Source organism: Mobula hypostoma, unplaced genomic scaffold, assembly GCF_963921235.1.
Source record: "Mobula hypostoma unplaced genomic scaffold, sMobHyp1.1 scaffold_151, whole genome shotgun sequence".
NCBI classification, from domain to species: Eukaryota; Metazoa; Chordata; class Chondrichthyes; order Myliobatiformes; family Myliobatidae; genus Mobula; species Mobula hypostoma.
The window spans coordinates 112,277-217,547 of record NW_026948220.1 but is presented as its reverse complement, the minus strand read 5'-3'; the positions used below and the strand labels follow the sequence as shown (position 1 = coordinate 217,547).

Here is a 105,271-nt window from a genome sequence, read left to right as displayed (position 1 = left end):
AAGAAAGAAAATTCTTTTTCCTGAGGATGCAGAAAACGCCAAATGTCCGTCGACCCAGAATCAGAAAGGAAAGAGTTAATCAAAGTTGCAGATTTATTAGGTAAAGTCCGTAAAGGAGCCGAACGGTCCAAGGCTGGAGACAAACAGGTATTAAAATCTCCGCCCCAGATCAACGAAAACTCGTTCAAATTCGGAAACTGATTAAATAATGATTTATAAAATTCCGGACAGTCCATATTAGGAGCATAAACATTAACCAAAACTACTTTTTATTAAATAGTAAACCACTAACCAATAAAAATCTACCATTCGGATCAGAAAAAATATCCTGTTGTATAAAAGTAACTGAGGAATCTATAAAAATAGAGACGCCTCGAATCTTAGCATTGGAGTTTGAATGAAATTGTTGCCACTTCCAGAATTTAAAAAAACGTAGTCTGTCCCCCCTCCGTACATGGGTCTCTTGTAAAAACAAAATTTGTGCTTTAAGTCTCCGGAACACTTTAAAAACTTTTTTCCTTTTAATAGGATGATTAAGACCGTTAGTATTCCAGGAGACAAAATTAATAATAGACTCCATAAGTCCTAAAGTCAACCCACAGCAAGGAGGATTGACGATAGGCTCGACCCACGAACCCGGAGAGGAAACAGAACATACAAAAGATACCGGGAAAAAGGACGCAACGAGTACTTCAATAATGTATATAGCCCAAAGAGAAAAAAACTAAAACGTGAAGCCCCTCCCACCACCCCCCACCCCAAACCCCCAAGGCAAAATCTAAAGCAGACCCGCCCAAAAGAAGCAAGCGCTAAAACTACCCCCATGACTTCCGGTATACGCTCCCTAAAAAAAAGGTATAAATATGAAAAAGATCAGCTAATTGTAAAACAGTAAAAAAGTAGAGAAAAAAAGGTAACTCAATTAAAATACACACACAACAGAACAAAAGCCAGAAAATATATATTAAAAAAACCACAATAAACCCCAAACCCATGAATAAATAAAACAACAAGAAAAAATAAGATTATTACCATAAACTAGTTATAAAAAGCAAAACAAAATAAAATTTTTAAAAAACTACAAAATTTAAGGCCACACAGGAAATACGTAAAATGACAATAAGGAAGTAACCACCCAGAATCCCCTGGGAAAAGAAAGAAATGACGCAGTTAAAAAGAAAGTTTAGCAACCATATTAAGAAATCAAAAATAAACTTTTCTGCCCAAATAGGGCACGAAAAAGTTAAAACCAACCAATTCACAGCCTCCGATCAACGGAGATAGTTAAAAAAAATAACGATTAAGATGTTGAAGGTGAAAGTTGATCCAGATAACTCTGGGCATCCGATGGAGAATCAAAAAAACGAAGGACTCCATCTGACATGCGAATCCTTAGACGTGCAGGGTACAGCAGCGCTGGTCTTAAGTCCATCTTATAGAATTCCGACATCACGGATCTGTAACGGACCCGTTGGTCCCAGATTGGTTTACTGAAATCTTCCACGAATCGGAACTTAAGATCCGAAAAATCAATGAAACCTTTAGATCGAGCGAATCGAAACAGTCTCTCCTTATCTTGAAAGTAATGAAAACGTAAGATAACATGCCTAGGTCTATCTGACCTAGACGAGTGTGATGGGACTCTGTGAACACGATCCAGTAGCGGTGGTTGGTCAGGAAATACAGTAGGGAATGCATCTTTTAAAAGTTGAGAAAAATACTTCATGGGGTTGTTAGATTCAACAGCTTCACGCACCCCAATCATTCGTAAATTCTGCCGTCGCATTCTAGATTCTAAGTCAGAGTTTTTAAAAGTCAGAAAGTCAAGTTTCTTCTTCATTACATTAATTATTTCTTCGATTTTCCCCATCTTAAGCTCACTTTGTTGCGCGAATTTTTGAAGATCAGATATAGCCGACTGATGTTCCGCAATACATGTTTGCATCTTATCAATTGAATCGGCAATTTTCTGGAGATTAATTGAGATTTCCGTATGAATCAGGTCCTTAACAGAGATAGCAATTTCCGTACGAATCATCTCCGTAACAGAGTTTGAAATTTCCCTCTGAATTAACTCCGATATAGCTTTCAAAGTCACCGGTGATTCAGTCGGAGGAAAATCCATACCTTTCGGTTTAACCGGAGGTTTACCATCCTTGCCGTTTTTCCCGTTCTTAGACATAGCAAATCTAAGACGCATCCAGTTATCGGAGAGTTCAATTTAATTCACAGTATAGTAAGAGTTAATACCTTAATGGTTAATTAAAGTATAGCTGATCATAGAGAAAAAAACTCAGAGGTAATGGAGCGAGTCAAGAACGCGACTTCACTCCATGAGCGCTACCGGAAGTCCCCCCTATTACAGGAATTTTTCCAGTTTCCAGAACCCCGTTTCCAGCGAATCCGGTCAGTCAGAATTCTACGGTCAGTGAGAATTACCACAATATTTGTTAATATAAATATCATTTCCAGATCGACTTCGTCTTCCCAAAAAAAAATACGCGTACAGAATAATAAAGCACACAGATCCGTAAAGCCTTGCAAGTTCAACGATAATATTGATATGGTAGAAATATTAGAAATGCTGCCTTTACAAGTGGGCTTATTAAAATACCATAACACTGCCGAATACAGTCCATGCTCTTACCTGATGCAGAACTCCTGGGTCTGGTTTCAGGGAATCCAAGTATCTGAATTTTATGGACACTAACAGTAAGTGAACACACCCTGAGCAATGTTCAGTTGATAACACGCTCATAAACCTGAACTTCAGTCTATTCAGCATGAAACGCCACACGCCATTCAACAAAGCTTGTGTTGAAACACATAAGAACTCATTTTGCGCTAATATGTCTTTCTAACATGTAATCCGAAACATGATTAATACGCCAGTGCTGATGGCGACTGTTTCTCTAGAAATTTTCATCTGCTCCAGAGAGGAATCACAATCCGCATTCTGGTGTTGCCGCTTGGATGTATGGTTCACCTTGGCACTAGTTTATTGTCAGATTATAAACTCCAGCGACAGCTCAGGGCAAAGATCGCTGTGGGTTTATAGCACAGAGACAGCAGAAGGTAGGGAGCCGTGAACTCTGATGAAATATCATGCATTTGATGTAATTGTTTTCTTCTGAACACTGGACATTCTCTTCCTCCAGATGTAACTGTGCCCCAGCTGTCAGGAACTGACTTCGAGGTCAGTCCGTTTGTAAAGAGCCATTTTTAACAGATGTCGGCAGTTAGACCATTCCAGTAATGGGCCGATTGGGGAACAGGTGTACCGAGATAACCCCCCACCCCCAGAGATAACAACCAGTCAAAATCGACAGCATGATAAGGACGTCCTTCTCTTTCAGTTTATTGCTCACTGAATGGAAACAAGTTACCACATCACAGCAGCCATCTTATGAAATTATGACCATTTCCCACTGGTGAATTTGCTTGGCATCCCATTTACTTCACAAATACATATACTGTTCCTAGTAAGAGAACGATGGAAAAACACTGAACATTAAATTCACTGAGTCTCTTACTTGTTAGAGGGTTGAGTTAGTAACAGGATAATCGGCCCCTCAGTCCTGTTCCGTCATTCTCTATGATCACAATAGGACTGTGATATCAGTGACACAACCCTGTGACCGCCTGCAACAATTCACTCCCTTGCCTGTCAAGAATCTGTGCGCTGCAGAATCAAACACATTGAAAAAAACTGTTTTTCTTTCCCTTTGAGGAGAATTCCAAAGACACAGAATTTCCACCTCATAACAATAATCTCAGCTATCTTCACCAGTTTCAGCTATCCCTACAGCAGCAAACATGTTCTCCACATTCCTGACTAGACTCCGCGTGATGTTCAATGTACCGAGCAAGGGCTCAATTCACTTATAATATATAAATTTATAAAATCTCCTCTCCATCTAAATAACAGTGACTACAATCAACTCCCGTGATTTTCTCATACCAGCGAATACAGTCAAATGCCCCCATTCATCCAATACCCGAGGGTAAAATCATGTTACCTCTAATTCTACAATGTCAGCAAAAACACACTGAGGTTGATAAACGTGGCGTAGTGGTCAGTATTGAAGCGGACGGTAGTGTGGTGGTCAGTATTGAAGCGGACGGTAGTGTAGTGGTCAGTATTGAAGCGGACGGTAGTGTAGTGGTCGGTATTGAAGCGGACGGTAGTGTAGTGGTCAGCATTGAAACGGACGGTAGTGTAGTGGTCAGTATTGAAGCGGACGGTAGTGTAGTGGTCAGTATTGAAGCGGATGGTAGTGCAGTATTGAAGCGGACGGTAGTGTAGTGGTCAGTATTGAAGCGGACGGTAGTGTAGTGGTCGGTATTGAAGCGGACGGTAGTGTAGTGGTCGGTATTGAAGCGGACGGTAGCGTAGTGGTCGGTATTGAAGCGGACGGTAGTGTAGTGGTCAATATTGAAGCGGACGGTAGTGTAGTGGTCAGTATTGAAACGGACGGTAGTGTAGTGGTCAGTATTGAAGCGGACGGTAGTGTAGTGGTCAGTATTGAAGCGGATGGTAGTGCAGTGGTCAGTATTGAAGCGGACGGTAGCGCAGTGGTCAGTATTGAAGCGGATGGCAGTGCAGTATTGAAGCGGATGGTAGTGCAGTATTGAAGCGGACGGTAGTGTAGTGGTCAGTATTGAAGCGGACGGTAACGTAGTGGTCAGTATTGAAGCGGACGGTAGCGGAGTGGTCGGTATTGAAGCGGATGGTAGTGCAGTATTGAAGCGGACGGTAGTGTAGTGGTCGGTATTGAAGCGGATGGTAGTGTAGTGGTCAATATTGAAGCGGACGGTAGTGTAGTGGTCAGTATTGAAACGGACGGTAGTGTAGTGGTCAGTATTGAAGCGGACGGTAGTGTAGTGGTCAGTATTGAAGCGGATGGTAGTGCAGTGGTCAGTATTGAAGCGGACGGTAGCGCAGTGGTCAGTATTGAAGCGGATGGCAGTATGAAGCGGACGGTAGTGCGGTGGTCAGTATTGAAGCGGACGGTAGTGCGGTGGTCAGTATTGAAGCGGACGGTAGTGCAGTGGTCAGTATTGAAGCGGACGGTAGCGCAGTGGTCAGTATTGAAGCGGATGGTAGTGCAGTATTGAAGCGGACGGTAGTGTAGTGGTCGGTATTGAAGCGGACGGTAACGTAGTGGTCGGTATTGAAGCGGACGGTAGCGGAGTGGTCGGTATTGAAGCGGACGGTAGCGCACTGGTCGGTATTGAAGCGGACGGTAGCGCACTGGTCGGTATTGAAGCGGACGGTAGTGTAGTGGTCGGTATTGAAGCGGACGGTAGAGCAGTGGTCGGCATTGAAGCGGACGGTAGCGTAGTGCTCGGTATTGAAGCGGACGGTAGCGTAGTGGTCGGTATTGAAGCGGACGGTAGCGTAGCGGACGGTATTGAACTGGACGGTAGCGTAGTGGTCAGTATTGAAGTGGACGGTAGTGTAGTGGTCAGTATTGAAGTGGACGGTAGCGTAGTGGTCGGTATTGAACTGGACGGTAGCGTAGTGGTCGGCATTGAAGCGGACGGTGGCGTAGTGGTCGGCATTGAAGCGGACGGTGGCGTAGTGGTCGGCATTGAAGCGGACGGTGGCGTAGTGGTCGGCATTGAAGCGGACGGTGGCGTAGTGGTCGGTATTGAAGCGGACGGTGGCGTAGTGGTCGGTATTGAAGCGGACGGTGGCGTAGTGGTCGGTATTGAAGCGGACGGTGGCGTAGTGGTCGGTATTGAAGCGGACGGTGGCGTAGTGGTCGGTATTGAAGCGGACGGTGGCGTAGTGGTCGGTATTGAAGCGGACGGTAGTGTAGTGATCGGTATTGAAGCGGACGGTAGTGTAGTGGTCGGTATTGAAGTGGACGGTAGTGTAGTGGTCGGCACTGAAGCGGACGGTAGTGTAGTGGTCAGTATTGAAGCGGACGTGTTCAGAATTGAAGCGGACGGTAACGTAGTGGTCAGTATTGAAGCAGACGGTAGTGCAGTATTGAAGCGGACGTGTTCAGTATTGAAGAGGAGTGTAGTGGTCCGTATTGAAGCGGACGGTAGCGGAGTGGTCAGTATTGAAGCGGAGGGTAGCGTAGTGGTCGGTATTGAAGTGGACGGTAGTGTAGTGGTCGGCACTGAAGCGGACGGTAGTGTAGTGGTCAGTATTGAAGCGGACGTGTTCAGAATTGAAGCGGACGGTAACGTAGTGGTCAGTATTGAAGCGGACGGTAGTGCAGTATTGAAGCGGACGGTAGCGCAGTGGTCAGTATTGAAGCGGACGTGTTCAGTATTGAAGAGGAGTGTAGTGGTCAGTATTGAAGCGGACGGTAGTGGAGTGGTCAGTATTGAAGCGGACGTGTTCAGAATTGAAGCGGACGGTAACGTAGTGGTCAGTATTGAAGCAGACGGTAGTGCAGTATTGAAGCGGACGGTAGCGCAGTGGTCAGTATTGAAGCGGACGGTAGTGGAGTGGTCAGTATTGAAGCGGACGGTAGTGGAGTGGTCAGTATTGAAGCGGAGGGTAGCGTAGTGGTCATCATTGAAGTGGACGGTAGTGCAGTGGTCAGTATTGAAGCGGACGGTAGTGTAGTGGTCAGTATTGAAGCGGACGGTAACGTAGTGGTCGGCATTGAAGCGGACGGTAGCGCAGTGGTCAGTATTGAAGCGGATGGGCAACAGCAGCAGAAGCCCCCGGACATGCTCTCAGTGTCCACATTATTAGGTACAGGAGGTACATTGTAAAGTACCCAGTGAGGGTAGAATAGGCTAATTTTATCTACGGCCAGTGAGAATTACTACAATATTTGTTAATATAATTATCACTGCCAGATCATCTCGTCTTTCATCTGCTCCATGTTACTAGTGGAATGGGCAGCATGCTGTTTGTTTCCAGTTGGGTCACAAAATCCCAGTTTTTCTGGGGAGGACTTTCTAGGCTGATCCTGTTTCCTATAGCCTTAATCATTGCAGTGTCTCGTTGTTCAATATTTTGAAAAACAGCTGATTTACTAATGTAAACCAAAATTGCCAGCGGGGTCTACACAAAGTGTATTAAACAACAGAAGACCCCTCATTCCTGCAGTCTTTAAATCCTTGTAAACTGACCATGCTGACAATGTGGACCATAGTGAATCCTTTCTCTAAAAGCCAGGGGATCACTCAGACAGCTGATCGCTGAGAGGAATTTTGTTGTTGATTGTTAAAGTTTTCCCAGAGCCAGATGAACGGAATTGATGTGGAGGTCCGAAGTGTCACAGAGAAAATGCCAGACAGTCGAGCCCTCCCCGTTGTCCTTCCAGCTTCCGACCAGTGGTGGCGATGTGGGGGCCTATGGCCACTGGGGGCTCAGCGGGGATCTCTTCTTAATTCCCCAGGAATATTCTGACAGTCTGGATATGATTTCAATATCCATGGATGTATCAATATCCAGCAAATTGATCCTTTCATCTAACCCCGCCCAATTCCCTACACGCAGGCTCTCGCTGATCTTTCGTAGCCATGGTAATGCATAAATTGCGAGAGGAACTCAGCAGGCCTGGCAGCATCTGTGGAGGGAAATAAACAGTTGACGTATCGGGCCAAAACACTTCATCAGTACTGGACAGGAAGCGAGATGGGCTGTGTGTGTGTGTGTGTGTGTGTGTGTGTGTGTGTGGGTGAAGGGATTTAGAATGTATGTCTAGTGCACATTCTGGAGCAGAGGGTGGCGGTAATGCACCATTAAGCTGGATGCCAACCGCCGTAAAACAAGATACAGACAGACAGACAGACGGGATGGGCCAGGAGATTGATTGATTGATTCGGGAGGTGTGGGTTGTGGTTTTGTGAGACTCCATCAGTGTGTTAGCAGCTGCCTGTCCGCGCTCATTCCTCACACAGGGTCTGGCCTTCCTGCTGAAATTAAATCCAATTTATCTGACAATTCACTCTCATCAGGGAATGAGCAAAGTCCCTTTAACTCTTTCTCCTGCAGCGAAACTGATAATACCTATACCCTGATATAGGTGACACCACTTACGTCTGATGCTGTAACCAGACGGCGTTCAGTGCGGTCCCGGATAACCACAGCCTGACTTCCCGGATGAGCGACAATGGACCTGGATCAGTGTGCTTAACCTGCAAGGGCAGGTCAGTCTGAGATGAGGCATAAATTGACATTTTCGGACTCCAATGGGTGCTAAATAACTCGCACATCACCTGACAACAGATGACGGGGGCGCAAGGTTTCCCAAGTGGTCTCATCGTGAGCCCGGGAGCGCGAGGGTAACGAGCTCCTCGAGAGCGCGCGTGTCGGGCAGTGGGCGGGGTGGGACCTTGAGCTGGAACACGAGAGCCCCAGGGAGTCTGCTGCGGGATTAGTAGGGAACAGGAAGCGTGTCTCTCGGTCCGGTACCGTGATGTTCAGCACTCCGAGTTAGTCATAAATTTGACCCCCTAACGCAGCTGGGGCACGTAAATATCGCACAAAGCTGGACGTAAATAATTAATGTTTGCTTTTAGTTCAAATACATAAATAAAATCTTAACTCCCTTCGCATGCAGTCATTATACCAGCTTACATTAATTAAATTGTCAGAGCTTTTCTGGTCAACGGACCAACACGCATAACCGGACCACACGGGCCCTCGAAAATGCTGCTGCAGATACCGAGGTCACTGCTGAACTGATCTAAAAGTTCATTATGCATTCCCCATGTCCATCCCTGTAATACTTCAAACCCTCTGTTTATCAAGAATCTCGGCTTCCAACAGAGTCTAAGACTTCTCTTCTACTGGCAATAAAGGAAAAGATTTCAAATAGCTCACAATCGACACAGGAACAATAGATCTATTCGTCTGAAATAAGAAACTCTGAAAACGGAGCAGGTGTTCGCTGTACAGCTCTCGCACCCTTGCTTTGTAACAGGAGGCCGTTGTTCTAGAGCTGATCTTAATCTTTACCTAATCTGTGGAAAATGTAAATCATGCAACCAGGCAACAGTTGGAACACGAAAGGCACCACAGCCAGAAGTAGCTGAAAAAAAAACAAATATCTCCTTGATCGCTGATGCAATGCACAGACAACTGGTTGTTTGGAAATAAAGATTCAAAATAAATATCAGAAGCTGAATTATTTTCAATTTAATTCCAGAAGAATACTCTGATCGTGTGGATACGGTGTGTCGTTTCTTACAAATAACCCGGCCCACCGCCCCACACGGATCTCTCGTAACCATGGCAACACACACAACACTGGAGGAACTCAGCAGGTCAGGCAGCTCTATGGATGAGTGTAAACAGTCGACGTTACGGACCGAGTCCCTTCATCAGGACTGGAATGGAAAGGGGAAGAGGGCAGATGATTGACTGATTTGGAAGGTGCGGCTTGTTGTTCTGTGAGACTCGGTGCTCAGGGTCTGCGTGCAGGCAGCTGCCTGTCCGTGTACATTCCTCAGAACAGGGAGCGGCCGTTCCGCTGAAATCAAATCCAAACCGGTTCGACAAAACACTGTCAGTCAAGCGTGAAGAAAGTTTAATCTTTCCTGCTACAGGGAAGAGCGATAGAGCCAGTGACGCGATGTAAACTACATTAGCTGGGGTCTCAAAGGTCGACTGCCCCGTGGGATGTTTCATATGTCACTACCGGGGTGAAAGATTTCTTCTGCTCGCACTCAGTAGTAACCACCCTGGAAAGTATTTCTGGTTGATGGCAAAGACCTTGTTTCCTTTAATCCATTTGGACAGTAATTGACTCATTAAAATGAACATGTCAGGACTCCCTCCTCCCCACTAAATTCACTCCCGAACCAAGCAAAGCCGAGCTTCGCTGTAAACGCTGAATAATTGTACAGAATCATAGACAACACTCACCTCTGATGTTGTAACCGAACGGCGTTCAGTGTGGTCCCGGGAAATCACAGTCTGACTACGCGGGTGACCGACAATGTTCCTGCACCGGTGTGCTCACTCTGTACGGAGAGTTGAGTCTGAGCTGCTGCTCCCAAGGCCACTCGGCTGTGATGTGTCCGTCGCTCATTACAGATGGACAGGGCCGGGTGAGCCGGGGTAGAGCGGGACTGCCGCAGTCCGGGTCACACTGACTCTCACCGGCTCAGGACGGGTCTGACAGCGGGAGGAGGCGGGAGTGGGATCAATGTAGCAACCCTAAAGAGGAAAACAAACCGGCTGCGTTAACCTTTCTGTCCGGATTCCCGTGTAGATCTCTCCTTTTTCTTTCATAGCAACCAGTGGGGTGGAGTTTCTCTGTTTAACTCAGCGAGTCCCAGGCTGCGAATTTGATCCAGTCTGGGATCTGGGACGGTATGAGCTCCGCCCCGTGTGTAAACAGGATGGTCTGGGGTAGGTAGAGTTTCACGGTTAACAGCGGGTTTCATTCCACACCCCGCCGGAAATACTTGTAGAATTTATTTCTCTTAAAAGTAATTTATTCCAAATGATCCTAAGGTTTACCGAGGGAGTGACGCGCTCACTGAAAATCATCACACACGTTGAAATAGCCGACAGGGAGGGAATGACGAACTGATTGAAATGAGCACAGGGGAAGGGGGGAGTTTTGTGCCGATTAAAAATGGGAGCCTCACTCCCCTCTCTCCCCTGACCTAACCCTCACTATCACCATCCCTCTACCCCATCTATACCCACCATGATTTTGTAGACGTCCATCAAACCTCCCCCAAATCTTCTGCGTTTCAAGGAACAAAGTCATAATCTACTCAATCTTCCCTTATAACTCAGGTCCACCAATCACAGCAACATCCTTGTAATCTGTCAACCTTATTTACATCTTTCCTATAGGTAGGTTACTTAAACTGCACACAATACTCCAAATTAGGCCTCATAACCGTCTTATATCATGCAATCTCCTGTACTGAATACTTTAATTTATGAAGGCCAATGTGCCAAAGATTTCTTCACTACCTTATTTAGTTCTGCCGCCACTTTCAATGAATTGTGGACCTGTATTCCCGGACACCTTTGTTCTACTGCACTCCTTAGTGCCCTACTGTTCACTGTGTAAGACCCATCCTGGTTGATCCAACCGAAGTGCAACAGCTCACAGGCCTGCATTAAATTCCATCTGCCATTATCAGCCCATATCCCACCTGATGCTGATCCCGCTGCAAGCTCTGATTGTCTTCTTCCCTGTCAAATACACCCCAAACCTTGGTGTCATCCACAAATTTGCTGATCCAGTTAATCTAATTATCATCGAGATCATTGATATCGATGACAAACAACGGATATCAGCACTGATCCCTGCGGAATTCCACCAGTCACAGGTCTCCAGTCAGAGCAGCAACCATCTGCTACCACTATTTGCCTTTCTCCTCTATGCTAATGTCTACTCCCATTTACTACCTCACCTTGAACACTAAGAGAATGAAATTTATTGGTCAACATCCTATGCAAGACCTTGTCAAATGCCTTGCTAAAGTCCATTTAGAAAATATCCAGTGCCTTGCCTTCATCAACTTCCCTGGTAACATTCCTTGTAACTTCTTCGAAAAACTCAATAAGGTTGTCTAGAACACAAAGTCATGTTGGATATCCCTAATCAGTCCTGTTTATTTAAATACTCCTATATCCCGTCCTTCCAATGTCTTCACACAACTGATATCAGGCGCACTGGCCGATCATTTCCTGGTTTAATTTTGGAGCCTTTTTTAAACAACAGATCAAAATTAGCTATCCTCCAATCCTCTGGTAGCTTTCCTGTCTTTGAGAATAATATAAACATATCGGCTACGTCCCTGCAACTTCTGCATTCACCTCCATCGGTGTCCGATGGCTGAACTTCTCAGTCCCAGGGGATATATACACTCAAATTTGCCCAATACACTTACTCATCCATAATCTGTATAACATCCATGGCCTCACTTCTATAGATTCTCTTCCAGAGTGAACACAGAAGCAAAACTCTGCTTAAGAACTCCTCTATCTTTTTTTGGCTCCATGCAGACATTACCATTCTAATAATTCAATCAATTGTGCACCCTGCAATCTTTTGCTTTTAAAATATCTGTATAATCCCTCACCTTGTCTGCTAGGACAACCTTATGCCAACCTATAGCCTTCCTGGTTTCTTTCCTCAATGTTATCTTGCATTTCCTTGACTCCATAAGTACCTCATTTTTTCCCCTACCTGCCTACACCTGTTATGCACCTATTTTTTTTTCTATACCAGGGCCTCAATATCTCTTGAAAAACTGGTATATTTACCTTTTATTTGGACGGGCACATAAATACCTTGAAGTCTACAAATTTTATCTTTCAAGGTCTCCCACTTACCAAGTACTAATTTGTCAGAATATAGCCAATTCACACTAGTCAGAATCTTTCTGATACCATCAAAATTGTTCTTTCTCCAATTTAGAATCTCAACCCCTGGAGCAGAGCTATCGTTGTCCACACTTCCTTTGAATCTGATGACATTGTGATCACCGATGCAAAGTGTTTCCTTACACCAACCTCTGTTATGTGTGTCCTGTCTCAGTCCCTAATGGGAGATCAAGTATCACACTTGAGTCTTTGGACCTTCAATGTACTGATTAACAAAACTTTCCTGAAGACATTTGTCAAATACATGAGTACATCTACTCAATATACAGTATGAGTTCCAGTCCATATGTGGAAGGTTAAAATCAAATTATAACAAATTATGTTTCTTGCAACTTTCTGTAATGTTTACTAATTTGTTCCTCTAAATCCCACAGTCTCTTGGGTGGTCAATAAGACAGACCCATTAACATGTTTAAACGATTTTAATTTCTCCGATCTACCCATAAGACCTCACTGGATGAGTTCTCCCATCTGTCCTTACTGCACACTGCTGTGACATTTTCCCTGAGTAGTGAAGCCACCCCTACCCCTTTAATCCCTCATGCTCTGTCGAGTCTAAAACAACATAACCCCAGAAAATCAAGCTGCCAGTTCTCCGCAAGCCAGTGTCAATAATGGCAACAATATCATAATTCCATGTGTTGATCCATAATCTAAGCTCATCTGTCTTTGCTTCAATACTGTTGCATTGAAATATACACAGCTCAGAACATGAGTCACAACATGGTTAACCTTCGATTCCTGACTCCGTCTGAGGTCTTAACAACATGTTTGAGAAACTTGGATAGGTACATGGATGGGAGGGGATGTAGGGCAGGTTAATGGGTCTGGACGGATTAACAGTTCGACAGGGAGATCGGGAACTGTGCACAGTAAAGCTCCCGGTGTGGGAAAGGGAGAATAGGAATCGTTCGCAGTAAAGCAGCCAGTGTGGGATATGGAGACCAGGAATGGTGCACGATAATATCCAAAGATCGAGAATTATTTGTGGAAAAATCCCGTGTGGGATTGGAGACCGGGAAACGTGTGTGGTATAAACTCCTGCCGTGGAATACCAAGACCGGGAACCACAATCTCAGGGTAACATACATCAAAGTTGCTGGTGAACGCAGCAGGCCAAGCAGCATCTATAGGAAGAGGCGCAGTCGACGTTTCAGGCCGAGACCCTTCGTCAGGACTAACTGAAGGAAGAGTGAGTAAGGGATTTGAAAGCTGGAGGGGGAGGGGGAGATGCAAAATGATAGGAGAAGACAGGAGGGGGAGGGATAGAGCCGAGAGCTGGACAGGTGATAGGCAAAAGGGGATACGAGAGGATCATGGGACAGGAGGCCTAGGGAGAAAGACGGGGGGGGAGGTGACCCAGAGGATGGGCAAGAGGTATATTCAGAGGGACAGAGGGAGAAAAAGGAGAGTGAGAGAAAGAATGTGTGCATAAAAATGAGTAACAGCTGGGGTACGAGGGGGAGGTGGGGCCTAGCGGAAGTTAGAGAAGTCAATGTTCATGCCATCAGGTTGGAGGCTACCCAGACGGAATATAAGGTGTTGTTCCTCCAACCTGAGTGTGGCTTCATCTTTACAGTAGAGGAGGCCGTGGATAGACATGTCAGAATGGGAATGGGATGTGGAATTAAAATGTGTGGCCACTGGGAGATCCTGCTTTCTCTGGCAGACAGAGCGTAGATGTTCAGCAAAGCGGTCTCCCAGTCTGCGTCGGGTCTCACCAATATATAAAAGGCCACATCGGGAGCACCGGATGCAGTATATCACCCCAGTCGACTCACAGGTGAAGTGATGCCTCACCTGGAAGGACTGTTTGGGGCCCTGAATGGTGGTAAGGGAGGAAGTGTAAGGGCATGTGTAGCACTTGTTCCGCTTACACGGATAAGTGCCAGGAGGGAGATCAGTGGGGAGGGATGGGGGGGACGAATGGACAAGGGAGTTGTGTAGGGAGCGATCCCTGCGGAATGCAGAGAGAGGGGGGAGGGAAAGATGTGCTTAGTGGTGGGATCCCGTTGGAGGTGGCGGAAGTTGTGGGAGGATGGAGTGAGAGCAGATGTACGTGAAATGGGGGAGATGCGTTTAAGAGCAGAGTTGATAGTGGAGGAAGGGAAGCCCCTTTCTTTAAAAAATGAAGACATCTCCCTCGTCCTAGAATGAAAAGCCTCATCCTGAGAGCAGATGCGGCGGAGATGGAGGAATTGCGAGAAGGGGATGGCGTTTTTGCAAGAGACAGGGTGAGAAGAGGAATAGTCCAGATAGCTGTGAGAGTCAGTAGGCTTATAGTAGATATCAGTGGATAAGCTGTCTCCAGAGACAGAGACAGAAAGATCTAGAAAGGGGAGGGAGGTGTCGGAAATAGACCAGGTAAACTTGAGGGCAGGGTGAAAGTTGGAGGCAAAGTTAATAAAGTCAACGAGTTCTGCATGCGTGCAGGAAGCAGCGCCAATGCAGTCGTCGATATAGCGAAGGAAAAGTGGGGGACAGATACCAGAATAGGCACGGAACATAGATTGTTCCACAAAGCCAACAAAAGGCAGGCATCGCTAGGACCCATACGGGTGCCCATAGCTACACCTTTAGTTTGGAGGAAGTGGGAGGAGCCAAAGGAGAAATTATTAAGAGTAAGGACTAATTCCGCTAGACGGAGCAGAGTGGTGGTAGAGGGGAACTGATTAGGTCTGGAATCCAAAAGAAGCGGAGAGCTTCGAGACCTTCCTGATGGGGGATGGAAGTATATAGGGACTGGACATCCATGGTGAAAATAAAGCGGTGGGGGCCAGGGAACTTAAAATCATCGAAAAGTTTAAGAGCGTGAGAAGTGTCACGAACATAGGTCGAAATGGATTGAACAAGGGGTGATAAAACAGTGTCGAGGTATGCAGAAACGAGTTCGGTGGGGCAGGAGCAAGCTGAGACAATAGGTCGGCCAGGACAGGCAGGTTTGTGGATCTTGGGTAGGAGGTAGAAACGGGAAGTGCGGGGTGTGGGAACTATAAGGTTGGTAGCAGTGGATGGGAGATCCCCTGAGCGGATAAAGTCGTTGATAGTGTGGGAGACAATGGCCTGGTGCTCCTTAGTGGGGTCACGATCGAGGGGTAAATAAGAGGAGGTATCCGCGAGTTGTCGCTGTGCCAGGGTGATTTGTTCAGTGACTTTTGATCAGCTATGATGAACACCCTCGCCGTTGTGGATGAATAAATATTTAATCCAATAATTCTGGCCTCCCTCACTCGTCTTTGCCTCCTCACCACCGCTCTTCACCCTGCTCTCTTCTCCATGCCTCTGCCTCACCCCTCCCAACTCACCCCACTCTGCTCACCACCCATCAACCTCGCTGTCCTTTCTCATTATCCCCTGGTGCTCACCCTCATACCCCTCCGCAGCCCACACCTTCACTCCTTCTGCCCCAATCCCGTCTCCCTCACTGCTCAGTCAGTGATGTCATTCTCACTCGCCCGTCTTTCCTCGCCGCCCAACTCGGTCACACATCCTCCTCAATGTACAGCCAACCGCCCCTCCCTCCTCACTCATGCCTCCCTCCATGCCAACCTAGTCACACCCCTCCTTACTCACTGCCCCTCTCACTCACCCATTCCTCCTCAACGCCTCCTGCACACCCCTCCTTCGACATCCCATTCTCTCGCCCTTCCTCGAAATATTTATTCCACCTTCTCCTCCTACTCTCCCTAACCCCATCTCCTACTCCTGTCACTCCTTCACTCTCCCCACCATTTACTCCTTCCACAGTCTCGCTCCCCTCTCGCTCTCTGCCTTTCCTTCATCCCCTCTCCTATTCCACAGTGCTCTCTCAATCCATCTCTCACTCCCTTTCTCTCAGACTCTCAGTCACTATCCCCCCTTTTTGTTCCTCGCTCTCTCTGCCCATTCTTTCCCTCTGACCCTCTCCCACTCTCTCCCCTCTTTCTAGACCTCTCACCCTGCTTTCTCTCTCCCCACCTCACTCCCCCGTCCCTCTCCCCCTTCATTCACTTCCCACCTCTCACTCTTACTCCACCTCTCTCTTGCCTTCTCCCTTCATTCCCCATCTCTCACTCCCCCTCTCTCTACTTCCCCCACATAATTTCAGCTTCCCCCCTCCACCTTCCACACACTCACCCTGCCCTTCCCCTTACCCTGCTCTCCCCATCACTCTCCTCCTTACCCTCACAGTCTCCCCCTTACACTCACCCTTACATCAACAGCAGTTAAACATTTAGTGGGATCTGTGACTGTGAACGCTGCAGGTTCCATACCCGAGGGTAATGTTCTTTAATTTAAAGAATGTCGCAGTTGGGAATGGCATGGACTGGTTTATTTGAAGGAATCTTGAGAAACAGAAGCAACTGCAGATGATGAGGGTTGAGGTAAAAATAACATTTTGTAAACTCACAGCAAACAGGGCAGCAAATGTAACTGGTAATGTTACGGGTTTGAGACCATAGGTCACGTTCTTTATATTACATTAAAGGCTCTATCACTCAACCCTGCAGCAGAAATGGTTAAATGCAATATTAAAGTGACTTTGTTCACACTCAAATGATAGTGATCTGTCGAACCAGTTCCATTTGATTTCAGCAGTTGTGAGGAAAGTGCGTCTGGCAGTTTGCAATGATGTCAAAACGCTGTTGGACTATTCTTGGGGAATTACTGTGTGAATCATTCAACTTCTGATATTTATCAAAAGTTCCCATTAAAAGAAAGGGCGGGGATGACAAGACACAAAAACATTAGATAGCTGGGAGGTGGTAAATTTGGTCAAGAAGGAAAAGGAAACGTATGTACTGTAAAGCTTCAGAGTTAGGATCAAACAAAACACACAAGGAGTATAAAGACACCAGAAAATAACTAAAAAAAGGAATTACAAAAGCAAGAGAGGTCATGAAAAATTCTTGGCAAGTTGGATTAAGGTGAATCCTCAGGTATACTATACATTCATCAAGAGCAGGGGGATAACTAGGAAGAGAAACCTAATGCGTTCTCTTCAGTAATCAGCTCTAATCACATCAGGCTGGCACCATCTCCAGCATTCATAAAGCTGCATGTTATATTATATCAAAGAACACCTCACAAGTAACTACTTTGGAATGGATCTCTACTTTAGAAGATGACCTGAAGCATCGTTGTGCCTACTTTAAAAACGCAGAAAGCAAAGCAACTTTATCTCACAAAATGAAGGATGTAAAACAGTTCCACAAAATGGCAGCTTCCATCTCCAAGCAGGTGATCTGTCTGCTTCCACTGTCCTTGACCCATTCGACTTTGACATTTTCTTCCACCATCATTAACAAATTGACAATAATGAGTTAAATTGCTCCCAATTATCACCGGCATTCTGTACTGATATAAAATTACAGTGCTGCAGCATGTCCAAATATGTCTGTGGATCACCTGCTGAGATATTTATCAAATTAACATTATACAGACAGGCTGCAACAGGGACAGGAGTAAACGGTCCAGATGCACCGACCTCATAACACAGCCAAACGGGTTCTCATCCCGCATAACCTCGCCCCTGAGATAATGAATTTGATTACTGGTGTCCCATTCTGTGCCCCATCCTGGGAGACTGATGGCATTACTGGTAACAGAGACCGAGCCCCACTTGGGTCTTTGAATAGCATTACGGTGCGCCATTCTGCACCCCATCATGGGACACTGATGGCATTTATAGAGACGCTTACTGAGACTAATCCTGGGGCATCGTGGGAAAATGTTTGTGTTTCCATCGATTTTGGGAGAGAGAAGATGTGGTGGGTGCAGTCGTCACAGAGAGTTACAAGGGATTTCGGCCACCTCAGAAAAACAGGAGTTGTATTCTATGAACGTCTCGGAGATGGGGTTGCTTTCGCTGCAGTTGGAAGTTTCCACATCACTTAAAAGGCTAACAATTATACCAGTGCCCAGGAAGAGCAGTGTGAGTTGCATTAAAGACTATCGTCCATAGCAATCACAACCACTGTGATGAAATGCTTTGAGAGGTTTGGATGGCGAGAGTTAGCTCTGCCTATCGCAATTTTCCTGTATCCACGATAGGTCACAATGCGATCTCATTGGCTCATCACGAGGCTTGTTTCTCGACTAGAGCTCAGCGTGTAACGCAATTATTCCGACAGTTCTGATCAAAAATCTCAAACCCCTGGGACTTTCTGCCTCCCTCTGCAACTGGATCCTCAATTTCCTCACCGGAAAACCACAATCTGTGCGGATCCGAAATAACGTCTGCACATCGCTGACAATCAATACTGGTGCACCTCAAGGATATGTGCTTCGCCCACTGCTCTACTCTCTCTGCACCCATGAGGTGCGGCTCGGCACAGCTCAAATGCCAGTGACAGATTTGCTAACGACACCCATATTGTTGACAGATTTTCAGATGGCGAGAAGGCAAACAGGAGTGAGATATATCACCTAGATGAGTGGAGCTGCAGCAACAACCTTGCACTCAACATCGGTAAGACCAACACACTAATTGCAGACTTCTGAACGGGTAAGATGAGGGCACAGACACACCAATCATCATTGATCGGTCAGCAGTGGAAAGAGTGAGCAACTTCATGTTCCTGTGTGTCAACATCTCTGAGGATCTATCCAGTGCCCAACGTATCGATGCAGTTACAAAGAATGCACGTCAAGACTATATTTCATTAGGAGTTTGACGAGATTTGGGATGAGACCAAATACTTGCAGATTTCTACAGTTGTACCATAAAAATTGTTCTAACTGGCTGCACATCACTTGATATGGTGGGGTGGGGTAAGTGGAGAAGCTACTGCACAGGACAGAAATATTCTCAGGAATGTTGTCAATTCAGTCAGCTCCATCATGGGCAGTGGTCTCCGTAGCATCCAGGACATCGTCATGGAGCGATGCCTCAAAACGGCAGCATCAGTCATTAGGGATCTGCTTCACCAAGGAGATGCCCTCTTCTCATTGGTATCACCAGGAAGGTGGTACAGGAGATTGAGGGCACACACTCAACAAGTCAGGAGTTGCTTCCTTCCCTCTGCCATCTGATTTCTGAATTGACATGGAGCCCATGAACCTACTTCACTAAATTCATTTTTGCAATACTTATTTAATTTAACTTTTAGTAACAGATACTTACTGTAATACAGTTTCTTTTCTATTATTATATATTGAATTGTATGCTGTCACAAAGCCAATAATGTTGAAACATATGCCTATAACATGACACATCGTCCTCATGGCTCTTCGGGGATTTATTCTGATTGGTCCATCGGGCTGAAGATCCACTTCCTGTGTTCTTCTCCGTTCCCCAATAACAAACTGTGCAGATAGACAGACAAAGATCACATTCCCTCTCCCTGGGACCCAATCACAGCCGCTGTGGGGCAGTAATGCCACTGCTCTGCTCGTTGGAGATGGAAAATCATCTTTCTTGTTTCACCTTCCACACAGCCGGACTCTGGACATTGCCGATTTGGGCTGTGTTCATAGGGATATCCGAGGCTTTTTGAAGCAGACTCACTCCACTGCCCCGAGAGGTCACTTGCAGTGTGGACGGTGCTGCAGCAGTCCCGGGGACATCATATCCTGGACTCAGACTCTGGGCATTGGGCAACAGCACAACTACGCAATTTCATACCTCATAACTTTCATGGTTAGTTTCTCCTCAGAGCAGTGAAAGTATAATGTGCAAGAATGTTGTTGTCAGTTATCAGACAGGAACAACGTGACAATTACTTCTCTGGGACAAAGAACAGTTAATTTACTGAATTAAAAATATACAGTTTAGTATAATTTAGCAAGACATTTGGCAGAGTCCCACATGGGGGATTAGTCAAGGTTCAGGGGTTTGGCATTCAGGATGAGGTGGTAAACTGACTTCGACATTGGTTTCGCGGGAGAAGCCAGTAAGTGGTGGAAGATGGTTTGACTCTCTGACTGGAGACCAATGACTCGTGGGATGCAGCGGGGTTCAGTGCTGGGTTCATTATTGCTCATCATCTCTGTCAACGATCTGGATGATTTAATTACTGCAATAGTTATAGAACATAGAATAATACAGCACAGTACAGGCCCTTCAGCCCACAATGTTGTGCCGACCCTCAAACCCTGCTCCCAGATAAGCCCCTACCTTAAATTCCTCCATATACCAGTCTAGTAGTCTCTTAAACTTCACTAGTGTATCTGCCTCCACCACTGACTCAGGCAGTGCATTCCACGCACCAACCACTCTCTGAGTAAAAAACCTTCCTCTAATATCCCCCTTGAACTTCCCACCTCTTACCTTAAAGCCATGTCCTCTTGTGCAATGGTACCCTGGGGAAAGGTGCTGGCTGTCCACTCTATCTGTTCCTCTTATTATCTTGTACACCTCTATCATGCCTCCTCTCATCCTCCTTCTCTCCAAAGAGTAAAGCCCTAGCTCCCTTAATCTCTGATCATAATGCATACTCTCGAAACCAGGCAGCATCCTGGTAAATCTCCTCTGTACCCTTTCCAATGCTTCCACATCCTTCCTATAGTGAGGCGACTAGAACTGGACACAGTACTCCAAGTGTGGCCTAACCAGAGTTTTATAGAGCTGCATCATTACATCGCAACTCTCAAACTCTATCCCTCGACTTATGAAAGCGAACATCCCATAAGCTTTCTTAACTACCCTATCCACCTGTGAGGCAACTTTCAGTGATCTGTGGACATGTACCCCGAGATCCCTCTGCTCCTCCACACTACCAAGTATCCTGCCATTTACTTTGTACTCTGCCTTGGAGTTTGTCCTTCCAAAGTGTACCACCTCACACTTCTCCGGGTTGAACTCCATCTGCCACTTCTCAGCCCACTTCTGCATCCTATCAATGTCTCTCTGCAATCTTTGACAATCCTCTACACTGTCTACAACACCACCAACCTTTGTGTCGTCTGCAAACTTGCCAACCCACCCTTCTACCCCCACATCCAGGTCATCAATAAAAATCATGAAAAGTAGAGGTCCCAGAACAGATCCTTGTGGGACACCACTAGTCACAATCCTCCAATCTGAATGTACTCCCTCCATCACGACCCTCTGCCTTCTGCAGGCAAGCCAATTCTGAATCCACCTGGCCAAACCTCCCTGGATCCCATGCCTTCTAACCTTCTGAATAAGCCTACCATGTGGAACCTTGTCAAATGCCTTACTAAAATCCATGTAGATCACATCCACTGCACTACCCTCATCTATATGCCTGGTCACCTCCTCAAAGAACTCTATCAGGCTTGTTAGACACGATCTGCCCTTCACAACGCCATGCTGACTGTCCCTGATCAGACCATGATTCTAAATGCCCATAGATCCTATCTCTAAGAATCTTTTCCAACAGCTTTCCCACCACAGACGAAAGGCTCACTGGTCTATAATTACCAGAACTATCCCTACTACCTTTTTCGTACAAGGGGACAACATTCGCCTCCCTTTAATCCTCCGGTACCATTCCCGTGGACAACGAGGATATAAAGATCCTAGCCAGAGGCTCAGCAATCTCTTCCCTTGTTTTTTGTTCAACAATAGGTTATTTGCATTGGTCCGTACACATTAAATTAGTTTACAGTAACTCTGTAGTCAGAGCTTTTCTTGTGAACATACCAGGCAGAAATTGGCCACTCAGCCCATTGAACCTCCTGCCCCACGCAGTGAAATCATGGCTTTCATTCTGCAATGCCCGCCTGCAGCTTTCTGTAACTGATCACAACTCCACCCACCCCCACCCCCCACTGTCTGCTGTGTCGAGACCTTGACCAGAATCAACGTCTTTGCTTCTAAAGGAAGTTGAGGGCATCAGCTCGAAATACCCACAATAAACACAGTCACGATGAGAAAAACGACATGCATTCATCTGAAGAGACAAGTTTTGGAAACAGAAGCCGTGTTGGCTAAACACCTTTTCGCACGCTTGCTTTGAAATCGTAACCCCGACTCAAGAAGTTTTTAACATTGACATAAATTGTGGAAAATCTCAACCGTGCAGACAGGAAAATGCAAGACCACAAATACCACGACCGACAGAAGAGACAAAATAGAGTGAATAACTTCTTGCAATACACACAAAATGCCGGAGGAACTCAGCAGGCCAGGCAGCATCTAGGAAAGGAGTCCTGCCAAAGGGTTTCAGCCTGAAATGTCCACTGTTCACTCTTCTCCATAGACACTGCCTGGCCTGCTGAGTTTCTCCAGCATTTTGTGTGTGTTTCTCGGATTTCCAGCATCTGCAGCATTTTCTCTTGTTTGTGAATCTCTTCTTGGTCACTGATCCAAAACATAGGTAACATGTTGACTGGAAATAAAGATCAGAAATAAATATCAGAAGCTGAATTATTCTCACCTTAATTCACCAAGAATGCTCAGTCTCAGTGTGGGTATGTTTTCATGTCATTTTCTTGTAACTCCATCCCAGACCATCAGGCGAGGGTCATTTGGTAGCTTTGGGGGAGGGGCCGGTGTGGCTGCTCTGTGATTTTCTCTGTACAAGCTGCTGCCTGTTTGCAAGGCAGATTCCAACTCGCACACATTCCTCAGAGCAGGGAGCGGCTCCTGTGCTGAAAACAAACTAATCAGTTTGACATTTCGCACTCACATTCAACTGCGAACAAAGCTAATTTAACACAGTATTTAAATACCTCTGTTACATGGGGAAAAAACAATAAAAACACAATGGTATAGAAAAGAAAGTTCAGCAGTGTCTGCAGTCTGAATGTCTACTTGTTAAAATTGCTATCAGTTTTTGAGAGTTTCCAGTATTTTACCTGAAACACCCATCTTCTGTACATATATCTGAATATATATACACAACTTAATTAAATAAGTCAATGGAGGGGGGGGGAGAGAGGGGGGGGAGAGAGGGGGGGAGAGAGGGGGGGAGAGTGGGGGGGAGAGAGGGGGAGAGAGGGGGGAGAGAGAGAGGGGGGAGAGAGGGGGGGAGAGAGGGGGGGAGGGGGGAGAGAGGGGGGGAGAGGGGGGGAGAGGGGGGGGGGAGGGGGGGAGAGGGGGAGGGGGGGGGGGGGGGGGGGGGAGGGGGGGGGGGGGGGAGGGGGGAGGAGGGGGGGAGGGGGGGAGAGAGGGGGGAGAGAGGGGGATCCTGGATGTCCAGTACCTATACACGTCTATTCCCCTGTCAAGAAGATATTTGCTTCTTTCTCCACGAAAGTACCAACCAGCCTCCTCCGTCTGGCAGAACTGGTCTTCATCCTTAACAATTTCTCCTCTGGCTGCTCTCATTATTTCCAGAATTGAGGGTTAGCCATTGGCACCTGCATGGCCCTCAGCTCTACATGCTTTTTGTTGGCTACGTAGAACAGTCCATGTTCCAACCCCTTTCAGATAATGTTTCTTTCACTACACTGTCACAAAAACAAAGGAGCTGATTGTGGACGACAGGAGGAATGGAGACAGGCTAACCCCTATTGACATCAGTGGATCTGGGGTTGAGAGGGTGAACAGCTTTAAGTTCCTCGGCATAAACATCACCAAGGATCTCACATGGTCTGTACACACCGGCTGTGTTGTGAAAAAAGCACAACAGAACCTCTTTCACCTCAGATGGTTGAAGAAGCTTGGTATGGGCCCCCAAATCCGAAGAACTTTCTACAAGGACATAATTGAGAGCATCCTGACTGGCTGCATCACTGACTGGTATGGGAACTGTACTTCCCTCAATCGCAGGAACCTGCAGAGAGTGGTGCGGACAGCCCAGCGCATCTGTAGATGTGAACTTCCTACTATAAAGGACATTTAAAAAGGCAGGTGTGTAAAAAGGGCCCGAAGGATCATTGGGGACCCGAGTCACCCCAGTCACAAACTATTTCAGCTGCTACCATCCGGGAAATGGTACCGCAGCATAAAAGCCAGGACCAACAGTGTCCGGGACAGCTTCTTCCACCAGGCCATCAGACTGCTTAATTCATGCAGACACAACTGTATTTCTATGTTATATTACTGTACATATTTATTATAAATTACTATAAATTGCTCATTGCACATTTAGACAGAGACGCGACTTAAACATTTTTACTCCTCATGTATATGAAGGATGTAAGTAATAAAGTCATTTCAATTCAATTGACGACTGCATTGGTGCTGCTTTATATATCCATGATCAGGTCATCAATTTCCTCAATGTTGCCTCCAACTTCATCCCATCTTTAGATTCACATTGTCCATTTCTGAAACCTCTCTCTCATTGCTCGATCTCTGGAAGAAAACTCTTTTATAAATTTACCACGGCTATCTTGACAATAACTCTTTCTGCCCTGTCTCCTGTAAAAATGCTATTCCATTTTTTTTCGTTCCTTCCTCTCCACTGGATCTGTTCCCAGGGTGAGGCTTTTCACTGATTACAGAGGAAGAGTCATTTTCTGCCTGAGCCAGATCAGGATTGATTAATCTGCAGGGCCTGACAAGGTGTTCCCTCAGACCCTGATGGAGGCAAATGCAGAAATTTACAGGGTCCTAGCAGAGATATTTGCATCATCCTAAGCGACAGGTGAGTAACCAGTGCAATGAAGAATAGTCTATGTTGTTCGGCAGTTCAATCAAGTCTCTAAAAATAACCAAGGAAATTATAGGCTAGTGAGCCTGACATCAGCAGTGGGAAAGTAATTGGATGGTATTCTGAGAGACTGGATATATACATACTTCGACAGACATGGCCTGATTAATGAGAACCAGCATGTCCTAGTGAGTACTTGGCCATGTCCAATCAATCTCATAGAGTTTTTCAAAAAGGATGTCAGGAAAGTTGAAGAAGGCAAGGCAGTGGATGTTGCTTACATGGGATTGCAAGGCATCAGCCAAGGGGACACCTTGTCAGGCCCTGGAGATTTATCTATCTTAACCTGCCTTATGACCGCAATCACCCCCTCCTCTGTACACTAAATAGCATCTCTGGCTTCAGTTCTGCTTTGCCTCACTTTTTAGATTTTGTGTCCCCCCTCCATATTCCATTTGTGGCCACACATAGATCACTATTCTGATCTCCAGGAGGACCAATTTCATTCCTTACAATCCTTGTGCCCTTATCATATCTGTAGATCTCTTAGGATTCTCCTTCATTTTGCCTGCTAGGACAACCTCATTCCTTACTTTAGCTCTCATGTTCTTTCTTTATGCTCTCTTGCATTCCTTACACTCCAAAAGTACCTGATTTATTCCACCCTCCCCATATCTGAGATGCACCTTTTTTAGTTTCTTAACCAGTGCCTCAATAACTCGAGAACCAAAGTTCTCTAAGCCTGCTATAATTACCTTTAATTCTGACAAAAAAAAATACACACAAGCTTTGTACTCTCAATATTTCACTTACCATGTGCACCCTTGCTAGAAAACAATCTGTCCAAATGCACACTTGCCAGATCGTTTGTGACACCATTAAAATTGCCCCATCTCTAGTTCGGAATCTGCACCCATGAATCCATAATTACTTTGAAATTAATTGTATTATGATCACTCAATGCAAAGCACTGCCCCACAGAAACTTACTACATCGTCCCTGTCTTATCCCCTGTCCGCATCCGTTAGTCTTGCGAGACCTTGGATCTGCACCTGGAAAGTCTTCACTCTCCAGGGCGCAGGCCTGGGCAAGGTTGTATGGAAGACCAGCAGTTGCCCATGCTGCACGTCTCCCCTCTCCATGACACCAATGTTGTCCAAGGGAAGGGCATTAGGACCCATATAGCTTGGCACCAGTGTCGTCGCAGAGCAATGTGTGATTAAGTGCCTTGCTCAAGGACACAACACGTTGCCACGGCTGGGGCTTGAACTCGCTACCTTCAGGTCGCTAGTCCAATGCCTTAACCACTTGGCCTACTGATTAAGGAAACCTTCCTGAACACATCTGACAAACTCTATCATATCCAGACATTTTACAGTTTTGGAGTCCCAATCTATATGTGAAAAGTTTAAATCACCTACCATAGCAAATTATGTTTCTTGTGGCAGTCTGTGATAACTTCTACAAGTCTGTCCTCTAAATCTCAGGGATTATCGGATGCTTTGTACTATGGCCTGAATGAAGTGGAATACCATTTTTATTCTTCATTTCCTCCATGAAAGCCTCACTGAACGAGTTATCCTGTGTGTCCTGACTGAGCACAGTGGTGACATTTTCCCTGAGTAGTAACACGACCCCTCCCCTTTAATCCTTTCCGCTCTGTCCTGTCTACAACTACCGAACCCCTTAATATTGAGCAAGCAATCCTGCTCCTTCTGCTAAGAGTTATAACATGAAAACGCCATGTGTTGATCCATGCCCTGAGCTCATCTGCCTTGCTTTCCATACTTCTTGCATTGAAATACAAGTATCTTAGAATGTTAGTCATAGCCTTTTGATTGCTGACTTTGTCTGAGGTCTTAACAATGTCTGTTTGAGGAACTTGGATAAGTACATGGATGGGTGGGGTACAGAGGTATGGTCAATGGGACTTGATAGATTGACAGTTTGACACAGAGACGGGAACAGTGCCCAGTACAACCTCTGGTGTGGGATAGCCTGATTGGGAATCATGTGTGGCAAAACATCTGGTGTCGGAGAAGGACACAGCAAATGGTGCACCATGGGATACAGAGAACGGGAATTGTTCTTGGTAAGAATCCTGCTGTGGGATTGCAGACTGGGAACCGTGTGCAGTACAATGCCTAGTGTGGAACACAGAGACCGGGAACCGTATTAATACCATAGATTTTTTTCAGTGGCGCAGCCTCCAAACTGAGGGGCGACCATTTAGAAAAGATGAAAGAAGGATTTGTTTCAGCCAGAGAGTAGTGAATCTGTGGAATGTTCTGCCCCAGACTCAGGTGGAAGACAAGTCTGTGTGTATATTCAAGGTGGAAGTTGATTGTTTCCTGATCAGTCAGGGCATTAAAGGATATGGGGTTGAGTGGGATCAGAGATCAGCCATGAAGGAATGGTGGAGCAGAATCGACAGGCTGAATTCTGCTCCTGTGACTTTTGATCTGGTGACTGTCACCAACTGATTTTTTTAAGGAATCATGAAAAAAATGTTTTAGAAACAACTATAGACAATGTGAGTCTGAAGGAAAAAACTATAAAATTCCGGAAGCTTGCAGCAAGCAGGGCATGGACTGTAATTGGTAACGTTGTGGTTTCGAGACTACCAGTAGTGTTCTTTATATCAGTTTTCATATTCACTGACCTTCCCTGCAGTTAAGCAGACTAATACTGTGAATATTTTCACACCTGAATGAAAGTGAAACGTCAAACCAGTTGGATATGGTTTTAGCAGAATGGCCTAAAGTTCTGCTTTTGGAAAACCTGCCTACAGTTCTGTGGAATGTGCGGGGCCAGATAGCTGCTTGCACCAGACCCTAAGGTCGTTATATCACAGAAAAACAACCCACACCTTTTCCCAGTGCTCTTTCAACCTATTTATTTCTCTTCCACAGGTAGATGACCAAAACTGCAGTAAACACTCCAAATTCGAACGCACCAATGTCACCAACCTCAAAATAACACCCCATCTCCAGGATTCAGTACATTAATTTACGCAGGCAATCTGGAAAAGGCTCTTTTTTATGACCCAACCTACCTGTGGCACTACTTGAAATGTATTATACACCAGAATACTAAAGTGACTTTGTTTACATGATTGAGAGTGAAATGTCAAACCGGTTGGAATTGGTTTCAGCAGAAAGGTTACTCCCTGTTCTAAAGAATATGCAGGCAGCTGGTTAAACACAGACCCTGAGCTCCGAGTCTCACAGAAAAGCAACCCACATCTTCCAAATCAATCAGTGATATTGCCTCTTCCCCCTTCCTTTCCAGTTCCACTGAAGGGGTTCGGTCCGAAACATTCCCTTTGTATTCAGTTGCATACATATTGCCTGGACCTGCTGAGTTACTCCAGCATTTGCCTTTCCCTCGTTACGAAAGATCCGCGACTGGGAGCCTGTGGGCAGTTTGAAGCCACATCAAAACACATCCACGCTGTTTAATATTCTTGGGGAATTAAGGTGTGTATCATTCAAGTCTGATATTAATTTTGGATCTTTACTCAATCAAACCTTTGTCTGTGATCAAGCAGTCATAGAGTCATAGTTAGAGAGTCATATTGAAACAGAACACAGTACAGGCACTTTATCCGAGCCATTTAAACTGCCTGTTCCCACCCACCTGCACAGTAGCCATATTCCCCCATCCATATTTTCAAAGGAGAAATCGTGCTGGCATGTACCACTTCTATTGGCAGCTCGTTCCACTGTCTCTCGACTCTCTGATTGAAGACATATGCACTCATGTCCCCCTAAAACTTTTCATCTTTCAACCATAATGCATGATCTCTGGTTGTTGTTCCACTCGACTTCAGTGGAAAAGGCCTGCTTGCATTTACCTATCTATACCCATCATCATGTTGTACTGCCCTATCAAATCTCCTCTCAATTTTTAGCGTTTCAAGGATTAAAGTCTGAAACTATTCAACCTTTCCTTATTAGTCAGGTCCTCCAGAAACATCCTTGAAATTTTTCCCAGTACTCTTTCAAACTTACTTACATCTTTCCTGTAGGTAGGTGACCAAAACTACACACAATACTCTAAATTCGGCCTCACCGATGTCTCATACAACTTCAAAATAACATCCTGTCTCCTGCAGTCAATAATTTAATTTATGAAGGTCATTCTGGCAAAAGCTTTTATTTATGACCTGATCTACCTGTGGCGCTACTTTTAATGAATTATGGACCTGTATTCCCAGATCCTTTTGTTCCACCACAATTTTTAGTGCTCTACTGTTTACTGTGTAAGACCTACCATACTGCAACACTTCGCACTTGCCTCCGTTAAATCCCATCTGCCATTGTCAGCGCAGTATTTCCAGCTGTTACGGATCCCACTGTAACCTGTGATAATTTGCCTCTCTGTCAACTACACCCCCAATCCTGGTGTCATATGCAAATGTGCTTATCAAGTTAAATAAGTTATCATCCCAATCATTGATATAGATGGCAAACAGCAACAGACCCAACTATCATTCCTGCGGCTCTCCACCGGTCATAAGCCCCGATTAATGGAGACAATCATCTACCATCACTGTCTACCTTCTCCCAAAACACCATTGTCTACTTCAATTTATTTCCTTACGTTGAACATGATGCAAATGAATTTTCTTGACCAACCTCCTACGCAGGATTGTTAAATGCTAGCAAAAGTGTACGTAAACATCATCCACTGCATTGCCTTTATCTACTTCCCTGGTAACATTCCCCATAACCTCATCAAAAAAAAATGTGTTGCCAGTAACAAACAAAGTCAGGACTGTTCCAAATCAGTCCTGTCTTTTCAAGTACTTATACATGCATGCTTCTCATAACTTTCACACTACTGATGTCAGAAGCACTGGTCTATAGTTTTCTGGTTTATTTTTTTCAGCCTTTCTTCAACAGCAGAATAACATCATTTACTTGGATTTTCAGAATGCGTTTGATGAGGTGCCATACATGAGGCTGCTTAACAAGGTAAAACCCTATGCCATTACAGGAAAGACACTGGCATGGATAGTGGAATGGCTGGCAGGCAGGAGGCAGCGAGTGGGAATAAAGGAGGCTTTTTCTGGTTGGCTGACTAGTGGTGTACCACAGGGGTCAGTACTCTGTCCACTGCTTTTCACATTGTTTGTCAATGATTTAGATAATAGAATTGATGGCTCTGTGGCAAAGGTTGCAGATGATATGAAGGTAGGTGGAGGGGCAGGTAGTGCTGAGGAAGCAATGAGACTTCAACTGGACTAAGACAAATTGGAAGAATGGGCAAAAAAGTGTCAGATCGAATACAATGTTGGGAAAAGTATGATGATGCATTTTGGTACACACTATGATCTAAATGGGGAGAAGGTTCAAATGTCAGAGCAGCAGAGGGACTTCGGAGTCCTCATGCAAGACTCCGAGAAAGTTAATTTACAGTTTGAATCTGCGGTAAAGAAGGCAAATGAAATGTCCTTTATTTGATGGGGAATAAAGTATAAAAACAAGGAGATAATGCTGAGCCTTTATATGACACTAGTCAGGCTGCACTTTGAATATTGGCAATGGTTTTTGGCTCAATATCTCAGAAAGGATGTGTATTCATTGTGGAGAGTCCAGAGGAGATTAACGAGGATGATTCCAGGAATGAAGGGTTTAACATCTGAGGAGTGTTTGGCGGCTTTGGGCCAATATTCACTGGCATTTAGAAGGATGCGGGGGTGGGGTGGGGGAGGATCTCATTGAAACCTACCGAATGTTGAAAGACCTGGCTAGGGTAGAAGTAGAGTATCTTTCCTTTGGTGGGGGTATCCAACACTAGAGGGCACAGCCTCAAAATTGAGGAGAGTACCCTTTAGAGCAGTGTTAAGAAGAATTTTTAGCCAGACTGTAGTAGATCTGTGGAATGCTTGGCTACAGGCTGCACTGGAGGCCAAATTCATGCATATGTTTAAGGCGAGATGTCAGAGTTTACTGATTTGTCAGGGCAAAGGATATGGCAAGAGGGCAGGTGTATGGGGTTGTGTTTGATGCTGGATCAGCGGCTTGATACCATCCAAAATGCACCCCCCTACAGTTCGCCAACTAGAAACATAGAAAACCTACAGCACAATACAGGTCCTTCGGCCCACGAAGCTGTGCCAAATATGTCGTTACCTTAGAAATCACTAGGCTTACCCATAGCCCTCCAGTTTTCTAAGCTCCATTTACCTATCCAAAAGTCTCTTAAAAGACCCTACCGTTGCCGGCAGCCCATTCCACGCACTCACCACTCTGAGTAAAATACTCAACCCTGACATCTCCTCTGTACGAACTCACCCACACCTTAAACCTGTGTCCTCTTGTGGCAACCATTTCAGCCCTGTCAAAAAGCCTCTGACTATACACATGATCAATGCCTCTCATCATCTTGTACACCTCTATCAGGTCACCTCTCATCCTCCGTCGCTCCAGGGAGAATAGGCCGACTTTACTCAACCTATTCTCATAGGCATGCTCCCCAATGCAGGCAACATCCTCGTATATCTCCTCTGCACCTTTTCATTGGTTTCCACATCCTTCCTGTAGTGAGATGACCAGAACTGAGCACAGCACTCCAAGTGGGGTCGGACCAGGGTCCTATATAGCTGCAACATCCCACTGTAACCTCTGACAGCCCTCCACACTATCCACAATACCCCCAACCTTTGTGTCATCAGCAAATTTACTCACCCATCCCTCCACTTCCTCATCCAAGTCATTTATTGAAATCACAAAGACTACGGGTCCCAGAACAGATCCCTGAGGCACACCACTGGTCACTGGCCTCTATGCAGAATATGATGCGTTTACAAACACTCTTTGCCTTCTGTGGGCAAGCCAGTTCTGGATCCACAAAGCAATGTTCCCTTGGATCCCATGCCTCCTATTTTCCCATAAGCCTTCAACGGGGTACCTTATCAAATGCCTTACTGAAATCCATATACACTACATCTACTGCTCTTCCTTCACCAATGTGTTTACTCAGATCCTCAAGAAATTCAATCAGGCTTGTAAGGCACGACATGCCCTTGACAAAGCCATGCTGACAATTCCTAATCATATTATACTTCTCGAAATGTTCATAAATCCTGCCTCTCAGGATCTTCTCCATCAACTCACTGGTCTATAATTTCCTGGGCTAACTCTACTCCCTTTCTTGAATAAAGGAACAACATCCGCAACCCTCCAATCCTCCAGAACCTCTCTCATCCCCATTGATGATTCAAAGATCATCGCCAGAGGATCAGCAATCTCCTCCCTCGCCTCCCACAGTAGCCTGGGGTACATCTCGTCTGGTCCCGGCGACTCATCCAACTTAATGCTTTCCAAACGCTACAGCACATCCTCTCCCTTAGTATCTACATGCTCAAGCTTGTCAGTCTGTTGCAAGTCATCACTACTATCACCAAGTTCTTTTTCCATAGTGTATACTGAAGTAAAGTATTCATTAAGTACCTCTGCTATTTCCTCCAGTTCCATACACACTTCTCCACTGTCACACTTGATAGGTCCTATTCTTACACATCTTATCCTCTTGCTCTTCACATACTTGTAGAATACCTTGGAGTTTTCCTTAATCCTGCCCACCAAGGCCTTCTCATGGGCCCTTCTGGCTTTCCTAATTTCCTTTTTAATCTCCTACCTGTTAGCTTTATAATCTTCTAGATCTCTAACATTACCTAGCTCTCTGAACCTTTTGTAATCTTTTCCTTTCTTCTTGACTAGATTTATTACAGCCTTTGTACACCACAGTTCCTGTACCTTACCATAACTTTCCTGTCTCATGAGAACATACCTATGCAGAACTCCACACAGATATCCCCTGAGCATTTGCCGCATTTCTTCCGTACTTTTCCCTGAGAACATCTGTTCCCAATTTAAGCTTCCAATTTCCTGCCTGACAGCCTCATAATTCCTAACTTCAATTAAACACTTTTCTAACTTCTCTGTTCCTATCTCTCTTCAATGCTATTGTAAAGGAGATAGAATTATGATCACTATCTCCAAAGTGCCCTGAGAGATTGGACACCTGACCAGATTCATTTCCCAATACCAAATCAAGTACAGTCTCTCCTTTTGTAGGCTTATCTACATATGGTGTCAAGAAACCTTCCTAAACACACCTAACAAACTCCACCCCATCTAAACTCTTGCTCCAGGGGATGCCAATCGATATTTGGGAAATTAAAATCTCCCATCATGACAACTTTGTTATTATTACACCTTTCCAGGACCTGTTTCCCTATCTGCACCTCGGTATCCCTGTTACTATTGGGCAGCCTATAAAAAAACACCAAGTTATTGACCCCTTCCTGTTCCTAACCTCCACCCACAGTGACTCAGTAGAGAAACCCTCCATGATGTCCACCTTTTCTGCAGCCGTGACACTATCTCTGATCAACAGTGCCACACCCCCACCTCTTTTGCCTCCCTCCCTGTCCTTTCTGAAACATCCAAAACCCGGCACTTGAAGTCACCTTTCCTGTCCCTGAGCCATCCAATTCTCTGTAATGGCCACCATATCATATCTCCAAGTACTGATCCTGAAACATAGAAAACCTACAGCACAACACAGGCCCTTTGGCCCACAAAGCTGTGCCGTACATGTCCTTACCTTAGAACTATCTAGGCTTACCCATAGCTCTCTATTTTCCTAAACTCCATGTACCTATCCAGGAGTCTCTTTAAAGACGCTGTCGTTTCCACCTCCACCACTGCCGCCGGCAGTCCAATCCACACACACACCACTCTCTGCGTAAAAAAACTTACCCCTGACATCTCCTCTATACCTATTTCCAAGCACCATAACACTGGGCCCTCTCATGCTAGCCATTTCAGCCCTGGGAAAAGGCCTCTGACTATCCACATGATCAATGCCTCTCATTATCTTGTACACCTCCATCAGGTCACTTCTCATCTTCTGTTGCTCCAAGGAGAAAAGGCCGAATTCACTCAACCTATTCTCATAAGGCATGCTCCCCAATCCAGGCAACTTACTTGTAAATCTCCTCTGCACCCTTTTTATGGTTTCCACGTCCTTCCTGTCGTGAGGTGACCAGATCTGAGCACAGTACTCCAAGTGGGCTCTGACTAGGGTCCTATATAGTTGCAACATTACATCGCAGCTCTTAAACAATCCCACGGTTGATGAAGGCCAATGCACCATACGCCTTCTTAACCACAGAGTCAACCTGCGCAGCTGCTTTGAGCGTCCTATGGACTCGAACCCCAAGATCCCTCTGATCCTCCACACTGCCAAGAGTCTTACCATTAATACTATATCCTGCCATCATATTTGACCTACCAAAGTAAACCACCTCACACTTATCTGGGATGAACTCCATCTGCCACTTCTCAGCCCAGTTTTGCATCTTATCAATGTCCTGCTGTAACCTCTGACAGCCCTCCACACTGTCCACAACACGCTCAACATTTGTGTCATCAGCAAATTTATTAACCATCCCTCCACTTCCTTATGCAGGTCATTTATAAAAATCACGAAGAGTAAGGGTCCCAGAACAGATCCCTGAGGCACATCACTGGTCACCGGCCTCCATGCAGAATATGAGCCGTCTATAACCACTCTTTGCCCTCTGTGGGCAAGCCAGTTCTGGATGCACAAAGCTACGTCCCCTTAGATACCATGCCTCCTTACTTTCTCAGTAAGCCTTGCATGGGGTACCTTATCAAATGCTTTGCTGAAATCCATATACACCACATCTATGGCTCTCCCTTCATCAATGTGTTTAGTCTGAAACAATCGATTGACAAATGATGCAATAGCCACAGCTCTACGTACCATCCTTACACATCTGGAGAAGAAGGATGCTTATGTGAGAATGCTGTTCTTGGACTCGAGTTCGGCATTCAATACCGTAGCTCCATCCAGGCTCAATAAGAATCTCAGAGCCCTCACCTTGACCCTGCCTTGGGCAGCTAGATCCTGGACTTCCTGTCAGATTGCCAGCTGGTTGTAAAAGTGGGCTCCCTCACCTCCAACCCTCTGATTGCCAACACAGGTGCCCCTCAGGGCTGCATATTGTGTCCTCTCTTTTACTCTCTGTATACTCATGACTGTATCACCACCCACAGCTCCAATCTGCTAAGTAAATTTGCTGACAACACTACATTGATTGGCCTAATCTCAATCAATAACGAGGTGGCCTACAGGGAAGAAGTCAAGAAAACAACCTTTCCCTCAATGTTGCCAAAACAAAGGAGCTGGTTGTGGACTACGGGAGAAATGGAGATGGGCTAACCCCTATTGACATCATTGGATCTAGGGTTGAGAAAGTGAACAGCTTGAAGTTCCTCGGCATCCACATCACTGAGGACAGCACCTGTTCTGTACATATCGACTGTGTGGTGAAAAAGGCACAACAGTGCCTCTTTCACCTCAGACGCTTGAAGAAGTCTGACATGCGCACAATTGAGAGCATCCTGCCTGGCTGCATCATTGCCTGGTATGGGATCTGTACTTCCCTCAATCGCAGAACTCTGCAGAGAGTGATGCAGAGAGCCCAGCGCATTTGTAGTTGTGAATTTTCCACTATTCAGGACATTTACAAGGATAGGTGTGTAAAAAGGGCCTGAAGAATCATTGGGAAACCAAGCCAACCACAGTCTATTCCAGCTGCTACCGTCTGGGACATGGTACCGCAGCGTAAAAGCCAGGACCAACAGGCTCCTGGACAGCTTCTTCCACCAGGCCATCAGACTGATGAACTCATGCCGACTCGAGTGTACTCTATATTACATTGACTGTTCTATTTATTATAAATTACTTTAAATAACTATGATTGCACATTGCATAATTAGATAGAGATACAACATAAAGATTTTTACTCCTCACGTATATGAAGGAGATAAGAAATAAATCTGATTCAATTTCATTTAATTCATCTCAGTCCCGGACAGTCCACCCCCTTTTTCAGAGACTGGGATCCCTGGTTCAACCGGTAATAATGTTGTGCATTTCAATGTGTTCACCCCTCAGTCCTCAATTCTCTAAATGAAAGGGTTATCACATTTGATCTTTCTTCATATGATGACCCCACCACTCCAGGGATCAGTCTGGTGAATCTTCATTGCACTGTCTAACCTCACCCGTGTTTCCACCGCGACTCTTCTCCCACCCCTAACACTACTTCCACCTTCCCACCTCCCCCTCACCTGGATCCACTTCTCACTCCCCAGCTCTTGCCCCATTCCCACCCCTCACCTATCTTCTCAATTTCCCGTCTATTGTCGGTCTTAAATACCCCCAACCTGGCCTCCACAGCTGCCTCTGATAATTTCACAAATTCATCACACTCTGGCTAAAGAAATTTCACTGCATCTCGGTTTTAAATATGCACCCCTCTATCCTGAGGGGCATTCACAATTTTAAGTGTGTGCAAATTGACCGCCTGGGTTGCTGATCGGGATCTTCCGCAGGGAGAGTTAAGTGAAGTGTATACATCTTTCAGGAGCGCAGATAGCTGGTAAATAAATGAATAAGTGGCCGGCAACACACATCAAGGTTGCTGGTGAATGCAGCAGGCCAGGCAGCATTTATAGGAAGAGGTACAGTCAAAGTTTCGGGCTGAGACCCTTCATCAGGACTAACTGAAAGAAGAGACAGTAAGAGATTTGAAAGTGGGAGGGGGAGGGGGAGATCCAAAATGATAGGAGAAGACAGGATGGGGAGGGATGGAGCTAAGAGCTGGAAAGTAAATAAATAACAGATGGGGTACGAGGGGGAGGTGGGGCGTTAACGGAAGTTAGAGAAGTCAATGTTCATGCCATCAGGTTGGAGGCTACCCAGACGGAATATAAGGTGCTGTTCCTCCAACCTGAGAGTGGCTTCATCTTGACAGTAGAAGAGGCTGTGGATAGACATGTCAGAATGGGAATGGGACATGGAATTAAAATGTGTGGCCACTGGGAGATCCTGCTTTCTCTGGTGGACAGAGCGTAGGTGTTCAGCGAAATGGTCTCCCAGTCTGCGTCGGGTCTCACCAATATATAGAAGGCCATATCAGGGCACCGGACGCAGTATATTACCCCAGCCAACTCACAGGTGAAGTGTCACCTCACCTGGAAGGACTGTTTGGGGCCCTGAATGGTAGTGAGGGAGGAAGTGTAAGGGCATGTGTAGCACTTGTTCCACTTACAAGGATAAGTGCTGGGAGGGAGATCGGTGGGGAGGGATGGGGGACGAATGGACAAGGGAGTCGCATAGGGAGCAATCCCTGTTGAAAGCGGGGGGGGGGCTAGGGAAAGATGTGCTTAGTGGTGGGATCCCGTTGGAGATGGCGGAAGTTACGGAGAATTAAATGTTAGACCCGGAGGCTTGTGGGGTGGTAGGTGAGGACAAGGGGAACCCTATTCCTAGAGGTGTGGTGGGAGGATGGGGTGAGAGCAGATGTGCGTGAAATGGGAGAGATGCATTTGAAAGCAGAGTTGATGGTGGAGGTGGGAAGCCCCTTTCTTTAAAAAAGAACAGGCAGGTTTGTGGATTTTGGGTAGGAGGTAGAAACAGGAAGTGGGGGGTGTGGAAACTATAAGGTTGATAGCAGTGGATGGGAGATCTCCTGAGCAAATAAAGTTGGTGATGGTTCCCACACCCCGCACTTCCCATTTCTACCTCCTGCCCAAGATCCACAAACCTGCCTGTCCAGGTAGACCTATTGTCTCAGCTTGCTCCTGCCCCACCAAACTCATTTCTGCATACCTCGACACTGTTTTATCCCCCCTTGTTCAATTCCTTCCTACCTATGTTCGTGACACTTCCCACACTCTGAAATTTTTTGATGATGTTAAGTTTCCTGGCCCCCACCGCTTCATTTTCTCCATGGATGTCCAGTCCCTGTATACCTCCATCCCCCACCAGGAAGGTCTCAAAGCTCTCCGCTTCTGTTTGTATTCCAGACCTAACCAGTTCCCCTCTACCGCCACTCTGCTCCATCTAGCAGAATTAGTCCTTACTCTTAATAATTTCTCATTTGGCTCCTTCCACTTCCTCCAAGCTAAAGGTGTAGCCATGGGCACCCATATGGGTCCCAACTTTGCCTGTCTTTTTGTTGGCTTTGTGGAACAATCTATGTTCCCAACCTATTCTGGTATCGGTCCCCCACTTTTCCTTCGCTACATCGACGACTGCATTGGCGCTGCTTCCTGCACGCATGCAGAGCTTGTTGACTTCATTAACTTTGCCTCCAACTTTCACCCTGCCCTCAAGTTTACCTGGTCCATTTCTGACACTACCCTCCCCTTTCTTGATCTTTCTGTTTCTGTCTCTGGAGACAGCTTATCTACTGATGTCTACTATAAGCCACCAGATTCTCACAGCTACCTGGACCATTCCACTTCTCACCCTGTCTCTTGAAAAAATGCCATCCCCTTCTCACAGTTCCTCCATCTCCGCTGCATCTGCTCTCGGGATGAGGCTTTTCATTCCAGGACGAGGGAGATGCCCTCCTTATTTATCCGTTTCGACGTGTCAACCCATCGCCTCCTCCTGTGCCAAGATGAGGCCACCCTCAGGGTTTTATAAAGCTGCAACACAACTTCCAGACTTTTGAACTCAACGTCTCGACTAATAAAGACAAACATGCCATTTGGCTTCTTAACCACCCGATCAATCCGTGCAATCATTTTCAGGGAGCGATGAATTTGGACCCTAAGAACCTTCTGATCATCAACACTGTTCAGCGTCTTGCATTTAACAGTGTCCTGTCTCTTTACATTCGGCCAACCGAGCTGCCAAGATGATCATCACTAATCGAATCTCACTAAGATTTCTCAGGTCCTGTTGAATGTATTGACAAGTGCGCAAGTACGGGAAATTACAGGTAGAGAAAAACACTGATTTGTAGAAGCATCACAGGCAAGTACATTCAGATAACACACGGAAAACAAATTATACGATTCTCTGTCAGTAACAATGTAGAAATGGTTTACGTCTTCCTGCTAACAGGACCAGAACAACAGGGGCTGAGTGGCGGCTCATCTCAGACGGTTCGGTGTGAAGGTCTCACAACCCGGACCGACCCCGGCAGATTCTGTGAAGGAAGCGAGGCGAGGCCGCCAGTTCGGGAAAGTTCATCCCCTCCCGCTTCAGGTTTCACCGATCACCTTGTGTTTCTCTCTCCTTTCCCCACCCCCACCTTTTACTCTCCTGTCCTGCCGAAGGGGTTCGGCCGGTCACGCCGACTGTACTCTTTTCCTGGGTGCTGCCGGGCCTGCTGAGTTCCTCCAGCACTTTGTGGAAGTTGCTCGCATTTCCAGCAACTCCAGATTTTCTCTTGTTTGAATTCGAGAAAGTTAAAGGGACTCACTGCCCAACATCAGACTTCCCCTACTCGGGGCCGGCTTCAATACTCACCGAATGGAAATTGTCGGTGTTGCCCCGCAGAGAATAATCCTTTCCCGGATCCCGATCCCACCGCCGACCCACTTCAACAGAGAACGGAAAACAACACCGCCCTGCCCGTAATGAGCATGCGCGAAGTCGTCTGCGCGTCATCAGCGCGGTGGGCGGAGCCTCGGAACCAAACCGGGGGTGCTGCGCGCAGACTGGGAGATCCATCCCATCCCTCCCCACCGATCTCCCTCCCGGTACTTATCCTTGTAAGCGGAACAAGCGCTACACATGCCCTTACACTTCCTCCCTTACCACCTTCTATATATTAGCGAGACCCGACGCAGACTGGGAGATCCACCCCATCCCACCCCACCGATCTCCCTCCCGGTACTTCTCCTTGTAAGCGGAACAAGCGCTACACATGCCCTTACACTTCCTCCCTTACCACCTTCTATATATTGCCGAGACCCGACGCAGACTTGGAGATCCATCCCATCCCTCCCCACCGATCTCCCTCCCGGTACTTATCCTTGTAAGCGGAACAAGCGCTACACATGCCCTTACACTTCCTCCCTTACCACCTTCTATATATTGGCGAGACCCGACGCAGACTGGGAGATACATCCCATCCCTCCCCACCGATCTTCCTCCCGGTACTTATCCTTGTTAGTGGAACAAGTGCTACACATGCCCTTACACTTCCTCCCTTACCACCTTCTATATATTAGCGAGACCCGACGCAGACTGGGAGATCCACCCCATCCCTCCCCACCGATCTCCCTCCCGGTACTTATCCTTGTAAGCGGAACAAGCGCTACACATGCCCTTACACTTCCTCCCTTACCACCTTCTATATATTGGCGAGACCCGACGCAGACTGGGAGATCCACCCCATCCCTCCCCACCGATCTCCCTCCCGGTACTTATCCTTGTAGGCGGAACAAGTGCTACACATACCCTTACACTTCCTCCCTTACCACCTTCTATATATTGGCGAGACCCGACGCAGACTGGGAGATCCACCCCATCCCTCCCCACCGATCTCCCTCCCGGTACTTATCCTTGTTAGCGGAACAAGCGCCACACATGCCCTTACACTTCCTCCCTTACCACCTTCTATATATTAGCGAGACCCGACGCAGACTGGGAGATCCATCCCATCCCTCCCCACCGATCTCCCTCCCGGTACTTATCCTTGTTAGCGGAACCAGCGCCACACATGCCCTTACACTTCCTCCCTTACCACCTTCTATATATTAGCGAGACCCGACGCAGACTGGGAGATCCACCCCATCCCTCCCCACCGATCTCCCTCCCGGTACTATCCTTGTAAGCGGAACAAGCGCTACACATGCCCTTACACTTCCTCCCTTACCACCTTCTATATATTGGCGAGACCCGACGCAGACTGGGAGATCCACCCCATCCCTCCCCACCGATCTCCCTCCCGGTACTTATCCTTGTTAGCGGAACAAGCGGAACACATGCCCTTACACTTCCTCCCTTACCACCTTCTATATATTAGCGAGACCCGACGCAGACTGGGAGATCCATCCCATCCCTCCCCACCGATCTCCCTCCCGGTACTTCTCCTTGTAAGCGGAACAAGCGCTACACATGCCCTTACACTTCCTCCCTTACCACCTTCTATATATTAGCGAGACCCGACGCAGACTGGGAGATCCACCCCATCCCTCCCCACCGATCTCCCTCCCGGTACTTATCCTTGTAAGCGGAACAAGCGCTACACGTGCCCTTACACTTCCTCCCTTACCACCTTCTATATATTAGCGAGACCCGACGCAGACTGGGAGATCCACCCCATCCCTCCCCACCGATCTCCCTCCCGGTACTTATCCTTGTAAGCGGAACAAGCGCTACACGTGCCCTTACACTTCCTCCCTTACCACCTTCTATATATTAGCGAGACCCGACGCAGACTGGGAGATCCACCCCATCCCTCCCCACCGATCTCCCTCCCGGTACTTATCCTTGTTAGCGGAACAAGCGCCACACATGCCCTTACACTTCCTCCATTACCACCTTCTATATATTAGCGAGACCCGACGCAGACTGGGAGATCCACCCCATCCCTCCCCACCGATCTCCCTCCCGGTACTATCCTTGTAAGCGGAACAAGCGCTACACATGCCCTTACACTTCCTCCCTTACCACCTTCTATATATTAGCGAGACCCGACGCAGACTGGGAGATCCACCCCATCCCTCCCCACCGATCTCCCTCCCGGTACTTATCCTTGTAAGCGGAACAAGCGCTACACATGCCCTTACACTTCCTCCCTTACCACCTTCTATATATTAGCGAGACCCGACGCAGACTGGGAGATCCATCCCATCCCTCCCCACCGATCTCCCTCCCGGTACTTATCCTTGTAAGCGGAACAAGCGCTACACATGCCCTTACACTTCCTCCCTTACCACCTTCTATATATTAGCGAGACCCGACGCAGACTGGGAGATCCATCCCATCCCTCCCCACCGATCTCCCTCCCGGTACTTATCCTTGTAAGCGGAACAAGTGCTACACATGCCCATACACTTCCTCCCTTACCACCTTCTATATATTAGCGAGACCCGACGCAGACTGGGAGATCCACCCCATCCCTCCCCACCGATCTCCCTCCCGGTACTTATCCTTGTTAGCGGAACAAGCGCCACACATGCCCTTACACTTCCTCCCTTACCACCTTCTATATATTAGCGAGACCCGACGCAGACTGGGAGATCCAGCCCATCCCTACCCACCGATCTCCCTCCCGGTACTTATCCTTGTAAGCGGAACAAGCGCTACATATGCCCTTACACTCCCTCCCTTACCACCTTCTATATATTGCGAAACCCGACGCAGACTGCGAGATCCATCCCATCCCTCCCCACCGATCTCCCTCCCGGTACTTCTCCTTGTAAGCGAAACAAGCGCTACACATGCCCTTACACTTCCTCCCTTACCACCTTCTATATATTGGCGAGACCCGACGCAGACTGGGAGATCCATCCCATCCCTCCCCACCGATCTCCCTCCCGGTACTTATCCTTGTAAGCGGAACAAGTGCTACACATACCCTTACACTTCCTCCCTTACCACCTTCTATATATTGGCGAGACCCGACGCAGACTGGGAGATCCATCCCATCCCTCCCCACCGATCTCCCTCCCGGTACTTATCATTGTAAGCGGGACAAGCGCTACACATGCCCTTACACTTCCTCCCTTACCACCTTCTATATATTGGCGAGACCCGACGCAGACTGGGAGATCCATCCCATCCCTCCCCACCGATCTCCCTCCCGGTACTTCTCCTTGTAAGCGGAACAAGCGCTACACATGCCCTTACACTTCCTCCCTTACCACCTTCTATATATTGGCGAGACCCGACGCAGACTGGGAGATACATCCCATCCCTCCCCACCGATCTTCCTCCCGGTACTTATCCTTGTTAGTGGAACAAGCGCTACACATGCCCTTACACTTCCTCCCTTACCACCTTCTATATATTGGCGAGACCCGACGCAGACTGGGAGATCCACCCCATCCCTCCCCACCGATCTCCCTCCCTGTACTTATCCTTGTTAGCGGAACAAGCGCCACACATGCCCTTACACTTCCTCCCTTACCACCTTCTATATATTAGCGAGACCCGACGCAGACTGGGAGATCCATCCCATCCCTCCCCACCGATCTCCCTCCCGGTACTTCTCCTTGTAAGCGGAACAAGCGCTACACATGCCCTTACACTTCCTCCCTTACCACCTTCTATATATTAGCGAGACCCGACGCAGACTGGGAGATCCATCCCATCCCTCCCCACCGATCTCCCTCCCGGTACTTCTCCTTGTAAGCGGAACAAGCGCTACACATGCCCTTACACTTCCTCCCTTACCACCTTCTATATATTAGCGAGACCCGACGCAGACTGGGAGATCCATCCCATCCCTCCCCACCGATCTCCCTCCCGGTACTTCTCCTTGTAAGCGGAACAAGCGCTACACATGCCCTTACACTTCCTCCCTTACCACCTTCTATATATTGGCGAGACCCGACGCAGACTGGGAGATCCATCCCATCCCTCCCCACCGATCTCCCTCCCGGTACTTATCCTTGTAAGCGGAACAAGTGCTACACATACCCTTACACTTCCTCCCTTACCACCTTCTATATATTGGCGAGACCCGACGCAGACTGGGAGATCCATCCCATCCCTCCCCACCGATCTCCCTCCCGGTACTTATCCTTGTAAGCGGAACAAGCGCTACACAAGCCCTTACACTTCCTCCCTTACCACCTTCTATATATTAGCGAGACCCGACGCAGACTGGGAGATCCACCCCATCCCTCCCCACCGATCTCCCTCCCGGTACTTATCCTTGTAAGCGGAACAAGCGCTACACGTGCCCTTACACTTCCTCCCTTACCACCTTCTATATATTAGCGAGACCCGACGCAGACTGGGAGATCCATCCCATCCCTCCCCACCGATATCCCTCCCGGTACTTATCCTTGTTAGCGGAACCAGCGCCACACATGCCCTTACACTTCCTCCCTTAGCACCTTCTATATATTAGCGAGACCCGACGCAGACTGGGAGATCCACCCCATCCCTCCCCACCGATCTCCCTCCCGGTACTATCCTTGTAAGCGGAACAAGCGCTACACATGCCCTTACACTTCCTCCCTTACCACCTTCTATATATTGGCGAGACCCGACGCAGACTGGGAGATCCACCCCATCCCTCCCCACCGATCTCCCTCCCGGTACTTATCCTTGTTAGCGGAACAAGCGGAACACATGCCCTTACACTTCCTCCCTTACCACCTTCTATATATTAGCGAGACCCGACGCAGACTGGGAGATCCATCCCATCCCTCCCCACCGATCTCCCTCCCGGTACTTCTCCTTGTAAGCGGAACAAGCGCTACACATGCCCTTACACTTCCTCCCTTACCACCTTCTATATATTAGCGAGACCCGACGCAGACTGGGAGATCCACCCCATCCCTCCCCACCGATCTCCCTCCCGGTACTTATCCTTGTAAGCGGAACAAGCGCTACACATGCCCTTACACTTCCTCCCTTACCACCTTCTATATATTAGCGAGACCCGACGCAGACTGGGAGATCCACCCCATCCCTCCCCACCGATCTCCCTCCCGGTACTTATCCTTGTAAGCGGAACAAGCGCTACACATGCCCTTACACTTCCTCCCTTACCACCTTCTATATATTAGCGAGACCCGACGCAGACTGGGAGATCCATCCCATCCCTCCCCACCGATCTCCCTCCCGGTACTTATCCTTGTAAGCGGAACAAGCGCTACACATGCCCTTACACTTCCTCCCTTACCACCTTCTATATATTAGCGAGACCCGACGCAGACTGGGAGATCCATCCCATCCCTCCCCACCGATCTCCCTCCCGGTACTTATCCTTGTAAGCGGAACAAGTGCTACACATGCCCATACACTTCCTCCCTTACCACCTTCTATATATTAGCGAAACCCGACGCAGACTGGGAGATCCACCCCATCCCTCCCCACCGATCTCCCTCCCGGTACTTATCCTTGTTAGCGGAACAAGCGCCACACATGCCCTTACACTTCCTCCCTTACCACCTTCTATATATTAGCGAGACCCGACGCAGACTGGGAGATCCAGCCCATCCCTACCCACCGATCTCCCTCCCGGTACTTATCCTTGTAAGCGGAACAAGCGCTACATATGCCCTTACACTTCCTCCCTTACCACCTTCTATATATTAGCGAGACTCGACGCAGACTGGGAGATCCATCCCATCCCTCCCCACCGATCTCCCTCCCGGTACTATCCTTGTAAGCGGAACAAGCGCTACACATGCCCTTACACTCCCTCCCTTACCACCTTCTATATATTGCGAAACCCGACGCAGACTGCGAGATCCATCCCATCCCTCCCCACCGATCTCCCTCCCGGTACTTCTCCTTGTAAGCGAAACAAGCGCTACACATGCCCTTACACTTCCTCCCTTACCACCTTCTATATATTGGCGAGACCCGACGCAGACTGGGAGATCCATCCCATCCCTCCCCACCGATCTCCCTCCCGGTACTTATCCTTGTAAGCGGAACAAGTGCTACACATACCCTTACACTTCCTCCCTTACCACCTTCTATATATTGGCGAGACCCGACGCAGACTGGGAGATCCATCCCATCCCTCCCCACCGATCTCCCTCCCGGTACTTATCATTGTAAGCGGGACAAGCGCTACACATGCCCTTACACTTCCTCCCTTACCACCTTCTATATATTGGCGAGACCCGACGCAGACTGGGAGATCCATCCCATCCCTCCCCATTGATCTCCCTCCCGGTACTTATCCTTGTAAGCGGAACAAGCGCTACACATGCCCTTACACTTCCTCCCTTACCGCCTTCTATATATTAGCGAGACCCGACGCAGACTGGGAGATCCATCCCATCCCTCCCCACCGATCTCCCTCCCGGTACTTATCCTTGTTAGCGGAACAAGCGCTACACATGCCCTTACACTTCCTCCCTTACCACCATCTATATATTGGCGAGACCCGACGCAGACTGGGAGATCCATCCCATCCCTCCCCACCGATCTCCCTCCCGGTACTTATCCTTGTAAGCGGAACAAGCGCTACACATGCCCTTACACTTCCTCCCTTACCACCTTCTATATATTGGCGAGACCCGACGCAGACTGGGAGATCCATCCCATCCCTCCCCACCGATCTCCCTCCCGGTACTTATCCTTGTTAGCGGAACAAGCGCTACACATGCCCTTACACTTCCTCCCTTACCACCTTCTATATATTAGCGAGACCCGACGCAGACTGGGAGATCCACCCCATCCCTCCCCACCGATCTCCCTCCCGGTACTTATCCTTGTAAGCGGAACAAGCGCTACACATGCCCTTACACTTCCTCCCTTACCACCTTCTATATATTAGCGAGACCCGACGCAGACTGGGAGATCCATCCCATCCCTCCCCACCGATCTCCCTCCCGGTACTTATTCTTGTAAGCGGAACAAGCGCTACACATGCCCTTACACTTCCTCCCTTACCACCTTCTATATATTAGCGAGACCCGACGCAGACTGGGAGATCCATCCCATCCCTCCCCACCGATCTCCCTCCCGGTACTATCCTTGTAAGCGGAACAAGCGCCACACATGCCCTTACACTTCCTCCCTTACCACCTACTATATATTAGCGAGACCCGACGCAGACTGGGAGATCCATCCCATCCCTCCCCACCGATCTCCCTCCCGGTACTATCCTTGTAAGCGGAACAAGCGCCACACATGCCCTTACACTTCCTCCCTTACCACCTTCTATATATTAGCGAGACCCGACGCAGACTGGGAGATCCATCCCATCCCTCCCCACCGATCTCCCTCCCGGTACTATCCTTGTAAGCGGAACAAGCGCCACACATGCCCTTACACTTCCTCCCTTACCACCTTCTATATATTAGCGAGACCCGACGCAGACTGGGAGATCCACCCCATCCCTCCCCACAGATCTCCCTCCCGGTACTATCCTTGTAAGCGGAACAAGCGCTACACATGCCCTTACACTTCCTCCCTTACCACCTACTATATATTAGCGAGACCCGACGCAGACTGGGAGATCCATCCCATCCCTCCCCACCGATCTCCCTCCCGGTACTTATCCTTGTAAGCGGAACAAGCGCTACACATGCCCTTACACTTCCTCCCTTACCACCTTCTATATATTGGCGAGACCCGACGCAGACTGGGAGATCCACCCCATCCCTCCCCACCGATCTCCCTCCCGGTACTTATCCTTGTAAGCGGAACAAGCGCTACACATGCCCTTACACTTCCTCCCTTACCACCTTCTATATATTGGCGAGACCCGACGCAGACTGGGAGATCCATCCCATCCCTCCCCACCGATCTCCCTCCCGGTACTTATCCTTGTAAGCGGAACAAGCGCTACACATGCCCTTACACTTCCTCCCTTACCACCTTCTATATATTGGCGAGACCCGACGCAGACTGGGAGATCCATCCCATCCCTACCCACCGATCTCCCTCCCGGTACTATCCTTGTAAGCGGAACAAGCGCTACACATGCCCTTACACTTCCTCCCTTACCACCTTCTATATATTGGCGAGATCCGACGCAGACTGGGAGATCCATCCCATCCCTCCCCACCAATCTCCCTCCCGGTACTTATCCTTGTAAGCGGAACAAGCGCTACACATGCCCTTACACTTCCTCCCTTACCACCTTCTATATATTAGCGAGACACGACGCAGACTGGGAGATCCACCCCATCCCTCCCCACCGATCTCCCTCCCGGTACTTATCCTTGTAAGCGGAACAAGCGCTGCACATGCCCTTACACTTCCTCCCTTACCACCTTCTATATATTAGCGAGACCCGACGCAGACTGGGAGATCCATCCCATCCCTCCCCACCGATCTCCCTCCCGGTACTTATCCTTGTAAGCGGAACAAGCGCTACACATGCCCTTACACTTCCTCCCTTACCACCTTCTATATATTGGCGAGACCCGACGCAGACTGGGAGATCCACCCCATCCCTCCCCACCGATCTCCCTCCCGGTACTTATCCTTGTAAGCGGAACAAGCGCTACACATGCCCTTACACTTCCTCCCTTACCACCTTCTATATATTAGCGAGACCCGACGCAGACTGGGAGATCCATCCCATCCCTCCCCACCGATCTCCCTCCCGGTACTTATCCTTGTAAGCGGAACAAGCGCTACACATGCCCTTACACTTCCTCCCTTACCACCTTCTATATATTGGCGAGACCCGACGCAGACTGGGAGATCCATCCCATCCCTCCCCACCGATCTCCCTCCCGGTACTTATCCTTGTAAGCGAAACAAGCGCTACACATGCCCTTACACTTCCTCCCTTACCACCTTCTGTATATTAGCGAGACCCGACGCAGACTGGGAGATCCATCCCATCCCTCCCCACCGATCTCCCTCCCGGTACTTATCCTTGTAAGCGGAACAAGCGCTACACATGCCCTTACACTTCCTCCCTTACCACCTTCTATATATTAGCGAGACACGACGCAGACTGGGAGATCCACCCCATCCCTCCCCACCGATCTCCCTCCCGGTACTTATCCTTGTAAGCGGAACAAGCGCTACACATGCCCTTACACTTCCTCCCTTACCACCTTCTATATATTGGCGAGACCCGACGCAGACTGGGAGACCCACCCCATCCCTCCCCACCGATCTCCCTCCCGATACTAATCCTTGTAAGCGGAACAAGTGCTACACATGCCCTTACACTTCCTCCCTTACCAGCTTCTATATATTAGCGACACCCGACGCAGACTCGGAGATCGATTCGCTGAACACCTACGCTCTGTCCGCCAGAGAAAGCAGGATCTCCCAGTGGCCACACATTTTAATTCCACATCCCATTCCCACTCTGACATGTCTATCTACGGCCTCCTCTACTGTAAAGATGAAGCCACACTCAGGTTGGAGGAACAACACCTTATATTCCGTCTGGGTAGCCTCCAACCTGATGGCATGAACATCAACTTCTCTAACTTCCGCTAATGCCCCACCTCCCCCTTGTACCCCATCGATTATTTATTTATATACACACATTCTTTCTCTCTCTCTGCTTTTTCTCCCTCTGACTATACCCCTTGCCCATCCTCTGGGTTCCCCCCGCCCCATCTTTCTCCCTGGACCTCCTGTCCCATGATCCCCTCATATCCCCTTTGCCAATCACCTGTCCAGCTCCTGGCTCCATCCCTCCCCCTCCTGTCTTCCCCTATCATTTTGGATCTCGCCCTCCCCATCCCACTTTCAAATCTCTTACTAACTCTTCCTTCAGTTAGTCCTGACGAAGGGTCTCGGCCTGAAACGTCGACTGCACCTCTTCCTAGAGATGCTGCCTGGCCTGCTGCGTTCACCAGTAACTTTGATGTGTGTTGCTTGAATTTCCAGCATCTGCAGAATTCCTGTTGTTTCCACACAGGAATTGTGCAGGTTTCATTTACATCAGTTCAATGTTGAAAACAATTTCTATTCGCTTTACTCCGGCCTCACTGGACAGGAACACTGAAACATCAAGTGAGAAACAGCAGGAGAATTGAAACAATTTTCAATCTTAAAAACAATGTCTTTTTTTCTTGAGACAGACATTGTAAGTGTTGGTTACTTCGATGTACTCTTATTAATTTTGGACAGTAACAATAAAAATACTTGAATAGAAAGAGAAACAGCAAGAGGTGGCCATTCAGTCCCTCTAACCATCAACAAGATGGAGGCTGCTCTCCCATCTCTGCCACATGTCTCTGCCCGATCCTCATTTCCTCGATCCCTTCGGTCTCCACACATCTGCCGTCCTCTGTTTTATGTGAGGACAAAAAGAAGAGAATAACGCAATAGAAAGGAAGGACATAAGCCGGGAAGATGTGGAATCGATATGGGTAGAGCTGCGTAACACCAAGGGGCAGAAGACGCTGGTGGGAGTTGTGTACAGGCCACCTAACAGTAGTAGTGAGGTCGGAGATGGTATTAAACAGGAAATTAGAAATGTGTGCAATAAAGGAACAGCAGTTAAAATGGGTGACTTCAATCTACATGTAGATTGGGTGAACCAAATTGGTAAAGGTGCTGAGGAAGAGGATTTCTTGGAATGTATGCGGGATGGTTTTTTGAACCAACATGTCGAGGAACCAACTGGAGAGCAGGCTATTCTGGACTGGGTTTTGAGCAATGAGGAAGGGTTAACTAGCAATCTTGTCATGAGAGGCCCCTTGGGTAAGAGTGACCATAATATGGTGGAATTCTTCATTAAGATGGAGAGTGACATAGTTAATTCAGAAACAAAGGTTCTGAACTTAAAGAGGGGTAACTTTGAAGGTATGAGTCATGAATTAGCTAAGATAGACTGGCAAATGACACTTAAAGGATTGACGGTGGATATGCAATGGCAAGCATTTAAAGGTTGCATGGATGAACTACAACAATTGTTCATCCCAGTTTGGCAAAAGAATAAATCAAGGAAGGTAGTGCACCCGTGGCTGACAAGAGAAATTAGGGATAGTATCAATTCCGAAGAAGAAGCATACAAATTAGCCAGAGAAAGTGGCTCACCTGAGGACTGGGAGAAATTCAGAGTTCAGCAGAGGAGGACAAAGGGCTTAATTAGGAAGGGGAAAAAAGATTATGAGAGAAAACTAGTGGGGAACATAAAAACGGACTGTAAAAGCTTTTATAGATATGTAAAAAGGAAAAGACTGGTAAAGACAAATGTAGGTCCCCTGCAGACAGAAACAGGTGAATTGATTATGGGGAGCAAGGACATGGCAGACCAATTGAATAATTACTTTGGTTCTATCTTCACTAAGGAGGACATAAATAATCTTCCAGAAATAGTAAGGGACAGAGGGTCCAGTGAGATGGAGGAACTGAGTGAAATACATGTTAGTAGGGAAGTGGTGTTAGGTAAATTGAAGGGATTGAAAGCAAATAAATCCCCAGGGCCAGATGGTCTGCATCCCAGAGTGCTTAAGGAAGTAGCCCAAGAAATAGTGGATGCATTAGTGATAATTTTTCAAAACTCGTTAGATTCTGGACGAGTTCCTGAGGATTGGAGGGTGGCTAATGTAACCCCACTTTTTAAAAAAGGAGGGAGAGAGAAACCAGGGAATTATAGACCAGTTAGCCTAACGTCGGTGGTGGGGAAACTGCTGGAGTCAGTTATCAAGGATGTGATAACAGCACGTTTGGAAAGCGGTGAAATGATCGGACAAAGTCAGCATGGATTTGTGAAAGGAAAATCATGTCTGACGAATCTCATAGAATTTTTTGAGGATGTAACTAGTAGAGTGGATAGGGGAGAACCAGTGGATGTGGTATATTTGGATTTTCAAAAGGCTTTTGACAAGGTCCCACACAGGAGATTAGTGTGCAAACTTAAAGCACACGGTATTGGGGGTAAGGTATTGGTGTGGGTGGAGAATTGGTTAGCAGACAGGAAGCAAAGAGTGGGAATAAACGGGACCTTTTCAGAATGGCAGGCGGTGACTAGTGGGGTACCGCAAGGCTCCGTGCTGGGACCCCAGTTGTTTACAATATATATTAATGACTTGGATGAGGGAATTAAATGCAGCATCTCCAAGTTTGCGGATGACACGAAGCTGGGTGGCAGTGTTAGCAGTGAGGAGGATGCTAAGAGGATGCAGGGTGACTTGGATAGGTTGGGTGAGTGGGCAAACTCATGGCAGATGCAATTTAATGTGGATAAATGTGAAGTTATCCACTTTGGTGGCAAAAATAGGAAAACAGATTATTATATGAATGGTGGCCGATTAGGAAAAGGGGAGGTACAACGAGACCTGGGTGTCATTATACACCAGTCATTGAAAGTGGGCATGCAGGTACAGCAGGCGGTGAAAAAGGCGAATGGTATGCTGGCATTTATAGCGAGAGGATTCGAGTACAGGAGCAGGGAGGTACTACTGCAGTTGTACAAGGCCTTGGTGAGACCACACCTGGAGTATTGTGTGCAGTTTTGGTCCCCTAATCTGAGGAAAGACATCTTTGCCATAGAGGGAGTACAAAGAAGGTTCACCAGATTGATTCCTGGGATGGCAGGACTTTCATATGAAGAAAGACTGGGTGAACTGGGCTTGTACTCGTTGGAATTTAGAAGATTGAGGGGGGATCTGATTGAAACGTATAAGATCCTAAAGGGATTGGACAGGCTAGATGCAGGAAGATTGTTCCCGATGTTGGGAAAGTCCAGAACGAGGGGTCACAGTTTGAGGATAGAGGGGAAGCCTTTTAGGACCGAGATTAGGAAAAACTTCTTCACACAGAGAGTGGTGAATCTGTGGAATTCTCTGCCACAGCAAACTGTTGAGGCCAGTTCATTGGCTATGTTTAACAGGAAGTTAGATATGGCCCTTGTGGCTACAGGGGTCAGGGGGTATGGAGGGAAGGCTGGGTTCTGAGTCGGATGATCAGCCATGATCATAATAAATGGCGGTGCAGGCTCGAAGGGCCGAATGGCCTACTCCTGCACCTATTTTCTATGTTTCTATGTCTCTCACGAAGGAGCTTAACAGTGTCAGAGAAACCCCACCGCCAACTTGCATTTTGGTGGTGAATGGCAGAGTGATGTAGTCACAACTACACATGCTCGCTACAGCGTAGGGCTACGCAAAAATTTAAATCGGGCCTACGGTGTAGGATATGGTGTATCCCGAATGCACAAGTATAAATCAGCCTTTACAGTGAACAAAAGCAAATGTATTCCTTCATCCCAGTCTTTTCCATTTTCAACACAGCATGTCTTAATCATTGTTTTGAGGGTAGAATTAAATCTTTCTAAAGCCAGGATGGAACTCAGACGATGTAATTTGTTTAGCTCCCAGTTCATAAACTACCTGCTGGAATAATCCAGATGTAAAATTACTTCCTTGATCAGACTGGATTTCTTTAGGCAAACCAAATAAAGTAAAAAAAAAACCTTGTTAAGAGCCTTCGCCACAGTTTTAGCTTTAATATTTCTGAGAGGTATTGCCTCTGGGAATCTGGATGCAGTACACATAATAGCTAGAAAATACTGATGGACAGCTTTAGTCTTTGGCAATGGGCCAACACAATCCACTACAACTTTGGAAACGGGTTCACTGAATGCAGGTATAGGCTGGAGTGGAGCCACTGGGGTGACCTGATTAGGTTTACCCACAACTTGATAAGTATGACAGGTCCTGCAAAAGGTTACAACATCTTTCCTCAAATTCGGCCAGTAAAATTCTTTCATAATCCTGTTTACAGTTTTATTCACTCCAAAGTGGCCTTCTAAGGGCGTACTGTGTGCCAAAGTTTAAATTTCAGTCCAATAAAATTTAGGAACTAAAACTTGGTGAATAATTGCCCATTCCTCACTCGCAGGTATAGCAGGTGGCCTCCACTTCCTCATTAACACTCCATCCTTGAGATAATACCCTACTGGCATTTTCTTAATCTCATCATCTGAGAAAGATGTTTCTTATAAAGCTTCAATCTCAGGGTCTCGGTTCTGTTCTGCTATAAACTCCTTCCTTGACAGGGATAAATCTTTCTCATCAGACTTACTACTTGAATCCTGTTGAAACAATGAAGGCTGAAAGGTCCCTGACAAGTCATCATAACCTGAATCCTGGTCAACCTGATTTTGGCTATCTTGGGTATCAGAATCATGCTGCACAGAACCGTCTGCATTGGCAGACTTTTTAGCCATACTTCGAGTTACTGCGATAAATGTTAAAATCCATCTCTGAGTCGTCAGTGGTTGGCTTAGTTGTCAACTGCACTGCAGGAACAACTTTACCATCTGCCAAGTCATTCCCTAACAGCAAAGTAACATCTTCCACCTGTAAACTGGTGCATAATCCGATCTTTACAGGTCCCGAAACCAACCCTGACTGAAAGTTACCTTGTGCAATGGAACAGAAACAATGCTGCCCCCAATACCTTTAATAAGATTTACCTCACCAATGTTAGTCTCACCACTAAACTTTAGAAGGCTGTCCAATATGAGTGACTGAGAAGCCCCAGTATCTCGAAGATTTTTCACTGGTACCAGGGTTGACCCTTCCATTACTAATACAAACCCATCTGACATAAAATGATGGAATCCCTACTTAACTCAGTCAGACCTCTCAGTCCTTAACTGAGCCTCAACAGAATGTTCAGAACCCTGTGGGTTTATAGGTGCTTCAACATACTGATCACAGGCATGTGGGACTGCCTCCTTTTCCTTTTTCTTCTTCAGGACAGAACAATTAGCCACCATATGACCAGCTTTTTTACAATAGTAACAAGGAAGACCAGAATATTTCTCCTTCAACTGCTTCCCTTCATCCTTAGCCTCGTCACTAGTCCCAGCTTTAATTTCTGGTTTACTCTGGTTATCCCTGCTACTCTTTTGGAAGCTCTTATTCTGGGTGAACTTAACGTTATGAGTTAAAGCAAACTTAACTGCTAATCTAGCAGCCTCCTGCAAACTGGCAGCATCCTTTTCATTTAAATACATCTTTATGTCATCAGGGACGCACATTTTGAATTCTTCAATTAAAACCAACTCTTTCAAGCTGTTAAAATCATCATTTACATTGTTATATCTGCACCACCGGTCAAAACACACAAACTTCTCATAAGCAAATTCCATATAAGTCCGGTTCACAGATTTCCTCAAATTTCTAAACTTTTGCCTGTATGCTTCTGGGACCAACTCGTAAGCTTTGAGCACAGCCTGTTTCACAATGTCATAATCAGCTGCTTCATCAACTGTCAAAGCAGAATAGGCTTGCTGAGCCTTCCCCTTAATTACACTTTGTAAGAGAATAGGCCAACCCTCTTTTCGCCACTTTAAAACCCTGAGCAAACTTCTCAAGATGCTGAAAGTATTTATCAATCTCTGCCTTGTCAAATGGAGGCACCAATTTAACTTCCCGACTGGCCTCAAACTTATCACCAGAGTCTAATGCTGGACCCCTTTGCTGCAATCTCTCTATCTTTTCCAGTTCGAACAGCCACTGTCTTTCTGCTTCCTCCCTGTTTTTCTGCCTCTTCTCTCTGTTTTCCTGCCTCTCCAGCCTCAACCTGCCTCTGCCTTTCCACAGCCTCCATCTTCAATTTTTCTAACTTGTACGGGAGGCCAAGCTCACTGGGTTTACTTTCAGGAAACACCTCCAACTCCTGCACTTTAAACACACCCTCAGATACATAACGTTCAGCTATTATCCTCTGCACCTGTGACCTCCTCATTGTCGATTTCACCTTAGCAAGTTTTAACCTTTTAGCAATACTCAACAACTCAGTCCTTCTGGTGTCCTTTAGTGCCTCAGAGGTTGGCGCTTCCAGACATCTATCAACATCCATTGCTGCGGATTTTCCATACACAAATAAATCAAAAGGGATTTCTCCAATGAAATCGATAATTAATCAATACGCCTCCAAATCTTTTCCTGTATCGGATGCAGGCCCCAATTTTGACCCCGTAACACTATAGAAATGAGTCAGCAGCAATAGACTACACCAAGAGTCTGTTTTTGATGTTAAATCCACTATCTTTATTAGTACCTACTAACAATACAGTAACTTAAGCAAGATAAACAAAAGTTAACAGTGTTATATGTATATATGTGGGTAAATATAACTCCCAAACTTTTGAGCTCAGGGGAAAGAAGGCTTGGAGTCTTGAGATGGTGAACTATGAAAGTTCAGCTCAACCACAGAATAGTTGAGGAGAGAGAGATATTTGTAATCCAGGGTAAATGTCGAGAGAAGGCAATAACGTTGAATTCCACAGCATCCATGGTGGTAAAACGAGAGAACAGTCACTGTAGAATTTATCTGTCGTCGTTCCAAATCCACATACAAATTATCACCAGAAGTGACTTGTCACAAGAGGTATCGTCTTCAAGTGAATTTCCACACCACACCCAGGCAAGGGTTAACACATAAGTGGTCTTCACAGGATACCCCAAATCAGATCCACTCCTATGGATCAAACGAGATGACAATCACACATCCAATGTATGCTGAATCGATAATTAACCCACCCTTGTGGGCAGAGGAAAGTTCGAAACAGTGACCCTTGGCCAGTAGTTCCCTTGTTTCAAACCTTCCATTTTTCCTCCTTCATCTCCATCTGACTGAGTATCTGTGTCCTTGGTTAAAACTAAACAAACTGCGAGCAATGTAAACAAGCTGCAAGTCAGACTGATTTCCCTTCTTAATCTCTCTCTCTCTCTCTCTCAAAATGATAGTCCACAGCAAACGAAATCTAGGGATTCACAACAACAGCCACTCCTCATTGTGAACTGACTGGTGTGCCAGTAGGTGGGATGATTGAGTGAATCCTTTCCCACATTCTGAGCTGGTGAAAGGCTTCTCCCCAGTGTGAACTCGCTGATGACTCTGCAGGTTGGATGACTGAGTGAATCTCTTCCCACAGACTGAGCAGGTGAATGGCCTCTCCCCAGTGTGAACTCGCTGATGATTCTGTAGGGTGGATGACTGAGTGAATCTTTTCCCACAGGCTAAGCAGGTGAATGGCTTCTCCCCAGTGTGAACTCGCTGATGATTCTGTAGGGTGGATGAGTGAGTGAATCTCTTCCCACAGACTGAGCAGGTGAACGGCCTCTCCCCAGTGTGAACTCGCTGATGACTCTGCAGGAGGGACGACTGAGTAAATCTGTTCCCACAGACTGAGCAGGTGAACGGCTTCTCCCCAGTGTGACCTTGCTGATGTGCCACTAGGTTGGATGACTCAGTAAATCTCTTCTCAGAGACTGAGCAGGTGAACAGCATCTCTCCAGTGTGAACTCGCTGGTGAGCCATTAGCTTAGACGTGCAAGTGAATCCCTTCCCACAGTCTGAACAGGTGAATGGCCACTCCCCACTGTGAACTGACTGGTGTACCAGCAGTTTGGATGACTGAGTGAATCCTTTCCCACATTCTAAGCAGGTGAATGGCTTCTCCCCAGTGTGAACTCGCTGATGACTCTGTAGGCTGGATGACTGAGTGAATCTCTTCCCACATTCTGAGCACGTGAACGGCTTCTCCCCAGTGTGAACTCGCTGATGATTCTGTAGGCTGGATGAATTAGTGAATCTCTTCCCACAGACTGAGCAGGTGAACGGCTTCTCCCCAGTGTGAACTCGCTGATGACTCTGTAGGTTGGATAACTGAGTAAATCCCTTCCCACATTCTGAGCAGGTGAACGGCTTCTCCCCAGTGTGAACTCGCTGATGATTCTGCAGGCTGGATGAATTAGTGAATCTCTTCCCACAGACTGAGCAGGTGAATGGCTTCTCCCCAGTGTGGACTCGCTGATGTCTCTGTAGGCTGGATGACTCAGTGAATCTCTTCCCACATTCTGAGCAGGTGAACGGCTTTTCCCCAGTGTGAACTCGCTGATGTTTCTGTAGGGTGGATTGATCAGTGAATCTCTTCCCACAGACTGAGCAGGTGAATGGCTTCTCCCCAGTGTGAACTCGCTCATGTCCCTGTAGGCTGGATGAATTAGTGAATCTCTTCCCACAGACTGAGCAGGTGAATGGCTTCTCCCCAGTGTGAAGTCGCTGATGTGCCAGTAGGTTGGATGACCGAGTGAATCTCTTCCCACAGACTGAGCAGGTGAATGGCTTCTCCCCAGTGTGAACTCGCTGATGTCTCTGTCGGCTGGATGACTCAGTGAATCTCTTCCCACATTCTGAGCACGTGAACGGCTTTTCCCCAGTGTGAACTCGATGATGTTTCTGTAGGGTGGATTGATCAGTGAACCTCTTCCCACAGACTGAGCAGGTGAATGGCTTCTCGCCAGTGTGAACTCGCTGATGACTCTGTAGGGTGGATGAATTAGTGAATCTCTTCCCACAGACTGAGCAGGTGAATGGCTTCTCCCCAGTGTGAACTCGCTGATGTGCCAGTAGGTTGGATGACCGAGTGAATCCCTTCCCACAGACTGAGCAGGTGAATGGCTTCTCCCCAGTGTGGACTCGCTGATGTCTCTGTAGGGTGGATGAATTAGCGAATCTCTTCCCACAGTCTGAGCAGGTGAACGGCTTCTCCCTGGTGTGAACCCGCTGGTGAGCCATTAGGTCAGATGACCGAGTGAATCCTTCCCCACAAATTCAGCAGATGACCAGCCTCTGCCCAGTGTGAATTGCCTGGTGTGTCCAGAGGTGGGATGACCGACTGAATCCCTTCTCACACACAGATGAGATGAATGGCCTTGTCCAGTGTGAACTTGCTGATGTACCTTCAATTGAGATAACTGAGTGAATCCACTCCCACTGTCTGAGCAGGTGAACGGCCTTTCCCCTGTGTAAAATGACGGGCATGCCAGTCGGTCAGATGACCAAGTGAATCCCTCCCCACAGTCTGAGCAGGAAGGATGGTCGATTGAATCCCTTGCTCCACTTCTCAAACATCTGGACAGAGACAGCAAAACAGGCGTGTCGTGTTTGAGATCCTAGGAGCTAAATTCCATCTCGTTTTTAACCTGTAAAAAGATTTACAAAATCCATCAATGGGTTAGGACGAAATTTCAGATGAGATTACTTGAGTTGTCAACGTTTGATCTGGTATCACACTGTTACAGTGAGGTTCAGCCCAAGTTGGAGAGAGAAATCATCTTCTAACTGGGCACAGTGCTGCTATCTGGAATGGCCATCAATTCCTTGATGCTGTTCCTGTCTCTATAAGAATGGGGCATTTCTGCCGTCTCCAATTTGTTCCTTGGCTCAGTTTGACTCTCTCCATTGGTATTACTCCCTGTTCCTGCTGAGCAGTATGGGAGCCTGGCTCCACAGTATCTGAAACAGTATCAGGCAAATTGTCTTTCTTGTCATGCATCTGGGATTTTCTTTCATGTATTATTAACTTAAAAGTTCAACAGTTTTAATGCCATTTAAAAAAATCCTGCAGATCTGCACAGCTGTTAAAAGAACTTAGAGTGAATTTTTGTATTATTTCAGGTTCTTGTCACAGTCATCGAAAATTACAACACAGAAACAGGCCCTTTGGGCCATCTGGTTTGTGCTAAACTATTTAAACTGCCCACTCCCATACCCCTACCATCCAGGTACCTATGCAAACCTCTTAAATGTTGACATTGAGCTCGCATGCACCACTTGTGCTGGCTGCTCATTCCACACCCGGATGACCGTCTGTGTGAAGAAGTTTCCCCTCATGTTCCCCTTAACGTTTCACCTTTTACCCGTAACCCATGGTCTCTGATTGTCGTCCTGCCCCATCTCAGTGGTAACAGCCAGCTTGCATTTACCCTATCTATACCCCTCATAATAGTGGTATACCTCCATCAAATCTCCCCTCAATCTTCCATGTTCCAAGGAATAAAGTCCTGACCTGTTCAATCTTTCCTAATATACAAGTCCTCCAGACCTGGCAACATTGTTGTGAATTTTCTCTGAACTCTTTCAACCTCTTTTACAATGTTCATGTAGGTAGGTGACCAAAGCTGTACACAATACTCCAAATTAGGCCTCACCAATGTCTTCTGCAAGTCAACATAACGTCTATCTATTGCTGTCAGTACTTTGGTTCATGAAGGCCAATGGGCCAAAATCTTTCTTTCTGCCACATCTATGACACCATTTTCAATAGACAATAGGTGCAGTAATAGGCCATTTTGCCCTTCGAGCCGGTACCACCATTCACTGTGATCATGGCTGATCATCCACAATCAGTACCCCGTTCCTGCCTTCTCCCCATATCCCTTGACTCTGCTATCATTAAGAGATCTCTCTCTTTCTTGAAAGCATTCAGAGAATTGGCCTCCACTGCCTTCTGAGGCAGAGCATTCCACAGATCCACAACTCTCTGGGTGAAAAAGTTTTTCCTCAACTCCATTCGAAATGACCTACCCCTTATTCTCAAATTGTGGCCTCTAGTTCTGGACTCCCCCAACATCAGTGAAATAAAGACTTGTATTCCGAGATCCCTTTCTTCTACAACACTCCTCAGTGCCCTACCAGTCACTGTGAAAGACCTCCATTGGTACGTCATACCAAAGTGCAACACCTCACACTTGTCTGCATTAAATTCCATTTTCCATTTCTCAAACCATTTTCCCAGTTGGTCTCGATCGTACTGCAGCCATGACAGTCTTCCTCACTGTTCACTACATCACCAATCTTGGTGTCATCCACAAATTTGCTGATCATCCAGATTACTGATATAGATGACATGACAAACAACGACAGATCCAGCACTTATCCCTGTGGCACACCACAGGGATGCGGTCAGAGAGGCAACCATCTGCTACCACACACTGGCTTCTCCCAAAGACAGTGTCTCATCCAATTTACGATCTCATCTTGAATGCTGAGTGACTGAACCTTCTTGATCCACCTCCCATATTCCACCTCTGTAATCTGTACAGGGTCTAGGAATTTGATGCTGCTTTGCCTCACCTCTATAGACTCTGTGTCCATCTCCTGAGCAAAAAATATCTCCCACATCTATTTTGTCTCCTCATATGGATTACCATTCTGATCTTGCAGAGGATTAATATTTTTCCATTGCAATCTTTTCACTCTTAACATATCTGCAGAATCCATGAGGATTCTCCTTCACCTTGTCTGCCGGGGCAACCTCATGTCTGCTTTTATTTCTTTCATAAGTGTTCACTTGAATTTCCTGTACTTCATAAGTACTCCATTTGTTCCAATCTGCCTGCACCTGGTATGCACCTCCTTTTGATTGATCTGGGAGAGGAAAGCCAAAGGGGTGATAGAGCTGCATGGTGTCGGGTGGGGGTAGGGGGGGTTAAACTAAAGTGGCAGGGGGAATGGGAACCTGAATAACAGAACAGATAGTGCAGGGTTTGCGGTGACATTTGTTGTTCAGACCTCAGACAAAGTCAGGAATGAAAAAGTTGAGCATGGTGCAGTGAATATGCTGAGCCCTGTATATTTCAATACAAGGAGCAGCGTAGGAAAGGCAGATGGGTTCAGGGCATGGATCAACACCTGGAATTAAGACACTAGGATCTGGCCACTGTGGACTGGGACAGGCTGCTTTCTGGCGAAGGTGTGCTTGGTAAATGGGAGGCCTTCAAAGGGAAATTTTGAAAGTACAAAGCGGGCATGTGCTTCTCAGAATAAAAGGTAAGGATAGAAACTGTATGGAACCTTGGTTTTCAAGAGATATTGAGAGCCTGGTGAAGCACAAAATGGAGTCGCAGAACAGGGATAGGCAGGTAGGTTCTTGTGGAGTAGAAGAAATGCAAGAGAACACATAAGAAATAAATCAGGACGGCTAAAAGAAGGCATGAGATTGCCCTCACAGAAAAGATGAAGGATAATCCTCAGGGATTCTGGAGATAGATTAAAAGCAAAAGGATTGCAAGGCACAAAGTTGGTCCTCCAGAAGACCGGAATGGCAATCCATGTGTGGAATCAAAGCAGATGGGGGAGATCTTAAATATTCTTTTCATCCCTATTTACTCAGATGGACACAGTGTCAATGAGAGTGTGGAAAAGCGGCATTAAAATCATGGACCCTGCACAGATTAGAGAAGAGGGTGGATAAATCTCCAGGACATGACAAGGTGCTCCCTCGGACCCCATGGGAGGCAAGTGCAGAAGTCGTCGGGCCCCAGCAGAGATAATTAAATCATTCTTAGTGAAGGGAGAGTTATCAGAGGATTGTAGGATAGGCAAAGTTATTTCGCTGTTCAACATAGAACATGGAAATCTACAGTATATTCCAGGCCATTCAGCCCACAATGTTGTGCCAACCATGAAACTTACTCTAGAAACTGCATCTCATTGGTTTCTGAATCTGCTCCATCGAAGATTCATTCGCTAGTCTGCTGTCAGACTTTAGAAGCGCATTGCAACAACCCAGCTATCTGAGGCACAGTCCTTTGAAATTAGTGAAAATGACCGAAAACGTTGAAAAGAGCAGCGAAGAAGGAGTTCAGCTAAATTATTTACCTATCTACCTGTGAGGCAACTTTCAGGGATCTGTGGACACGTACCCCCAGATCCCTTTGCTCCTCCACACTACCAAGTATCTTGCCATTTACTTTGTACCCTGCCTTAGAGTTAGTCCTTCCAAAGTGTACCATCTCACACTTCTCCGGGTTGAACTCCATCTGCCACTTCTCAGCCCACTTCTGCATCCTATCAATGTCTCTCTGCAATCTTTGACAATCCTCTACACTATCTACAATTCCACCAACCTTTGTGTCATCTGCAAACTTGCCAACCCACCCTTCTACCCCCACATCCAGGTCATTAATAAAAATCATGAAAATTAGACGTCCCTGAACAGATCCTTGTGGGACACCACTAGTCACAATCCTCCAATCTGAATGTACTCCCTCCACCACCACCCTCTGCCTTCTGCAGGCAAGCCAATTCTGAATCCATCTGGCCAAACTTCCCTGCATCCCATGCCTTCTAACTTTCTGAATAAGCCTACTGTGTGGAACCTTGTCAAATGCCTTACTAGAATCCATGTAGATCACATCCACTGCACTACCCTCATCTATATGCCTTGTCACCTCCTCAAAGAACTCTATCAGGCTAGTTAGACACGATCTGCACTTCACAAAGCCATGCTGACTGTCCCTGATCAGATCATGATTCTTAATGCCCAGAGATCCTATCTCTAAGAATCTTTTCCAACAGCTTTCCCACCACAGACATAAGGCTCACTGGTCTATAATTACCAGGACTATCCCTACTACCTTTTTTGAACAAGGGAACAACATTCGCCTCCCTCCAATCCTCTGGTACCATTCCCGTGGACAACATAAAGATCCTAGCCAGAGTCTCAGCAATCTCTTCTCTCGCCTCGTGGAGCAGCCTGGGGAATATTCTGTCAGGCACCGGGGACTTACCTGTCCTAATGTATTTTAACAACTCCAACCCTTCCTCTCCCTTAATATCAACATGCTCCAGAACATCAACCTCTCTCATATTGTCCTCACCATCATCAAGTTCCCTCTCATTGGTGAATACCGAAGAGAAGTATTCATTGAGGACCTTGCTCACTCCCACAGCCTCCAGGCACATCTTCCCACCTTTATCTCTAATCGGTCCTACCTTCACTCCTGTCATCCTTTTGTTCTTCACATAATTGAAGAATGCCTTGGGGTTTTCCTTTACCCTAATCGCCAAGGCCTTCTCGTGCCCCCTTCTTGCTCTTCTCAGCCCCTTCTTAAGCTCCTTTCTTGCTTCCCTATATTCCTCAATAGACCCATCTGATCCTTGCTTCCCAAACCTCATGTATGCTGCCTTCTTCCACCTGACTAGAGTTTCCACCTCACTTGTCACCCATGGTTCCTTCACCCTACCATTCTTTATCTTCCTCACCGGGACAGATTTATTCCTAACATCCTGCAAGAGATCTCTAAACATCGACCACATGTCCATAGTACATTTCCCGGCAAAAACATCATCCCAATTCACACCTGCAAGTTCTAGCTTTATAGCCTCATAACTTGCCCTTCTCCAATTAAAATTTTTCCTGTCCTCTCTGACTGTATCCTTTTCCATGATAATGAGAAATGCAAGGGAGCGGTGGTCACTGTCCCCCAGATGCTCACCCACTGAGAGATCTGTGACCTGACCCGGTTCATTACCTAGTACTAGATCTACTATGGCATTCCCCTGAGTTGGCCTGTCCACATACTGTGACAGGAATTGGTCCTGGACACACTTAAACTCTGCCCCATCTAAACCCTTGGAACGAATCAGGTGCCAATCAATATTAGGGAAGTTAAAGTCACCGTTGATAACAACCCTGTTATTTTTGCACCTTTCCAGAATCTGCCTCTCAATCTGCTCCTCTGTATCTCTGCTGCTACCAGGGGGCCCGGAGAGTCACCACCCATGGGGGATCTGTGAGCACACACCACGTGATCTTGCGTCACAAAGCGGAGGGCGGGGCTAAATAGCCTCACGTGACCTGTTGGCGGGACTTCCATTTCAATTCTGCGGAAAGAGACAGCCTGGGCTCCTGGTTTGGGTCGTTCAATGCAGATTAAATGGAGTCGACACGTTTCTGACGAGCCCAGATAACTGGGTACTAAATGAGTAATTGGCCCGCCGTTCGGGGCTGACGGCCAACATCAGATCTCCCCGCTCGGGATCGGTCTCAGTACTCACCGATGTGAAAGTGATATATTCGGCCCGCAGACAGTGATCGCGACCCCCGGCTCCCCGATCAAGGAGGCGATCGTCCCTTCCTGATCCCGCAGACGATCCGCTTCAGTACTGAGCGGAAAAGCAAACACCGTCCATCTGGCGGCAGTGAGCATGCGCAAAGAGACTCTGCGTCATCCGGAGGGCGGGGCCTCGGGAGCAGACGCGCGGCTGCCCGTCTGCGGTTAAATGGGCGGGGCGAACAGGATCACGTGACCGGTGGGTCCCACAACCCAGGGAGAGACTCCAGCGACCCGCCCGTCACTCTGTGTTATGTACAGCAGCGATAGACCACAAACTCAGTCTGTATTAGTATAAACTACTATCTGTATTAGTATAGAGACAATTAAACAAACTACTCTTCTAAACAGAAGTTAACAGTGTTATGCGTTTGCGGCTCCCAAACTCTCAAGTTTAGGAACAGTTCTGAAAGTTTCAAGATGGCAAGTTTCAGTTATCCACGGAATGGGGAAATTTGTAAATCCACATTGAAATGCAACGAGAAAGTAATCACAAAGAATTTCACAGATTCTACGCTGGGAAAAGGAAATACAAATCACAGAAGATTTTCAGTCGTCGAGCCGTATTCCAAAGTGTGTGTGTGTGTCTCCCTCGCCCCCTCTTTCTCTCTCTTTTCTCTCCTCTGCCTCTCCTCTCTCTCTGTCTCTCTCTCCCTCTCTTTTCTCTCTCTCTCTCTCTGTCTCTCTCTGCTTCTCTGAGACTGAGAGCTCCAGCAGTCAGTGTACTGACGTCATACTCCCGCCTCCTGCAGCCTCTCTCACAGTGACACCCACAGCAAAATGAAACCTCTGATCTCGTAACACTTGTCCTTCACATCTCCTCTCACCCTAAATGTATTAGACATTTCAACCCCCAGGAAAAATATATCGTCTGTCCGCTCTATCTATTCCTCTTTTAATCTTATAAATGTCCATCCAGTCTCACCCCAGCCTGCGCCGCTCTGGAGAAAACACAAGTTTGTCCAGCCTCTCGTTGCAGCTCTTAACCACCCGATCAATCTGTGCAGTCTCTTTCAGGGAGCTGTGAACTTGGATCCAATATCCCTCTGCTCATCGACACTGTTCAGGGACTTTCATTCAACAGTGTACTGTCTCTTTACATTTCACAGTGTACTGTCCCTGTACATTCGACCTACCGAGCTGCCAAGATGATCATCACTAATCAAATCTCACTGAGTTGTCTCAGGTCCTGTTGAATTTATTCCCAAGTGCACAAGTACGGGAAGGTACAGGGACAGAGAAACACCCAATCCCCCATTGGGGAAGAGATACAAAATCCTTAAAGCGCGTACCACCAGGCTCATGGACAGCTTCCCGTCTGCGGTTGTAAGCAAATTAATGGTCTCCAGTCCAATAAAATGGACTCGACCTCACAATGTAACCGACGTGACCCTGCCCCATATGTCTATCTGCACTGCACTTTCTCTGCAGCCATAATGCTTTGTTACAGTTATTGTTTTGTCGTATATCAGCTCAATGTACTGTTGTAATGTATTGATCTGTGTGGATGGTAGGTCAGGCAAGATTTTCACTGTAGCTCAGTACGTGATAAGAATAAACAAATTCCCCATTTTAATTGTGTGGAAATATTAGACAGACTGAGCTTCTGCTTTGGAACCACAGAGGGAAACTTGACTCAACTGAAGAACACAAATAAATAGAAAAGGCTTCAATCTCGCATTACGATCTGCGGTAAATGAGATCAGGTGACCAATGGTGGGTCTCCCATACCAATGATCAGAATCAGGTTTAATAGCACCGGCAGATGTCATGTAATTCGTTGTCTCAGCGGCAGCAATGGAACCTAATTCATAGCAATAGATTTTAACCCCCATCTGTGGTGGGTATTTACAGATATTCACCACCCTCAGAATGGAGACATTTCCCGGACAGTCCACCCCCTTTTTCAGAGACTGGGATCCCTGGTTCAACCGGTAATGATGATGTGCATTTCGATGTGTTCACCTCTCAGTCCCCGATTCTCTAAATGAAAGGGTTATCACATTTGATCTTTCTTCATATGATGACCCCACCACTCCAGGGATCAGTCTGGTGAATCTTCATTGCACTCTCTATGACAAATACTCTCTAACCTCTTTGTTAATCCTCTATGGAATTAATTTCCATCTTGTGCAGTCCCCGTGTTGTCCCAACCACTCACCTCCCACCCCCGTCACTATTTCCACCTTCCCACCTCCCCCTCACCTGGATCCACCTCTCACTCCCCAGCTCTTGCCCCATCCCCACCCCTCACCTCTTTTCTCTGACTATTTCCCGTCCACTCTCAGTCCAGAGGGAGGGTCTCGGCCCGAAATGTTGACGGTCCATTTCCCTCCACAGATGCTGCCCGACCCACTGAGTTCCTCCGGCAGTTTGTTCTTTGGTCTGTATGACCCGTGTTAGTGTGGGGAGCGGGATTTTACACCATATTCCAGGTACAGTCTCAACAAAACACAAATAATTGTCACTTTGCCCGGACCATTGGCCCCGCTTGCAGGGCAACAGTCTGCCGGTGTTTGCCCCCCAATGTGGTGAATCCCTCTGCTCGCCACCACCGTGGGCTCAGACATTTCCACAGATGAGCCCCTCCTGTCCCCACCGGGACAAACATCCTGTCCGCCCCCTCTCTCACCGTCTTCATCCTTTCAATAAAATCCCCCTCTCCCTCCCCGGGGAACCGGCATCAAACCGACGGGCCGAGCGGTCTCCTCCTACCTCTCAGCGACACATCAGACTCCGGCCGCAGGAGACGCTTCACAAACGCCCCAACTTCCCTCGGAGGGAAATGGAAATAAATCAGAAAGCGGACATTTACTTTGACGGTTGTCCCGCCGTGACGGAAAGTTCGGGAGACGGTGTCAGCGGGGGTAACGCCCTCTCGGCTGGTCCGCCTCGGGTATTGGCTGAAAGCAGTGATTGACATCGCTTCGCACCAATGGGAATAGCGCAGCGCATGAATCCTCTGTTGACGGCGGTGGGAGAGGGGCCGGTCACGTGATTAGTAGCCCAGCCGTTAAACCGACCAAGCTCGAGCTCACCAGCGCGCGGGGTACAAAAGGCCCCGGATGATCGGTTGAGGTAAGAAGGGATCTCCGGGTTGGGGGTCTCACCGGGCGGGCGTTTTCAACACCGACTTCGGGTAGTTGCTGTGAGCTCCGGACTCCGTGACCCGCAATCCCGGGACAGTCCTGCTCTCTTCCCTCTCTCTCAGCCCCACCATCCGTACACGGGCCCCGGGGAGCTTCCGGCTGATGAGGGAATGGGAACCGATGGATCTCTCAGACAGAGCTGAGCTCCAGCTGTCTAAATGCAAGGATCGGGAACTCGGAGAAAGGGAACAAAATCTTTTACATCAGCTGTTGAGAAAATCACCTTTGTTCTGCCTCCAGTCACAAACAAGAGAAAATCTGCAGATGCTGGAAATCCAAGCAACACACACAAATTGCTGGAGGAACTCAGCATTAGTACTCTTTTCCATAGATGCTGCCTGGCCTGCTGAGTTCCTCCAGCATTTTGTGTCTGTTGCTTGTTCTACCTCCTCCTGTTCTGGACTTTTCTACCCGTGAGGACATGTTTTGTCCCACTCTCTCTGGGTACATAATGATATCAAACACCTTTGCCCTGGGCAACAAGTAGCTTTCACATCACAAATGTGCCAGACTCCAATGAGACAGACTACTGCCCTTCCCTTCATATTCATTGGCATTGCCATCACTGAGTTCACCACCGTCAGTCACCTGGTGGAGGGTTCAGGGGAAATATTTATGTACAATACACAAACTGGTGTTACCTGTGTGTATTGTGGTGATGCAAAAGTTCCTGGAGAATTTGCAAGTGAGCAGAAGTGGAGTGATATTTGGAAATCTGACTTTTTATAGCATCATTTAGCAAGCAAACCAGATATGGACAGTGTGTAAATGCTCCAGTGAGAAAATCCTTCATTACCTGCTGCAGACCTGTTACATACGTTGTGTGAGAGTGCAGATCAAAATTATTACTGACAGTGATTTGCTAGCTGTTAAAATGAGTACCTCTATATATAAAATTCAGTGTGCACATGTTGTGTCGCCACTTTAAGGAGTTGGGGCTTTAAATGGATGAATTCTGTATCACCCGGGAGTCAGAGGGGGTGAGATAAAGAGAGGTGAGTTACACCCAAGGTGCAGGATGCAGGAAACTGGGTGAGAGTCTGGAAGGGGAATGAGGTTAAATAGCCATCGCAGAGTAATCTTGTGTCCATCCCCCACAACAACAGGTAGGCCATAGATAGGGTGCAGAGGAGATTTACAAGGACTTTGCCTCGACAGGGGAGCATGCCTTATGAGAATAGGTTGAGTGAACTCGGCCTTTTTTCCTTGTAGTGACGGAGGATGAGAGGTGACCTGATAGAGGTGTACGAGATAATGAGAGGCATTGATCATGTGAATAGTCTGAGGCTTTTTCCCAGGGCTGAAATGGCTAGCAACAGAGGGCATAGGTTTAAGGTGCTTGGAAGTAAATACAGAGGAGATGTCAGGGATAAGTTATTCATGCAGAGAGTGGTGAGTGCGTGGAATGGGCTGCCGGCGGCAGTGGAGCAGGCGGAAACAATAACGTATTTTAAGAGACTCCTGGATGGGTACATGGAGCTTAGAAAAGTAGAGGGCTATGGGTAAGCCTAGGTAGTTCTAAGGTAGGGACATGTTCGGCACAGCTTTGTGGGCTGAAGAGCCTGTTTTGTGCTGTAGGTTTTCTATGTTTTTTTTATGTTCTATGTATTCTACCATTTTAGAAACTGTTGGGGGGATTACTGACAGAGGAAAGTCAAAGGGTTGATAGGGGATTTGCTAGTTAGGGGAACAGAACTAGAAGGGGACTGATATCCTGGTGTTAAGGCTTGCTTGTGCTGGTGTGGTGGGTGGGGTGGGTTAAACTAAAGTTGTAGAGGGGATGGGAGCCAGAATGCCAGGTAATAGAGGGGGTGAATTGAATTGACTTTCTTACTTACATCTTTCACAGCATGAGGAGTAAAAATCTTTGTTGTGTCTCCGTCTAAATGTGCAATGTGCGATTTATAGTAACTTATAAGAAAACAGGACAGTCAATATAACATAGAAATACAGTTGTATCAGCATGAATTAAGCAGTGTGATGGCCTAATGGAAGAAGCCTGTTGGTTCTGCCTTTTATGCTGCAGTACCGTTTCCCGGATGGTAGCAGCTTGGAACAGTTTGTGGTTCGGGTGAGTAGGGTCCCCAATGGTCCTCCGGGCCCCTTTTACACACCTGTCCCTGTAAACATCCTGAATCATGGGCAGTTCACAACTACAGATGTGCTGGACTGTCCGCACCACCCTCTGCAAAGTCTGCGATTAAGGGAAGTACAGTTCCCATACCAGGCAGTGATGCAGCCAGTCAGGATGCTCTCAATTGTGACCCTGTAGAAAGTCCTTAGGATTTGGGGCCCCATCCCAAACTTCTTCAACCGTCTGACGTGAAGGAGGCACTGTTGTGCCTTTTTCACCACACAGCTGGTATGTACAGACCACATGAGATCCTCGGTGATGTGTATGCCGAGGAACTTAAAGCTGTTCACCCTCTCAACCCCAGATCCATTGATGTAAGTAGGGGTTAGCCTGTCTCCATTCCTTCTGTAGTCCATAATCAGCTCCTTTGTTTTTGTGACAATGAGGGAGAGGTTGTTTTCTTGACACCACGCACATGTTGTTCAGACCTCAGGGCATGGAATTGTGATATTGCAGCCATTACTGGGACTTGTTTGCACCCAACAGTCTGAGGAATTTGGAGGAACAAATTAGCAAGAGAGATCGCAGACTACACCAATGCTTGATAAACTAAGCGATTTTAAATTTCCATGGATTGACGAGACTCCCATATGTAAAAGGACTAGATGGGGTAGAGTTTGTCAAATGTGCCATTAATCAGCACATAGAATTCCCAGCATAGAAATGTGCAATAAGCTATTAGAAAATAATCCAGGGCTAGTGACAGAATATTAGTGTTTGGGAACACTTTGCATCTCGTGATCATAATGCCATGAGATTCCAAGTTAACATGGAAAAAGACAGGACTGAACCATGGGTCGAGATTCTAAATTGGAGAAAGGTCAATTCTGATGGTATCAGAATGGATCTGACAAGTGTGGACAGGCTGTTTTCTGGCAAAGGAGTACTTGGTAAGTGGGAGTTCTTCAGAAGTGAAGTTTTGAGGGTGTAGAGTTTGTATGTGCCTGTCAAAATAAAAGTTGAAAGGTAACTGGTGCAGGGAACCTTGGTTTTCAAGAGATATTGAGGCCCCGGATATTTTGTTCCTCCGAATGCCTCAGACTGTTGGGTGCTACAAAGACTCATTAGCGACTACAATATCATAATTCCACACCCTGAACTCATCTGACATCTTTTTTAGTCATCTTCTGTTGCTTTCTAAAAGCTTCCCAATAGATTTTGCTCTTTTGTTTGCCCTCTCTTTGCTTTTTATGTTGGCTTTGGCTTCTCATTTCATCCACAGTTGTGTCCTCCTGCCTTTCTAATGCTTTCACTTCTTTGGGATGTATCGATCACTCAGCTCCCAAATTGCTCCCAGAAACTCCAGCCATTGCTGCTCCATCATCATTCCTACCAGCTTCCCCTCCCAATCAAGATTGGCCAGTTCAGTACAGAAACATGCCCACTCTGGACGATCAGAATGGTAATCTGTATGAGGAGACAAAATATATGGGGGAGATTTTAAATATTATTTTTGCATCCACATTTACTCAGGAGATGGACACAGAGTCTATAGAAGTGAGGCAAAATGGCATCAACTTCATGGACCCTGTACAGATTACAGAGGTGGAGGTGTTTGCTGTCTGAAGGCAAATTAGCGTGGATAAATCCCCAGGGCCTGACAAATTGTTCCCAAGGACCCTACGGAAGACAAGTGCAGAAATTGTCGGGGCCCAAGTGCAGATATTTACATAATCTTTAGGGACTGGTGAGGTACTGGAGGATTGGAGGACAGCCAATGTTGTTCTGCTGTTCAAGAAAGGCTCTAAAAATAAAGTAGGAAATTATACGTCAGTGAGCTTGACATCAGTAGTGGGAAAGTCATTGGAACGTATGTGCAGGAACCAGATATATAAGTATTTGGATAGATGTGGACTGATTAAGGATAGGCAGCATGGCTTCGTGCATGCTAGGTCATGTCTAACCAATCTTATAGAGTCTCTCGAGGAAGTTATCAGGAAAGTGGATGAAGGCAAGGCAGTGGATGTTGTCTACATGGACTTTAGCAAGGCACTTGACAAAGTCTCATATGGGAGGTTGGTCAAGAAGGTTCAGTCACTCAGCATTCAAGATGAGATAGTAAATTGGATGAGACACTGTCTTTGGAAGAAGCTAAAGTGTGGTAGCAGATGGTTGTCTCTCTGACTGGAGGCCTGTGACTAGTGGTTTGCCACGGGGATCGGTGCTGGATCTGTTGTTGTTTGTCATCTAGATCAGTAATCTGGATCACAGTGTGGTTAACTGGATCAGCAGATTTCTGGATGACACTAAGATTGGGGGTGTAGTGGACAGCAAGGAAGAATATAATGTCTTGCAGTCTGATCTGGACCAGCTGGAGAAATGCAAAATGGAATTTAATGGAGACAAGTGCGAGGTGTTGCATTTTGGTAGGACCTGGGACTTACACAGTGAATGGTCGGGCACTGAGGAGTGCTGTAGAAGAAAGGGATCTGGGAATACAGGTTGATAATTCACTGAAAGTGGTGTCACAGTTAAATAGGGACGGAAAGAAAGATTTTGGCATTTTGGCCTCCATGAACCAAAGTACTGAGTACAGGAGATGAATGTTATGTTCACACTGCACAAGACATTGGTGAGGCCTCATTTGGAATGTTGTGTGCAGTTTTATCACCTACCTGCAGGAAAGATGTAGAAGAGGTTGAAAGAGTTCAGAGAAAATTCGCAAGGATGTTGCCAAATCTGGAGGACTTGGGTTATAAGGAAAGATTGAACAGGACAGGGCTTTATTCCTTGGAATGTAGAAGATCGAGGGGAGATTTGATGGAGGTGTGCCAAGATTATGAGGGTTATAGATGGGGTAAATGCAAGCTGGCTTTTTCCACTGAGATTTGGTGGGACTACAACCAGAGGCCATGGATTAAGGGTGCATGGTGAAACATTAAGGGGAACACGAGGGGAAAATTTTTCACACAGACGGTCATCCAGGTGTGGAATGAGCAGACAGCCCAACTGGTGCATGTGAGCTCAATTTCAACATGTAAGAGGTTTGTACAGGTACCTGGATGGTAGGGGTACAGGGGTAGACAGTTTAAATAGTTCAACACAAACAAGATGGGCCAAAGGGCCTGTTTCTGTGTTGTACTTTTCTATGACTCTGTGACAAGAACATTAAATAATACTAATATTCATTTAATTCATTTTAACAGCTGTGCAGACCAACCATTCATCTGGGCAGAAAATGTTTTCATGGCTTTAAAACTGTGGCACTTTAAATTGACAGTAGATAAAAGAAAATCCCAGCTGTACGTCAACAAAGGGGGGAACCCATTCATCTGCTCAGGCAGTGGGAATGAATTCAGTCGGGTCATCTCAACTGAAGGTACATCAGCAAGTTCACACTGGGACAAGGCCATTCCCCTGTTCTGTGTGTGAGAAGGGATTCAGTCGGTCTTCCCACCTGTGGACACACCAGTCAGTTCACATCGAGCAGAGGCTGGTCATCTGCTGAATTTGTGGGGAAGGTTTCACTCGGTTATCTGACCTAATGGCTCACCAGCGAGTTCACACCGGGGAGCGGCCGTTCACCTGCTCAGACTGTGGGAAGGGATTCAGTAAATCATGTAAACTGAAGGTACATCAGCGAGTTCACACTGGAGAGAGGCCGTTCACCTGCTCAGACTGTGGGAAGGGATTCACTGTGTCATCTCAGTTACTGAGACACCAGTCAGTTCACACCGGGGAGTGGCCATTCACTTGCTCAGACTGTGGGAAGGGATTCACTCTATCATCTGCACTGAAGGTACATCAGCGAGTTCACACTGGGGAGAGGCCGTTCACCTGCTCAGACTGTGGGAAGGGATTCATTCAGTCATCTCATCTGAAGGCACACCAGCAAGTTCACACCAGGGAGAGATCATTCACCTGCTCAGACTGTGGGAAGGGATACACTTGCTCATTTAATCTGAAGGTACATCAGCGAGTTCACACTGGGGAGAGGCCATTCACCTGCTCAGTCTGTGGGAAGGGATTCAAACTGTTCGCTCACCTACTGACACATCAGCAAGTTCACACCAGGGAGAGACCGTTCACCTGCTCAGACTGTGGGAAGGGATTCACTGAGTCATATCAACTGAAGGTACATCAGCGAGATCATACTGGGGAGAGACCTTTCACCTGCTCGGACTGTGGGAAGGGATTCACTCAGTCATATCAACTGAAGGTTCATCAGCGAATTCACAGTGGGGTGAGGCCGTTCACCTGCTCAGACTGCGGGGAGGGTTTCACAAAGTCATCTGCTGTACTGAGACACCAGTCAGTTCACACTGGAGTGAGGCCATTCACCTGCACAGTGTGTGGGAAGGGATTCACTCAGTCATCTGCTGTATTGAGACACCAGTCAGTTCACACTGGGGAGAGGCCATTCACCTGCTCAGTGTGTGGGAAGGGATTCGTAGAGTCATCTCAACTGAAGGTACATCAGCGAGTTCACACTGGGGAGAGGCCGTTCACCTGCTCAGACTGTGGGAAGGGATTCACTCGGTCATCTCATCTACTGAAACACCAGTCACTTCACACCAGGGAGTGACCATTCACTTGCTCAGTCTGTGGGAAGGGATTCAATTGGTCATTTCACCTGCTGACACACAGGGAAATGGCCGTTCACCTGCTCTGTCTATGGGAAGGGATTTATTACGTCATCTCAACTGAAGGAACATCAGCGAGTCCACACTGGGGAGGGGCCGATCACCTGCTCAGACTGTGGAAAAAATTCTCTCAGCCAAATCAACCAATTGTGCATCACTGAGTTCACACTGGGGAGAGGCCGATCACCTACTGTGAATGTGGTGAAGGATTTGTGGTGGACATGGACTGTGCCTTTAAATGAGAGAGAAAAACTGTCTGCAGTACTGCTGCCTGCTTCTTGGTTGCCATGGTGAGAGAGAGGCGGAGTTATGTGATGGACAGTTCGATGTTCACAGTTGCTTCTTGGTTGCCATGGTGAGTGAGAGGTGGAGTTATGTGATGGACAGTTCGATGTTCACAGTTGCTTCTTGGTTGCCATGGTGAGAGAGGCGGAGTTATGTGATAGACAGTTCGATGTTTACAGTTGCTTCTTGGTTGCCATGGTGAGAGAGAGGCGGAGTTATGTGATGGACAGTTCGATGTTCACAGTTGCTTGGTTGCCATGGTGAGAGAGAGGGGGAGTTATGTGATGGACAGTTCGATGTTCACAGTTGCTTCGTAGCGTGTTTATTTAAACAAGGTCAGATGACTCTCCCAGAGACACACAGTGGGACACCGGTTACGGCGACCAGTCAGTGAAAGGAGGCCATGACAGAGGAGTCATTGGGTGGAACTTTCGAGTGCCCACCCGTGGGTTGAGGATCAATCAGGAGAATCGATCAGTAGCTGTCAGGGTGTGTGGAAGGGCTGACCCTGTGGAGGCTACCGGTGTGTCTACCCTTGCCTGGGAGGTAGCTCACCCTCGAAGACGGTCCCCTTAGTGATAAGCTGTGTTTGGCTAACTCGCGAGTGGATTCGGGGCCTGACAACAGAAGATCAACGGGACCTGTTTACTCGTTCTTCTAGTGTGGTTTTCACCTTGGATTACAAATACCTCTCTCTCTCTCTCACACACCAATTCCATGGATTGAACTGAACTTCCTTGCATTACCATCGTAAGACTTTAACTCTTGCCACCCGAGCTTTAACAATTTTGGGAATTGTATTTACACACAAATATATGCATAACATTGCTAACTTTGATTTACCTGGTTTAAGTTACTATATTGAGTAGTTACTAATAAATAGTGATTTTTAATAACAAAAGCAGACTCCAGGTGTGCTCTATTGCTGCTGGTTCATTTCGACCATTGTGTGTACGTAAACAGATTCATTCAGTTATCTATCCTTATCACACACTACCAGGTTCACACTGTTGATAGGGTGTTCAGCTGCTGTGAATGTGGGAAGAGATCCACTCAATAATCTAAGCTTATGTAACTCTCCCTCGGCTAGCAGCTTAATATAGGGGGTGATTGCCCCCCAGCCCGGCCAAACTTAAGAAATCTCATTTGGGTGGATGCTGCGCGATATGTCCCCTGTTACAAATCAGTACCCCGAAATAACAAACAGTACACAACATGCAATTATACAATTGAGCTTCATTATTTTTACTTTGACTATGGGGTTAGTGAAGTAAACAAATAAAAGAAAAAGGGTCCACTCTCTCCATTCGCATCTTCTCATCTCTCCCCAGCAAAAGACCATGAAAATCTGTCTTCCAGACTCACAAGGTAAAACATTTCTCTCATTGGATAGCCCCGCACTCCAAAACCCTGTTATCTCTAGTCGTAACCTCGCATTAGGGTTACGACTAGAGATAACTGCAGATTTCTGCTGCAGAGAAACCATTACCTCAGCAGTGGTTACAGAGAGGTCATTACATGAGCAGTGAAACCTTACAGCATGTTACACTTGTGACACACTACCGGGTTCACACTGGGGAGAAAGTTTCAGTGAGCTTCATGCTAGATATTTGTCTGTCGCCATTGCTGAATGCAATTTCGAGAGTGACTGTCGGTGCTGAACTCTGCAATTATTGCTGCTGCTCACCACACCCAGTTCTGCACCCTGTTCACTGGGCATGGGAGGAGTTTCTTCTGCTGTATATTCACCTTTAATGGGACTAGAGTTTAATATTCTGGATCTGAGGCAAATAAATCAGTTCTATTTTAAACTCTATCTCCGGTAATTAGTGAATTTATAACGCACCTAGCAGAGAGTCAACTCAAGCCGGCTGGACACTGCCAGTGATTCAGTTCCACAACAGTCCTTTTAAATCCTCCCCTGCTGTTCCCCTCTCGCTCTCCCTGTGGGATGGGTTCCAAACAGTCATCACTCTGTGGGTGAAGAGGTTTCCCTTGAATTTTCTGCGGACTGAAGAAGTCGGGCTGACTGCATTTCTGTCTGAGATGTTCTTTGCCCCTCTAATCCCTGGGCTGAGGAAGAATGACACTGGGAGTTAACCTCCTTGTTCACGGCTCATTTCCACATGTGGGTCATTTTCCCTGCTTCTAAAGGGTTGTTAGAAAACACCACTGTCCTCTAAAGACTGAAAGCAGAATGGGAAACCATTAGTTGGATGTTCAACAGAGCACTGTCAGAAACCAGAGGCGGGTCTGCACAGAGCAGAGTTTGGGGCTCTGGACGATGGTTGGGGTAAGAATGTATGATGATGAGAAGGGAATCAGCAGTGGGGTGTGGCAATAAATGACAGAGTAGCAACATTTGGAAGCTGATTGGCAGAGAAAATAATTCGGTTGTCTGACTGCTGACACAAACAATGCCTGTGGTGAGGTGCTCCACTGGTCGAGGGACATGTGTGTGTTGGGAATGGTTTTATCTATTGAGGGAGGTGTTCCTGCTTGTTTATCCTGTAATATTATATCCGGATGGTCATTTTCGATTGTCCTATCTGTAATAATGAATTGATTATCATATAAATTGTGAGATACTGTCCCTAACCGTATCAGGCTTGAATTTATGGTGTCTTAGTGAAGTTACTGTGGTCATTCATGTGTTTCTATTTTAAAGCAAGATTTTGGTGAATGATATTTGCCACTTGATATGTAATCAGATTGAGTTAAACTGCTGCAGGATCCTGGAATGTGTTGGATTGTGTCTGGTTTCTCTTGGCATTTTCTGCATTTATTGCCTTGTTTGTTTGTATTGTTTGTGTTTTTTGATTTTATTTTGTTTTTGTTAACCACCTTGTCCTGTATTTCTGCAAGGAACCCCTCTGTTTCTGGGAAGAAGCTCCAACTCTCAGGTCCTCGATGCTTCCCTGTCAACATCTCAGATCGTTGGGATGTTTCCCATGGAGGGTCATACTCATTCCACTGGTTAATGTTTTCTTTCATAGTGATGATTCATTTTTTTCTGAGTTAGCTTCTCACTTAAGTTTTCTGGTCTGTATTTCTTATCACAATTGCATATACACAGATGGAGTGCTGAATCCTGTTCATTTTTGATGAAAATATATACTTAGAAGTTTTATCTGACTGTTGTGTGATCTTTTTTTCATGTCTGTTATTCCTCTTCCTCCTTCTGTCCAAGGTAGTGCTAATCTGAGCGGGGCTGAGTGTAAGTAGTATTTTCTAAAGTTGTCATTTCAGTTCTTATTAATCTTTGTAAATTTTACTGATGGAAATAGGACCAAGATATTTTCATTAATAAAAAAAACAAAGTCGGTATTGATGAAAGTGTTTATTCCCTTTGTTGCATTTATTAACTATTACGCTCTGTTTGGCAGGTTTTTTAAGCCTTGAACTAAATTTTGTCAAAGGTTTTCCCGACTTTGCACTACTTTTTGTTGTCTTTGCTTGTTGATATTCCAGATATGTGGGTATCAAGAGTCCCGATGAAGGGTCTTGGCCTGAAATGTTGATTCCCATCCATAGATGCTGCCTGACATGCTGAGCTCCTCCAGCACTTTGTGTGTAGTTCTCTAGATTTCGAGCATCTGCAGGTCCTTTTGTTTCCCAGAAACTTATATGTTTCTTGAAAGAACAAGCTGGTAGTGGGGTTGTGTGGCTCTGTTGGTAAAATATTAAATAAGATCATTAGAAAGAGGTGGCATAGGGTTGCAAGGTGTAGAATCTGTGGGTAGAATTAAGTTTAGGGTTTACTTTTATGTACTTGCTGACTATAATGAAATGGCTTCTCTGTGCTGTTAATTCCCGAGGCAGTGGTTCTCTATTGCAGCGATTTTAAATCAGTGCTGATTTGTCTCTGTGGGCTTGCGGTTAGTAATGTGTGCCTCTGTGGGATTGGGGTCAGTAACGGGTTGAGTGGGGTGGATATTCGTACCTTGGATGAATTGTTAGTTCGATTTATGAGTATGTTTAAAGCTGATGGCGAGTTTGAAATCGTGGCGCGAAAGTTTGATGAAACGGCGGGCTCAGTCCTGGCTGTAGCGCTGACGTCACGGAGGTGGGATCGCCAGTGTCCGTTGGTGCCCCGGGTGAGGCGGGGCCAGGGGCTGTCCCTACTGTCAGGAGGGAGGGGGAAGAGTGTGTGGAGTTGGGATGTCTAACCAGTCCTCGTCCCCCGGTGGAGAGGGAGAATTCTGAGGTAGTGTTTGCCTGTGTTTCTCTGGCGAACGGATGTTCCCGCTGTGGTAGGCTCTGCTTTTCCTTTGGAAACATGCCTCCCCCTGGAGGGGCGGAGGCGTACGGGACGTGGGCGGGGTTGTTAGATGAGTGGCAGTGCTCGGCTGAGGGAGAGCGACAGGGATTGGTTGAAAGTTTGAGTGGGCGGGCTGCTGACGGTGTCGGAACTGTCAGGTTCAGTTACCCCGTAGTGGCCGCTGCCAGTCATCTGAAAGCGGGGGAAAATGCGTTTGCTTCGAATGGAAGTAACATACAGCACCTGGGGGGGGGGGGCGGGGGGCTTTCCGTACCTGTGTCAGGAGATTGGGGAAAAGTTTTCAAGGTATCTTCTTTGGCTAGGGGAGCAGCTAAATTGCTTGTGGTGCCAGGGGAATCAGCTCCTCCTTCAGTTGTTCAGCTGATTAGAGAGGTGTCGGGAAACTTAATGGAGGCCCAGTGGGGGGACGGCTTGGGGTCTCTGAGAGAACACGTTCCCAGCAATGTACCAAGGAACTCCCGGAAGGAAAGGACCCTATTCCTGCGGGCTTAGTGGGACCACGCTCCCGTGTGTCATTACGGATAGAGGGAATCTATAGTAAGGCCTTCCTCGACACCGGGGCGCAGGTCAAGTTGGGTTGCAGTTCGTTTTACAACCGGTATTTGAGGCATTTATTCTTGACACCATTCAGGGTCTGGTGATTCGGAGTTATCCAGACGATGGTTACTTGTCAGTGAAACTGGAGTTCTCGGAGGCCAAGGTGTGGGTGTCTGAGGTTGGTGAGTCGTCAGTGTTGATGTGTCCGGACCGGCAGCGTTTCGACTCGGGAGGGGATCCACACCCCGCTTGTGAGGAGGCCTGCCAGGAGAAGACGGGTGAGAGCTCTCTGGGGACATTGTCTGTGCACCCAGCCTTTCGAGCTGCTGCAGAGGACGTGTATGGCAGCTTCGGGCCGGCACCGAAGTTAAACGAGAGCCGTTGGTGGTACGGCCCGGGGGGAGTATCTGAGGGTGACGCTCTCTTAGTGGACGCTCCGAAATACCACGAAAGCGGGGAGTTGACAGCTGAAGAGGTCCCGGTGAGAGAGAGGTCGCGGCGACTGGCCCCTGTAGACGTGGGAGATGTAGGGAGCGTGTGTGCGGATGATAGGACTCTGAACAGGAGCACCGTCCCTGACCAGTATGCGGGCCCGAGGGTCGAAGACGCGTTGGTCTGTCTGAGTGGTGCGAAGTGGTTTAATGTGCGGCATCTGAGGAGAGGATGTTGCCCGATCCAGACGAGTGAGGCCGACAAGGCGAAGACGGCCGTTATAGGTCCCCTGGGATTCTTCCAGTCCGAAAAGATGCCCCAGGGCATATCCGGAGCCCCTGCAACCTTCCCGCGGGGCATGAGGAAGATGGTGGGGGATGTGGAATTGTTTGAAGTCTGGTGCATTTGAATGATCTCCTAGTATTTGGATCTGCCTCGGAAGAATATGAAGCGAGGCTGTTGTAGGAGCGGCCGAGAACTAAAGTGTTAAAATTTTCTCTGGAAAGGGGCTAGGTCTGGCGAAGGTCGCAGCCTGTGAGTGTTCTTCAACAGTTCCTGGAGAAATTGATCCGGAACAGATTGGAAGACTTGCAAGTTGGGGAGGACAAAGAAAGCTGTCTGTCTGACAGAAAACAGAGAGCCAGAGAGGGGAGTTTGACTAGACTTCCGAGGAGGTGAAGCAGTGGCGGACAGATCTCGGAAAAGAGAAATGGAAGCTTGAAGGGAACCTGAAGATGACCATCGACAGTTTAAATGAAATGGAAAAACTGAAAGTTGACCTGGAAGAAGTCATCAAGAAAAAAAAAGCTGGAGATACGCTCAGTGAACACTAAACTGAGTTTATATTGCTGTTTAATTATTTATGGTTTGATATTGATATATTTATGCTCTATTCTTGGTTGGTGCTGCTGTAACGAAACCCAATTTCCCTCGGGATCAATAAAGTACATCTATCTATCTATCTATCTATCTATCTATCTATCTATCTAGGAGGCTGGACAATCTCTAACTGCTGCTCTTCAGAGGAAGTTTAAGGAATACCAAGCCTGGGTGGAAGAAGCTGGTGGAGTAACTGCGTCCCAGATGGAGATGGCCAGGAAGCGTGAGTCAGAACTGCTGAGACTGTGGCGAGAGTTGGAGGGGTCCAAGACGAAGCTGTCGTCTCGATTAGAGGAGGCTGAAGAGGTTGCAGAAGCAGCCCAGGCCAAGTGCTCCAGCGTGGAGACAACTAACCGGCACCTACCAATCGAGGAAGAGGGGAAGAATACATATTCGAAAGATGATGAGATGGAGGTGTGGTACAGGCTGCCTTACGCTAACTTCCCCTTGTTGATGAAGAGACCCCTGGCCCTTCTCCCACCGAGTCAGGGGAGGCGGGGGTGGGCTAGCTGTAGGCAGCCTGGGTGACTGCAGGACCCTGAAGGAGAGACAGGGGTGCCTGGACACAGGACAGGAGGCTCCGAGTTGCATGGAGGCATGAGTGAGAGATTGAAAGAGGATTCGGCGAGCAGACCCGAGGTATCCCCAGTAGTGTCTGAGCCTGAAGGGTTTAGGTGAGGGGGTACAGAGGTCTTAGAGGATTAGGAAACTCAAAGATAGGTTGGCCTATGTAGCGCCTGGGGAACAAGGGGTAAGGTCTATTGTTTGGGGAGCGATGTCACTGTTTGTATCTGGATTGGGTTTTGTGTCTGCAGGAAGGGTCGGCGAATTATTTAGAAGTCGTGAGGAAATGACTAAATTTGGTGGGGGGAGAGTGCAGGGGTTACTTTTATGTACATGCTAATTATAATAAACTGGCTTCTCTGTACGGTTAATTGCTAAAGCAGTGGTTCTCTATAGCAGCATGATTGGGTTATAATTAGTGATAACGGGACTTGTATTCATCTGTTAACCGATTGGGATAGATGTTATTCTTTCTGTCTGTGTGAAAGCTGTTAGTTTGCGCGGGCTTTGAGGAGAAGGCGTGTTGAGGATGAAAAGAGAAGAGGTGGCTTGAGGAGACGGTTGCCGGACCCGCTGGGACTGGGATCGGGGCGGGAACCCAGGGGTCGACGACCAGCAAAGGAGGATCATCAAAAGGGAATCCGTGAGCTCCCACGTTTGTGCACTGGACATGTTCATCAGATTATTGGCACCTTTTATTTGATTTTTCTTTTCTTTTGTTTCTCTACTAACCCCATACTTAAATATAAAATCTTGATCGTTTAACCGCACATTGTGTACTGCTGGTTATTATGGGGTACTGGTTTTACACAGGGGACATCGCACGCAGCATCCACCCAAATGAGAGTGCCAAAGCTTGGCCGGGCAGGGGGGTGTTATCACCCCGCGATCATGCCACTAGGCAAAGCGAGTGTTACATAAGGAACAGCAAGTGTAAAAAAAAACCCTGATGTGAATTGTATGGAGACCCCCAAACAGTAGTAAATATGTTGTCCACAAATTACAATGGGAGCTGGAAAATGCGTGCCAAAAGGGCAATGTTACAATCGTCATGGGGGATTGTCATGCAGGTGATTTGGAAAATTAGGATGGGGTTGGTCTCAGGAGGAGGCATTCCTAGAATGCCTACAAGATGCTTTTTTTTTAGAGCAGCTCGTGGTTGAGCCTACTTGGGGATCAGTTATTCTGGATTGGGTGTTGTAATGATCCGAAATTAATTGGGTCACTTGAGTTCAAGGAACCCTCAGGGGCAAGTGATCTTAATACGATCAAATTCACGCTGACATTAGAGAAGGAGAAGCTAAAGTCAGATGTGGAATAAAGAGAATTAGAGAGGCATGAGAGAAATATTGGTCAAAAATTGATTTGAAAAGAACACGGGCAGGGATGAAAACAGAGTAGCAATGGCTGGAATTTCTGGAAGCAATTCGGAAGGCAGAGGATGAACACATCAAAAAGAGGAAATAGTATTCTGAAGGTAAGGGGACAAAACTATGGCTGATAAGAGAAACCAAAGACAACATAAAAACCAAAGAGAGGGCATAGTGCAAAAATTACTCGGAAGTTAGAGGATTGGGAAGCTTTTAAAAACCAACAGAATGCAACTAAAATAATTAAGAAGGAAAAGATGGAATACATAGGTGAGCTTGCCAGTAATATTAAAGAGGATACCATTTTTTCCTTCAGGTACATTTAGTGTAAAAGAGAGGAGGAAGTGGATATTGGACCAGTGAAAAATGAAGCTGGAGAGGTAGTAATGGGGTGGGGGTGCAATGTGATGGCAGATGAACTGAATAAGTATTGCACATCACTCTTATCTGTCGAAGACACTGGCGGGAATATGGAAGTCCCAGATGTCAGTGATCAGAACGTGTAAAGTTATGTTACTCGGGAGAAGGTTCTTGGGAAACGGAGATGGTCTGAAGGTAAATAGGTCACCTGGACCAGATGGTGCAGACCCCAGAGATCTAAAAGAGGTGGCTGAAGAGATGTGGAGGCATTTGCAATGATCTTTTGAGAATCGTTAAGGAAATTATATCCTAAGAAGTTTATTCTTTCAGTACTCCCCCTCTCCCAGTTTCACCTATCACCTACCACTTCATCCACCCCTTTCACCCCTATACTTCTTCATCTGACGTCTCAATTTCCCCCCAGTCCTGATGAAGGGTCTCGGCCCGAAACCTCGACTGTTTACCATTTCCATAAATGCTGCCTGGCCTCCTAGGTTCCTCCAGCATTTTGTGTATGTGTTGCTTGGATTTCCAGCATTCACAGATTTTCTCCTGTTTTTGATAAAAACAAAAGTGGGTCATATAATATAGCAAGAAAACAGTGGGAAGTTAGAGGATTGGAAAGTTTTTACATAACCAACAGAAGACAACTACAAAAAAAACACACACACACAGGAGAGACAAGGTGAAAAATTAGGGTAAGTGAGCCGATAATATCAAGTATCAAAAGTTTTTCAGATATATGAAGAGTAAAAGAGAGGCAAGAGTTGATATTGTACCGCTGGAAGGTGGTGCTGGCGATTTCCTCATAGAGCAAGGAAAAAGCGGCTGAATGTAATGAGTATTTTGTGTCAATCTTCACTGTGTTAGACACCAGCAGTATAAGACCATAAGACATAGGAGCAGAATTAGGCCATTCAGCCCCATCGAGTCTGCTCTGCCGTTCTATCGTGGCTGATCCCGGTTCTCACTCAACCCCATGCGCCTGCCTCCTCGGCATATCCTGTAATGCCCCGACTGATCAGCAAGTTATTAGCTTCTGCCTTAAATGTACCCACAGACTTGGCCCCCACCGCCGTGTGTGTCAGAGAATTCCACAGATTCACTGCTCTCTGACTAAATAAATTCCTCCTTAATTATTCTAAAAGGTCGCTCCTCAGCTTTGAGGCTGTGCCCTCTGTTATGGCTACCCCCCCATACGAAAAGTCCTCTCCTCATCCACCCATTGAGATCTATCCACATTCGGTGGGTTTCAGTGAGATTTAACACCCCCTCCCCACTCACATTTATTAAACATAGGTCAGTGCAGGAGTACAGGCCCAAGGCTGGCAAACGCTCCTCATATCTTAACCCCTTCATTCCCGAAATCATCTTCTTGAATATCCTCCGGACTCTCTCCAATGACAACACACCTTTTCTGAGATATGGGTCCCCAGTAGTCCAAGTGCAGCCTAAGTAGTGTCTTATAAAGTACCAGCATTACCTCCTTGCTTGTATATTCTACTTCACTTTAAATAAATGCCAGCATTGCATTTGCCTCCTTTACCACAGACTCAACCTGTAAATTAACCTTCTGGGTGTCTTGTCTGAGGACTCATATTTCATTCTGTACTTCTGTTGTTTGAACCTTCTCCCCAATCAGATAATAATTCACTAATGTTCCTTTTGCCAAAATGCATGATCGTGCATTTCACAATATTGTATTCCATCTGCCACTTTTTTGCCCATTCTTCAAATTTGTCTGTGTCCTGCTGCAATCGCATTGCTTTCTCAGCACTACCAACGCCTCCACCTATCTTTGTATCATCCGCAATCCTTGCCACAATGCCATCAATTCCATTATTCAAATCATCGACAAATAATGTGAAAAATAGCGGACCGAATACTGAGACCTGAAGACCACTAGTCACTGTTAGCCAACCAGAAAAGGCTCCTTTTATTCCCACTCGCTGCCTCTTGGCTGTCAGCCATTCCTCTATCCATGCCAGTATTTCTTCTGAATTTTATCCTGTTAAGCAATGGGGATGTATGGGGTGGCTGGGTCCTGACTAAATATCAGGAAATGCCAGTCACGATTATATAGCTTCTGCCACCCAAGACAACTCCGCCTTCAGGTCGGGCTCAGGTCCGGGTGCACCCTGTCTCGCTGAAGGAGCTCTGTCTATGGCGAGTGTTTGGCGCCAGAGAAATAACCAGACCGACACTGGTGGTGTCACCTAAACTCACTGAAATCTCCGGCAGCAGGGAGATTGATTCCAAGCTGTGGAGGAGGATTGTCTTTGTACAACAACAGCAAAGGTAGGGCGATGTCCAGTGTATGATTCCAGTTGGGAACACCAGTAGAGGTCAAATGCTCTAGTTAGATGAGCACTGCGGCAACAGGAGGCAACGGCAAACCACTGTTGAAATTCCTGCCTCGTCAATCATGGAAAGAAACAAAAGAAGGAAACCAGACAACAGCGTGAATGGGGTTGATTCTAATGAACAGAACAACACCTCGCTCGGTCGGGGTAGTCATGTGCTGCAGGTGACACCAGACCGTCATCCAGAGACTGTAAGCAATAGGGAAAGGCTAAGGGGAGCAACATGGAACATCCATACACTTTATCAGAAAGGAAAGTTGGAGAACACATTAAATGAAATGAAAAGGTTGTAAGTTGATATCTTAGGCCTGTCAGAAATTAGGTGGACCGACAGTGGCAAATTCGCTGAGAATAGTTCTCTGATAATGTATTCTGGAGGTCAACAGCGTATGTATGGAGTTGGAATTATTTTAAACAAACAAGTATCAGAATGTGTTATGGGGTATTGGGCTGCTTTCAGTTAAATTTAGGGGTAACCCTTTTAATATTAGCATAATCTAAGCCGATGCACCAACAACTGATGCGGATGAAGAAGATATCAGCAAGTTTTATGAAGATCTCGACAGTGCTTATGAGCAATGTAAATCTCACGATATAAAGCTAGTCATGGGAGATTTTAACTCCAAAGTGGACAGCAGGAAAGCGTTGATAACATGATAGGACCTTTTGAATTTGTGGAGAAAAATGAAAATGGAGAAAGGTTTACTGATTGGTGTGTCAGAAACAACCAAGTGATCACTAATATTTGGTATAAAAACCATCCATGTAGATAGAACAGGGAATCAAATAGATTTCATTGCCATCAATTAACGCTTTAGAAGCAATATCACAAATTCTAAAGCCTACCCAGGAGCAGACTGTGGTTCAGATCACCATCCAGTAATAGCTACCATTAAAACAAAATTAAAGAAACTGAAACATGGAAAAAAGAGAATGGAGTATATGTTGGGAGAATGTAAAAATGATAGCATACTTCAGCAACAATTCAAAACAGCTGTAGAAGAGCACCTCACCGAAAACGAAACAACACCTATTTTGGACGGATTTAAATGTGCTATACAGCAATCAGCAGTGGAGATAATTCCAGTACAAGAAATCCAACACACCAACAAGGGGTGGATAACCCGAGAAATTCTGGATCTGATGGAACAAAGAAGGTTAGTGAAGAATAATGAAGTGCAATACAGAGAGCGAGACAGACAGACCAGACAATTGTGCAATATTGCAAAGGAAGAATGGCTGAATCAAAAATGCAGTGAAGTAGAAAGTCATATTAACAACAGCAAAGAAATGTACAATAAAATTAAGGAAATTAATGTAATTAAGAAAACCTCTACAGGATGCATAAGATCAGCAGACGGATCCATACTAACAGACCCAGATAAAGTATGTAAGAGGTGGATTCAGTATATAGATCAGCTTTTTGAAGAAAATAGAGGGGAACACCCAGATATTAAACACCCTAATCCTGGCCCACCTATTACCAAAGAAGAAATAACTAAAGCAATGAAAAGCATAAAACATAGTAAAGCCACTGGACCTGATGAAATTTCAGTAAGCACTGTAGGATCTGAGCATAGATATTCTTTTTGAACTGTTTAATGTCATATATGAGTCTGCTATATTTTCTGACGATCTCTTGAAATCAGTATTTATAACTGCCAAAAATTCCTGGAACTACTGACTGCGAAAATTATAGAACAGTCAGTCGTATAAGTCACATAATAAAGTTTTTGTTGAGAATTATTCTGAGTCGAATTAAAAACAGGACCAGAAACTTCCAAACTGCAATATGGATTTATTGAGGGTAGAGGAACTAGGAACGCAATTTTCATACTACGAATGCTTTCAGAAAGGACAATTGAATATCAGAATGATGTCTTTTTATGTTTTATTGATTTCACTGAAGCATTCGACAAAGTGAATCATGAAAATATATTTCAAATTCTCGCTAAACTAAACACTGACGGAAGAGACCAACAACTGTTTCAAAATTTATATTGGAATCAATCAGCGGCGGTAAAAATTGATGATAATATGAGCAGTTGGTCTAACATTCAAAGAGGAGTTGGACAAGGATGCGTTCCCTCAACGAAATTATTTGATATCTATAATGAAACGGTTCTCAGAGAAATAGAAGACCTAGATGGGATAACAATTGGAGGTGTTAACATCAACAATATAAGATATGCAGACGATACCACCATAATAGCAAGTGCTGTAGAAGACCTACGCATTCTCCTAGACAAAGTAGTACAAACAAGTGCCGATTTTGGTCTAACCACCAACTGTAAAAAAAATATCAAATGTATGGCAATATCAAAACAGTAGGATACTCCCAACCTCCAATTGTACATCGGTAACCAAGAGATTGAACAAAAGACCAGCTTTAATTACCCTGGTAGCTTTATATCACAAGATGCTGGAACCAAAGTGGAAATAAAAAAAAAAGAATTGCCTTTGCCAAAACCAACTTCCAAAAACTGAAACTCATTTTTGCCAACAGACACATTTCTCTGACAACAAGGCTTAGGCTACTAAAATGTTACATCTGGTCAATCTTGCTGTATGCTTCCGAAACACGGACTATAACACCGGAACTCCAAAGAAACTTAGAAACAACAGAAATGTGGTTTCTTAGAAGAATGCTGAAAATATCATATAGAGATATGGTAACTAATGAGACAGTACTCCAACTTGACCATACAAAAAGATCTTTAAAGAGAACATTAAATGAGAGGAAACTTAAATTCCTGGGCCATGTCTACAGAAAGGGAGAAATAGAATGTCTTACATTACAAGGCCGTATGCCTGGGAAAAGCAGAAGAGAAAGGCAAGGAAGAAGATATATGGACACTGTGAAAGATCAGATTTAAATGTGCGAGATATCATTGACGCTGCGATGTGGAAAGCCATGATCGCCCAAGCGTGTAGCACGCAAGGCACATGGAGAAGATGATCAAAAAGTTAGGTTCTCGCAGTGCATGTAGGAAACCGAGTCCTCATAATGAAGTTGGGTCTACCAGGGAAGTATAAGTTGGCTGACCGCTGGGAAGCTACGGCCTATGTAATGGAGAGTCAAATGCCAAACGTACTAGTTTTCTGAGTGATACCAGAGGATGGGAATGGACCTGTCAGGGTTCTGCATCGGAACCACCTTCTCCCTCTGGGGCAAGAGGTGCGTGTTCACCCAGAGCCTGGCCTGGACCCTACACCTAGTAAGAGGACTCTGCCGCAACGTAGAGTGACTGAAGGACTCGGAGGATGAGGTAAAGGGGTTGTGGTATATGCTGCCTTTCGCCAACTCCCCAAAAATTGATGAAGAGATTCCCATCCTTTCTCTCACCGAGGCAGGTGACCTGGGCGGGGGGTGGGGGTTGTGTGGGGGATTAGCAGTGCTCCGGCAGGCTTGCAGCTGGACTAGGAAGCGGGTCTAGCCTCCAGAGTAACTGGGGATGAAGCCGAGCAGAGGGATCCGGGTTGCAGGAAGGCACGAGTGATAGACCGGGGGAACCCTCGTCATCTACACCAGAGGTATCCCAAGGAGTGTCTGAAACTGAAGAAGTAGTGGATAGGGTAAGGAGGTCTCAAAGAATCAGCTTGTCTATGTAGGGCCAGGGTAACAGAGTGCTCCGACTATCCCCCTAGTGAGATATGTCACGACCTTTTACAAATGGATTGGAGTTGCTGACATCTCGAAATTCCATTGAAAGCGGTGTTATTAACGTGAGATGACCAATTATTTCCAAGTCATGATTACATGACTATTTCGGTGTGGGGAGAGTGTAATGCCCTGGTTATTACTTTTACTGTTGTGCTGTATGTATTTCATATTGGCAGTTCTGTAAAAGCAGCTTGTTTTCAGCTGGTTTGGCTGATGGTTGAACATAAGAGATGAGGAGAAATCTGTGCTATCCAATTAGGATGGTTGAATGAAGGGGCTGTTTCTCTGGTGAGGGACACTCAAGGTTGGGCTTGGGTTTTGTCCGGGGGAGATGGGGAGAGAAGACGCTGTAGAGACCCGGTCGAAGCACAGGACCCGGCGGGAGACCCGTTTGTTCGAGATGGATTGTGAGCGACGTTCGGAAGGTGGTGTGAGCTTTCACGTTGACCGAGGACCCAGCGCCTGAGTGACAGAGAAGTTCCAGATGAGTTCCAACGTGTGCACGTGTGACTGTTTGATTGGAATTGGGCAGTTTATTTTTGTTATTCTTCACTAACCTTTCAGTTAAGTTAAGATTCATAAGTATAATTCCTTTAATCGTATGCAGTGTACAGTCTGTTATTTGTCACAGGATAGCAAATTACACAGCACCCACACAACCCGGGGTTTGGAGTGGGATCGAGCCGTCTCAGTCTCACCAGTTTGGCGGGAATTCAGAGTATTTTCCTTAGACTCACGCAGCCAAGGAAACCAGGGTGTTTCACCTGTATATCAGTGCATGTGGCCGGACACATAAAGATCAGAACTTACAAGGAATAGGGAATTAAAGTGGCAGGAACAGAAAGGTCGGCGATTAGCAGGAGCAGTTACTCATCCGCCTGTCGTTTGTCCAGAACACAGGCGACGTGTCTTTAAACATTCAATGAAGTACACAAAGTTAACAGCTGTACCTCTCCATTACTGTTGTCTCTGGATGGAGTGAGAAAACTGTGTGAACATAGAACATTAGTCAATACTTCCTCAATGTGAGCCAGACACGCCTTGATACAGTTCAAGGTGGTTCTCTGGGCTCATATGTCCAAGGATAAGTCAGCTCGTTTTTATTGCCATATAAATCCTGTTTGTGATAGATGTCATTCTGAGGTAGCCTTCTTGACACATATGTTCTGGTCTTGTCCTCTTTTAGAAAAATATTGTAAAGATATTTTTGATATTATTTCAGTAGTTCTACGAATTGATTTACAACCTCATCCTACTACTGCAATTTTTGAACTACCAGTGATAGACTCTAGTCGTTTACCCATGTCAGCTTTTCGTCTAATTGCATTTGTTACATTAATAGCCAGAAGGTCCATTTTATTTAAATGGAAAGATTCTAATTCCCCCACTACATTTCAATGGTTTTCCCAAACGATAGCATGCCTAAACTTGGAAAAAAATTAGGAGCGGTACTATGGATCCTTCCGTTAAATTTGAAGAAACTTGGAGGCCATTTATTGAATATTTTCATATGATGTAAGTTGACCCTTTCTGAATTCTTTGTAGTATTTTTTTTTTGTTCATGTATAGAGGAGCGGAGTTATCGACAAATAATTTTAGCCAATGTACAAACGTAATATAACAGCCCAAGCTTCGTTTGTTTTTTTTTAGTTTAGTTTCTTTTTAGTTTAGGGGGTTTTCTTTTTCACTGTTTATAAAATATCTTTTTCATGGTGAATTACTATGAGGTTGGGAGGCTAAACTATATTTGCTACTTGGAATTTGTGCTTGTACATGCTAACTGTTATTATTGTAATCCCGATCTCTATGTATCATTACTATTATTGTTATGTTTAATTTTGAAACTTAATAAAAAGATTGAAAAAGAACATAGATATTGACAGGACATTACCGGCCCTTCGGCCCACAGCAGAGAGACCTACTCCAGAGACGGCCAAGAATTTCGCCAGCGCTCAGCCCGCTGTTTTGCTCAGCTCTGTGTCCCTGGATCACAGTGGATGTGTCTCATCCAGGACCAGGACATAATGGTGGCGAGGGCCAAATAGTTCAGAAAATCACGTAAAAAAAAATGTTCCCTTCAAAATGCTGAAAGACGTGGAATGGCAGAGAAAATAAAAAGAGTAGTGAAGGTTGGTAGAATCTTGCTGATTAATAGAAATTGAAGAGGATGAAGACCAGGCGGATCTCACCGTGCTGAATTCGGGAGAGGTGTGGGGAGAACATGCAGAGGACATAACTGAGATGCAGAAAGGAATTTCTCTCCGTTGGCAGATGGACGGAACTTCAGAGAAACCTGTGTGGAGAATCTTCCAACATTGGAAAAGTACAGCGGAGACATGGGAACTGTGAGAATGGAATGAAGCTCCAAATGAGGAGTGTGAGGGTGTGGAATGGATGCAGGAGGCCGGAGCTGAGGAGATCCATGGAGTGAATACAAGAGACAGAAATGAACTGAATCAAACTTCCACACTGACGACAGGATACAAAAGAAAGGACACCGGGGGAATTTTCCCAGGTGTGGCGTTAAGAAAAGGGATAATTTGGAAATGTGACGGGGAGAATACCCTTCAGGAAATGGAGTGAACGCTTGCAACTTTACACCCGGAGTTCCGCAACGGCTCACTCTTTGAAATACGTCAAGATATTCATTTTTTTAAATATAAATCAATGAGTTTAGATGCGGAAAAAGGAAATACTTCTTCGTGGGAATATATTAGTCGTGATAATGTCTCATTAAGGAATAGCTTCTTGTTGTATTTCATATGCCCACCCGGATTTTCGCGAATTTTCACAGTGTGATCGCTATTCCCCAGTTATTACCCAGGAGGCTTTGCTCTATTTGCCCCGTTTCGTTCTCCTGGAACACTTTCAGTTACGTGTCCATTACCATATGGCTTGGAGCATTCTTGTGGATGAGTTGTTGACGGGATGCGTATCTCGCCCAGTTTTCCACTGAGAGAATGCTCAAAAGTGGAAGGAATGGACAGGCTACTGAGCCGACGGATGGGACTGCGGAAATTTCACCTCGGGTAGCTGAAGGATGGACGTCCGCGGTGGAGGGAGGGCCGTGCGGGCGTGACTGAAAGAGCGCTGAACTCTGGGATCATGGGACTGATTTGGACGGGACCTTGCAGTGATTTGGATACAAGTGCATAGAATTATAAACCCAGCCATCTCGATTTAGTTGTGTCATTAGTTATGCAAACACCCGTCTTCAATTTATCCCCCAAACGTCGTTTACCGTCTGTGCCTCCTTAAATATCTTTTTTCTCACTTCTTCACCGTTTCCACATCGCTCCCCTTATCACTTCATTTCCTGAATATTGAGATCAGCTCTCTTTATATCGGTATGGGAATGGCATGGCAGAAAATTCCGGTTAACAGAATATATGTATATACAGCTCGGAAGGCAGTTCAACGAAGCGAATAAGGAGTCAAGGCTTATTTATACTTCTGCGTCAAATCGACGCCGTAGGTACGGCGTCGCCGCGACCCATACGCAGAGCCTATGCGGATCCCTACGCCGTAGCCGTGTGGTCTTGTGCCGGCGGCGTCATGTGTCACAAATATGATTGTGCTTTTAAAGGAACAATCTCGACGATTTAACGAAGCAGGAAGGTAGATAGAGTTTGGATGACCTTCAGTAATGTTTCTAACAAAGCATCCATGGCAGATACAGGGACGCGGAGATGAATTGGCAAACTAGTCACACAATTAGCTTGGTAAATGGATGCGAATGGCAGTGTGCGAGCGTGTCTCTCCTCCCGGACCCGGCAATAAGCGGCGAGCTGTAGATTTGCTGCTCGGTCCTTTATTGTTTGTAAAAGAGGATGTGAAACAAAATGTGACTTATCCACATTGTGAAATAAAAATCTGGGAGGGCATATAGACCTTTGGAGGGTCGTTTTTAGTTGTAACCTTGCAACGCTAGGCCATACCTTTCTGAATGCAGGAGGACAGTACAGCGAAAGTGGATTTTGTTATTCTTGCATTGTTCACCGAGGATTTGAGTGGAAGAATTCCGACTCGGTCTGACAGCGATACGGAGCACTGGTGATAACAGACTGAGAGCAATCGGTGCAATTCTGATTGCCACGCCATGGGAAGGATGTTGTAAGAACTGAGCTATGGTAGATCAATATTCACCAGATTGTTTCCTGGACTGTGGGGAAGGGGATAAACTATAAGGAGAAGTTTGATTGTCTGAAATAGAAAATAAAATGAAGGGTCCGTTTAAAAGTTTATACAATTATGAGGAGGTGTATATTGTACAGATAGCCAATAACTTTGTCTTCCCCTATGTCAGCAGTGGCACATCCATACACAGATCTGAAGACATTCTCTTTTTCTCGCCCAGTGCGGCGTGGTTATGTCTACAGCAGACGTGCTGGATGCAGGTGATAATAAAATAATGGAAACGTGTCTGGATAACTCTTGGTTAACAAAGGTAGAGAGGGATACGGGCTGGATTATGGCTCTGGGGATTGGCAGAGGTCGCCATAGTCGAGCTGGGGCAGAATCTATGCAATATTGATTCCGCACTGCAATCTACAAGAAGGTAGCTCTGTCACAGCGCTGACCGCAGCGCATCTCCACTGCCTGTGTAAAAGTCATTGCGATGGCTCCACCTTTACCCGAGTTACCCAGCGGCCAAATGAGCCCTGACTGTCAACGCAGCTGTCAAACGCAACGAGTGACTGAAATCAACTGTGTGATCAGATACCAGGATTGTTGATGCCGTCACGGCTATCAAGGACGCTTCTGCACGGAAATGAAGTGTTATTTCATTTCATGTCAATTTAATAGCGAGACACATTACACTTAAACACATAAAACCCAGATGTACATCGCGACCCAATGACAGATTTCCGATGCGGAGAATTAGTAGTTAATGAACATTCGACCTTTAGGAATATGTGCTTTGCTTTACCTGTGTTTTTTAACCAATATTAAAAATAAAGTCCAAGGAGATTTTAACACCAGCCGCATTTCCTCTCTAAACTTAGCCTGGGTCGCTGTATAAATGCAGGCGTTCGTGCAGGAACTCAGATACATGATCATGTAGCCGGCTTCAGTGGCGACATAGGCAGAGTCGGTGTAATCGCCTTCGTAATGCGCGGTTCCTGTGAGTCGGGTGATCTGAAAGATCACAGTGACCGACAGCCACAACAGAATGAAACTGCCGGACACACTAAAGAGTAAAATGATGGATTTCCGGCGGCCTTCCATCTCCGGATCCTTCTGTGTTTGACTGCTGTGACCGCGCAGTCCGCGGCGCACTTTACTGGCTAATAAAATGCGCCTTACCGTCAGACAGTTAAACAGGGTTATCAGAACAAAAGGTAATATAACCGTTAAAATACTCTGCAGAAAGGAGAATGCGACGCCCACAAGAGACGTAATGAACCACGAGCTCGGCTGACAGCCCCATTGAATACCGTTAACTACACGCACAGGTTTATACTCAAATAGATACGGGACGTTCTGTAAATGCATCAGGAGCGGCACGGTTATAATGCCGGCAACAGCTGTCCTCACCGTGCAATATTTCGTTTTAAGCTTCTGACAACAGATCGCTACAAACCGATCGGCTGTGAACAGGACAGTGTACCAGACCGAGGTTTGCAGGCAGGTCGAATTGAAGTACAGGACGACCTTACAGGCGGATGTGTAGGACAGGAAGGAGAATGGAAACTGGTACATGACGATATGATACGCAATTACACAGACGATCATCACCAGGAGATCTGCCATTGCCATGAAAGCCATGTAGAGCGATATACATTTGGAAAGGCCGCAATTCCCTCGGAAGAGGACCACCGTTGTCAATAGGTTCGCTAGGGAAAGAGTCACAAATTGTGAGTTACAAACAGGGTGAGGAGAAACGTTCTTGGAATCCAATGTGAAAATACTATTTCCGACAGCGATCGGCAAAATTACCGGGGAAATATGTTCCAAGAGAGAATCAAAACTCCTCATTCAGTGAACTAAAACGGTTTGCATTCGATCTGCGCATTTGCTCCCGGTTAAGTTGCTGGTGACGTGCTCTCGATGTCACCTTGGCGATGTAACCGAGAGGGGGCAGCACTGCTCCTGGTTAAGTTGCTGGTGACGTGCTCTCGATGTCACCTTGGCGATGTAACCGAGAGGGGGCAGCACTGCTCCTGGTTAAGTTGCTGGTGACGTGCTCTCGATGTCACCTTGGCGATGTAACCGAGAGGGGGCAGCACTGCTCCAGGTTAAGTTGCTGGTGACGTGCTCTCGATGTCACCTTGGCGATGTAACCGAGAGGGGGCAGCACTGCTCCTGGTTAAGTTGCTGGTGACGTGCTCTCCATTTCACCTTGGCGATGTAACCGAGAGGGGGCAGCACTGCTCCTGGTTAAGTTGCTGGTGACGTGCTCTCGATGTCACCTTGGCGATGTAACCGAGAGGGGGCAGCACTGCTCCTGGTTAAGTTGCTGGTGACGTGCTCTCGATGTCACCTTGGCGATGTAACCGAGAGGGGGCAGCACTGCTGCTCATTCGCCATCACAACCCAGAAAAATAGGGGAGATCACCATCTTCTCCCATACCTCCCTTGCGCCCTACATTCCCTACCCGTGGGATCGTCATTTCCATGGCTCTTACCCTCGAAGCTCCATTCAGACACCAGCCGTAGTGAATGAGAGCCGTGACAGAGCTGAACACAGTGGCTGTAGGAGGATCGGCTGATGTGCAGTCGACAGAATCAACTCAACGGAACTCATTATTATTGAGCCGGTACTGGCCCGGAGTAAGTGGGGCCGTGCTCGCTGTCGGTCATCAGCCCCAGGGTGAAGCCGATGCACTCGTTCCCTCCGTTTAGTCAATGAATGAGCGCAGGGCCTGGTGAACAGAATCGGACTTCACTGACTCGTCTAGTGTCGCTTGTGCGCAATCTAGTTTAAACTCGAATAGTTTCCGAAACGTCTATCAATAAATAAACTCTCACTTGGATATATCCGCCATTTTTGATCACATTCATTATCATCTTAAAGGTGCGACAGGGAGAAATTAATTCAAATCTCCAGCTGGACACCCCATTCTTATGCTAGCTATATTTACTATAATTCCCAACTGGTACGGGGAAGACATATAATCAAAAGGTTTGATCGGAAATCCAAAAAGCGGGGAGGGAAGGAGAGGGAGAGAGTGAGTGAGCGAGAGAGACAGAGAGAGAGAGAGAGAGAGAGAGAGAGAGAGAGAGAGAGAGAGAGAGAGAGAGAGAGAAAGAGGGTGAGAGAAACAGAAAGACACTGAGAAAAAGAGAGAAAGCGAGAGGACGGAGAGGAAGAGAGAGAGAGAGAGAGAGAGAGAGAGAGAGAGAATTCAACTACGGAGGCAGTTGGTACAATCCGCAACGTTCCCACAAATCGTACTGTTTTACTGCTCCTTCACCAAAAGTTAGATCACAAAATATATTTCAATCTGCAACAACCCCCGGTATCAAATTTACGCTGACAGTGGTGAACAGCGGAGAGGACTGATCTCTCTGAATTTCAGCAGCATCGTCTACGATGAACTCTGGGGGCGGGATGGGGGGTCGGGGTGACAGTGAACTTGACCCTGCATCAGCGTGTGGAGCGGAGACGAACCGTTCAGCAGCGGTAGTCTGCCGTGTCTCCGCGCTGGGTCGGTTTCGCCGGTAAACAACACCCAGTGAAATGACTGTTAACAGAAGTCCGTCCCTGACATTTCAGACAGAGGATGTGTCGACTTACCCGGAACACCGAAAGCTGCGAGAATAGGGTAAAATACAATCCTCACATGCCGGATTGTTGGTAGAGCCATTTTCGGGTGATGTACAAAATGTACCGCACTGCTAGCACTGAGAGCCACTCGCCTGCGTTCTGACCTCGCTGCCCTTTTATACATTAATCTATACCCCGGTGAAAAAAACACAGAGGTTGCACAATAACTCGAGTTAGTTACAGTCAGTTAACAAACAAGGCGCCGTTTCTACTTCTGTGTTCTCTCGGCACCGCGGGGAATACTTAAAGCTCAGTCCATAACACCGTCTAGTAAAGTAGACAATCAGAAAGTTTTTAAAGCTGTTCCCCGCACTCCGGATTGAAATCCCAGTCATGACCTATCACCTGCTTATATTAACACACACAAAATGCTGCGTTCCACCAGTTTTATGTATGTTGCTTGAATTTCCAGCATCTGCAGATTTTCTCGTATCTGCTTCTATTGTTGCCTTCACATTCATTTCATTTTATATTAATTGTGTGATATCTCGCTCCATATCTCTCAAAGTCAATGTTACCTCTGAGTTATCTCACGATTTATCCTGAAACCAACCCCACATTATATGAACTTTACAGCGGGCCTGCACAGTCTGCGTTATTTGCCCAGTGTCATTGTAGACCACACGGATTCCATCACCTTATTCCAACTTTGTCCATACTTCTTCAGTCACAGTGAACTCAGCAGCCCAGTGTGCGGGCAAGATTGACAAGGGCAGCACGGAATGTATTGAAGTAACCCCTGCTTTTTGACATTGAAGGTTAAAAATCTCTATAATAACCTCTGTGACAAATATTACCGATACCGAATGTGCATCGGGTTTTCCGGCTCCGAATAAGGTCTCAGTAAATGACGGTGCATATTATGGATCATCACCGGCTCCTCATTTCCATCATCAGAATCGGAACCAGCATCACGTTTACTGTCTCCAGTAAATGCCGTGAAATGTGTGTACAGTGCAATACGTCCAAAAGCACCGAAACAAACAATAAATAAATAAACAAGAGAGGGAGCGCTAAAAGAATGCAAACAGTGACGTAGTATTGTTTAATTTAGAAAAGTTTAGAAATAATTTAGAAAGCCGATGCTTGAAGAGAATAAACTCAACTAAGATATACGAGGCTTAGCGAGTATTTTGGTGATACTGACGACAACTCCCTGAACTTTTACAGAGCCATGGACAAGGATATGAGCAGAATATATTGGGACGTGTTTAATTTGCGGGAGTACCCATCATGACGCTCTGAGGCAGGACCCTGGGGATGTGAACTGGGAACGGATGTGTTCAGGGAAATGCCCAACAGAAATGTGCAGGTTGTTTCGGGCGCCCTTGCTTGGCGTTCTGGGCAGGTTTGTCCCGCTGAGGTAGGGAAAGTATGCTAACTCGAAGGGGTCACGGCTGTGACGAGATGAGGAATATCCATTCCCGAGGAAGAAAGAAGCATGCTTAAGGGTTAAGAAGCCGAGATCATCAGAGAGGGTTCTGGAGAGTTACAAGGTCGCCAAGAAGGAGCCAAACAGTGGACATTAGTGTTAGGAGTGTGCATTGGCGAGGAGGAGAACAGGAGGATGAGAGGGTAGAAGCGATGAAGGATACAAGAGGAAAGAAACATGTGCCTGGTGACGGGGGCGGCAGTGCGGGTCGGTAATGAATGCTTTGCTCCAGTATTCACCAGTGCAGAGCTTCCGGACAGATCAGATGCCGGGGACCAGCACTATTCAGCCAGGACTCCGTAGACCACAGAGTAGGAATCCCAGAGGGAACTTGATGAATGTGGAGGCAGCGTGAACTGCCTGATATGCTGGAATATGTCAAGGTTTCGAAGGAAGATGCATTGGAGATTTTGAAGAGCATGAGGATAGATAAGACCCCGAGACCGAACGAAATATAGCACATGTTACTAATGGATGCGTGGGAAGAGATTGCTTCGACTTTGGTGATGACATGTGCGTCCTCACTGGACAGGAATAGGTGCGAAGGATTAGACGGTGGGAGGTTCTGACAAATATCATTATTTTGTTCAAGAAAGGTACCAGGATTAACCCTGGGAATGATGGACCAACAACTCTTACTTCAGTGACGGGGAAAATTTGGGGAGAATTTCTGGAGATGACGTTTAGTAGCTCCACAAGTCTCGGCACATCAACCTGTAATTGGAACTCACTCATCGTACCCAAACGAGGAAACTAAGCAAGTGCGCATCAAACCCCCAAAACTTCAGCACAGGCGCCCCGCAGTGGTGTGTACAGAGCCACGTCTCTACTCTCTCGCTTCGCCCATGACTGCCCTCCCGCTCCTGCTACAAACTCAGTCATCATAGTCGCAGAGGTCACAACAGTGACTGGCCTCATCACAAACACTGATAAATCTGCATATAGAGAGGATGAACCTCAAACTTCGACCAGCACTAAGAAGACAATAGAAATGGTAATCGACTTCAAAAATGCAAGACGTCTCGAACAAGCCCCACTATCCCTGAATGGTGAAGTAATGGGGAGCGTTCAGAGGTTCAGGTTTTTGGGGATGAATATCACCGAGGAGTTCTCTCGGCCCGTCAGCAACACCTCGTTAGCAGCGAAAGCACAGCAGTGACTATACTATATGAGGTGATGAGGGAGAGCTAATCTGTCTCAGAAATAGCTGGTCAGCATTTTCTGTGCGATAGACAGCAGACTGACACACGGAATGGCAGTGCTGTGCTCCAGATGCAGCGAGACAGATTGCAAACCACTCAAAGGGTTGATTAGGGCGGCTCCGAACATCACTGGGGCTCAACTACCGGACTGGGAGACAATCAACCTCTGGATCCCTACGGAAACAGTAAAGACCCATCCGATCCCTGACACTGTCTGTTTAATTTCCTGCCCTCTGGTAGGGGAGAGGGAAACATCTTCGCCATGGCATTAGACGGAAATAACTTCATCCCGAGGGCCGTTGTTGTGCTGAATAATGCAACACCCTGCCTTGCCAATGGCCTTTGAGTGTCACTGAAATCATTTGTGTATGTAAATACAGGTTCTTTCTTGTTTTAATGAATCCGGACCGCACGCATTGCAAATATCTGTTATGCGCGGTCTGGAGCAGCGCCGCCATTTTGTTGTCATCAGCCATGACAATACAGTTCCATTGTATCCTATTGATTTGCCGAAGCACAGTCTGATTAGGGATAGTCGACAGGACTTTCAGAAGAGGAGAACATGTCTCATGAAGATGATTGAATACTGTGAGGAATTGGCGAGACATATTGATTAAAACCGAGGACTGGAGGTCGTGAATATGGATTATACTATGATATGTTCGCCCAACGATAAGCTCATTCGGGACGGTAGGAGGCACCAGTTCCAGGGGAAATGACCCGTGTGGATTCAGAATTGGTTTGGTCGTAGAAGGCAGAGGCTGCGGTGGTCTTCATTAGAGGGAGGAATGAGGGTAAGAGCCGTGAGGTAATTTTGTAGCCCTAGAAAACCCCGCTGAATCCGTACTTCCTGTCCTCTGTTCCGTTCCGGTGGTCACATTATAGGAAGGATGTCGAATCGTTAGAGATGGAGCAGAGGAGATTCACTGCGATGACGCCAGGATTATGAAGAGCGGTTGACCGAGCTAAGGTTTTGCTTTAGGAGGACAGAAAATGAGCTGTGATGTTGGGAAGGTGTACACAATGACAAGAGGCAGAGGTCGATTGTACAGCAAGAGATACTGTATGTTTCCCAGGCGGAAATGGCGAATACATGGAGACATAACTTTATGGAGTTGGGCGGAAGGTATTGTGGTGATGGCGGGGGCATTTCTTTTACACACTGAGGGGTGTGTACGTGTGACGCTCTGTAATCAGCGGCGTGGCGTCATTTCCGTTATGGACGTTCCACAGACTCTCAGATAGGCGGGTGGATGAATGGGAAAGATGAGGGCGATGTAGTCGGAAAGGGTCAGATTGATCTTGGAATGGACTAAAACGTGGGCACAACCGAGTGTCTACGATGCCATATTGCTGTATGCATTGTGCGATCATGTGTTGGTGAAACGTTCAGGGTGAGTCTTGTGACCAGGTACCTGCTTACTGATGTCAGCAATGCAAAGTGTTCCGGATCTTCAGGGTCCTCAATGATGGATGCCGTCTTCTTCAGACATTGCTTTCTGAATATGGTGGGAAGCCTGATGCCTTTGCTGGAGCTGACTGACTTTACAACACGTTGTGGCTTTTTCCGATCTTCTGCATTAGCGCCTCCACACCTGACGGGATGCAACAGCCCGCACACTGTCCGGGGTACATCACTAATCTTCTCAGACTTTTCCGTAATTGCATCAATTCTTCATCTCCAACTCATCACCTACAGAGCTGTGGACCCACGGGAAATGGAGGCTCCTCGGCCTTTCCTCTGCTGACCCGTCGAGGAAGACGTACCTGTTTACAGTTCAAAATACAAAGTGCATTTATTATACTCTTTCAACAATTAGATTCGTCTCCTTACAAATAACCACAAAACAAAGAAAACCAATAGAACCGGTTAAGAAAGAAAATCGTCAAATGCCAGATGTGCGGAGAGAAAATAAACCAAAAAGACCAAAGTTTCAAACGATAAACTTCACCAAATAACATTCAGAACTGAAGTTGAGAAAATTGACTCCCCCCACGGACAGGAAGCCAGGTATTGCAAGAACCAATTCAAGAACATGTCCCTGCCTCTGTTGAACGTAGCGCCGAGAAAACGTCGCGGAGCACCGAGCCGAAGCGTCCCGTCTATCGCCCAATCTGGCCATCTGGTCCGTCGTTGAAAACGTCCGAACATCGCGTCGTTCCTCGCTTTCGGAGCCGGGCCCTGCTGCTTCCATACTCTCTCCGGCCTAGTCTCACCGCCTCGATTCTGCTCGTTCCGATCTTTCCAATTCGGCCCCACTTTAAAATCGATCAAATCTCGGATCGGTCCTCGCTGTCGGGCACGGGGCCGGTCTCTGCCTCGCCTCCGCTCGCCTCTGTTCCGCCACATCGAATCGTCTCTAAGTCCGCGCCGGCAATTGGCTCGTTCTCGGGTCTCCGACCCGGACCCCGACGGCTGGATCCGGCTTTCAAGGCAGCAGCGTCCAGCGCTTTCGAGCTTTCAGATCGCACCGCATTTATGGAATGGTGACATACATCAACAGTGAATTTCAACACCTCTTTTTTGCATTGGATTTGATGAGTGTCCTACTATCAACACCCGAGGAAAGTGGACGTTGGTCACCATTGACCAGAACGTAGCTTGGTCAGACACGTCATGATCAATAAGAAGAGATCAGATGCTGTGGGACGTTTTGGTTTGGATGGAGGCCGAGATCGGCAAACTCTGGTCAAGTGTCCTTTCTTTGGCAAGTAAAGCGGAATGAGTCTTGGTGTCAACAGTCAGGAGGCTTCCGGTGAAATTCAGCGCAACGGTGACATCGGAAAACCCGGAGTATAATTCTTTTGATTCTTAGCTGGGGGCACTTTGTTAGGGTCAGTACAATCTGCGGCAGTTGTAGGTGATGGAGATGTCAGCGCTCTTTGTACTTGGCACTCTTGCGACAAAACTGCATTTTAATCTGCCGCTTGCATGCCATTTGCGATATCAAAAGCTGACTGAAGTGAGAGCTCTGATTCTGCCGATAAGCGACGCTGAAAGTGAACATCACGCCGACGACTGAGCGACCTCGTATCATAACTTCTCGAACAGCAACGTAAACACAAAGTTCAGTCAGTTTTCTTAATTCAGCAACAAACGTTGCTATTGGTTCGTTTTCTAACTGAAAACGAGAGCTGAATCTAACGCGCTGCACAATATCCAATGGTTTAGGATTGTAATGCGATCAAATCTCAGAAGATCCTCATAAGATTTCGAAGAGAGCAAATCGGGATTCATCAAACTTCGGACGATATTGTGTGTTTCCGGACCACAAAAACCACGCAAGATAGTATCCTTTTGATTGGGCTCAGTGATGTTGTTTGCCGCGAATAACTAGCCAAACATTTCAATGTAAACCTTCCCGTGGTCTGTGAATCATAATATTCCTGAGCTTGTCCAATGATGGTCATTGTTCAAATGTGAACATCGATTCCAAAAGAGCGAGTGTCACAGATCCCATCCCCGTCACCACTGTTTTACTAAGAACGTTAATCGTGTCCAGTGCAGCCGAACGGGTCTGCTTGACTCGTAATCACGCAGAAAAAATAAACATGTTCACACGCACAGAATTTGTAGGTCAAACGTGAATCGATAGATGGAGAAACCCGCGACATCGACCGATCCCCTGATGTCAGATGACAGACTAATAACCCCCACACAGTGGATAGGACACTCCACTCTCACCTCTATCTCTTCCTCTGTCTTCTAACCCCATTCTCCCTCTATCTCCCCATCCCTCTTCCTCTACCGCTGTCTCAGCATTCTCTCCCACCCTTCTCACCCTCTCTCTCCCTTCTCTCTCACCTTCCATCTCGCCACCCATCTACTGTATCTCTCGATCTCTCGCTATCCCCCCTCTCTGCCTCTCGGTCTATCCCTCTCTCTACTCTACCGGCCGAGTTCCTCCCAACATCTCCTTCTCCAACCTTTCCCCGCTCCCCTCTCTCTCTCACCGTGAGTGTGGTCACGGTGACTTTGCTGGTAAGCTGTTTCGTGTCGCTGATGGTGTCCTGGGTTCTTGCAAACGGGGATTTCAGCAACCCCTCCAGTTTCCAGCGTCGCAGTCCCGTTGGAAATGAACGGAAAGAGATCTCATTGAGAGTGCAAATGGTGGGAGTGGGTGGGAAGGGATGGGGTCCACGGGGGTGCGGATGATGGTAGTGAATGAGAAGGGGTGCGATCCCATTGGGAGTTCGAGTTCGGACAATCCTGCCGCTCCCCTCTCATTCTCCCTGTGATGACAGGTTGCAGCTGGTCACCACACCGTGGGAGAAGAGATTTCCCTTGAATTTCACAGAATCACAGAAATCTACAGCACGTTACAGGCCCTTCGGCCCGCAGTGTTGTGCCGACCATGTAACCTACTCCAGAAACTGCCACGAATTACCCTCCCGCATCGCCCTCTATTTTTCTAGGCTCCATGTACTATCTAACATCTATGTAATATCTAAGAGTCTCTTAAAAGACCCTATCGTATCCGCCTCTACCACTGTCGCTGGCAGTGCATTCCACACACACACCACTTAGCTCTGACATCTGCTCTGTACCTACTTCCAAGCAAGTTAAAACTCTGCCCCCTCGTGTTCAGCCGGTTCGGCGGGAGGAGCGAGTGCAGTGCGTGCAGTCCTTCGGTGAAAAACGATATCGTATCCGTTAAATAGGGGCCGTGGACAATTCTGATTTGATGGAGAGGGACGTGAAAGTACACAGGAACATCTGGAGAAATTTCTGAAACGCCCGTTCGCTGCTCTCGTTACTGCTCGATCGTGAATCTTCCGGAGGGAAGGCCTCAAAACCCTCGGCTTTGCCTGCTGTTGGCGACCGAGATAGAGGTCGAATCGCTCGGATAGAGATGATACTCGGAACTCGGTGTCGGAAAGCTGATCGGAGGCTCGAAGTTTTCGGACGACTCGGAGTCGGACTGTGGTCGGGCATGGCAGGGAGAGTTTTTTCTTCCTTCTCCCGGCTGCGTGAGATGTGGGACATTTGAGAGACTTTGAACTTTTTACTGTGCTCATGGACTTCTTCATCAGGTTATGGTATTGTTGCACTGTTGTAACTATATGTTATAATTGTGATTTTGTTAGATTTTTCACTCTTGTTCTGTCCTGTGTTTTGTGATATCACACTGGAGGAAATATTGTATCATTTCTTAATGCATGCATTACTAAATGACAATAAAAGCGGACTGTGTGTCTTCATAATCTAAATCTAAAGCCCTAGGAACAAACCTGTGGCTATCCACATGACCAATGTCTCTCAGCATCCCGTACACCTGCATGAATTTCCTGCATATTTTTCTCCAGGCTGAATAAGACGATAAGCTCACTGTGCTTTTGACGTCCTTCAGGGCTCTGGATGAAGTTGGTTAAACTCCTTCCTCCCCGCTCTTTTCAACGTTTTGTGTGATTTTCACTCATTTCAAAGGACTGTGTCTGAGACAGCTGGGTTGTTGCAATGTGCCTCTAAAGTCTGACAGCAGACTAGTGAGTGAATCTTCGATGAAGCAGAGTCAGAAATCAAAGAGTAATCAGCCTGAATCAGGGCTTTGGGGCTCCTGAAAGAGATGGCACCTAGAGTTTACCAGGAGAAGCAGGAAGAGGAATCAGACTGGTAGGATGTGGCTGCAAATGAAAGATCAGAAACATTTTCAAACAGTTTGAAAAAAAATGGTGGTTAATTTCTGCAGAATACTGGAGGAAATCAACAGATCTGGCTGCAAATGCGGAGAGGAATAAATAGACAACATTTATGCTGAGCCCCTTCAGCATGTCTAGACTGTGCACTCCTCTGCTTTGTAGCTGCCTGAACTGCAGAGTTCCTCCAGCATTTTGTGTGTGCGTCTCTGTACCGTATTTCCAGCAACTGCAGAATCTTTTGTGTTTTATATCTACACTTGTAAGAGGATTGTACTTTGGCATTAGATACACGTTGATATTGAGTATACTGTTTATGGGAAACGCTTTCTGCGTTAAAACAGCTGCTGAATTTTCTATGCACACACACACACAAACTGAGCTACGGACATGGAACCGGTGCTTGCAGAAACTTTTAATGGCACAGTGATTACCCATAAATCCCTGCGTTACAAATATCGCCGTCGCCGAAGCACCTATCAAATGCGCAGGCGTCAGCATTGTGACGTTCCCGAATATCACGCATGCGCGCAGTACACAACGGCCTCAGAAGAGCTCCGGCAGGTGAGAGCGACTCTCCGGGGGTAGGGGAGAAGGGAGAGAGGGTGAGGAGGGAAGGGGGTAGGGGGGCAGGAGGGAAGGGGGTAGGGGGAGGGGGTAGGGGGGTGGGGGGAGGGGGTAGG

The 105,271-nt window shown here is 46.7% G+C and overlaps 4 protein-coding genes across 4 annotated transcripts; 1 reads left to right on the top strand and 3 right to left on the bottom strand.

Annotated features, from left to right (window-relative positions):
• Positions 1-5,056: 5,056 nt before the first annotated feature.
• LOC134342000 (mucin-2-like) lies at positions 5,057-39,402 on the bottom strand. Its single transcript, XM_063039934.1, has 3 exons — positions 39,199-39,402; positions 10,085-10,141; positions 5,057-6,699 (listed from the first exon to the last, which is right to left on the bottom strand). The coding sequence occupies exons 1-3, from the start codon at positions 39,400-39,402 to the stop codon at positions 5,086-5,088; spliced, it is 1,875 nt and encodes a 624-aa protein (XP_062896004.1). The 3' UTR covers positions 5,057-5,085.
• A 15,668-nt stretch (positions 39,403-55,070) lies between these two features.
• Positions 55,071-64,243, bottom strand: LOC134342001 (gastrula zinc finger protein XlCGF26.1-like). The gene is made up of 2 exons (XM_063039935.1): positions 63,889-64,243; positions 55,071-58,247 (listed from the first exon to the last, which is right to left on the bottom strand). Exon 2 carries the CDS (start codon positions 57,838-57,840, stop codon positions 56,032-56,034), a length of 1,809 nt encoding a protein of 602 aa, XP_062896005.1. The 5' UTR covers positions 57,841-58,247; positions 63,889-64,243; the 3' UTR covers positions 55,071-56,031.
• Positions 64,244-66,932: 2,689 nt separating this feature from the next.
• LOC134341995 (zinc finger protein 229-like) lies at positions 66,933-74,935 on the top strand. The gene is made up of 2 exons (XM_063039929.1): positions 66,933-67,022; positions 72,374-74,935. Exon 2 carries the CDS (start codon positions 72,712-72,714, stop codon positions 73,750-73,752), a length of 1,041 nt encoding a protein of 346 aa, XP_062895999.1. The 5' UTR covers positions 66,933-67,022; positions 72,374-72,711; the 3' UTR covers positions 73,753-74,935.
• An 18,537-nt stretch (positions 74,936-93,472) lies between these two features.
• LOC134341999 (probable G-protein coupled receptor 139) lies at positions 93,473-96,357 on the bottom strand. The gene is made up of 2 exons (XM_063039933.1): positions 96,288-96,357; positions 93,473-94,383 (listed from the first exon to the last, which is right to left on the bottom strand). Exons 1-2 carry the CDS (start codon positions 96,355-96,357, stop codon positions 93,473-93,475), a joined length of 981 nt encoding a protein of 326 aa, XP_062896003.1.
• Positions 96,358-105,271: the final 8,914 nt, after the last annotated feature.

What these genes read in the sequence shown, in the direction of transcription:
- LOC134342001 (XM_063039935.1), bottom strand. Translation starts at nt 57,840, where the DNA reads ATGGCTCACCAGCGGGTTCACACCAGGGAGAAGCCGTTCACCTGCTCA.
- LOC134342000 (XM_063039934.1), bottom strand. Translation starts at nt 39,402, where the DNA reads ATGGATCTCCCAGTCTGCGCGCAGCACCCCCGGTTTGGTTCCGAGGCT. An exon ending in ACACCGACAATTTCCATTCG is followed by an intron (nt 10,142 to 39,198) that starts GTGAGTATTGAA and finishes TTTCCTCTTTAG; the next exon opens with GGTTGCTACATTGATCCCAC. An exon ending in GTCAGACCCGTCCTGAGCCG is followed by an intron (nt 6,700 to 10,084) that starts GTGAGAGTCAGT and finishes GGACACTGAGAG; the next exon opens with CATGTCCGGGGGCTTCTGCT.
- LOC134341995 (XM_063039929.1), top strand. Translation starts at nt 72,712, where the DNA reads ATGGCTCACCAGCGAGTTCACACCGGGGAGCGGCCGTTCACCTGCTCA.
- LOC134341999 (XM_063039933.1), bottom strand. Translation starts at nt 96,357, where the DNA reads ATGGCTCTACCAACAATCCGGCATGTGAGGATTGTATTTTACCCTATT. An exon ending in CGCAGCTTTCGGTGTTCCGG is followed by an intron (nt 94,384 to 96,287) that starts GTAAGTCGACAC and finishes CTCTTTCCCTAG; the next exon opens with CGAACCTATTGACAACGGTG.